This window comes from Polyodon spathula, chromosome 29 (assembly GCF_017654505.1).
Source record: "Polyodon spathula isolate WHYD16114869_AA chromosome 29, ASM1765450v1, whole genome shotgun sequence".
NCBI classification, from domain to species: domain Eukaryota; kingdom Metazoa; phylum Chordata; class Actinopteri; order Acipenseriformes; family Polyodontidae; genus Polyodon; species Polyodon spathula.
Window position 1 is genome coordinate 3,872,197 of NC_054562.1, and position 116,140 is coordinate 3,988,336.

General features: G+C 46.0%; 6 protein-coding genes and 2 pseudogenes across 10 annotated transcripts in view; 4 read left to right on the forward strand and 4 right to left on the reverse strand.

Annotated features, from left to right (window-relative positions):
• LOC121302202 (zinc finger protein 835-like) overlaps positions 1-1,339 on the reverse strand; it is a 17,086-nt gene extending 15,747 nt beyond the window's left edge. The window contains exon 1 of the mRNA XM_041232023.1: positions 1,202-1,339. The gene's annotated coding sequence lies outside the window, so the exon portion shown is untranslated. The remainder of the gene's footprint in view (positions 1-1,201) is intronic.
• LOC121302155 overlaps positions 1-17,695 on the forward strand; it is a 22,399-nt pseudogene extending 4,704 nt beyond the window's left edge.
• A 2,370-nt stretch (positions 17,696-20,065) lies between these two features.
• Positions 20,066-33,722, forward strand: LOC121302408 (long-chain-fatty-acid--CoA ligase 6-like). Of its 3 annotated transcripts, none has more exons than XM_041232364.1 (21): positions 20,066-20,149; positions 25,733-25,953; positions 26,195-26,309; positions 26,701-26,765; positions 26,947-27,048; positions 27,397-27,496; positions 27,928-28,106; positions 28,264-28,296; positions 28,648-28,699; positions 28,828-28,901; positions 28,985-29,062; positions 29,245-29,379; positions 29,502-29,636; positions 29,818-29,913; positions 30,081-30,153; positions 30,401-30,489; positions 31,089-31,205; positions 31,400-31,543; positions 31,877-31,978; positions 32,183-32,254; positions 32,376-33,722. In XM_041232364.1, exons 2-21 carry the CDS (start codon positions 25,741-25,743, stop codon positions 32,514-32,516), a joined length of 2,115 nt encoding a protein of 704 aa, XP_041088298.1. In that variant the 5' UTR covers positions 20,066-20,149; positions 25,733-25,740; the 3' UTR covers positions 32,517-33,722. The 3 variants fall into 3 exon arrangements, with proteins under 3 accessions (XP_041088298.1, XP_041088299.1, XP_041088297.1); XM_041232365.1 differs by lacking the exon at positions 20,066-20,149 and adding an exon at positions 21,349-21,395; XM_041232363.1 differs by lacking the exon at positions 20,066-20,149 and having other exon boundaries at positions 25,472-25,953.
• Positions 33,723-39,695: 5,973 nt separating this feature from the next.
• On the forward strand, positions 39,696-47,716 carry LOC121302390 (dickkopf-related protein 4-like). Its single transcript, XM_041232333.1, has 4 exons — positions 39,696-40,061; positions 41,851-42,001; positions 43,330-43,449; positions 46,240-47,716. Exons 1-4 carry the CDS (start codon positions 39,948-39,950, stop codon positions 46,554-46,556), a joined length of 702 nt encoding a protein of 233 aa, XP_041088267.1. The 5' UTR covers positions 39,696-39,947; the 3' UTR covers positions 46,557-47,716.
• Positions 47,717-47,732: 16 nt separating this feature from the next.
• On the reverse strand, positions 47,733-62,843 carry LOC121302391 (DNA polymerase beta). 2 transcript variants are annotated; one of them, XM_041232335.1, is made up of 14 exons: positions 62,628-62,843; positions 61,620-61,677; positions 61,133-61,199; positions 60,755-60,829; positions 60,536-60,594; positions 59,740-59,789; positions 59,213-59,264; positions 58,542-58,596; positions 58,141-58,213; positions 57,489-57,559; positions 56,980-57,066; positions 49,806-49,870; positions 49,548-49,687; positions 47,733-48,605 (listed from the first exon to the last, which is right to left on the reverse strand). In XM_041232335.1, exons 1-14 carry the CDS (start codon positions 62,686-62,688, stop codon positions 48,511-48,513), a joined length of 1,008 nt encoding a protein of 335 aa, XP_041088269.1. In that variant the 5' UTR covers positions 62,689-62,843; the 3' UTR covers positions 47,733-48,510. The 2 variants fall into 2 exon arrangements, with proteins under 2 accessions (XP_041088269.1, XP_041088270.1); XM_041232336.1 differs by lacking the exons at positions 49,548-49,687; positions 49,806-49,870.
• Positions 62,844-69,378: 6,535 nt separating this feature from the next.
• LOC121302157 lies at positions 69,379-79,441 on the reverse strand (annotated as a pseudogene).
• Positions 79,442-79,977: 536 nt separating this feature from the next.
• On the forward strand, positions 79,978-91,467 carry LOC121302158 (voltage-dependent anion-selective channel protein 2-like). Its single transcript, XM_041231977.1, has 9 exons — positions 79,978-80,084; positions 83,490-83,561; positions 84,530-84,579; positions 88,828-88,980; positions 89,397-89,449; positions 89,689-89,916; positions 90,218-90,225; positions 90,345-90,539; positions 90,856-91,467. Exons 2-9 carry the CDS (start codon positions 83,495-83,497, stop codon positions 90,945-90,947), a joined length of 846 nt encoding a protein of 281 aa, XP_041087911.1. The 5' UTR covers positions 79,978-80,084; positions 83,490-83,494; the 3' UTR covers positions 90,948-91,467.
• LOC121302294 (inhibitor of nuclear factor kappa-B kinase subunit beta-like) lies at positions 91,147-114,098 on the reverse strand. 2 transcript variants are annotated; one of them, XM_041232149.1, is made up of 22 exons: positions 113,847-114,098; positions 112,493-112,607; positions 111,983-112,077; positions 107,858-107,975; positions 107,416-107,485; positions 105,739-105,827; positions 104,631-104,720; positions 104,193-104,317; positions 102,710-102,817; positions 101,036-101,165; positions 100,573-100,767; positions 99,882-99,996; positions 98,423-98,546; positions 97,969-98,120; positions 97,475-97,536; positions 97,139-97,248; positions 96,507-96,556; positions 96,267-96,366; positions 94,954-95,101; positions 94,355-94,464; positions 92,847-92,946; positions 91,147-92,245 (listed from the first exon to the last, which is right to left on the reverse strand). In XM_041232149.1, exons 2-22 carry the CDS (start codon positions 112,595-112,597, stop codon positions 92,174-92,176), a joined length of 2,268 nt encoding a protein of 755 aa, XP_041088083.1. In that variant the 5' UTR covers positions 112,598-112,607; positions 113,847-114,098; the 3' UTR covers positions 91,147-92,173. The 2 variants fall into 2 exon arrangements, with proteins under 2 accessions (XP_041088083.1, XP_041088084.1); XM_041232150.1 differs by lacking the exon at positions 102,710-102,817.
• Positions 114,099-116,140: the final 2,042 nt, after the last annotated feature.

Consider the following 116,140-nt stretch of genomic DNA (forward strand, 5'->3'; position numbering starts at 1 on the left):
GCCAAGACGCATGAAAGCTGTGATTGAAAATCAGGGTTATTCCACCAAATATTGATTTCTGAACTCTTCCTAAGTTAAAACATTAGTATTGTGTTGTTTAAAAATGAATATGAACTTATTTTCTTTGCATTATTTTGACCAGTTGTCATTTTCTGCAAATAAATGCTCTAAATGACAATATTTTAATTTGAAATTTGGGAGAAATGTTGTCAGTAGTTTATAGAATAAAACAAAAATGTTAATTTTACCCAAACACATACCTATAAATAGTAAAAACCAGAGAAACTGATAATTTTGCAGTGGTCTCTTAATTTTTTCCAGAGCTGTGTGTGTGTGTGTATATATATATATATATATATATATATATATATATATATATATATATATATATATATATATATATATATACACACACACACACACACACACACACACTCATACTACAACTTGTGGTAAATGTTTATGTTCTATGTACAATGTTTATTTGGACCGTAATTAAACAATTTTAATGTATTTTACATTTACTGCAAAGGCTCTTATGTAATCACACGAAGATCAATCAAATGCCTTTTTGTACATTTAACATGTTTTGGTCAAATGGCAATAGAAAAGAAACAATGACTTGGATTGATCTGCAATAAATACAGCCGCTGATTAACTCAAATTATAATTGAGTTATAGTTATTTTAAGGGCTTCAGAGTTGTTACAGCTTCAGTGAGACAACAAGTCCCGTTTTTTCCTCATTGGAAATCCGGTAGCCCCGCTTGACTGGCACAGCACATTGCGATCGTATATGGAAGCAGCGGTCACTGTGTTGTTATTATTATGAACCACGCCGCTGCTCGCACAGTAAAGGACGCCTGACAGTTTATGCACAATGCAGTTCATGTACCGCGTTACAAACGGGACGCGCTGCACTGAGCGGTACAGACTGTGCAATTAAAATACAGCCGAGCCGCCGATACTCACCTCTGATTAACCCAACATGAATATAAACCCGATCCGAGCTCAGTGTGTTTCAAAGAGCGCTCAGAGTGCTGGAGAGTCTGCGGGCAGGTTTAATAATAATGAATGAGCCCCGTGTTTGCTCGAGTCCCGCATCAAACCCGCCCTCCTCTATATAATATAAACACGAAACACACCCCCGCACCACACACGGGGTTTCCAGCGGCTGCAGGGAATGCAATGCCATTAACTCACCGCTCTCTTTCTTTCTGTCTCTCTCTATCTTCTACTCCTCCTGTTTTCTCTTGTTTTCTTCTCCAAGCATCTCAGACAATGGGACTCCCTGTTCTGACAGCCGACAAGCGCCCTGGTGTCACACCACATCCTGTCTGCTCCGGGTGCGCAGATCTAAAGATTCCCGCTTGGGGTGCAATCATTGCCTACATGTTGTTCAGTACCGGTTTGTTACGGGACGTGTTTCGTGAAGGACTTCAACTAATTCCTCAAGCAGTGGTGGGAGCGATCGCCCTTCCCAAGCCTCAGAGACTTAAAAAAAAATCACGAAAATTACACAAGGTCTAGTTTAACGTTTGTTATAATTTGTAAGGAAACAAACAAAAAAGTAACATTTGTATATAAATGTGATTTATTTATTTTTTGGCGGCGTGGTCCTGCAGTACTACGGACGAGATCCAAAATGGAAAATTACCTATATGGTAACAGTGTCCTGGGAGACAGTCAACAAGGTTTTAGGAAAGGGAGATCATGTTGCAAAGCATATGACATGGTTTATTTAGATTTCCAGAAAGCTTTTGACAAAGTCCCACATAAAAGATTAATTCTCAAACTGAACGCAGTAGGGATGCAAGGAAACACATGTACATGGATTAGGGAGTGGTTAACATGTAGAAAACAGAAAGTACTGATTAGAGGAAAAACCTCAGAATGGAGTGTGGTAACCAGCGGTGTAACACAGGGATCAGTATTAGGTCCTCTGATATTCCTAATCTACATTAATGATTTAGATTCTGGTATAGTAAGCAAACTTGTTAAATTTGCAGACGACACAAAAGTAGGAGGAGTGGCAAACACTGTTGTAGCAGCAAAGGTCACTCAAAATGATCTAGACAAGATTCAGAACTGGGTAGACACATGGCAAATGACATTTAATAGAGAAAAGTGTAAGGTACTGCACGCAGGAAATAAAAATGTACATTACAAATATCATATGGGAGATACTGAAATTGGAGAAGGAATCTATGAAAAAGACCTAGGAGTTTTTGTTGACTCAGAAATGTCTTCATCTAGACAATGTGGGGAAGCTATAAAAAAGGCTAACAAGATGCTCAGATACATTGTGAAAAGTGTTGAATTTAAATCAAGGGAAGTAATGTTAAAACTGTACAATGCACTAGTAAGACCCCATCTTGAATATTGTGTACAGTTCTGGTCACCTCGCTATAAAAAAGATATTGCTGCTCTAGAAAGAGTGCAAAGAAGAGCAACCAGAATTATTCCGGGCTTAAAAGGCATGTCATATGCAGACAGGCTAAAAGAATTGAATCTGTTCAGTCTTGAAAGAAGAAGACTACGTGGCGACCTAATTCAAGCATTCAAAATTCTAAAAGGTATTGACAGTGCTGACCCAAGGGACTTTTTCAGCCTGACAAAAGAATCAAGGACCAGGGGTCACAAATGGAGATTAGACAAAGGGGCATTCAGAACAGAAAATAGGAGGCACTTTTTTACACAGAGAATTGTGAGGGTCTGGAATCAACTCCCCAGTAATGTTGTTGAAGCTGACACCCTGGGATCCTTCAAGAAGTTGCTTGATGAGATTCTGGGATCAATAAGCTACTAACAACCAAACAAGCAAGATGGGCCGAATGGCCTCCTCTCGTTTGAAAACTTTCTTATGAGTGACAGCTATGCAGTGATTGAGGAGATCAAACACATCCTCTTCCTGTAGGATTAGAGCGTTCAGAGAGCCTGGGCTGTGCTGACAGAACCCCCTTGCAGGATTAGAGCGTTCAGAGAGCCTGGGCTGTGCTGACAGAACCCCCTTGCAGGATTAGAGCGTTCAGAGAGCCTGGGCTGTGCTGACAGAACCCCCTTGCAGGATTAGAGCATTCAGGAATCTCTCGATACCTTTCATCTCAGCATCTTTGCTTCCAGAGACTGATAAATGAAATCAAAGTGCCAGAAGAGTGCAGAGTCCCCGATCACTGCAGCTACTCAAGGGGAGTGGGCTGTCAGGGTTAAAAATGATTCTCACTCAAACTCATGTTTTACTCCTCTGACACTAGCATATTATTTTTCAATGACATGTGGTGTGTTTATTATAAACCTGTGTGTTATTCGGGGGCATGAACGAGGGCTCCTCCCCCTACAGCCCCCCTCTATATATATTAACAAACGATGCTTGTTAAAGTCATGCCACGGGATACATCTTACCCATGCCATGAAGGAAGTACACTGTGAACCAAATGTTTAAGAATTGACCAGAATTCTTATGCAACCGATTTTAAACGCTGTGGCAGTGCGATTGCCCTGCACAGTGGTAAATTAGTGTTGGTGTGGTTTATATGTGGGAATGGGTTTATTTTGTGACGTTTTGGTACTTAATTAGTTTATTGTATGTTTTTGTGTTAATTGTTACAATTGATTTAATTGTTTAGCTGCTGCAAGGCCTGCCGTTTTCACGGCACCTTTTGAGTTATAGTTTGGGGTATTGTGTTTTATTTTGCACTTTTTGTACGGTTTTCTGTATTTGTCCTCTGTGCGTTACCATCGCTGGTAACGTCACATGACCGCCTTTATTTTACTTTCACTTTCTGTTTGTTGTTAATAAATCCTGCGCGCCTGTGCCGGCGTTTCAACACCAACCTCAATCTCTCTGTATGCTTGAACAGCGGCTACCCACGCGTGTGACCCGAGGAAGACCCTGTCACATGTGGTGTCAGCAGTGGGATTCACTGGCACTGCCCCAAGCAGTGCAGCTAGAGAAGGAGCAGACTAGCGATGGATGCGACTCAGTTTGCCGCAATGATGGACCTCCTGCGCCAGACGCTCACCGCGGCAGTACAGGGGGCGGCTAGACCCGCAGCTCCAGACCACTCCATCCAGAGACCCACCAAAATGATGGCCGAGGATCGACCGGACGCCTACTTGGAGGTGTTCGAGGCTATGGCGATCTCGGCTGGATGGCCCCAAGCCCAGTGGGCTAGCTATGTGTTGCCCCAACTCACCGGGGAGGCTCAAGCAGCTGCGAGGACGCTGTCCCCGGAGCACATGTTGGATTACCCTCGGCTGAAGGCAGCCATCCTAAACCGTGTGGGGGCCACACCGGAGGGCTACCGGAAGAAATTCCGGGAGGAGCAGTTTGCGGCAGGGGAACACCCACGAACCATCGCCCACCGGCTGAAGGATTACGCCCTGGGTTGGTTGAATCCTGACCTAAACACCAAAGCCAGGGTGGTGGAAATGATCGTGGTGGAGCGCTTCCTGGAGTGTCTAGCCTCGGGACCTCGGCTGTGGGTCCAGCGGCAGGCGCCGGACACGCTGGACCAAGCGGTCGAACTGGCCGAGCAGTACCAGGCAGCGGAGCCAACGCCTGCGAAACTGCCCGGGAGGAGTGTGGCTGCTGGATCGTCCCATCAACTGGCCCCGGAAAGGGCGAAGGGACTGGGGGGAAGGGGTAGTCCAGGATTTGGTCGGGGGGTGTCGGCGGGAGCTCCCGGCCCGGGTACTGGGGCAGGGTGGGGATACCCACGGGCTGCTGCAGTGTCGGACCGCGGTCTCGCGCGGACGCCTTATCGGCGGGCCCCTTTTATGGCTCCAGTGTTTTCCCCTCTTTCCAAAACTTCGGGGAGAGAAACCAGCCCACCGAGGTGTTGGACGTGCAGGGAGGTGGGCCACCTCTCCCGGGACTGCCCCGTGATGGAGTGTGACCTCAGCCGACCAGGTAGGCACGTTCAATTACCTCAGTCACTTCAGCACACGGGTTTTGTTATTCCTGTGACAGTGGATGGTACAAAAACCCAGGCTCTCCTGGATTCAGGGTGTGGTCAGTCTCTAGTACAGGAGAGCCTAATCTCACCGGGGCATAAACGTATATTGGGACGGGTGCATATTAAATGTATTCATGGGGATGTCCGCTCCTATCCCAAGATAAGTGTGTGTATGACTATTGGCCAGCAGGTGACGCAGGTGCAGGTAGGATTATGTCCTCGATTGCCGGTACCAGTAGTTCTGGGGCGGGACTGTGAGCAGTTTAAAGATTGGTTGGCTGCTCTGACAGCCCCGTCTTCTTTATTGGCTAAGAAAGAGGAAGTAATTGGAGAGATTTTTCCCTTTCGCGATCCAGAATGGTTTTGCCATAGATTTAAACCCCGTAAAACTAAACGGGAGCGTCGGATCGCTAAGAATGAGGGCTGGCAATGGAGGGAGTCGGAGAAGTTCCAGGTGGGGGCGGTTGGTGAAGAGTCCGGGGGGGAGGTCGCGGAGCCAGCGCAGGGGTCTGGCTCGGCTGCCTCTGCTCGGGACCGACCTGACCCCGAGTTGGAAGCCATGGGAGCTGATTTCTTAGCTCGCTCCCGTGACTTCCGACTCGAGCAAGGGCGTGACGACGTGCTGGGCAGGCTCTTTGACCAAGCAGCGGTGGTTAATGGTCGGGTGGTCGAGCCCAGACGCGCCGCCACGTACCCCCACTTTGAAATTGATCGAGACCTACTGTACCGTGTTGATAAATTACCCCAGACCGGTGAAGTGCGTCATCAGTTGCTCATTCCTCAGCCCTTTAAGGAGGATTTGTTGCAGCTGGCTCACGCTATTCCCCTGTCTGGTCATTTGGGAAGGGATAAAACTAAAGCAAGGCTTGTGTCACGGTTCTTCTGGCTGGGGCTGGATGGCGATGTTAAGCGGTTTTGTGAGCGTTGTGGGGAATGTCAGAAGGCCAGCCCTAGAGCCGTTCCACGAGCCCCTCTGGTGCCTTTGCCCCTAGTGGAAGCTCCGTTTGAGCGTATTGGGATGGACATAGTTGGGCCACTAGAAAGGAGTGCGGCAGGATACACCCACCTACTTGTCATTCTGGATTACGCTACGCGTTATCCAGAGGCAATTCCCCTCCGATCTATGTCCGCTAAGTCTGTTGCCAACGAGCTTGTGAAGGTTTTCTCCCGGGTGGGGATTCCCAAAGAGATACTAACCGATCAAGGCACCAATTTTATGTCCCGGCTAATCCGCGGAACATGTAAGCTTTTGGGAATTAAGACCATTAGGACCTCTGTGTTTCATCCTCAGACAGACGGTTTGGTGGAACGCTTTAATAAGACCCTTAAGAACATGTTGCGCAGGTTTATTCGTAGTGATGTGCGTTACTGGGACCAGCTGATTCCTCCCCTTCTCTTTGCGATCAGAGAGGTTCCCCAGGCTTCTACGGGGTTTTCACCATTCGAGCTGCTGTATGGGCGGAGACCCCGGGGCGTGCTCGATCTGGTCAGAGAGATGTGGGAGGAGCAGCAGGACAATTCGACCAATACAGTCCGGTATGTGTTGGACCTGCGCAAACGTCTTGAGTCTGTTGGGAAATGGGCGCATGACAATTTGCAGCAGGCGCAGCACAGACAGGAGACACAATATAACCGAGGAGCCCGGTTGCGCACATTTCAGCCGGGGGATAAGGTACTTCTTTTATTACCCAGTTCTGAGTCGAAACTCTTGGCTAAGTGGCAAGGACCCTTTGAGGTTACACGCCAGGTTGGGAAGGTGGACTATGAGATCTGCCAGCCGGAGCGACGGACAGAGAAACACATTTACCATATCAATCTTTTAAAGCCTTGGTTACAGCCAGAGGCGTTGTTAGTGGCGCATGCAGATGACGTCACGGACCTGGGACCTGATCTTTCTGTGTTGGCAAGAAAAGGATCGGTACAGATTGCTGAGAATCTGACACCAACGCAGAAATGTCAGGCTCACGGTCTGGTGGCGGAGTTTCCTGACGTGTTCTCTTCAGTCCCGGGGCAGACTCGAGTAGCCCATCATCACATTGATATTGAGCCGGGGGCGCTAGTTCGCCAGAGGCCGTACCGTATACCTGAGCGTAAAAGACAGGTAATAAAAGCGGAAATTGACGAAATGCTGAGACTGGGGGTAATAGAAGAGTCCCAAAGTGACTGGAACAGTCCGATCGTTTTAGTCGATAAGCCAGACGGGTCAACTCGATTTTGCATTGATTTCAGACGAATCAATGAGAAATCGAAATTTGACGCTTATCCGATGCCCCGAGTAGATGAGTTGCTGGAGCGTCTAGGCACGGCTCATTTTATGACGACACTGGATTTAACGAAGGGGTACTGGCAGATACCCCTGACTCCGGAATCTAGAGAGAGGACGGCGTTTTCGACTCCCTTCGGGTTGTACCAATTCAGGACCATGCCCTTTGGGTTGCACGGAGCCCCCGCCACTTTCCAGCGGATGATGGATCGCATCTTGCGGCCCCATCAGCAGTACGCCGCTGCTTACATAGATGACGTGGTTATCCACAGTGAGGATTGGCCGAGTCATCTGTGTAAGGTAGCGGCGGTGCTGCAATCCTTGCGGGAGGCGGGGCTCACTGCTAACCCAAAGAAGTGTGCCATTGGGAAGAGTGAGTCGGAGTATTTGGGGTATCGGGTAGGGGGCGGCCAGATCAGACCGCTAGTTGCTAAGGCGAAAGCCTTGGCGGACTGGCCGGTTCCTGAAACCAAAACCCAGGTGCGCTCTTTCTTGGGACTAGCGGGCTATTATAGAAAGTTCATCCCGAGTTTCGCTACGCTCGCTGCTCCCTTGACAGACCTCACCCGGAAGGCTGCCCCAAATACGGTTCAGTGGACGGAGTCGTGCCAGAGGGCCTTTCTCGCCTTGAAGCGGAGGCTGTGTAGTAAGCCAGTACTATGCAGCCCGGATTTTGGTAAGAGGTTCACCCTGCAGACGGATGCGTCAGAGACAGGTCTCGGGGCAGTGTTGTCTCAGGAGGTTCGGGGAAGCGAGCACCCGGTCCTGTATATCAGCAGGAAGCTCCTTCCCCGCGAGAAAAATTATAGCACCATCGAGAAGGAGTGTCTCGCGGTAAAATGGGCAGTCGAGTCACTCCGGTACTACCTCCTGGGGCGACACTTCACCCTGGTTACAGATCATGCCCCCTTAGCATGGCTTCACCGGATGAAAGATAGCAATGCCAGAATCACGCGGTGGTACTTGGCCTTGCAGCCCTATGCCTTCAGGGTAGTCCACCGAGCAGGAAAGCTGCATCAAAACGCAGACTTTTTCTCTCGGGAAGGCATGGGGGTGTAAGATTTTCGAATGAACCGGTGGTGTCATTCTGAGGGGAAGGATATGTAACAGGGAGAGATCTGTGCTGACTCTGCTGGCGTGTTCACGGGCTGCAGGAAGAGGGCGGCAGTCGCCCAACAACCGCCTGTGAGTCATGGCAGTGACACGGGGAGGTGGGAAAGTGTGAGTGTGGACTTTCCCCCTCTCTGAATGGCTGAGAGGCGGGTCTTGGGTGATTGTCGGTCCTATAAAATAACGCTCTGTTGTTTCCTCAGCTCTGCCCACTTAGACGCGCTAAGGGTGCGGACACTTTGATTCGGGACCGGGAATCAGCGATACAGAGAGAGAGAGCGGGGAACCCTTGGGCAGACCCCGGCGTATTGTGAAAGAGCAGGCGAGATAGCCGAGAGAGTAGGACGGTGATCCGGGTCGTGCGGGTAGCGGCGACCGGGATAACGCTGCCGAGTGCAGCACCTTTTATTTGTAGTTTTATTACTGTTTTATTTTCCCTTGTTCTTTTCGCCTTCTGTTTTCATTATTATTTCTTTGAGCACCTGCGAGTGCATTTGCGGTTCGTGTACCAGCTGTGGTATTTCCGTGGTGCTGTCTATCATCGTTGATAGGCAGCCCACGGTCAACAGTGCCCTCTGCCGGAGAGAAAAAAAAAAAAAAAAAAATAACTTGTCTAAAATAAAACTGGGCACCTGTGTGGTGTTTCCCGAACACACCTGTCTGTCTCCTGGTCAGTGAATTACCCACACCCCTTTCACAAACGCATTTTAGTATTTATACACTTTACACAGTGAAGTTTATTTATTTTTTTAATTTCAAGTCTAAATCAACAGAAATAAATACAAAGATGTGTTTTAAATCTGTTGCAAGATGTTAATGTTCAGCATTTGGGTTCACAGTGTGGTTAAACACACCTGTAACCTGCTGTCTCCCTCTCTCTCTCCCTGCATAGCCCTGACTCACATCAAGCTCTGGGCGATCGACCGGCAGTGCTTTCAGACCATCGTGATGAAGACTGGCCTCATTAAGCACGCAGAGCATATGGAGTTCCTGCGGAGGTGAGTCTCCGCTGCCCTTCCTTTCATTCAGCAGGACTGCATCGGTCCAGACATGGGCAACTCACTCTTTAAACAGGGGAGCCCTGCACACCCACTTTTTAAACAGGGGAGCCCTGCACACCCACTTTTTAAACAGGGGGCCCTGCACACCCACTTTTTAAACAGGGGGGCCCAGCACACCCACTTTTTAAACAGGGGGCCCTGCACACCCACTTTTTAAACAGGGGGGCCCAGCACACCCGCTTTTTAAACAGGGGGGCCCTGCACACCCGCTTTTAAAACAGGGGGCCCTGCACACCCGCTTTTTAAACAGGGGGGCCCTGCACACCCACTTTTTAAACAGGGGGCCCTGCACACCCTCTTTTTAAACAGGGGGGCCAGCACACTCGCTTTTTAAACAGGGGGGCCCTGCACACCCGCTTTTTAAACAGGGGGCCCTGCACACCCGCTTTTTAAACAGGGGGGCCCTGCACACCCACTTTTTAAACAGGGGAGCTCTGCACACCCACTTTTTAAACAGGGGGGCCCTGCACACCCACTTTTTAAACAGGGGGGCCCTGCACACCCTCTTTTTAAACAGGGGGGCCCTGCACACGCCCTTTTCCAGGACTTTGGTCTCAGCTTGGTGCACTCTTCAAGAGATTGGTTTACAGGGGAGTTAAATCAGGGAACACAGTTTGAATGTGTTTATTACCCAGGGATCCCTGATATCCTGGGAGAGTACTTCCCTTTTAAAGTGTTCTTGTTTGCTGTTGATTCGAGTCATTTTCAACCCCGCTCCTCCAGGTTTTTGTTTGAGCTCGTTCTCTTTTTTTTATTTTGTACTGCAGTTTGAAGATGAACACATACGAAATGCAATCACTGTAGCTGTATGTCTGGAAGTGCTGTCTTACTGTCGTCCGTGACCCTAGAAGTATCTACACAAACTGAGGTCTTGTGGCACTACCTGTTCTTCAGCTATTGCAATTTTCTCTCTTAGCAGGAGATCATTCAGAAATTTTTCCATTCTTCCATTAAAGGGATTGCTCATGTTTGTGCCAGCCACATTTTCATAATGTTTTCTATTCCAGGTGAGATTCCTGCTGAGAGCATTGCTTACTGTTAACCCTACTGAGGGTGCAATCCTCTGTTGCCTCTCTCTATCTCTGCCTATCTCACTCTGATCACACTAAGTGAATCCCTTTTTCTAGCAGTCCAGTCCCCAGTATATATGTGCTGTACCCAATGTGTCTTGTCTTGCCTCAGTGTCCCCTCACTACAGAAGCTGCAGAAGGACGTTCTGAGTAAACTGGCTGATGTCTTGGAAGAGGTAATCTATTTTCTGATCCTCCATACCATCCCTTCTGCCATCTAGCATTTATAAATAACGTTTCACACACAGCGTGTCCTCGGTAGGCTCTTTGTTTGTTTTATTTTTTTCTTTGTGATTTTCATGCTTGAAGACTCATTATGATGAGGGAGATTACATCATCAGGCAGGGAGCCAGTGGTGACACGTTCTTCATCATCAGCAAGGGGAAGGTGAGGAAGACGAGGGTTTTATCAGCCTCGCACCACACCTCATGAGTGCTGCTGAATCCCGGAGCTCAGTAGCAAACATGAATTTAACAAACTCCTTGAACGGATGTCTCTCTATATCTTCTTATCAAATCTGAGATGGGTTCAGCAGTCTCTCACTACATTAGTATTCTCTGATCACTGGCTCTCATTTCCTGTTTTATTTTACTGTGAGCACCAGACTAACTGCAAGCAAAGCATTGTTCTCCACAGAGTCACAGTAATGTGATAAAGTGATTCCTTCAGATTACAGTGCTTCTAATTCTGGTGATCAGTGTATTAGCTTGGAGACCAGAAATAATTCAGTCTCCAGCTGCACAGAACCAGGCTGTATCCCTTTACCTTTCGTGGTGTTACATCACAAGTTACATTGTGAATATAGATGAAGTGCTATTTAATTGTATGCATACTCTATCCATTGCTTTCCTTTTTGCTGGAGGAGAACATTGTTGCTCAAGTTCCTGTTTCTAATGTGCCTCCCTGCAGGTGAGCATCTCCCAGCAAAAAGTGGCCAATGAGGAGCCTGTGTTCCTCTGTACTCTGTCCCGGGGGGACTGGTTTGGGGAGCAGGCACTCAAGGGGTAAGGAGCCAGCGCCAACCCTACAGGGCTCGACTATGGGTGTGGAGTGTTTGAGCAATGTGATTGCAATTTAATTAACATTTGCTAATCACGTCTAAATATCTGCTACCTTCCACATCCCTAAGTAGCTTTGAAAACATGTAATTAACTTCCAGCTTTTTTTTTTTAAGAGAGAACATGAGAACGGTGAACGCTGTTGCTGCAGATGATGTGACGTGTCTGGTGATCGACAGAGAGTGAGTAGTGCGAGTGTGATCGAGGACAGATCAATGAGAAATTATACCTTGCAGCGGTCAGTGACAGGCAGGGGGGTCGGTGACAGGCAGGGGGGTCGGTGACAGGCAGCGGGGTCGGTGACATGCAGCGGGGTCGGTGTCAGGCAGCGGGGTCAGTGACAGGCAGGGGGGTCAGTGACAGGCAGCGGGGTCAGTGTCAGGCAGGGGGGTCAGTGACAGGCAGGGGGGTCAGTGTCAGGCAGGGGGGTCAGTGACAGGCAGCGGTGGTTTACCAGAATTAGAGCACTGTGCAGTTGTGTCGCAGTGAGAAATATCTCCTCCTGTTTTCCAGGTCATTCAAGCAGCTGACTGGTGCACTGGAAGACGTCAACAGCCGAGCTGATGAGAGCAGTGAGGCGGTCAAGTCAAGTGAGTGGGACCGATTGCATTTTCACTGCACAGCAACACAAAGTTCACGATGACTGGAAAGTTGCTTCTAAAAGAAAGTCTGTTGAGCAAGGTAGAGGGGATGGCTGGGTAGTACGAAAGGTAGCTGTTCTCTTGTCAGAAGTTTAGATGTGTTGTTTCTCAGTTAGGTAGCTTATGTCAACACATCTCAACCGCCATTCCTACTGCCCAGTGTATCAGTGTCTCAGCCCAGCTTACTATTAAACAATAATAACAATCATACGCTAATACCATTGTGGGCCTGTGTTTATTGTCATGGGAGGCCATGCAGTACCTCTACACACTGGGGCCTCTCCTCCACTCCCACTCCTCTGCACACTGGGGCCTCTCCTCCACTCCCACTCCTCTGCACACTGGGGCCTCTCCTCCACTCCCACTCCTCTACACACTGGGGCCTCTCCTCCACTCCCACTCCTCTGCACACTGGGGCCTCTCCTCCACTCCCACTCCTCTGCACACTGGGGCCTCTCCTCCACTCCCACTCCTCTGCACACTGGGGCCTCTCCTCCACTCCCACCCCTCTGCACACTGGGGCCTCTCCTCCACTCCCACCCCTCTGCACACTGGGGCCTCTCCTCCACTCCCACCCCTCTGCACACTGGGGCCTCTCCTCCACTCCCACCCCTCTGCACACTGGGGCCTCTCCTCCACTCCCACCCCTCTGCACACTGGGGCCTCTCCTCCACTCCCACTCCTCTGCACACTGGGGCCTCTCCTCCACTCCCACTCCTCTGCACACTGGGGCCTCTCCTCCACTCCCACTCCTCTGCACACTGGGGCCTCTCCACCTCTCATTTCTCATTCCAGGTTCGAGGCAGAAGCAGCTTTCTTCTCCAGTCTGGATTTCTCTGATTTCCAGATTGTCAACACGCACGGGGTCAGGGGCTTTGGCCGAGTTGAACTGGTAAGATTGCCACAAGGGGGCAGATATATCAACGTCTGCAGCTGCAGAGCGGTTTGCTGTGAAAGAAAAAGCATGCAGCTAATTGATAGACTTTGATAACGCTGCAAAGCCAGCTCCTAACAATGGCACACTGAATCATGTTCTTTATCTTTGTTGCTGCTATGCCAGTCTTGTCTGATGATGCTTCCCTGCAGTTTAATGCAGAAGAGGAGGATTCATTAGGAGCAGGAATACATGGTTCTCTTCAAAATATGTTTCACATGGTGTTGACACTAACAGCTTCAGCATGTGTTTGTGTAAGATTGGCAATGCAGACACCAGTGTCATATCACAACTGCAAATATGTTCAGGTTTATTTATACTCTGCTCGGGACCAGATTAACCCATCACTGGCGCTAGGCAAGCGTACACTTGCATGCCCCCTATCCCCGAACAAACAGCCACACACATATACATACAAACATACATGTACACACACACACACGTGCACACACACACACACCTCTATATACACTATAAGCCTTTATAACTAGTGCTCCACCCTTTTACAACAGATATAATACTCAGTTTTAAGTTATTATGAATGACTGAGTGAATCTGACAGAAAATTAAACTGCAGGGGGTGTGCTAAATACATTTCAGAGTAAAACCGGAAAAAAACTGAAGCCGAAATTAACTCCTGTAGCACATCTCGACAACAACTTTTCACCCCTTAAATACAATGTTACTTATTCAACAGTAATACATACTGTTTTGGCTTGTAAGCTCTCTGTCAATAACTATTACCTGTTGAAACAAATGCCAAAGAGAGGCAAGATTATCCAAAAAATATTCAGTTTCGTGTTTGCGAAAGACAGACAAGTCACTTTAAAACTAAGTGGATAAACTTCTAAAAGCAATAAGCATGAACATGAATTTGCTACATAATAATATAAGACATGGCACACGAAGAGGTAACAGTAAGGATTGTGTAAATATGGAATAAGCAGAGTGCTCTCATGGATTTCCACAGTTGAGGAGGGCTGGCTAACTCGCTGGGTTGTATACGACCGTCTCCATGAGTGAAATGACCACAGGAGTCGCTGGACTTTTTATATAATGAGTTGTATGGAAAAGAAGAATGTTTTCAAGGTAGATTCACCTGCTGAATTTGAAGATTGACTTTCCTTGCTTTCTGTCATTGCATTGGAAGGAGGTTTGAGGGTAGATGGAGCTCACATTCCTGTGCTGCTCTCAGTTGTAAAAGCAGTTTCAGATCGCTTTAGAAACCATTTGTCTGCAGCTGTCTCGCAATACTCCCCGTGCTTGAGTTTCTGAATCATCTAGGGCAGTGTTTTCACCCCTATCTGTTTCAGGGGATCGTTTGATGATGCTACCATGCGCTCCTACACAGCTACCTGCACTGTTGTAGTATCATCTACCAGGATCTGAAACCAGAGAATATCATCCTGGACCAAAGGGGCTGTGCCAAACTAGGAAAGAGGAACCTTTTCAATGTTTCATTATTTCAAATTTATACTAGCAGTATTTAAAGCTGGGCAGAAAAGGCTTTCCACAAATGACTTGACAGCCATCTTTGTGCTTCTGTAGGTTGACTTTGGCTTTGCAAAGAAGATTGGTTATGGAAAGAAAACGTGGACTTTCTGCGGCACCCCAGAGTACTTGGCCCCAGAAATCATCCCAAAACAAGGGCCACGACATCTCTGCGGATTACCGGTCCCTGGGGATCTTGATGTATGAGCTGCTAAGCAGCAGGTGAGAGGAGGCTGGGCGTGGGGATCTGTGTGGTTGTGATTGGGTTTAAGTTAACATGTAAGAGGTGTGACAAAACTGCAATGCATAGTAAAGAAATGACATCTACTATAAGTAAAACATTATAAAAACGGGTTTAAAGCAAAGTAAATTCATAGTGAAGGACAGGCAGATTTACCGTGGTAAACGTTTACAAAGCAGTGCCCCAGGGACCCTTCAAGGGCGTGTAGTGTGTTCACTATTGGCACTCCCTGTGTAACAGCATTGTGTCTGCAGTATGAGATTCCTGTGAAAGCAGAGACTGTCAGCCCACACGTCTCCTGCTCTGCAGAACATTAATGTGCACAACTTTAAAAAACATGCTCATCTTGTTCCCGTCAGTCCTCCTTTTTCAGAGTCAGACCCAGTGAAAACCTACAATATCATCCTCCACGGGATCGACATGGTGGAGTTTCAAAAGAAAATCACAAAGAATGCAGCAAATCTCCTCAAGAGACTGTGCAGGTGAGCAGACACTGGAACAGGACATAGACATTGCACTAGATGCTTTATCAAATCTCATAGAGACAGCAGACACTGGAACAGGACATAGACATCGCACTGGACGCTTTATCAAATCTCAGAGACAGCAGACACTGGAACAGGACACAGACATCGCTCTAGACGCTTTATCAAATCTCATAGAGACAGCAGACACTGGAACAGGACATAGACATTGCACTAGACGCTTTATCAAATCTCATAGGCAGGCTGGACATAGACAGTGGATAGAGGCCACAGAGACAGACATGCAGTTCAACGCTTTATAAAATTTTATTATAAAGCAACACAAACAGGACAAAGTGCACAAGGGCAAAATAACGCTTTATCAAACATAAACAGCAACACAAAAACAAAACTCGCAAAAATAAAATTTCCAGGCTGGGCAATGCCTTCACTGGACGCTTTAGAAAATTCAGAAAAACCACAAAACAAACATCGCCTAACCTGCTTCCTCAGCTCCCTCACTCTTTATCAAATGAGAAGCAGAGGCCTCCTTTTATATCAGGTGGCTGGACGCTGCACTAGACACTTTATCAAATCTCATAGAGACAGCAGACACTGGAACAGGACATAGACATCGCACTAGACGCTTTATCAAATCTCATAGAGACAGCAGACACTGGAACAGGACACAGACATCGCACTAGACACTTTATCAAATCTCATAGGACATAGACATTGCACTAGACGCACAAATCTCATAGAGACAGACACTGGAACACATAGACATTGCACTAGACGCTTTATCAAATCTCATAGAGACAGCAGACACTGGAACAGGACATAGACATTGCACTGCTTTATCAAATCTCATAGAGACAGCAGACACTGGAACAGGACATAGACATTGCACTAGACGCTTTATCAAATCTCATAGAGACAGCAGACACTGGAACAGGACATAGACATTGCACTAGATGCTTTATCAAATCTCATAGAGACAGCAGACACTGGAACAGGACATAGACATTGCACTAGATGCTTTATCAAATCTCACAGAGACAGCAGACACTGGAACAGGACATAGACATTGCACTAGACGCTTTATCAAATCTCATAGAGAGCAGCAGACACTGGAACAGGACATAGAGACATCAGCACTAGACGCTTTATCAAATCTCATAGAGAGCAGACACTGGAACAGGACACAGACATCGCACTAGATGCTTTATCAAATCTCATAGAGACAGCAGACACTGGAACAGGACATAGACATTGCACTAGACGCTTTATCAAATCTCATAGAGACAGCAGACACTGGAACAGGACATAGACATTGCACTAGACGCTTTATCAAATCTCATAGAGACAGCAGACACTGGAACAGGACATAGACATTGCACTAGACGCTTTATCAAATCTCATAGAGACAGCAGACACTGGAACAGGACATAGACATTGCACTAGACGCTTTATCAAATCTCATAGAGACAGCAGACACTGGAACAGGACACAGACATCGCACTAGACGCTTTATCAAATCTCATAGAGACAGCAGACACTGGAACAGGACATAGACATTGCACTAGACGCTTTATCAAATCTCATAGAGACAGCAGACACTGGAACAGGACACAGACATTGCACTAGATGCTTTATCAAATCTCATAGAGACAGCAGACACTGGAACAGGACACAGACATCGCACTAGACGCTTTAGTTGCACAGTGGACGCTGCAGAAATCTCACAGAGACAGCAGGCACTGGAACAGGACACAGACATTGCACTAGACGCTTTATCAAATCTCATAGAGACAGCAGACACTGGAACAGGACACAGACATCGCACTAGATGCTTTATCAAATCTCACAGAGACAGCAGGCACTGGAACAGGACACAGACATTGCACTCAACATTTTAATGCTAGTTCTTTGTCCTACTCCAGCAATGTAAAGCATGGTGTTTTTTATTTGTATCTGCTGTGGTAATCTCCTATGATTTTGCTTCCTTGCAAAGTCCCATTCAGTTTAGGAAAACTTTCACTGTTTCATATTTTTAAACTAGCAAGGCAACAGCCCCCGAGCTGTACATGACCATTAGCATTTACATTAGCAGAGTGGATCATGCTGCAGGGTTTGTGAGAACGAGTGTTGTCAGGGTAATGTGAGGTTAGAAAATGTTCTTTAAACTTTGGAATGATATAAACACGGCTGTTTTTTTCCTGCTAGTTAAAAGAAGCCCTCCTAATGCAGGTGAGCGTGTCACAGTGTCCGTGTTTGAGCTGCAGCCTGTTTCACAGGGATAACCCCTCTGAGAGGCTGGGGAACCAGAAGAACGGAGTCAAGGACATCCAGAAACACAAGTATGGACATGCTTCAGCAGCCACAGCGAGGACCTGCCCTGACTAGTTCACTGGAATAACGCAGGAGAGTCGTGAACACAAAGCATGAAGTTGAATTCTGATTGGCCAGCAAGCACCAAGGGTACCAATCTGTTCCTGACTACTTTCAGGAATCACGCAGGGATGTGGGTCACAGAAAGTATGGAGGATGCTGTTCGATTGGCTATCGGAAGAATGTGGGAAACAGTCGCTGATTTATAACAATTGTTCAGAAAAGAAAGCTCAGGTGGTAGATGCTTCTGCTCTATTGCACTGAAATGACGGAGTGACCTGCCCAGTACTGTAAGGGAAGCTCCCTCGGCTGATGTTTTTAAATCTGGATTAAAACCATATTTTTATTACAGCTATCCAGTTATCTAAAATGATATTCTCTTGTCTCTATGTGGCACTTTTTATTATTTTTACTATTTGGCATTATTTGACTGTTTATTTATTTTAAATACTTGTAAGGATTTTTTTGGGTCTTGTTCTTGTTATTATTACAGCTACTGTTACTACTTGATTGGCTTTTTATTTTGTTTTTTCTTCATGTAAAGTGCTTTGTGCCGGCCCTCGTTAAAGGCACTATATAAAATAAAGATTCATTGTTTGATTGATTAATTGATTGATATGATTGCTCCTGAAAAAACACGCTTGGAGGGGTTAGAGACTTTTGATTAGATTGTGAGAATCTCTGAGCTGGATGCTGCTGTATTAAAAACTGGCAAGACAGTTTTGTAAATATAGGATGAATTTACAGTAAGTGTAAAAAACACACATTGCACAAATTAAACAATTACAATTGGAATAGAGTATCTGGGCTTCAAAAAATGCATGCTGAATTCAACACACTAATCTTTTATTGTGCTGCCAGGAGCTGCAATGTGTTTACCTTGTGCTGTGAGGAGCTGAAACACCTTTATCTTGCACTGTAAGGAGCTGCAACATGTTTGCCTTGTGCTGTGAGGAGCTGCAACACGTTTACCTTGTGCTGTGAGGAGCTGAAACACCTTTATCTTGTACTGTAAGGAGCTGCAACATGTTTGCCTTGTGCTGTGAGGGGCTGAAGCATGTTTACCTTGTACTGTGAGGAGCTGAAACAAGTTTACCTTCTACTGTGAGGAGCTGAAACACATTTACCTTGTGCTGTTAGGAGCTTTAACACATAGGTCATATTTTTCAATGTTCTAATAAGAGAGAAAGACTTGAAGCCAGAACCTGTAAGGAGCAGAGGTCTTCAATTCAATGCACATTGCACCTTTGCTTTGAATAGGAAATGAAACTTCTAATGTTTCAATTTCAAAGGTGTGCCTCAGTGTTTGCTACTAGTTTTGTGACCATTATTTTTAAGCAAATTTACTTTTACTCGAAGACAATTAAAAATATGTAAAATGCTGTGAATTATAATTTGATTGTAAGCTGATTGAAATGTGTTGGGGGGTGGGGGTTTAAAGTAAATATATTTTAAAGGTACATGCATTGATGCTGATCTTTCAGACACTGTGTGATGCCAGCTCTTCAATTATTGATTGCTCTCTGTGCCATTTTAAACTGGTGTTAAACAGGATTGATGTTTTATTGTTTTAATGCAGTATGGAGACCATTGTGATTACTTTGTGTAACTGTGAGCAGGGTGAGATTGTATTGCAATTGCAGCGGTACTCTACCTGGCAATGGTAACACAGGGTGTATGATCTGATTAACGCCTAGGAACGACACCTTGAACACAATGAGATCGGTCGAAGCATTAAAGAACACAACTGCAGTTTTCCGCCACCAGGGAGAGCTGTGTGCCCAGTACAATTGTGAATTGAAGCGGGAGAGGTTCGTTTGCACACCCAGTCTTTCTATAGCTGTCTCTGGGAACTCTGTTAACACAAAATAAATACTGAAAAAAAGGTTATGCGAGCAAACAGATTACACGTGTTCAATACAGTTTCATCTTGAATGAATACGACGAGATTGCTATATTAGCAGAACTGTGTTTAATTCAGACGAGCCCACTTCTCTCTGTTGGTTCTGCAGGTTCTTTTAAACCAGGTTCAGTAGCTGTCTGTATTTGTATATCACACGTTGCTGGCACTATCACAGCTCTTACACCGAGGCACAGCACGCGTGGGGAGTGTTAGCTGTTTTTTTTTCATTGTATAAATGCGCACTGGTAGTTACTGCCTTCTTCCATGCTCTTAAGTAAAGTCTCACTGCGGAGCGCACACAGTATCCTAGCCTATAGCTGTGTGTGGGAGACGAGACGTTTTAGTGGAACTCCAAACTAAGTCTATCATCTGTTCTTGCTTAAACAAAACTGGGAATCAACAGCACTTCAGCATCTTGCTGGAGTTAGGACGCCGACGTCACAAGGGGCGGTCTTTTCTTAGGTGACGTCAGGCGTTCTCTGCTGCACGGGTTTTTTTCTGGTGAAGTTCTTTGCAAAGTTTGGGGTTGTGGCAGCTCGTGCGCGGTGTGTTATATTGGCAGTCAGGTGAGTTTTCTCTTTGCTTTCATGACAAAACAGTTAGAGACACGCAACAGAATTGTAATTGTGGATTACATACAATTAATCTCATTGTGTACTGTGTCTACATATAAAACCATGCATGTAATGATACCCCTAACTCAGACCTGCGGGGTTCGCGTTATTGTGGAGAACTCAAAGTGAATGTTGAGGGGGAGTAACTAAGTAACATAAGTAGCCTTTTTCATGGCAAACTAAAATGGGGTCAATGCAGAATAAACCTTGAATGGGAAATGAGCCCAACTGACAAGTAAACAGGCAGCTGCTTTGAATTGGGATTGCTGAAAATACTGAGAGAAAATACCGCCTTAATGCTCTGATAAAGTTTGTTTTTTAAGTTAAATATTTTTAGTTGTCAGTAAATGTGGAAAGCTCGCTGTTGGCGTTTATAGAAGGTGTCTGATTTTGACATTCATCACGCGTTGGCCGTATTGTTTAACATTCTGGAAGGAGCTTGATGCATAAACTTTAATCCATCCACAAAAACAGGCTTTTCAAAATGTTTGTTTAAATTTCTCCTAAAGCGAAGCGTTGCTCACGGTGTTAATGTTCAGATCCTACGCGGAGAGGTTTACAATTGAATGATGTGATACAAGCGGTGTTTTTTTATTTTGCTGCTGTTTACCGAACAGTAATCCGGTGTGTGCTCCTGTCTGTGTTGCTGAAGTGTTTGGCAGTTCTCTGTTTTCAGCCAGTCGATTATTCGCTTGACTGGATAGCTGTGTAACCTTGTAATCACGTTTATACGTTTTTGGGTGGACGACTTTAGCCACCAACTGAATTCACGTAAACAGTATAATTAATTTAAATTAACAGTGCAATACTTCTATTAATACCAAACGAACGACGTTATGAATACCAGCCCCTTAGACATTCACCGCATTAAGTGACAGAAATTCTCTCCCCGCCTTGGTTTAACAGAGAGCGGGAGCTTGTGTGTTTTGCTATTAGCTTGCCGTGTGTCTGTCTGCAGGTTTGCGTTTCTCTTCTAGCGCTCTGGGGTCACACTGACCTGAAGTATAATACAATTCCAGTTGGATCACGTGGTCTGGAACCTAACCAAGGAGAATGTGTCGTTGATGAGAATGTCCTGGGGACGGTAATCTGATTGCATTTGTATTTGCAGTGACTCTTGACACAGGGGTGGTACCGACAGACTGGAAAATTGCAAACGTAATACCGATCCACAAAAAGGGAAACAAAACTGAACCAGGTAACTACAGACCAGTAAGCCTGACTTCTATTATATGCAAACTTATGGAAACTATAATAAGATCCAAAATGGAAAATTACCTATATGGTAACAGGGTCCTGGGAGACAGTCAACATGGTTTTAGGAAAGGGAGATCGTATCTAACTAACTTGCTTGATTTTTTTGAGGATGCAACATCGATAATGGATAATTGCAAAGCATATGACATGGTTTATTTAGATTTCCAGAAAGCTTTTGACAAAGTCCCGCACAAAAGATTAATTCTCAAACTGAACGCAGTTGGGATTCAAGGAAACGCATGTACATGGATTAGGGAGTGGTTAACATGTAGAAAACAGAAAGTACTGATTAGAGGAAAAACCTCAGAATGGAGTGTGGTAACCAGCGGTGTACCACAGGGATCAGTATTAGGTCCTCTGCTATTCCTAATCTACATTAATGATTTAGATTCTGGTATAGTAAGCAAACTTGTTAAATTTGCAGACGACACAAAAGTAGGAGGAGTGGCAAACACTGTTGCAGCAGCAAAGGTCATTCAAAATGATCTAGACAAGATTCAGAACTGGGCAGACACATGGCAAATGACATTTAATAGAGAAAAGTGTAAGGTACTGCACGCAGGAAATAAAAATGTACATTATAAATATCATATGGGAGATACTGAAATTGGAGAAAGAATCTATGAAAAAGACCTAGGAGTTTTTGTTGACTCAGAAATGTCTTCATCTAGACAATGTGGGGAAGCTATAAAAAAGGCTAACAAGATGCTTGGATACATTGTGAAAAGTGTCAAATTTAAATCAAGGGAAGTAATGTTAAAACTGTACAATGCACTAGTAAGACCTCATCTTGAATATTGTGTTCAGTTCTGGTCACCTCGCTATAAAAAAGATATTGCTGCTCTAGAAAGAGTGCAAAGAAGAGCAACCAGAATTATCCTGGGCTTAAAAGGCATGTCATATGCAGACAGGCTTAAAGAATTGAATCTGTTCAGTCTTGAACAAAGAAGACTACGTGGCGACCTAATTCAAGCATTCAGAATTCTAAAAGGTATTGACAGTGTCGACCCAAGGGACTTTTTCAGCCTGACAAAAGAAACAAGGACCAGGGGTCACAAATGGAGTTTAGACAAAGGGGCATTCAGAACAGAAAATAGGAGGCACTTTTTTACACAGAGAATCGTGAGGGTCTGGAATCAACTCCCCAGTAATGTTGTTGAAGCTGACACCCTGCGATCCTTCAAGAAGCTGCTTGATGAGATTCTGGGATCAATAAGCTACTAACAACCAAACGAGCAAGATGGGCCAAATGGCCTCCTCTCGTTTGTAAACTTTCATATGTTCTTATGACTGGCTCTGGAGAGGGCTCAGTGCAGCAGCATTATAAGTGCAAGTGTTCGTTCAGCTTGTCAATCCATTGGCCAGCAAGTTTGAACAAACCTGCATAATTGGTGCATGTCCTGGGGAAGAACCCCTTGGAGTTTAGGGGATGATGATGATGATGATAATAATAATAAAATAATATAATAATAATAATAATAATGATGATGATGATGCAATGTGGGGCAATGTGTTTCTGAGGGGTTAGGCTCGCGGTTCTCTGTGAGGGTGAGTTTGTGAATGGTTGGGCTCGCGGTTCTCTGTGAGGGTGTGTTTGTGAATGGCTGGGCTCGCGGTTCTCTGTGAGGGTGTGTTTGTGAATGGCTGGGCTCGCGGTTCTCTGTGAGGGTGTGTTTGTGAATGGCTGGGCTCGCGGTTCTCTGTGAGGGTGTGTTTGTGAATGGCTGGGCTCGCGGTTCTCTGTGAGGGTGTGTTTGTGAATGGCTGGGCTCGCGGTTCTCTGTGAGGGTGTGTTTGTGAATGGCTGGGCTCGCGGTTCTCTGTGAGGGTGTGTTTGTGAATGGCTGGGCTCGCGGTTCTCTGTGAGGGTGTGTTTGTGAATGGCTGGGCTCGCGGTTCCCTGTATTTCTTCACAGAAGCCTGCGTCCTGAGGTTATGTGGGTTTGACTGCAGTGCAGCCCTGTTTTATAATTGCTGTGTGTGGAAAGAAAACCGGTCCTCCTAGTCACGTGTGTGCTGAGGGATTAAAGGGAAAGTGTGGCTCTGTATTGCAGTGCATTATTTGTAGAGAATGCTGGAGTGATTGTCACAAGCACAGAAACGCTGGCTCCTTGGAGTAACACTAGCTGCTCTGCTATTGCACACGTCTTCATGATTTTAGATGCATGTTCTATAAAAAGAAATACATTTAAACAGATGACATGCACTGATCTTATACTGTACCTTTAGCAACTCATATCTTATGTATTTGCTAGCACAAAAATTAACTGGCTTGTCTTGTTTTTAGAAAGCGTTTTCTGTAGCTGTTCTGCATTGTGTGTGTGCTGTGCAGCCTGCTTATGTATGAATTAGCAGAGAGGAATGTTCTCTTGGCTAATTCTCTGTCACCTCTCTGTGCAAACGAAGCTGTCGAGACAGAGCAGAGTGTCACATACACGCGCCTCCTCCTCTGCTCGGATCATTTCTACTGATGCTGAGATTAGCATGTACACATACTTGCATTTCTAGATTGCAACACTGTGCAGAGTCATTGCTAAGCTGTTAGTGAGAGGTGTTGGTTTGGTCTCAAACAGGGTAGCTCTGAAGTCACGTGACCAGTTTGCAACAGTAATACTTTAAAATCACTTTAACCACAATACCTTTGCACCTTGTGCTTTCTGTGTGAGCGAGGCTCCTTAGTCCTCAGGAGAGCAGTGGGATCCTTGCTGTGTGTTTAGGAGGTGCAGGGGCATTGGGATCCTTGCTGTGTGTTTAGGGGGTGCAGGGGCAGTGGGATCCTTGCTGTGTGTTTTGGTGGTGCAGGGATTCAGCTGTGTGCTTCCACAATAGACTGTCTTTTGCAGAGAGTGTAATCCACCAGCGAGGGATGGGCGGAATGCATTGGAACACTAATCTTCATAGACCTTTCTGAACAGTAGTTATGTGTAAGTGATATTGAGCAGGCCGTGTGTGCAAGCTGAAGATCAGATTATAAAGGCTTTTCTTCAAAGATTCCTGTGGTCTTGTCACCAGAGTAGAGTTCTAGGGTATTGCATCATCCTCTTTTCATCCCTCTCCCTCTTTTCTTTTGAGTTGGTGGCTCTGCGCCCCATTGTCCCAGCTGCCTGGCCCCCTTTGGGAAGTGGGTAAGAGGTCAGGCTGTGCCGCAGAGAGACTTGGGAGTAATTGCAGGGAATGAAAGGGCCTGGAACTCATTCAGAGCTGGGATTTCAGGAGCCTGGAATTGCACTGCCTTTTTACTACGGCCCATTTAAAGAGACAGAGCCCTATTCAGGTCTGCAAGATGATAAATGGGAAATGATAGATCATGCTGGAAAGGAAGGAAGGAAGGAAGCAAGCAAGCGCTGTGGCCTGAATCCCACTCTGTAACGTGCTTTCTGGGGTTATTGCAGGGCATAGTGTTACACAATAGAGCATGCAAATATTTGAATGGATTCTGATCCCTTCAGATCTTCTAGTAAAGTCATTAGTTGGATTAAAGACGGTGGTGAAATGTGACTGTGGTCAGTCACAAGGGGAAAGGATGTGTTGGTGAATTTTGCACAGTATGCGTTTTTGCAACAAGCGGCAATCCTGCTGAATGGTGATTCCGTGAGAACCTTCCTGAGTATCGGCTGTTCACTGAGCCTCCTGCAGAGTGACAAAGAAAGCCCTCGCTTGCCAGTCCAGGCTGAACACCAGTGGTTTTGTTGATGGGGATCTGCCCTCTCATTGACAGCTGCTTGTTTACCTTCTTCCTGAAGACAAAGAATTCTCAGATACGAGGATAAAGCCCTGCCTCTGCGGGTACCAGCGCTTAACAAATTTGCTTTTGCTTATTTGCCAGCTGATGACGGCAAGCGTTTGGTTGCTTGGACCAGAACACCAGTTTTTTCTCAGCCAGTAGCTTTCTCTCTCCCTCCAGCTGCCCGCCCCTTCCCATACAATAGTTGCAGTTCATCTGGAACGAGCTAGGTGTCAGTGTGGAGGCAGTGCAGTCCCTCCTAATTGAACTGGCTGAGTTCTCCCTGAACAGTGGCCACAGCTCTTGTTCTGTGATCATGCTGGTGGATGGACAGTGCTGAGGCTCAATGTAGTGCCAGTATATAATGACGCAAGTTGCTTAAATGGGATGCGTAGTCAGAGCTGAGATTTTGTATCAAAGCAGTATATGTAGCATGACTTGCTCCATGATTGGGATGTCGGACTCCTCAGACTCCAGCATGTCTGGACACTAGATGGTTGGAGTTCTTCTTGTTCAGTGCTGTAGATGTAATCTCCTGTTATTGTATTCCCCAGTCGGCAGCATGCAGATCCAGGAGTTGCTGAAGAGCCTGGGGGCCCAGGGCAGCCTGCGTTTCCCAGACGTCGACGAGATCCAAAAGTTCATACGCAGCCTGTCCACGCCGTCCCTGATCGGGCTGGGTGCTTTCGCCACTCTCACTGCTTACTGGCTGGCCACACGACCACGGCCCATCCGGCCACCATGCGACCTGGAGCACCAGTCTGTACCTGTGCAGGTGAGAGGGGGAGTGGGGAGGGAACAGCCTGTCTATGTAGGAGTGTGGGGAGGAAACAGCCTGGATTTATGCAGGTGAAGGTGGGAGGGAACAGCCTGACCTGTGCAGGAGGGGAGAGGTGGATGGGACATTCTGATCTGTTTGGGGCACCTTTGGGGGAGGTTGTGGGAATGGTTGAACTCCATGGTTACTCAGCGGTGCAGGGTCACTCAATCCTTTTGGTGTTTTGTCTGTGCTGCAGGGGGACCCCAGCTGCCGGAGGTCGGCTCTTCTAAAGGATGAGACTCTGTTGGACTTTTACTACAAGGACACGAAGACGGCCTACGAGATGTTCCAGAGGGGGCTCCGGATCTCAGGTTGGGCAGATTTCTACAGACCTGTGCTGGTGTTTGTAGAGCCAGGCTGGTTCCCTTCAGAGGAAGCAGTGCAGACAAGGCCCATTCACACTCCGTCACGTTATGATCACTTAAAAGCACCAGCATGTCATTGCCCTGAACGTGGCAAGAGTTTCCGTCACATTCCGTCACAGAAGTGCAGAATATGGAAATAATTAGGAATCCAGGATATTCCTGCTGGAAGGAAATGAACTGAATGTGGGAAAGTGTCAGGCCTTTAGTGTTTTTTGATGCTGACCTTGGCAGAAGAAACAGCTCCATCTCCAGACAATGTGGGAACAGGAAGTCTTTCAAGCCTGATAGTCGCAGAGTCTCCTGCCCTACAGTTTAATGTCTATCTTTGTGTATCCAGGTGAAGGACCCTGCCTCGGGTTCAGGAAACCCAAAGGTCCCTACGAGTGGATCTCCTACAAAGAGGTAAGAGCACCTCCCTGCCCCAGTGTGGTTGCCTGTCAAAACTGTGGAGAGATCAATAGACTTTGTCTACAAGGGGTTTTGTAGAGGGGATTCAGAATTGGCAGTCCTTGGTGTGGCGTGTGTTTCACCCCCTGTGATATTAATGCTGTTTGTTGAGTGATTGGTTGCTTTTTGTGTTCAGGTTTCGGACCAGGCTGAGTTCTTGGGCTCTGGCCTCCTGAACCGAGGCTGTCTGCCTTCTCCAGACCAGTTCATCGGGGTCTTCGCACAGAACCGACCCGAGGTACCTAACTGTAACCTTCCCCTGTCTCTGTGCAAGCTGCTGCTCGCATGACTAATGAGCAGTTTTCAAACCATGCATTATTATGAAACAGCTGGCACACTTTTTAGAGAGACCAAAGTCTGCCCACAGCATTTTGCAAACATGGTAAAATATTTGTCCTATGTCTCATCTCTCTTCTGTTCCCTCCTCTCATTGCCCTGTGTCTCCTCTCGTTGCCCCGTGTCTCGTCTCATCTCTCCCGTTCCCTCCTCTCGTTGCCCCGTGTCTCCTCTCGTTGCCCCGTGTCTCCTCTCGTTGCCCCGTGTCTCGTCTCGTCTCCTCTCGTTGCCCCGTGTCTCGTCTCGTCAGTGGGTGATTGCTGAGCTGGCCTGCTACACGTATTCCATGGCTGTGGTCCCTCTGTATGACACTCTGGGTGAAGAGGCGATGGTGCACATTCTCAATATCGGTGAGTGACTGGAAAGGAGCTCCAGGTTTGTGTGCAGTCCTTCACCTCCTCATTCATTTGGCATCTTCCATAGAAACCAATGAACTGAGCATGCATTGTACATGAAAAAAGTGAACAGAGACATGGATTTCAGCAATGTTGCAGCTGGAAAAACAAAAAAGCAAATATGGGAAATTCACAATATTCTTCTGGTACAATACAGGAATCGTCACACATTGTATAAAGTAGGTCAAAATTCATAAGGGACCTTGGCTCAATTGTAGCTTCAGTTTGGCTTGTAATAGTCTCTTAGGCATCTATTATTTGGAAGAGATTTTTTTTAAATGTATTTTATTTACTAGTATTTAAAGCTGACATCTAGACTGTGCTCTGATTCGGAAAGGCTGTCTGTCTGTCTCTGCCTGTCCTGGTTTCACATGTTCTGTTTCTAGCGGAGATCTCCATGGTGATCTGTGACAAGCCTGAGAAGGCGGGGACTCTGCTGGTCAATGTGGAGCAGTCTCTGACCCCGGACCTCAAAACCATCATCCTCATGAACTCGTGCAATGCCGCCCTGCTGGAGAGGGGGAGGAACTGCGGGGTGGAGATACTGCAGTTCCGAGACATCATGGTGGGTCTGGCTGGGACCCACGCACAGTGTCTGCTGGAGTGTGTACTGTATTTGTCTTTGTGTGTATCTCCTCTCTCTCACACACACATATACAGGGCCTCACTTTATAAAAATCTTTCAGAAGTCCTTATTTGTCTCTTTTCTTTCTTTTTCTTAGGAACAAGGTCGTCAGAACCGCAAAGCCCCTGTCGTAAGTGTTTCTGCGAGATCCTGTATAATTTCTGCATGGCTTGCATGTGCTGGTCCTCCTGTTATATTGTTTGAATTTACAGCTGTACTAAAACATAAACTGATTTAGACAATGACAACAGGCAGTGAAAATAATCTCAGTCCCTTTATTGGAGAGACAGCTATGTTTGGTTTGTTCTTTGTACAGGGAGGGTGAGGGTGAGGGTGAGGGTGAGGGTGAGGGTGGGGGGGGGGGGGGGGGGGGGGGGGGGGGGGGGGGGGGGGCACAGATTACTCAGAGATCCCTCCTCCCTTTGAATAGTTTTTATGGCGGCTTCTTTAAATGGATATTAAAGCCTGGTTTTGTTTCCAGCCCCCAGGTCCCGAGGATTTAGCTGTGGTGTGCTTTACAAGTGGAACCACAGGTATGTTACCTACATTCTGAGTGAATCTTCCAAAATGCAATGTGGACACGCTGCCCCCAAGGCAGTGAGAGACATGTGTGTGTGAGATCGAGAGCAAGGTAATGAGGTCTCTCTCTCCCTTCTGACAGGGAAACCCAAAGGGGCGATGATCACTCACGGGAACATAGCCTCCAACACCTCGTCTGTGATCAAGATCTTGGAGGTGGGTGTGCGTTGCTGGGAGTTTTTGAACCCGGACAGCCCCCTGAGTGACTCCAGCACTTTGTTTGTGTTTCTCTCTCTCAGGGTTCGTTTGTGATCCGCCAGGAAGACGTCACCATTTCATACCTGCCGCTCGCTCACATGTTTGAAAGGATGATCCAGGTAGGAGCTCTGCTTTCCTTCACTTGACACAGTGCTCAGAGTGCCTGTAGAGCAGTGCCAGGGCGCTTTGCTCCGTGCTTCAAGACTAACTCCTCTCCTCACTGATGGTCTTGGTGTCTGGGTGGGAATGTTCCCGACTGCTTCCTGGGTTCTGACCCGTGCCGCTCTACCCTTCTTGGCAGGTCTCCATGTTCTGTCACGGTGCCCGGGTCGGGTTCTATCAGGGCGATATCCAGCTTCTCACGGACGACATCAAGACCCTCAAGCCAACCTTCTTCCCCGTGGTGCCTCGGCTTCTCAACAGGATCTATGACAAGGTTTTCTTTTTTCATTCTTGTGTTTCTTCTGTCTCGGTCCCTGCTTTCTTTGTTTTGCTGCTATTGCAGCACAGTTAAGGAATGCAGAGTCACGGCTCACTGTCCTGTCGTCTCACTCTCAGATCCTGGGAAGCGTCGCCTCCCCTCTGAGGAGGGCTGTCCTGCAGTATGCTGTGCGGTGGAAGCAGGCAGAGCTGAGCAGCGGCATTGTGAGGAACAACAGCTTCTGGGACCTGTTGCTGTTCAACAGGATCCAGGTGAGGCTTCGGACTCTCAGACCTCGCTGTGCAGCACCTGTGCCAACCACAGAACTGTGAGGAGCGCCAGCGTCAGACTTTTCCACACGGAGCCCAGCGAGACGGCTTCATCTGGAGTAGAATATGGCAAGTGTTCACTGCAATGTCTAACTCCCTTTCCCGATGGTCTGCTCTTTTCCAGGCCAGTCTAGGTGGAAACCTGAGGTTTATATTAACCGCGTCGGCTCCCATCTCCCCCAGCGTGCTCACCTTCCTCCGGGCTGTGCTGGGCTGCTTGGTAAGACCACAGAGAATGTGGGTTGTTTAATTTGCATGCATGCTCTGTGGTGAGAAATGTAAGTTTTTTTAATATATATATTACATACACACACATTCTTACTTGCTAAAGAACTCCAGCTGTGCCTCACCCCAGTCCCTGTGTGGTTTGTCTCCTTCTCCCTGCAGATATTCGAAGGTTACGGGCAGACTGAGTGCACTGCCGGCTGCACCTTCTCCATGCCAGGAGACTGGACTGCAGGTAAGGACACACCCGGCACAGAAACGCAGTGCATGAGAGAGAAAGTCTCTCTGCATATTCGCTACATTTTACTCTGTCCAGTCTGTGCTATTTTAAGGACACTGAAAGCAGTACAGTATGAGAACGGGGACCCACTGTGTTGAGAGTGCATGCTGCGTGTTTGTCTCGGGTCTGTGTCTCGTATCTGTCTCTTTTTTTGCTTGTGTGCTTGTATACTCTCCATATTGATCTGTGCTCTGACTATTAGGTCATGTTGGAGCCCCGCTGCCCTGCGCCTTGGTGAAAGTGGTGGATATCAAGGACATGAACTACCTGGCATCAAACGGAGAGGGGGAGGTGAGAGGGGCAGATGCTCAGTGGGGCTCTAGCCTGGGCCACTCTTACCCAGCGCGGATATCAGGGATACAAATTATCCCTCCTCGGCAGCCCAGGTTATTGATCCATAAAGGTCCAAGATGGACGTTTAAAGTTTACATTGCTTTACTGTACACGTGAAAGATCGTTTTAAATAGTAGATAATCGTAGCTTCTAATACAGAACACCCCTCCCCCAGTCTCAGTCCTCTTCACACTTGGTTGGCTGCGAGTGTTTGCTGAATTTAAATGTTCTGATGTGTCCCTGCAGAATGAACGTGTCTGAATGATTCTATTGATCTTGTTATACAGGATGATAAATATCTGCAGTCAAGTTTTCATTTGATTGTTTTTTGTGTTTTATTCTCTAACCTAAGAGTGCCTGTGTTTTGTGTTGTGAATTCTAATAAGGGATGAATTTATTATAAATTGTCTCTTGTCTCTATGAACATGCTTCTGAGGGCGTTCCTTCTTCAGTAGATTAAAATGAGATTGATTTAATTAAACACAGCCAGACATTGTCACAGAGTGAAACCGATACACTTGCTTATCGCTCCCTCGTTCCTGCCTCTCTCTTTGCAGATCTGTGTTAAAGGGCCCAGCGTGTTTCAGGGCTATTTGAAGGATGCAGAGAAGACGTCCGAGGCGCTGGACTCGCAGGGCTGGCTGCACACGGGGGACGTGGGGAAGTGGTTACCGGTGAGACATGCTTTATATAGTCAAACTGCAGAGTCACGAGAATCATTATCAGGGCTGATCCGGTATGTAATTCAATATGTTATCCTAACATTATTCAGCAGAATTTTAGTTAATTCTATAGGGCGATGCAAAACTTTTGTCAGTAGCGGCATGTTGCTGACCCGCCTGTTTGTTTAATTGCCCGTCTCCTGCAGAACGGAGCCTTGAAGATCATTGACCGGAAGAAGCACATGTTCAAGCTGTCGCAGGGAGAGTACATCGCCCCCGAGAAGATCGAGAATGTGTACCTGCGCAGCGCGGCCCTGCTGCAGGTGTTTGTGCACGGAGACAGTCTGCAGGTAGCGTGGGCCAAAGCACCGCCCCTTTAATACTCTCCTGAGAATGAAACGAAATGTAAGGGTGGGTTGTGGAGGGAGGCTGATTTGTGCTTCGACCAGTATTGCACATTGAGATCTGATTTCAAATTTACTAAAACAAGAATAAACTTGGATGGATTCACTTTAATTGTTCCCTAATTTAATTGCCGTTCTGAGTGTTTTATTCTAACTTTGATACTACAGATACAATTTATTTCGTGTTGCCGAGAAGAATGTGTTGCAAACTGTGAGGTAAGCATTTCGATTCTCTGGATCATTCAGGGTAACCTGATCCCATTTCATCCCGTTTCTCAGTCTCATCTCATCGGAATAGTTGTTCCCGATCCAGAAGTGTTTCCTGGCTGGGCTCAGGAAAAGGGAATTGTGGGATCGTATGATGAGCTCTGCAGCAATCAGGTAACTAACCCTACAGCCACTCGGGCCTCTGGTTTCCGCGCCTGTGTTCAGATTGAACGCAGTGCTTCTCTGAACTGCGGTCTGTCTTTCTCTGCTTTCTCTGTTGGATCTCGCCTCACAATGCGATAAGGAGTGTGTGATACCACAGCAGCATACTGTGCCTGTGTTGCTGTGCTAATGAGTTTCCTCACTCGGCCACTGCAGGAGGTGAAGGAGGCAATCCTGGAGGACATGACAAGGCTTGGGAAGGAAGCCGGGCTCAAGTCCTTCGAACAGGTAGAGTGAACCCTCTGTCATCATTAGCACTTTTCATCTGAGAGTTGCATTGTGTAGCTCAGCTTGTAATCTGCAGTAAGTTGAGGCTGATTTGAAATGTCGTTGTTCCCCTCCCCTCCAGGTGAAAGATCTTTACATTCATCCAGAAATGTTCAGCATCTTCAATGGGCTTCTCACCCCGACCATGAAAGCCAGACGTGCCGACATCCGGAAGCGTTTCCAGGGTGAGATCAGCAGGCTGTACTCAAAGACTGCTCTTTAACCCAGCCTGGGATCAGACACTGGGTGGGGCGGGGCAGGACTGGGGACAGGAGGGGCAGCTGCAGCAGCCCCTTCCCTGCCTGGTGGATTCAGGAAAAGTGAAGCTGCATAGCCTGGACTGCACTAAAAACCAGCAACATGAGCAAAATAGGAAAGAGAGCCCGACCAAGTGAAAACCTGAACACACCTAGAACTGTGATCCACAGCGCCCCCTGCTGGGAAAACAGTGAGCTGCCTCTTATTTAACTTGAAGCCTCTTTGGAATTTAAAAAGCTCTGGGACACTCTGACTGGTCAGGGAAGTTGTGGAGGCTTCTCTGAGGGTAGCTCACCCTGGTATGTTGAGAAATTTGCAATCCTGTTTCCAACCAGCCAGGGTTTGTTTTGTTTTGTTTTTTGCAGATCAAATCTGAACTAATCAGTTTTTCTTTTTTTTCCTAATGTGTTTTTGTATGTTCACTAATGTGCTTGCATGACCCCCCTGTCACTGTTTGGAAATTGTGTAGCCTGTACTATTGGGACTCTGTTAGCGGTCGCTTTCTTGAGTTCAAGTTCAAAATCATTTTTGTGGACCAGTTTAGTCTCTAAGTTCTCCGACGGGGGGACGGTCTGCAGTGAGTATGGGCGTGCCTTTGAGCTGCAGCTGCCCCGGGTCTGAGGTGAAGCCCACTGTGACAACTCCTGACTGTCTTGGTCTTTCACTGCACTGCTGCTAGCGGCACCCTGTTCATAACCCACTGCGCTGCCACAGCACCTGTATTAGGACTGAGTTACACTGTGGGTGTCAGAGCCCTGGATCAGGCATAGGAAGTAGGATGCTCTTCCAAATTGTCCTGGAGCCCCTTAAGTTATTGTTACTATGAACAAGGAGATTAACTGTTTGCATGAGACATAGCCCCCTGACAATTTTCAATTATACATCTGTTTACCAGTTAATACCGTATAGATTAGTAAATACACATACACACAGGCCCCTACACACACGCACACGCACAGGGGCCTCTACACTCAGAGGCCCGCACACACAGAGAGGCCCGCACACACGCCCACACACACACACACGCACGCACATGTTCCTATACAGTGGCACCGGTAGATATTCACAAACCACATCGTCTCATAAATGCTGATCTATATGTTTGTTTGTTTGTTTAAATGGGAGGCAATGCTTTTTGATTGTAGTGTTTTGTTTTTTAATGATCTAAAGCACAGCTTCTCAAACCCCGGTCCTGGATCCCTGCGTTTTCATTCCAGCTGAGCTCTGAGTTACTTAACCAGACTCTTAATTGAACTGGTCATTTGCTTAATTAAACGTTTTCACTTGTTTTCCGCTCTTAAACAATTGCAGTTCAAGTTACTTATAAAATATTATAGCTAACTTGAAATCTGCAACTGTTTAAGAGCTGAAAACAAGTAAAAAGGTTTAAGCAAATGATCAGTTAAATTAAGAGTCTGGTTAAGTTACTGAGAGCTTGGAAAACCAGCAGACACAGGGGGGGCCTGGGACCGGGGTTGAGAAGCCCTGTTACAGATTGTGGGTGACAGCAATTCTGAGGAAACCTAGAAAATAAAACTTGCATTGCACAACTCTGACCACAAGGGGGCAATGTTGTTCCATTAACAGGCCAACTGTGAAATGTGCTGAATCGGCGTGGTCTCGCTGTGTGGCAGAACTCGCTGCTGAAAATCGCTGCAATTGGTCCACTGTTAATATAGTACACTGCTTTAACGGTAGGAAATGCTGTTGTGAATGGCATAGCCTTGACTAACCTCAGCGAGCGAGGCTCACCTGTCCGCCCCAGTGAAGTCTGGATTGACAAGACATGCCAGCTTGTATTAATTGATTGATGTATTTTATAATATTTATGAAACGACAGGAATACAGTATGTCTGTATGTAGGAATCCCGCTATGGGATTTTAGGAAAGGGTTTCTCTGGGCTGTGACTCAGTGGGGCTGGGATCAGGGGCGCTGCTAATGCAATAGGCTGCCACTGTCGAGGTATCGGGTGTGTGAAGGTTTTAATCAATCACAAATAATAATGTGTAATAAAAGAAGCGATTCTACATAATTAGAAGTGCTATACTATTGGGTTTCTCGCAGAGCCCCACGGCAGCGTCTCGGTTGTAGTTTCAGTCTAGGGTCTGGTGTGCTATATCACGGTCAATTGCTGTTTTGTTGAAAATCTGTTGTATCGCTTCCTTTCACTTTTGTTTCCTGTGAATTTCAAAAGTAAAACAATGCAGAACTGGAAAGGTTTTCTTCAGCATCTTGTTTTGTGCCTGTACTGTGTCAATGTTTTATAGTAAACTCAATCCAGTTGGTCCGATCAACGAAACATTTAGGAGTAGATGTACAAAAGTGTTGCGTCTGTCGCAATCGATGCAAACCAGTCGCAGTGTAGCGTGAAATGCACTAAACAAACGCATCACTGTCAGCATCATTTTAACGAATGCTTTGCAACCGCAGGTCTTATTTGTGCTTTAGTCTTAAATGAATTCTGCGTGTTCCTGCGGAAATTTGCAAAATCAGGGTGGAGAAATGAGGGATCAAACATATTGCAATGAGATGGACTAAAGCTGCGGGCAATTGCGACGCTTACAACTGCATCCATTTGTTCAGAACTTTTGAAAGCACGTTTTAAACAGTCACGATTGTTGCTGGCAGCTCCCAGCCCGCTTTTTCTCGTGTGTTGCCGGGTCTAATGCATTTTAGACGAACACCCAAGTACTTAATTTTCACTGGTCAGGGTGTACTTGCAAGCCTTAAACACATTTCTGTGTCATTTCTGCTTTTCCCAGCGTGTTGGGAGCAGCAGACAGCACACGTGTGGACCATAATCTATTGGGTGTTAATTGTCTAGGCTACTAAGTTAATAATAATAATAATAATTTTAAATTTAAAAAATCGTTTAGTTTAATTTAAAATAATCGTTTACCAATGTGTACAATGCACCGGCATGATTTATTGTGTTATCACTAGGCTGAAGCACAACAAAAGTGCGCTCGGTATTTATGTGATTTTACTGCTGTACACTGTATAGGCCTACTGTACAGATTTATATTTTTACATAATGTAATGTGTAGCCTACCAATACACATTAGTGTTGTATGGTAAAATGAAGACGGAACAGAAATGCATTGTGTAGATGACGTTTACATTTAACAAAAATAATGTTATTTTGATTCTTGCCCCCTTTGCATGTATAGACGTTATCCTTCGAGCAGCCTCTGCTGCAGAAAACCACAACAACTACCGCTATTTTATTTGAAAAAAATGGCGCACAATTCTCGCTAAGACGACGCAAGTAATATTTAAATTAGTATATTGCGGCTCTCTTCATTAACATATTTTTTTTTTTTTCTTGCTACATACGACAAAATGTGCACTTTGCGAACTGGCCTAACGAAAATGCAAACTGTATTATGTTTGCACTGCGACTGGCCCGTCTTAGTACATCTACCCCTTAGTGTGTCACTTCTTTGCAGGTGAACTCCACTACCTGCACTACCGCAGTCTGGCCACACGAGGGATCCCTCTTCAGAATTCATCTGGGCACACGCATGGTTAGACTAGGCTTCATGTAGCCAATGCTTGGAGAATTACCAGGGTGTGTATATTGCACTTTCCAAACCCGAATGTGAATTTAACGCTGTTTGTAAATCTCGCTCTCAGCCGCGGCCACGCCCCCTTCACCTGTGCCGCAGGTAATTCTGAAGAATGGTGGCGAGTCCCGTTTGGGCAGCTCTGCTTTACCAGGGCATTCTTTTTATTTTTCAAGTAAAGCGCTACCTATGTGACTTCAAACACCCACGCAATAATCCAGCACACATCAACCCAAAACGCGAACTACCAGCCCTCCTAAATGAATCGATTTGCGGTACAAACTTGTCTGGTTTTTAAGATCTGTTTGGTAACCAAAGAAACCTTTCAAATTCCAGTTCCCAGGATGAAGCTGGCCGCCGGCTCAGCCCTATTTACAGACATTGTAAGTTTTGTTTTTACAGGTGAAGAAAATTGGAGATCGAAATTGAGAATAATACGCTAGATTTATTACTAGAAAAAGCATGGAAGTTGTGCACAAAGGGAGCGCGCGTCTTGTTCAGTGAAAACGTTCCCGTGCTTGTGTTTGAAGATGTCGCTTTTCATCTATTTGCTGCTCTCCTCTGATCTCTCGCCAGAGCCCTGCTAATGAAGTCGAGCCATGTCTTCTCATGACAGGTGTTGTATAAACACAATTAAACCCCTGTTTAAATGACATTTCCCATTGAGTGGGTGAAGCGGAGGCTTCGTTTAATCCAGCGGTCTATGATTGAAGTTGTAAATCATTCGAATTTATTAAAAGACAGCTCAGAGCAATCGGATGTAACGCTTGTATCTGTAATTTAAAAGAGGAACCGCTTTCTGTAATGTTTCATGTTTAACAACAAAGACGGATAATTGGTTCTGTCTTTAAACGCGGTCGAATGTGCGCCACGACTCCCTGGACAGCTGCCAGAGACTCTTATATTGATGACACCGTATAACAATTTTTTTTTGTTTGTTTTTGTTCCTGGGTAGTAAGTGTTATTTCCTAATTGCTTATGCCTCAAAAGTATAGAAAATGGCTATTATTACCCCCAAACTTTGCTTTTGTGACCAGGACAGTGATATTTTGAAATTTACCTATTTCCAATGAGAAAACTGTCTTTTCGTTCACATAAAGTCAGAAAAAAACAACATATGAATCCAAGCCTTGCTCCTCAGAGTACGCTCCTTGAATGATGAGCATCAAGGATATGGACTTTGAGGGACATCCTACAGCCCATTGTGCTGTAGTTCTTCACCAGAGTCTCAACCAGCACCACATAATTTTCTGTCTTGTGATTGCCCAGGAAGCCCCGAACCACTGCGACAAAGCTGTTCCAAGCCGCTTTCTCCTTATTAGTGAGCTTCTTGGGGAATTCATTGCACACCAGGATCATCTTTATCTGTGGTCCGACAACGACACCGGCTTTGACCTTTGCCTCAGACAGCTTAGGGAAGAAGTCTTGAAGGTACTTGAAGGCTGCCGACTCCTTATCTAGAGCTCTGACAAATTGTTTCATAAGGCCCGATTTGATGTGCAGTGGTGGCATCAGCACCTTCCGGGGGTCCACCAGTGGCTCCCACTTGACGTTGTTCCTCCCCACAGAGAACTCGGTCCACTGTGGCCAGTCCTGCCTGTGGTAGTGCGCCTTGGTGTCCCTGCTGTCCCAAAGGCAAAGATAGCAGGGAAACTTGGTAAAACCGCCTTGGAGACCCATCAGGAATGACACCATTGCAGCCTCTTGATGCCATCTCAGAAAAATGCAGATATGTATCCACTTAGGCAGCTGGAACTAAACTGAACTGGTGGGCTTAAGGCCCCTGTATTTATACTACTATTTATATTACTGGAAAGTTCTAGAAGTTACTCCAAGTTTTCTCAGCACTGAATCTATCTGGATTGTTCTGGAAAATAGGTAAATTTCAAAATATCACTGTCCTGGTCACAAAAGCAAAGTTTGGGGGTAATAATAGCCATTTTCTATACTTTTGAGGCATAAGCAATTAGGAAATAACACTTACTACCCAGTAACAAAAATTGTGTTACATAGTGTGATCGCATTCTGCACCTTTATATAAGCGAGGTATAGGAGGCTTGTTTACAGATTACAAGAGGAAGATATAAATCCGTTCAGCAATACTGATTCTCTCAGAGCTCAGATCAGCAAGCCCGAGTCGGGTCTGACTGAATGCATCCCCCCTGCCACGTTAACGTGGGGATTCGTCTGCCTCATTAACAGGTGTGATGATGACTCCTTTCCTGGCTGCGTTTGCGCTAGGATGAAGTCAAAAGGAATTTTCCTTTGCAATTTGTTGTAACTGCCTGTGTTTAAAAGGGATAAACAAAGATAAGCCTTGAATATTTCACTAGCCAGGAGGAACAGTGGATTTATGTTCTTACTAATTCAACACTTTGAGTTTATTGTGTGACTTAAAACATTTCTTCCTAATTGATACTTGTTCGATAATGAGATCCAATTGAGTGTTAATTTAATTAGATTAACTGTTACATTATATTAATGTATAATTGTATTACTTTTTGCAAACAAACCGAAACATTTTCTCCAAGTGTTGCGTTTGAAATGTGCAAATACTAAAATGAACTAATGGTTGATATGAATTCCGCTTTCTGTCGAATTGTTCTGACTGGTTTTGACAAATCGACAGTTTTCTGTGGATTCGTTGATCAGTAATATATCTGCCCTGCACTCCCCTTCTCTCCAGTCGCTTGATCAGTACCTGTACAGATACAATTGTGTCTTTAAAACCTTTGTGACGTCACTCTTTGTTTTGATCGATTATGTGACTGATTATGTGACTAATCGATCAAAACAAAGAGTGACGTTACAAAGGTTTTAAAGACACAATTGTATCTGTACAGGTGCCATCAGTGTTGTATTCATTTAGGTCTTTCTAATTAGTGTCTACATGTCAAAATAAAGAGAGTGTTCCTTACAATGTATTGTTTATTATTTCTATGACTTAAATGGGGTTTACAGTTTAAGTCATTAATTGGTGCTCTGTCGTTAGATAAAAGCTTGTGGTCGTTAGAAGGTTTGCACATACCTGAAGCAGGTACAGGAGGTAAAGAGTGGAAAGTAGAAAGAGCCGAGTGTAGGGTGGGGCTTCCCTGCAGGATGTTTACATGGATCTATTTTAGTATTGAATACATCTCTACAGCATCCCTGCCTGTGCTGTGCGCCCCCGGGGGTCCCGATTGTATTGCGCTGTTATTAATCTGCTTTGGGAGGTTCGGTGAAGAAATAGCAAACCCGTGCCTGTGAAGGCCGCGCTGCAGGACGGATTCCAGCCGGGTTGAAGGAGTGCTGGTGCGCATCGGTACCGCGGGCTGCGGTTCGGGGGGAAGCGGGCGATTAGGACAGTCGGCTCCCAGCCTCGCACATCCTCGAGAGATTTTCACCAGATTGTAAACTCTGCCTGCATCCCTCTTAAAAGACGATGATGGGTTGATCAGCCCGAGGAGATTCACCGGCCCAGGCTGTGGTACTTTCTCAATGGTTCAGGAGGAAAGTATACATGGTAAATAATCACACTCTGTGTGAAGTGGGGGGGGGGGAGGGGGGGTCTCGGCGTCACAAGAAGGAGGGACTCGAGTCGTAAGTTTGGTATATAAATACGGGTCATGGAGAACAGCCTCGAACAAACTAGGCTGTCTTCCCAGCTGGACGACCGCTCTTCACTTTGTAGGAAAAAAAAAAGAAGTATCAGAGACGGGGGGAATAAATATATTTCAGAAGATAAAGTATTATCATTTATCTAAAATCGTTTAATCGTATCAGCGGGTTCTGTTTGTTTATATAGAGCAGCTTGCACTTCTGTCTTTGTTCAGTTTTTGTGTTTTTAAGGATGGGGTTGGGAGAGGTGGTGTTGCTGTCCGTCCTGTGCTGCCGTGTCCACGCTCTCGTCTTGGATTACAACACCATCCGGGGGTCTGCGGAGGTGGGGGTGAGGAGCGACACGGTAAGACCCGGGATACAACGCTGGGGGCCAGGTCTGGAATCACCCGGGTTACCTGCCGAGATCCACGGCAGCCGTGGATCTGCCGCTGAGATTTCTAACAGATCAGATCTGTGGCGACGTTTGCTATCGGTAGAGGTTTAAAGTCGTGAGTTTTAGTTTTTATTTCACAGGAGATGAGGCGTTAAGAGTCGCATTCTTGATGATCTCTACTGTCCAGCTTGCGGTATACCTGTATTTTAACACATTTTCATTTTCAAACGTCCTTTAAAATTGCCATAGTAATTATGAATAGTATTCTTTGAAATAAAGTACACCTGTCCCTGAGTAGTTGCTCAAAGGTTAAAATAATTGGCTGCTGTGTTTGTGTTTTATAAAGCGGTTCACAAACGTGCCTTGCTAAGTCCGAGCTCACGTAATGCTATAACTTTTACGCATAACGACCGCGGACGGGGGACCATCAACACTGGGGGTTTCTGGCCGCTCTGCTCTTGAGTCGAGTGAAAATAATCACGTATCTGATAGCATACTGTATCTATCTATCTATCTATCTATCTATCTAATGCTCGCAAAAAGATGATTAAACGGTATTGCTAATCGTAACCATTTCTATATATATTTAGTTCCTATTATATGGTGTTTATCGCAAGCTACCCGATTCAAATCGCTTAAAAACTTTAAAAAAAAAAAAAAAAAAAAAAAAAAATTTGTCTCTTCGAGTATGATAAATACAATTAAATAAAATGCACGCACTTGTCGCAAGTTTAAAAAGCCGGAATAATCACTCTTTGTAAATTATCTCAACACGGGGGCAGTATTTGGCAGCCGAAGGGATGTAATCTACATCGGTTCAAACGCAGTGGGACTCGTGAAGCCGGGTCAGCACTTCTCCGAATGAACAGATATTAAACACACACTACCCGCGCAGCAAATACCCCGGGTCGAGCTGCTGAGCAAGGCGGGGGCTAGTGAAGTGTTCAGTGGAGTTCAGGCGCAGTGTGACGGGCGGTACGCAACAGAACGGGGCTCTGAGGCTTACATATCATTCTAAAATGAAAGGTAACACAAAGTACATTAGACACACACTCAATCTATTAATACACCTAGTGGCGTCCCAGAAGACAATCTTCTATTCTTCATTTGCGTTCCTGCCATTGTAACTGTCAGGACGGGTATCACATTTAACGCTGACACCAGAAAAGCACAAAACTCCCACTCAGACACTCTGCCTCGCAGTAACCTGATAGCAGGGTGGAGCTGCACCTGAGACTCTTTGCTTATTAAAATTCAAACCTTTTTTTTTTCCTGTTTTTGCAGAGCGGTTGCTTTTTATGTTCTGATTATCAATATATTTAGAAAGCGAGGGTTCTGAGTGGAGTGAATGGGGGGCAGCAAATATCCCAACCCCTGTAGTTCATCACCGCGGAAAAAAACAAAACAAAACACCGGGTGGCGCTTCTGGCAAGTTTGCGAGACTCCGTCTCTTTGGAATCTCTTCCAAACACAAACCGGTCTCGCTGCCGCTAGCAGTGAAGAGGTGATGCAGACAGACCAGGCAGCGCTCTTGCTTGGGTGAGCTGGGGCGGGCTGGATAGCCAGCCTGATTTGAACGTCACGCCCCGTGCTTCCCTGATGGGAGTCTAAGCGTGATCTATCTTTCAGGTGTAATGGTTTTATTTTCCGTACCAGCCGCACTGTCGTTTAAAACTTGCAGTACCGGTTAATTGTTTTTCATGTTCTGTTTTTAAGGGCTTATGGTTCTGATTCTAAAGCATGTCTTATTCTACCGCAGCTGGACCGCTGCCTGACGGACAGCGACTGCGAATCCATGAAGTTCTGCCAGAACACACGCGGCGGAGAGTCTGTCTGTGCCGCCTGCCAGCCGCTCCGCCGGCGCTGCCAGCGCAATGCTACGTGCTGCCCGGGGACGCTCTGCATCAACGGTGGGTGGCGGGGATAATGCCCATTGCTGTGCTGTATAGGAGACGATGCTTAGCCGCTCATCTATATTATTACTCACAAGCCCGAATCTGCCATATGCAGTATTGTGTGGCCGGAGTGGGGCTTCCTGCAGGGTGTAATCGATTATATTATCCTGCACTCTGTACACTTTCTCACAGCTTTGTATCTGCGTTTGTTATTAATATGTTAACATTTCAAACAAGCCATATCTTGCATAGCGTTTTATATACTGTATCAACATGTAACTTGTGTCAGATACTTTAGTTACTGTAAGCACAAATATGATATATCCAGAATCCACTCAATAACTGCCAGCCAGCATCAGCCAAACTTTATAACCGCATAGTAGTCTATCTTTACATTTTATATAGGTATATAAAATGTAAGGACGTGATAGACTACTATGTCTGCGGTTATAAAGTTTGGCTGATGCTGGCTGGCAGGAATTGAGTGGATTCTGGCGTTGCAAAATGTGACCCATCGAGCAATTGAAAGCCGCAGTTCTCCCTGAAATCCGTCTCTTGATCACAGACAGCCACAGACTTGTCCGTCTGTAATGCGCTGCTCCCACGTGTCACGGTTTCCTAGCGTGGGTCCTGTTTCATGCTTGCTGGGTTGTTGGTGCCGAGTAGAGTGGGGAGGGCTTTGCAAGGCTGGCACCTGTCTTCGATTCCAGAGGTGTGAAACCGGGTCTGCCAAGAAGTAAAAGGAAAATACAGATGCAATAAAAACGCACGACTCTTCCTATAGCAGCACAAGGACTGCAGAGAGAAAGACAACCTTCATAGGTCCGGACAGACAGACAGACGGACAGATGCGTGCTTGCAGAAAGCATTTCATGTTCCCATTGCATTTCTCACTGTCACCAAATTAATGTAACCATTAGAGCACCAAAAAGCGAATGAAGAATCTACGGCTCTGACGTTTAGCATCGCCAAGTATTTTAGGATTGAGATATGATTAAAAATAAATATATATGAACATCATTTTGATCTTTTATTTAACACCATGTAATCAAATGAAACTACAAACTGATATTGCAAAAGTCTACCGGAACCCTTAATAGTGGTACAGTATTTAATTTTAGATTTATAAATGGCACAGTCTTAATTGGTCAATTTTAGGTTAAATATATGGAAAACTATAAAGCGGAATGCAATTCAATATGTTAACGTGACATTATTCTGCGGGTTTCATTCGACTTTATGAAGCACAATGAGTTCATTCTAAAGGGGATGCAAAACCTTTGGCCACAGCTGTAGCTCAGCATTGTGAGCATTAATGTTTTGTTTTCTGTCGTTTGTCATAGACGTGTGCGCTCAGCCTGAAGAGGGTGGTGTGACAACCGGGCCGGTCTCGCCCGCGACGCGCCGGAGGAGCGGACACCACACCCTGGAAAGCAAACCCAAAAAGCAGGCCAATGGCAAAGGTAAGGGCAGACCCGCCAAGATCCTTACAAACAGCCTTGAATACTTTGCTTGATTGGGTTGCGGCCCCAGGGGGTACATGCTGTCCTCATGCAACCCATACCCCCCCCCCCCCCCCCTTTCCCATGTGTGGCGATTATGTGAATCCAGGACAAACCAATCCTCGCCTGTGGACACAAACCGCCAGCCACCAAACCGAGCCGACATGCGAGAAATGTGCTGAGCAGCCAGGAAGGTATATTGTTAGCAGGGAGAGGGAGTCGTAATTGGCTGGTATTACAGGCTGCAGTTTGTGGTTCTGGAGCTCGGGTTGTTAGAGGGGTTTTTTTGTTTATATTTTTTTTTTTTTTTTTTTTTGCAGCATAAGGTCCTTATTTTGGTCAGTGCTGAACTGAGGAATGTCAAAACAGTTTTTGATTTGATACTGTGTGCAGGAGCTGTTCACATACCTTTCAGTTAATTACTCGTGGCATGTTTTTCTTTATCCTGTGATTCTTATAGAGCAAGTATGAACTTGGTTGTACGCTTAGTGTTTTAGAAATTCAACACAAAATGAAATCTTTTTTCAATTGTTTTAGTAAATGGGATACACGGGTAAGTACAGCTCCGCCGTTGTTGCCCTGGATTCTGTACCGCTGTTTAGAGTGTGATAATCTCCTCCAATCCAGACCGCAGCCAGCAGAGGGCGCAGAAGTGTCCCTCTCGACGAGGCGGTCCATTGATGCACTTTTGCCCTTTGAGAAACAGGTCTTATGTGACATGCACTTATTGCAGCAGCGCAGATACCTCAATGTGCTGATTCAAATTTATAGGACAGTTCTTAAAAGCACATCAAATGGAGGACACAAGTAGCCTGAGGACATTGATCTCCGGTGTAACATCAAATTTTGCTACCTTAGTCAAAATCTGCTACCAGGTGAAAATCTGATACCTGTATCAACATTGCACGTGTAGAGCGCACTGTACCACGCTGACCAGCATGCATCGCTCCGGGATGAACCATCTGACCAGAGCCTGCAAACCCGCTTCATACCCTTTCAGAGACTCCTTTGATCCGGCAATGAAACCTCCACCCCGCTCCACAGCGGACAGATCGGTGCCGAGGCGGGCTGCGTGATTTATAGGTGGACTGAGAGCTAGCGATGCACTTTTCAAACTGAGTGTTTAATTTCTAACCCATTTGAACCAACGCCAGAGCCGCATCGATCAGGCGTTATGACTAATTTTCTATTGTTTGCACTTGATTTAAAGCACGTTTAAAGTGAAGGGTTTGGTTATCAGCATGGTTGTCATCGAGAAGGCACTAAATGCTGATATTTCCCGCTGCAGGTATTCTCTTGATTCGCATCAGTAATTCACATGTTTTCTGAAGGCAGTGTTTATTCTCTGTGCCGCTGTTCCACAGCATTCTTCTGTGTTCTCACCTCACGACCCCCCGGACAAGCCTATGGCAGCATCCAGCATGAACCGCTAAAAGACTGAAGGCTCAGATTCTTGTGGCTGCTCTCAGATAAAACCGCAGAAATGTCTGTGGTCCCTGAGGCAGACCATAATGATTTATAAAGCAACTCTTTTCTGAGCCAATCTTTCCCCAGACCTATAATTTTCTCGCTTGAAATAACACGTTTGGGGAGGAACCAACCACCTCAAAACATGCAGCCCCAGGGAACAGTAACAGTGCTGCACAGAGACCCCTTTCAACTATATGCCTGTCGCCGTCTCCTTGTAAATTAAACACCAGCACAAAACATGCGGTGTCATTTTAACAAGAGTACGTATTAAATGGGGTTTCCTTCCTGTAACTGCCTTCATTAAAGGGACCAATGTAAGCAGCTGAAGCTCACTGGTAACAGTACAGGACTGCAGCCTAGAAGGGACTGGACTCGAGTTCAACCAGTAGCTTAGCTGTGAAAACTGGATTGCACTCCTGTACTGAAAGAAGCACATTTAAGAAACTCCTGTAGCCTATACATTCCAATGGAAAACGGTTTAATGAGATGCAAGTTTCAAACATTGACAGTGGTCTCATTCTGCTGTTACACACAGGCAGCCCAGCCCCAGCCAGGACAGTGTTTAACCTCACTGTGGACGCCTGACCTGTCTCCGTTGAACCCTGTCCTCTCTGTTTCAGGACAGTGTTTAACCTTGCTGTGAACCCTGTTCTCTCTGTTTCAGGACAGTGTTTAACCTCACTGTGGACGACTGACCTGTCTCTGTTGAACCCTGTCCTCTCTGTTTCAGGACACTGTTTAACTTCACTGTGTTTAATCCTCCCCTCTCTGTGTTTCAGGACAGTTGTATTTTTTTGTTTGTTTATAAATTTGGAATCGCCAATTATTTTTCTTATATTCTCCCCAATTTGGTAAACCAATTATTGTCTTTCAACCCTGCTCACCGCTGCCACCCCCGCGTTGACTCGGGAGGGACGAAGACGGGCACACGCGTCCTCCGTCAGCCGCCTGCTTCTTTTCACTCTGCAGGCCCTCATGTAGCCAGCCACTTCCAGAGCTACAGCAGCGGAAGACCACGCAGCTCTGGGTAACTTACAGGCAGGCCTGCAGGTGCCCGGCCAGTCTACAGGGGTCACTGGTGTGCAGTGAACTGAGGACACCCTGGCCAACCTAAGCCCCCCCCACCCCCCACCCCCCATTGTGTGCCATCCATGTGCGTCAGTGGAATAGCCTGGACTCGACCCGGCGACATCGAGGCTATAGGGCCTATGCTGCACGCCAGGAGCCCCCTCAGGACCATGTTTAACCTCGCTGTGTTTAATCCTCCCATCTGTGTTGCAGGGCTGGAGGGAGCGTCTTGCCTGCGCACCGCGGACTGTGCAGTTGGCTTGTGCTGCGCTCGTCACTTCTGGGAGAAGATCTGCAAGCCCATGCCGAAGGAGGGGGAGGTGTGCTCAAAACGGGGGCGTAAGGAGGCCCCCCAGGGTCGCGAGCTCTTCCAACGCTGCGACTGCACAGTTGGGCTCGCCTGTCGCCCCCAAAACAAGGGCGAGGAGAGCCGCAAGTCCCGCCTGCGTGTCTGCCAGCGCCCCCTACAGGGACCCGCAGGACAGGGCAACAGCGGCGCCAAGACGCCCAACCGGAAGAGACGGCATTGAGCAGCGGGGTTCATAGCAAGGACAAACCACCTGCATGAACTGGAGGGACTGGATTCCTGACCTTAACCGTTTCTGTTTTTAAAATCAGGAACACTTATTTGAAAGTGGAATCTTATTTTTTTTATGTTTTATTATTTTGATTCACAATTGTCACTTTTTTCTCCCACTCCAATCAAAATAGTGTTTATTTTTTTGTTAAATCCATGCAAGTTGTGAGTCGCACTAGAGATTTCACTGTGATGTGTTTTATTTCAGTACCTTGTATATTTTTCAATAGTAGATAGGCGATTGTACCAAATGGCTTTTAAATGGCTGACCTACAAGCTGCATTTCCAAAGGCTGGTGCTGCTCAGCTATTCATTTTTCTGTCTAGAAGACAGTATGCTGCACCGCGGCTGCCGTTGACACACTTTATTTTTTGTGAGTCTTGGACTCCGCTCTGAACTCATGTATGTTTCCCCCACTCGGTGCTGCCCTGCGTATCTGATTCAAACATTCCCAGCAGCAGCACGTGATACTCCTCTTACCGCAGGAGGGGCCCGGTCTGTTCAGCACCACAGGCAGGGAACGTGGTTTCACCAGTCTCTCGTCTATTGTGTAAAAGCTGTCTTGTTTACAGGGGGTTTCAAACAAGAGAGAATCATTGCAGTCCTTGCATGCGCCATTCATTCCAGCCAGGCCCCGTTCACTGCAGCCCTGTTTCCTTGGTTTCTCAGCTGACCCCAAGTTGAAATGGCTCCTGGCCACCCAGTTGAATAGCGCTGTGATGGAGAAACAGGCTGGAATGGTACATAGAGCAGAAGGGAGCCTCGTATTCTGTTATTAAAACCTTACTGTTCCTGGCTTCATAATATCAAGTAACACTACATAAAATACAGAAGCCATCATTGTAACACTGTTAACCACTTTACACATTTTAAAATGTGCCTTTTTCATATTGAACTACACAAAAAACAGCAATAAGGGAGCAAAAACATTGCTGACTCAAGCAAAAGGGTCACAAACAGGCTTGAATAGCTTCTGAGGATGTAACTGCAGTCCGCGTCATTTTAGCGTGAAGTTTGCAAATTGCCCAGTTCTTCGTACCCGGGCCCTTCCCTTTTCAGTTCAAGATTGTTTTTAATATGTACATTTGTATTTAAATCCTTATTTTTCAATAAAACAATGACACAAACGCTGTGTGCTGATAGCCTTTTATTGGGGTTCCCCTTCACTAACACAGTGTTCCTGCCTGTATCTTACTCAGAATGGAGCAGGAGAGACAGGACTGAGAGGAAAGAGGGCAGCTCTGAGTGTATCTTACTCAGAGTGGAAAGAAAGACAGGACTGAGAGGAAAGAGGGCAGCTCTGAGTGTATCTTACTCAGAGTGGAAAGAAAGACAGGACTGAGAGGAAAGAGGGCAGCTCTGAGTGTATCTTACTCAGAGTGGAGAGAAAGACAGGACTGAGAGGAAAGCTCAGCTCTGAGCACAGGAAGGGTTCCTAAATCCTGACTGCCTTTCTTCATGGTAACTTGTTAAATAAATAAGCTCAGCAATTCTAATTCAATGGTTAGGCTGGGAGTCTGCCCTTGTAATTCATTTTAACATCATTTGATCTCAGCCGGGTGATAATGAAAACGCAATATAACGCTTCTACAACAGCAGTGTAATTCCAGTAATCAGCCAGCAGGGGGCCTGTTTGTATATACTGCACAGTACCTGGCACTCCCACGCTGCTCTCAGACTCGTAACCAGAAGGCAGCCCCACAGACTGCTTATTAAAATAACATTTAAAAATGATAAAATATAAAGGACTTCCTAACGTGTAAGATGGATTATTGTTCAAGAGAAATTTGAGTTGTGCAGAAATCAACACTCTTGATGCTAAGCCTAAACCCCCACCCACTCAGCAATGCAATCCTCCCACACCCCACTTTGTTTCTTGGTCAGTGGGGGCTGGACGCTGCTGGACGTCACTCGCTGCGGTCCTTAGGCTCACGGTATCTCCACTCGATGTACTCAAAGATGTCCTGCTCACTGTCCACTGGGAGAGGCTCGCCAGCCACGCCTGCCAATCACAAAGGAGAGCAGATTAACCCTGCGCTGCCTGACCGCTCTGAACATCGTTAAGTATGTGGAAAACTACACAGCGCTGTGTAATTCAGTCTGTTAATTAGTCACATTATTCAGCAGGTTTCATTTGACTTTATGAAGCAGAATCAGTTCATTCTACAGGGTGCTGTAGGTTTGGCAAAATGAGAATTGCTATCTAGAAATAAAAAAAGAAATAATTTCTGGTAACACTCCCTTGCACAGCAGTGCCACTCCAGTCTTTATGTCTAGTACTGGGCAAGAGAAGAGTTATTTTCACTGGTCCCTCGAAACGACAGCTTTAAAATACCATTGGAAACTTTTCAAATCATTATTTCCCATGATTTCCTACCTGTCATTATCCCGGGGATGAAGAATGCTGTAATGACTGTGAAAGCCAGCTGTCTTCTCTTTCTCTTTCCATTTCCTAGATTCGCTATAACCACAGCCTGACAGCCATTAGAGCCCCAGATAAAAGCCTCCTGTGACACCATAAAACATGCACAGGAGCCACCAACATGCTCTTTTAAAAATCTCCCTTTTTTATTACAGGAAAGTTCATTTTCCCCAGGTAAAACCGATCTAATTGCCCTTATAGTGAGTTCATAGAGCTGGCACCATGGAGCCCCTTAATTCTACTCCCTGCCAGTTACTGATAATTAATACCGGGCTGCAAGCTGCTCTGCTCTGCTGGGCTGGGCTGGGCCAGCGCTGCCTGCCACCCTAATCACTACCATGAGCTGGCAGCTTTCAGACTGGTTTGCAATGTAGGGTGCAGGCATGCTCAACTGGATTCAAGATATTGATCCTGATGAAACAGGCATGTATGACTAGAAGAGGTCATGACACACGAGCAGCTGTTCCTGTTTCTATGTCAGATGCAAGTGAAGCGCCCTGGGACCCCCCTCCCTGCACTGACCCGTGACCCCCAGCGGGCGGATGGTGTACTCGTTCAGCGTGAAGCCCTTCTCTAAGGCGTGGGTCCGCATGTTCTTGTTGAAGATGTCGCTGCCAGTGAAGTAAAGAACGCCGCAGTAATACTGATCCTTGGGGATCAATCTGCAAGAGCACAAACACATTAGAATTACAAAAATCATTTGTACCATTTTCAATACCTCTGTGACGTAAAATAGTGGATTAAACACTGTAGAAAAATGAATACGCCAAGGCACTGTACCTAATATCAATTCTGCGGTGGAGGTAGTCAGAGCCCTCATCATCATCTGACAGCTTGCACACCCCCTGGAGAAAGCGAGAGATGATCAGCTGGATCGAAAATTTCTATACTTTAGATTTTTAGATGTAGTACTGCTTTGGTCAGATTTTCTAGGAACTCTTTAGTGGGAATCATTATTACACTGAAAAGCGATTTTATGCTCGGTTGCATGTGCCGTGTTAATTCCTACCAGCCCGCTGTTTTCAATGGCAGATAAGAAGACAAGCCCACAGCCTCAGCATGCAGGACTCTACATTAGAGATGAAGGTTTGGGGGGTGGCGGCACACACTGGACTCGTTGTCCTAGCCTCAGTAGGGCTGGAGAGCAGGAAGACGCAGGCAGGCTGGGCTGGAGAGCAGGGGCGAGGCAGGCTGGAACAGACAGCAGGCTGCCGGAACCGTTTTTCTGTGCGCTTCATGGGTTTTATTTTCTGGTGGTAATAACTGGCGATATTATAATTCCTGTGGTTTGAGGTTTCAATACTTTCAGTAATTGGGACGTTTCAGGAAATTATTTGGTTCAACCTCAGCAGTTTACAGCAATGTACCATTAATTCACGAAGAGAAGGCAAAATGAACAAGCCTCCATTTGTTTCATGTTGAGAACCTGGGTAAAAATGGGCTCAACACAAATCCCGACAGTAAGTTAGCAATCAAAGTGTTGTCTGTTGAGTCTAACAGTGAGAGCAGGCATAGTTAATATTATTTCCTGAAGGTCGCTATATCACTGCTGTTGTACGGAATCAGCTTGTGAACACAAGGCACATTGTGTGATGGCACTGTGTCTTCAGGAGTAAAGCACTGTAATGTCACTGTGTCTTCATGAGTAAAGCATTGTGATGTCTCTGTGTCTTCATGAGTAAAGCATTGTGATGTCACTGTGTCTTCATGAGTAATGCACTGTGATGTCACTGTGTCTTCATGAGTAAAGCATTGTGATGTCACTGTGTCTTCAGGAGTAAAGCATTGTAATATCACTGTGTTTTCAGGAGTAAAGCATTGTAATGTCACTGTGTCTTCATGAGTAAAGCATTGTGATGTCTCTGTGTCTTCATGAGTAAAGCATTGTGATGTCACTGTGTCTTCATGAGTAATGCACTGTGATGTCATCGTGTCTTCATGAGTAAAGCATTGTGATGTCACTGTGTCTTCATGAGTAAAGCACTGTGATGGAAGAATCCTGTGTTAACCAGCAAAAACTCACAGCATGGAATGTGGTGCTCACTGTTAAGACTAGGTAACCCCTACTCTAAGTACAGTCCACTAGGTAGCCCCAATTCTTAGTACAGTTCAATGGGTAACCCCCCCATTCTTGGTACAGTCCAATGCATAACCCCCATTCTTAGTGCTGTCCAGCTCTGATCTGTCTGTCCTGCTTATCTGACAGGTTCTCAGGTCCGCAGCCTGGTGTTTTTTCTGTTGGTTTCATTAGCTTGCTGGACGATCGGGTTGTTTTCTGTGTTTGGTTTTCTCTGCAGGATCATGATTCAAATCAGCTGCTCCTGCTGGAGTCTTTTCAAGCCTTTCTCAACAGGGACTTTCAAAGCAGGGCAAGTATAAATCACGGCATTAAAAAGAAATACCTATTAAAGGCTGAGGAAATTACTGGTTTGCTGTGATCTAAATTGGCACACCAATAATTGGCAGGTGCGCGGTATGTATTTCTAGTGATTTATCCCCCAGAGCTCTCTAGCAGCCGGCAAGTCAAACTGGTAACAGAAACAGGTGAATCCAAAGGTGCCCTATTAGACTCCACTGTACAGCTCTGGCCAAAAGTTATGCATCACCTAGAATTTTAGGATTGAGACATAATTTAAAATTGATATATGAACATAACTTTGATATTTTATTTAACATCATGTAATCAAAGAAACTACACAAAGACATCGCAAAAGTCTACCGGAAGCGATAACTGTAGTACAGTATTGAAATATTAGATTTATCAGTTTTTAGTTAAGTATATGGAAAACAATGTGCAATTCAATATGTTAGCGTAACATTATTCAGCAGGTTTCCGTCGACTTTATGAAGTGGAATTAGTTCATTCTATAGAGTGATGCAAAAGACTTGGCCAGAGCTGTAAGTGTACTGCAGGGGTTCCATCTGGAGAATTCAAAAGGAGGGGTAAGAAACCGTCTGTTCGTTTCTGACACACATTCACATTTGAACATGTTTCACCACCCAGTGCCAGCGACGATGATCCCAAGAGAGCAGTATTTAAAGAGTGTTAAGGGAATCAAATAGGCCAGAAACACTCAGCTTACAAGAATGTCCCACTGAGCCGAAAGCAACAAAACAATAATTAAAAAATAATCTTCCCAGCATGAAGTAAACAAAGTAATAACACAGCCAATATGCAAGCAGGCAAGCAGGAAAGTCAGTCTGCTTTAAAAATCTAATAGATCTGTAAAGATGCCCTGCTGTACAAAGCTTTCAATGCAACAGCTCATCCTTCACAGCCAGAGCCAAAATATTCTCTTCGGAAACACGTCCGGTTTCTTGAACCTCGTTGCAGGTTCAAGGGTTTCCCCTCAGAGCAGCTTTCCAGGGCAGAGCGTTGGAAACGTACGGCTCCAGCCCTGGGTACGATCAGACAAGGAGAGTAGGAAACAACTGTCTGTATTTTCAGTCAATAAGTCTTACTTTAAGAACAACTGAACAACATTCAAGTCATGCCTTATTATTTTTTCCTTTCTTCATCTTAAACTAAGGACCCTCAACAGCCTGGCACTGCTATCTAAGACATGGATCAGTATTGTCCCATAGCTGAAAAGCATCACCCCCGAGACCAGTACATCACGCAATCAGAGACCTCACTGTGATTGTTTGTCAAACTTGTTTGGAATTAAATAATAAAATTTTAAAAAAAGAGCAAAACAAAAGAAAAAAAAAGAAATTCCATCAAGCATCTGTAACTAAATTAGAACATATAAAAACACACTTTTAAAAGATCACTTACAGACGGCAGACTGGTACTCCAGTGTTCCTTCTGCCTGATGGGACACAGGCGGGCAGTCAAGATAAAACCCATCTGCAACACCAATCTGGCAAACCATACATACTCACTGCTTACTACTGCTGGTCACTCCCTCCCTGAGGCTCTACTGCTCCCCTATTAGAGACAGAGAGCCATGGATCCAGGCTGATTGCATGAATAATGGACCTGCAGGTCCCAGAACACTTTCCTGGAACGCACTGCATGGGGAATAATCGGCCGAGTTTGGTGGAATCTATTAGTCTTGTGATCTATTATAATGACATAATTAGGGGTGATTTCAGAAGAAGACAGGCTGAATATACTGTATTATATATATATATATGAAATAGGAGCGAACTTTGAGACATGCAGAGGACCGTATACCCTGTGTTCTTTTAAAAGGGTGGGGGGTGGGGGGGGGGGGGGGGGGGGGGGTGTGCTGCTAATCACCATATCACATGAACAAAAGGCACAGGGCGGGCTGGGGCCTTTCATCCTGGAATCAATCTGACACAGCACAGCTAATGACTGTTTTCGGTTTGCAGGCTGCTTCCCAGCTGGTGAACTGCTGCAGGCTCCCACACACAACAGAGGGGCGGCTTCAATCCCAAACTGGAGCGCAGCGCTCGCCTCCTAATCCCAAACACGCTGCGGAGATTCCCGACAGCTCCCAAACGAAACGAACACCCGACTGTCGGAGTCGCTTTTCTTTCTTAACCCCTCCCTTTGAAAGTGTTTCCCCACTTTGATCCCAGATAGAACTCGATGATCCTCGACAGTCTGATGCAATGACGATAACGGCTCTGTAGAGCTCTGGTCAAAACTTTAGCATCACCTAGAATTATAGAGTTGAGACAATTAAAAAAAAAAAAAAAAAAAACAGCTGAACCATAATTTAGATATTTTATTTAACATTGTGTAATCAAAGAAACTACACAATGATATCGCAAAAAAGTCTAACGGAACGTAATAGCAGCACAGTTGTATTTCATGACAGATTTCGAAAATTCACATTTTTCAATTTGTCAGTTTTTCTGTTAAGTTTATGGAAAACTACAAAGCTGTGTGTAATTCAATATGTTCCCGTAACATTATTCAGCAGGTTTCATTCGACTTTACGAAGCACAATTAGTTCATTCATCAGGGGGATGCAACACTTATAGCCACAGCTGCAAGTTTGGAGAAAACTCTGATTGCAGCATGCTGTCTCTTTCCAAAACAGACTGTCCTGCCTGTGTTTCTGACAGCAGTTTGCCTCCCATTGTAACAGCGGGAATGAGCTTGCTGTGCACTTTTAGCAAGTGTGGAGGGATCAGGAACATCTGCAAGACAGAAGATTCAGCTGCACTGTCCCTTCCCATTCGATTCACACACGACTGAGTCCAGTCTGTGCAGAACTGCAGCCACAACACTCCAGGCATTCTCACAGCGCAGAGACAGTCAAAGACCCATCCGCAAGATAAACTGCTATAGAATATTAAAACTATCCAGCAATGCAGAGCACACCACACACAGAGAGGGAGCTGATCACAGAGGTGCATGTTTCAAAGTGTTTGAAAGCCTTGGGGTGGGGAGACTGGCAGCCAACAGCACTATTAATAGAGAAATATATACAGCTGTGGCCAGAAGCATTGCATCACTCTGTAGAATTAACTCACTTTGCTTCATTAAGTCGAACGAAACCTGCTGAATAATGTTACGTTAACATATTGAATTACACACAGCTTTGTAGTTTGCCATATACTTAACAGAAGAACTGTATAATTATAAAATGCTTTTGTGATATCATTTTATAGTTTCTACATGGTTAAAAGATCTAAATTATTTAATCGTTTAAAAAAAAAAAGTCTCAATCCTAGAATTTTAGGTGATGCAAAACTTTACAATACTGTGTGTGTGTGTGTGTGTGTGTGTGTGTGTGTATATATATATATATATATTATATTATATATATATATATATATATATATATATATATATATATATAATATATATGTCTAGAACAGTACTAAACGTTTATGGTATTTGTGCCAAAAACATAACAAAATAAAATAGGTAGGAGACACAGGTACAGCATTATTAAATGAATACAGAAGCTATCAAACACAAGAAATAAAGTAAATGAACCAATAGTTGAACTGTGGGAACGCAGTGACTGAAGGGTGTGACTGCAAGCTGATCCCTAAAGTTACTGCGGCTGGTTTTCTAATTCCGATTGCTAGCACAGGACGACACTGTATCAATCATCATTAAGAAGCTATACTTAAAGCACCTGCAATAACCTTCACCCATAACCTAGCCATCTCACTGAGCCTCGCTGTAAAACGAAGCCTGGCCAGGACTGTGGACGAAGCTGCTGCTGTCAGCAGTGCTGGTCGAGAAAGACAGTACGAGAGCTGAACACGCAGGCTGCGTTTAATAACCCTGCAATTATGAAGCATTACAGTTTCAACATGTGTCCGACCAATACTGGAGCCAGCTGCTTCTAAACATGACCCTTTAACACCCTCCCACCACAAAAATGAATCTGCATCCAGCGTTTACCGACAGCAAGCCGTGCCTGCAGTTCTGTTCAAAGATGTCAGAGTTTCATTTTCCTAAAGCAACGTCTTCACCCTTAACTGAAATGCAATGGCGGGGTGAGCTGCGGTTGCTTCTTGTGGACTCCCTGCTTCTCCAGGGTACAGTACACAGCTTCTGGGCCATGTGTGGCTTGCTGGGCAGCGGTTAATATTGAAGGATGTGGTGGAAGGGAAGGACTCCGTTGTGTGGATTCAGCACAGCAGCTGTTCCTCACCTTGCCCCTCTCTTGCCTTCAGGTCTCATGTCTATTAGTTTAATCTGAAGTATCTCATCTCTGTAAATGGGGGTCCTGAAAATAAAGCTGCATTATTGGGACTTGTGTAGGCAGAATCCAGCGTAGACGTGAAACACGATAACATTCAATTGACATGAATTCCCTTTTAAAATAGAAGTTAGGAAGGGCCTCCAGTCTCTCTGATTATAGATAATAAGCCGCAGAATCAGACAAAAGCTGAGTGTCTTCCCAAAGCCACACCAAAGAAACTGCCTGGTTTGTTTTTTTTGTTTTTTTAATTCTGGCAAAACTTGACTTTACAGAGAAACTCAAAACCCTGGAAATATACCTGCGGGCCTTTGCGTGTGGTTCACCCAGATATCTCTTTACCTGAATCACACAAGCAAAGCCTGGGGTTCTAAACACACAGCTCACTATTTCATCGCTTCCTTTAAAACAAACAAGTGTTGGGTTTTATTGGGTAAAAAAGACAATAAAAAAAGAATGTTTAATGAAAGTTTTTAAAGAGCCCGGACTAGTCCTGCAGCCCTGCTTTCACCTCACATGGCTCTAGAAAACGAGTCAATGTGCTGCAGTAGAACCCACACCAAACCAGCCCCTTCTCAAAAGCAAGTGAGCAACACCCCCCTGTGCTCTCGCTTCTTCAAACAACACACCTACAGCTGTGGCCACAAGTTGTGCTTCCCTACAGAATGAACTAACTTTGCTTTGCGAAGTTGAATGAAACCTGTTCAATAATGTAACGCTAACATATTGCATTACACACTGCTTTGTAGGTTTCCATGGACTTCCCGGAAAAACTGACAAAATGTGACATTTCCAAACACTACTGTACTGCTAGTATGGCTTCTGTTAAGACTTTGTTTGCAATCTCACTGCTTTGATTTACATGACGTTAAATCAAATATCTAAATTTTATCTAAATATCTAATGTTCATACAGTTATAGCCTGGCCTGTGTATTGTAATGTTGCCGAGCAGGGCTCATTCATTCCTATAGCCTGTGTATTGTAATGTTGCAGAGCAGGGCTCATTCATTCCTATAGCCTGTGTATTGTAATGTTGCAGAGCAGGGCTCATTCATTCCTATAGCCTGTGTATTGTAATGTTGCAGAGCAGGGCTCATTCATTCCTATAGCCTGTGTATTGTAATGTTGCAGAGCAGGGCTCATTCATTCCTATAGCCTGTGTATTGTAGCAAATGTTGCAGAGCAGGGCTCATTCATTCCTATAGCCTGTGTATTGTAATGTTGCAGAGCAGGGCTCATTCATTCCTATAGCCTGTGTATTGTAATGTTGCAGAGCAGAGATCATTCATTATTATTTGACTCCGCTACTCACCATGAACTTGGTCTCCCCCTTGGACAGAGTGTCGGTGATGAAGCCGGTCCCTTGCAGGTGATCCACGACCGCATGCAGCAGCTTCGGCTGGAAAACAACAAGCAGCCCCGGGAGGTTAGGGCTGGTTCACCACCATCGAGCGAGTGACCCCGAGGTCTCCAGTCATGTGACCAGTGTGAGCCACCCCGAGGTCTCCAGTCGTGTGACTAGTGTGAGCCAACCCGAGGTCTCCAGTTTTCTTGTTTAAGAAAATCTATATTTTAGTGCTGTTCTGGTACCTTCAGATTTAGGACCTGTTTATAAACTGCAGTACGCTGGAACACACAGACCCGTTTATAAACTGCAGTACGCTGGAACACACAGACCCGTTTATAAACTGCAGTACGCTGGAACACACAGACCTGTTTATAAACTGCAGTACGCTGGAACACACAGACCCGTTTATAAACTGCAGTACGCTGGAATACACAGACCCGTTTATAAACTGCAGTACGCTGGAACACACAGACCTGTTTAGACGACTCTGAGGTGAAGTCTGGATGGGTGAGAAGAATATCAATATCACCACTGGACTCTGCACCTGCATTCAATCAACACAATATGGGTTCAATTGACACAGTTCACAGCGCACACACACACACACACAATACAGACACACTGAGACACAGACAGACACACACTTCATCATAATATTGTATTTACTAACTCTATGAGTGGAGGACAGGTCCTGCTGAACCCCGCACACGCTGTGAATGATTTATTTTATTTCAGTAGAAGCTGTGTTTCCGTTTGCCAGAGCCTCTCTGATCTCGTGATTCATTATGAAGTGCTTGGGGAAGCCTAGCCCTGGAAGCACTGTATAAAACGCACTGCTGTGTTTGTGCAGAGCCTCTGTGATCTCGTGATTCATTATGAGGTGCTTGGGGAAGCCTAGCCCTGGAAGCACTGTATAAAACGCACTGCTGTGTTTGCCAGAGCCTCTGTGATCTCATGATTCATTATGAGGTGCTTGGGGAAGCCTAGCCCTGGAAGCACTGTATAAAACGCACTGCTGTGTTTGCCAGAGCCTCTGTGATCTCATGATTCATTATGAAGTGCTTGGGGAAGCCTAGCCCTGGAAGCACTGTATAAAACGCACTGCTGTGTTTGTGCAGAGCTGACCTCTCCTGAAGCTGCCGCAGACGGTGCTGATGTACTCTGGATCCAGCTTCTCCAGCTCACTCAGAATGAGGTCCTGCAAACACACAGAGAGCAGCATGAGCCCCACTGCAGGACAGGCTCAGCTCATGCAATGGGAAGCTGTACTCACTCTACAGCTCCAGCCAAAGGTTCTGCAGCACTCTCTGCAATGAACTCATGTTGCTTTCGTAAAGTCAAGATAGAACTATAATTGACAATCTAAACGGCCAATGTTTCATGTGTATTTATAATGAGATGTTGAAATATCCCCACCTAGTGGCCAAATGAAACAAGTACAGTGAGGAGGGGCGAGGCGAGGTAGATGCACTGATAAAAAATGAAAGAGAATTTCTGGGGGGGGGGGGGGGGGGGGGGACACTCACCTGCATCTTCAGCATCTCAGCTCTGGGGATCCTCTTCTCAAAATCCTCAAAGTACCTGAAAGTTTAAAAAGTTATACGCATATAAACATAATCTAGATCTTTTACTTCACATCATGGCGTGTTTCAAGCAGAGTTCACTCTACAGGGGGGTGCAATGCTTTTGGCCAGAGCTGTACATACATCTATGAATCCTCTTTGTGTTTATTTCAAGTTAAACATTCACAAGCTGTGTTTTAGGACTTGTTTAAATGTTTTTTCTAATCATCAAATCTCTGGTTACTGAAATAATGACGACACACTGTGGAAAATATCATTAAATTGAGAAGATTTTATAAATACTGTATTTTATACATTAAAATATATAACCCTGCAAGACCAAAATTTAATGGAGCAGACGTTCAACATTTTAAAAGTGTCACTCTTCTCTTCACACGCTCTCACAGTGTACAGAAGCTTAAACTCCCTGGAATAGAGACTGAATAAGAATATATTGGGATATGGCTCCACCTGGTGGCCAGAGGCAGTAATGCATTGGAAGTTATTTTGGACAAGACTGGGGCTTTAGGGAACATTTAAGAAAAACAATTCCAAAATCCGCTTCAAATTCAGGGACCGAGGGCAGGATTAGATCTGCGAGACAAACATTTAAGAAATAAAACAAAACAACGTACTTGAGACCAATCTGCTGATGATGGTTGAGCTTGTGTTCAATCTTCTTCAGATCTAAAATTTCAAAAATGAGAAAAAAAACCCTCACACCCACGAGCACAGCCCTGCACTGACAGCATGCAGACACACACACATACAGAAAGAGACACACACAGACAGACAGACAGAGAGACATGCCCACCAGCACAGCGCTGCACTGACAGCATGCAGACACATACAGACAGACAAACAGAGACACGCCCACGAGCACAGCCCTGCACTGACAGCATGCAGACAAACACACAGAGACACACACACAGACAGACAGAAAGAGACACACACACACAGACAGACAGACAGAGACACACCCGCAAGCACAGCGCTGCACTGACAGCATGCAGACACACACACAGACAGACACAGATATATACACACACACACACACCCACAGACCGATACAAACACACAGAGAGACAGACACACAGAGACACACACAAAGACAGACAGGCACACACACACACACACACACACAGTGAGGCTGTAACCCTACCGTCCAGGGTCTTCACTCCATCCTCCACGAACTTGCGGGCTGCAGCGGGCCTGGGGGCAGAGAGGAGCAACGTGGCGTTTCAAACACTGCAGGCCATCGCTTTGAAACACTTCCCTGGGACTACAGGTCAGGACTGGGGGTGCCATCTGTCCCTGTCCCTGGTTAGACGTGTCGCTGTTCTCAAAACTGAAATATAGTAGAACCCCCGAGTTCCGAACACCGAACTGACCGCTCTGCAGGTCAGCCGATTTTCAAGCAATGCAAGGGCTCAGCCAGGCGCGCAGTGCAATCAGACCTGCGCGCCCACAAGAGGCGTGCCGGTCACAAAGGAGGCAAAACCACTGTGCCAACACAGGCATCCAGAAAGGTGGGGCACTTCAAAGCAAGTACAGGCAATTCTACGAGGAGCACTTTAGTTTTGAACAAAGCACAGGGTTCCTCCCCAAACCACAGGAGACTGCATGATTGAGTGTTTGTGCTACACTTACGATTTCAATGCTAACTTCAATGCAGCCTTTCTCCAGTTCTAGTACTGTTTTAAAGGTTTCAGACCGGTAACCACGCGAGTATTGCATGACCCTGCTGTATCCTTGTATTATTGAGATTGAGGGTGTGGACACAGAGTTCTCAGAGCTGCAGACACATTTCAGACTCGCGGGCAGACTCCGTTCCCAAGGATTTCATAGCTCAGAGGTTCTACTGCAGCAGTGACTGTGTGACCTCTGAACCTGCAGGCACAAAGACTGGACCTCGTCTCCCTAAGGAAGCGCTTCGCCCAGGCCGGCCAGATCCTCACCCAATGCCTGTCACTCTGGTGAGGAAGTTGATTGAAGAGCTGGTGTCATCGTTGCGGATCTAGGGAGAAGCAAACCACACAGACGCTCACACCTTGTGCATTCCTCTGGGCATCAAGGAACAGAATTACCACATCACACCTCTGCTGGGACCTCAGCAGTAAACCTTGAAGCTACAATCCACAGCAGTGTAACGACTGCACTTCACCAGCCACACTGACCTTCTCGATTTTCCGGAGCTTCCCAGTGGACAGAAACTCATCGATCTTCTCTGCTATCTTCGCACCAACACCATCCTGGGGGGAAACATCCAGTCGTTATAGGATTATTAATGTTTGATAATATCCACTCATTACAGGAGTTATTAATGTTGGCAGCTGATCAATAAAGCCATCACAGCAAACTGCACCCTGGAGACAAACTGAACCCTGGAGACAAACACCCACATCCGGCTTCTTGTTTATTTCCTGGCAGTGGTTAAACGCTCAGGCTAAACTCTAATTGAACACTATGAGCTACCCCTAGTTTGCAGCCAGGATTTTGGTTTGATACCCAAATTCAGAAGAGGAATCCCCTCCCAGCCCTCCCTCAACACTCACCAGCTTCTTGGCTTCGTTTCCATTCTTTATCTTGTCCGGATACTTGGAGATAACGGAGGCAGCTTTCCTGGGAGGAGAAACGTGACAAAGGAGTCTTTAAACACGAAGCCTAAAGTGTGAGCTAACCCATCCTTATCCAGAGTCTGCGCTAACCCGTCCTTATCCAGAGTCTGCGCTAACCCATCCTTATCCAGAGTCTGCGCTAACCCGTCCTTATCCAGAGTCTGCGCTAACCCGTCCTTATCCAGAGTCTGCGCTAACCCGTCCTTATCCAGAGTCTGCGCTAACCCGTCCTTATCCAGAGTCTGCGCTAACCCGTCCTTATCCAGAGTCTGCGCTAACCCGTCCTTATCCAGAGTCTGCGCTAACCCGTCCTTATCCAGAGTCTGCGCTAACCCGTCCTTATCCAGAGTCTGCGCTAACCCTCCTTACCACAGAAGTGTTTGTTTGGTTCTTCAGCCCAGGGCTCAGGAATGCGCGTGCCTACCTGTATGCGTTGTACTTGTGGATCGCTCTGTTCACATTCCTCTCGTAATTGGCCAGCTCTGGAGAAAGAAGAAGGAATTCCAGAGTTTTGTTACATCAGTTTGATCACCGGGTATCAACGTCACAGATAAAGGGCCATAGTTCAGAATGCAATTACTACTGGAATATATTGGAAATGCACTTGAACCATACATGAATAACAATAATAATAATAATAATAATAATAATAATAATAATAATAATAATAATGCACTAATCCTGTAGTTGGTGTATACTATCAGACTTGGTATATTGTGATGTCTTTTATAATAACTTGCATTTCATTTGCTTGCAAAATAATAAAGTTAACGCGCACCAATATCGTTCCTGATAGGTTAACTACCTTCCACCAATCAGAGCAGCAGCACTAGCTATTTAAAATCAGGAAGCAATGGTGACGTACACGATCTGCTGTGTGCGAATCCCAAACAGACCATTGAAAGCAAATCGACCGCATTTCATTCTTAACAGCGTAAATCACAGGGCCATCTTACTACTGACTGTCGTCGTGTCTTTAAAATATGACCGTCGTTAAAACTGATTCACACTGGACAAAGTTAATACAAAAAAAAAGAAAGAAAGAAACACGCACGCATAACGAAATCGAACAAACATTGTGTAGTTTGCTTTTTACACAGGATTATAGTGTCGGGAAACGATCTCGCACAAGCGAGACATGCAATCACACAAAGCTATAGCAACCACTGTCCCTGCTGCTACTAGCTCAGAAATCGGCCGGGAAATAATCAACCATCTGCAGCTGTAGATATTTGCATTTCAACGCATCGCGCGATGGAGCGTGTTTTGCAGCGTCATGTCAAACATAACAAACTGGCAATGAAATTGCCCCTCCTTGTGTATTTATTTTTTTGCACAACCACAAATATTTGATATGCATAAAGATCTAGCAAGCAGCACTAGCGTAGTACTACAACTGGACCACCAGACCAGCGGGGCACCGAGTACTTACCTGTCAGAAAATCAGTAATGCCCTCGTTAGGACTCTCCTGCGGGGCTTTTCGCTTGCTCATCTTACCGTGTGTCGTGTAATAGGCGAGGCGATTTTATAAAAATATTAAAAAAAATGATATTTCCAGTACTGAATCAAAATAGAAATGACCCCCACAAACAATGCAAAAACAGTCGCTATCCTGCACGGGTATGGAGCACAACAGGACGCACTGCGTGATTGCATCATCGCGCACATTCCCACGCACGGCTAGCGTGTATATAGAGGGGGTTCATATAGAGCAGACATTTTGGAGCGATGACCTAGTGCAGCAGTATTCCGAGACTGACAGTTACTGAGTAAAACAAACCACTTAATCCACTGTTCAGTCTGTATAAAACTTTACTGAATTGAGTTACAGAGGCATGGACTTTAATCAAAACCTAATCTTTTATTATTACTGTACATTTTAAATGATACATTCACAGCACAGTAAAAAAAATACAATTTACATCTCTACTTATACAATGTATACTGTACCAGATAAAACTGCATAACATTAAATACATCTATGATCTCATATTTACAGCAACACCAAAAAGTCTAAACAACGTTTTGTAAAACCACAGTTTTTACCAACAAAACCAGTAACTGAATAAGTAATATACATATGAATCGGAATCACTAGCTGACAGTTCCATGCTGGGATTAATAAAGTGCTGGTTTAATAACTCAGACATTATGCGTCCCAGCTGTGAGGATACTGCAGAAAAAGAGCTGAGAGGATACTGCAGGTAAAGAGCTGTGAGGGTACTGCAGATAGAGCTGAGAGGGTACTGCAGATAGAGCTGTGAGGATACAGCAGATAGAGCTGAGAGGATACTGCAGATAAAGAGCTGAGAGGATACTGCAGATAAAGAGCTGAGAGGATACTGCAGATAAAGAGCTGAGAGGGTACTGCAGATAGAGCTGAGAGGATACTGCAGATAAAGAGCTGAGAGGGTACTGCAGATAGAGCTGTGAGGATACTGCAGATAGAGCTGTGAGGATACTGCAGATAGAGCTGTGAGGATACTGCAGATAAAGAGCTGTGAGGATACTGCAGATAGAGCTGTGAGGATACTGCAGATAGAGCTGTGAGGATACTGCAGATAAAGAGCTGTGAGGATACTGCAGATAGAGCTGAGAGGATACTGCAGATAAAGAGCTGAGAGGATACTGCAGATAGAGCTGAGAGGATACTGCAGATAGAGCTGTGAGGATACTGCAGATAAAGAGCTGTGAGGATACTGCAGATAAAGAGCTGTGAGGATACTGCAGATAAAGAGCTGTGAGGATACTGCAGATAAAGAGCTGAGAGGATACTGCAGATAGAGCTGTGAGGATACTGCAGGTATAGAGCTGTGAGGATACTGCAGATAGAGCTGTGAGGATACTGCAGATAGAGCTGTGAGGATACTGCAGATAGAGCTGAGAGGGTACTGCAGATAGAGCTGAGAGGGTACTGCAGATAGAGGGATACTGCAGATAAAGAGCTGAGAGGATACTGCAGATAGAGCTGAGAGGGTACTGCAGATAAAGAGCTGTGAGGATACTGCAGATAAAGAGCTGAGAGGATACTGCAGATAAAGAGCTGTGAGGATACTGCAGATAGAGCTGTGAGGATACTGCAGATAGAGCTGTGAGGATACTGCAGATAGAGCTGTGAGGGTACTGCAGATAGAGCTGTGAGGGTACTGCAGATAGAGCTGTGAGGGTACTGCAGATAGAGCTGTGAGGATACTGCAGATAGAGCTGTGAGTACTGCAGATAGAGCTGTGAGGGTACTGCAGATAGAGCTGTGAGTACTGCAGATAGAGCTGTGAGGATACTGCAGATAGAGCTGTGAGGGTACTGCAGATAGAGAGGATACTGTAGAGAGGATACTGCAGATAAAGAGCTGTGAGGGTACTGCAGATAGAGCTGTGAGGATACTGCAGATAGAGCTGTGAGGATACTGCAGATAGAGCTGTGAGGATACTGCTAAAGAGCAGGGTACTGCAGATAGAGCTGTGAGGGTACTGCAGATAGAGCTGTGAGGATACTGCAGATAAAGAGCTGTGAGGATACTGCAGATAAAGAGCAGATACTGCAGATAAAGAGCTGAGAGGATACTGCAGATAAAGAGCTGAGAGGATACTGCAGATAAAGAGCTGAGAGGATACTGCAGATAGAGCTGTGAGGATACTGCAGATAAAGAGCTGAGAGGATACTGCAGATAGAGCTGAGAGGGTACTGCAGATAAAGAGCTGAGAGGATACTGCAGATAAAGAGCTGAGAGGATACTGCAGATAAAGAGCTGAGAGGATACTGCAGATAAAGAGCTGAGAGGATACTGCAGATAAAGAGCTGAGAGGATACTGCAGATAAAGAGCTGAGAGGATACTGCAGATAAAGAGCTGTGAGGATACTGCAGATAGAGCTGTGAGGATACTGCAGATAGAGCTGTGAGGATACTGCAGATAGAGCTGTGAGGATACTGCAGATAGAGCTGTGAGGATACTGCAGATAGAGCTGTGAGGATACTGCAGATAAAGAGCTGTGAGGATACTGCAGATAGAAGAGGATACTGCAGATAAAGAGCTGTGAGGATACTGCAGATAGAGCTGTGAGGATACTGCAGATAGAGCTGTGAGGGTACTGCAGATAGAGCTGTGAGGGTACTGCAGATAGAGCTGTGAGGATACTGCAGATAGAGCTGTGAGGATACTGCAGATAGAGCTGAGAGGATACTGCAGATAAAGAGCTGTGAGGGTACTGCAGATAAAGAGCTGTGAGGGATACTGCAGATAGAAGAGGATACTGCAGAGAGGAGGATACTGCAGATAAAGAGCTAGAGCTGAGGGTACTGCAGATAAAGAGCTGAGAGGGTACTGCAGATAAAGAGCTGAGAGGATACTGCAGATAAAGAGCTGTGAGGGTACTGCAGATAAAGAGCTGAGAGGATACTGCAGATAAAGAGCTGTGAGGGTACTGCAGATAAAGAGCTGTGAGGGTACTGCAGATAGAGCTGTGAGGGTACTGCAGATACTGCAGATAAAGAGCTGTGAGGGTACTGCAGATAAAGAGCTGTGAGGGTACTGCAGATAAAGAGCTGAGAGGGTACTGCAGATAAAGAGCTGTGAGGATACTGCAGATAAAGAGCTGAGAGGATACTGCAGATAAAGAGCTGAGAGGATACTGCAGATAAAGAGCTGTGAGGATACTGCAGATAAAGAGCTGAGAGGATACTGCAGATAAAGAGCTGCAGAGAGGGTACTGCAGATAAAGAGCTGAGAGGATACTGCAGATAAAGAGCTGAGAGGATACTGCAGATAAAGAGCTGAGAGGATACTGCAGATAAAGAGCTGAGAGGATACTGCAGATAAAGAGCTGTGAGGATACTGCAGATAAAGAGCCGAGAGGATACTGCAGTGAGAGGATACTGCAGATAAAGAGCTGAGAGGATACTGCAGATAAAGAGCTGAGAGGATACTGCAGATAAAGAGCTGAGAGGATACTGCAGATAAAGAGCTGTGAGGATACTGCAGATAAAGAGCTGTGAGGGTACTGCAGATAAAGAGCTGAGAGTACTGTAGATAAAGAGCTGTGAGGATACTGCAGATAAAGAGCCGTGAGGATACTGCAGATAAAGAGCTGTGAGGATACTGCAGATAAAGAGCTGAGAGGATACTGCAGATAAAGAGCTGTGAGGATACTGCAGATAAAGAGCTGAGAGGGTACTGCAGATAAAGAGCTGAGAGGGTACTGCAGATAAAGAGCTGCAGAGGATACTGCAGATAAAGAGCTGAGAGGATACTGCAGATAAAGAGCTGAGAGGATACTGCAGATAAAGAGAGGATACTGCAGAGAGGTACTGCAGATAGCTGTGAGAGCTGTGAGGGTACTGCAGATAAAGAGCTGTGAGGATACTGCAGATAGAGCTGAGAGGGTACTGCAGATAGAGCTGTGAGGATACTGCAGATAAAGAGCTGTGAGGATACTGCAGATAAAGAGCTGAGAGGATACTGCAGATAAAGAGCTGAGAGTACTGCAGATAAAGAGCTGAGAGGATACTGCAGATAAAGAGCTGAGAGGATACTGCAGATAAAGAGCTGAGAGGATACTGCAGATAAAGAGCTGTGAGGATACTGCAGATAAAGAGCCGAGAGGGTACTGCAGATAAAGAGCTGAGAGGATACTGCAGATAAAGAGCTGAGAGGGTACTGCAGATAAAGAGCTGAGAGGATACTGCAGATAGAAGAGGATACTGCAGATAAAGAGAGAGGATACTGCAGATAAAGAGCTGAGAGGGTACTGCAGATAAAGAGCTGAGAGGATACTGCAGATAAAGAGCCGTGAGGATACTGCAGATAAAGAGCTGAGAGGATACTGCAGATAAAGAGCTGAGAGGATACTGCAGATAAAGAGCTGAGAGGATACTGCAGATAAAGAGCTGAGAGGGTACTGCAGATAAAGAGCTGAGAGGGTACTGCAGATAAAGAGAGCGAGAGGATACTGCAGATAAAGAGCCGAGAGGATACTGCAGATAAAGAGCTGAGAGGGTACTGCAGATAAAGAGCCGAGAGGATACTGCAGATAAAGAGCTGAGAGGATACTGCAGATAAAGAGCTGAGAGGATACTGCAGATAAAGAGCCGAGAGGATACTGCAGATAAAGAGCCGAGAGGATACTGCAGATAAAGAGCCGAGAGATAAAGAGCCGAGAGGATACTGCAGATAAAGAGCCGAGAGGATACTGCAGATAAAGAGCTGAGAGGGTACTGCAGATAAAGAGCTGTGAGGATACTGCAGATAAAGAGCTGAGAGGATACTGCAGATAAAGAGCTGAGAGGGTACTGCAGATAAAGAGCTGAGAGGATACTGCAGATAAAGAGCTGAGAGGATACTGCAGATAAAGAGCTGAGAGGATACTGCAGATAAAGAGCTGTGAGGATACTGCAGATAAAGAGCTGTGAGGATACTGCAGATAAAGAGAGAGGATACTGCAGATAAAGAGCCGAGAGGATACTGCAGATAAAGAGCTGTGAGGATACTGCAGATAAAGAGCTGAGAGGGTACTGCAGATAAAGAGCTGTGAGGATACTGCAGATAAAGAGCTGAGAGGGTACTGCAGATAAAGAGCTGAGAGACTGCAGATAAAGAGCTGTGAGGATACTGCAGATAAAGAGCTGAGAGGGTACTGCAGATAAAGAGCTGTGAGGGTACTGCAGATAAAGAAAGAGCTGTGAGGGTACTGCAGATGCAGAAGAGCTGTGAGGGTACTGCAGATAAAGAGCTGAGAGGGTACTGCAGATAAAGAGCTGAGAGGATACTGCAGATAAAGAGCTGAGAGGGTACTGCAGATAAAGAGCCGAGAGGATACTGCAGATAAAGAGCCGTGAGGATACTGCAGATAAAGAGCTGAGAGGGTACTGCAGATAAAGAGCTGAGAGGGTACTGCAGATAAAGAGCTGAGAGGATACTGCAGATAAAGAGCCGTGAGGATACTGCAGATAAAGAGCTGAGAGGATACTGCAGATAAAGAGCTGAGAGGGTACTGCAGATAAAGAGCTGAGAGGATACTGCAGATAAAGAGCTGAGAGGATACTGCAGATAAAGAGCCGAGAGGATACTGCAGATAAAGAGCTGAGAGGATACTGCAGATAAAGAGCTGAGAGGATACTGCAGATAAAGAGCTGAGAGGATACTGCAGATAAAGAGCTGAGAGGATACTGCAGATAAAGAGCTGAGAGGGTACTGCAGGTAAAGAGCTGAGAGGGTACTGCAGATAAAGAGCCGTGAGGATACTGCAGATAAAGAGCCGAGAGGGTACTGCAGATAAAGAGCTGTGAGGATACTGCAGATAAAGAGCTGTGAGGATACTGCAGATAAAGGATGAGCATCCTGGCTCAAGACAGCTATACAATTATTGAGCAGTTCAGTGTTTCTTGGAAAGAATTTATAAAATAACACACGGGATTCTCCCCAAATTCATGTTTTTTGGGTTTTTGTCAAAAACGTTCTTAGAAACATTAATCTTTGATACTACGGCTCTGGCCAAAAATGTTGCATCTCCCTATAGAAGTGTGGCAGGCTGGCGAGTGGATAGAGGCCCAGAGACAGACTGCAGTTCAAACAAATACACTTTTATTATAAATAAACACAAAATAAACGTGCACAAGGGCAAAATAAAGGGATTTAAACACAAATAAAGCAATACAAAAACAAAACTTGCAAAATTAAGGTTTCCAGGCTGGGCAATGCCTTCACTGGATTCACAAATACAAAAAAAACCCCACAAACACCAACCTGCTTCCTCAGCTCCCTCTTTCCAAATGAGCAGCAGAGGCCTCCTTTTATGTCAGGTGGCTGGGCGCTGATTGATCGTTAATCAACCTAATCAACTAATCAACCCCAGCCACCTGAACATAATAAACCCAGGCAGGTAGGGGAAATTAACCCCATCCCTGCCAATTTAAAGGGCAGAGCTTTGCTCTGCCACAAGAAGCAACACATTTTTACTTTGTTAAAAGTCGAACGAAAGCTGAATAACATCACGCTAACGTATTGAAGTACACACCGCTTTGTAGTTTTCCAGATACTCAACGAAAACCTGACAAATTAAAAAACGTGACATTTGAAAATTTAACATGAAATACAGTTCTATTACAGCTTCCAGTAGACTTTTACAGTCTCATTTTGTAGTTTCTTTGATTACATGATGTTAAATAATAAAAGATCTAAATTATGTTCATATAGTGTTTTGGTTTTTAAACAATGTCACAATCCTAAAATTCTCGGTGATGCAAAACATTTGTCCCCAGCTGGCCAGTGCGGCCCAGTGCCCTGCAGAGGCTGCAGTAGTTAATAGAGTTGATCTGGTTGCTGAGGACAGACTCGGACTCAGACACGCTGCTGCACAGCTGCCCGCGGTCCCCTGTTAGGTTCAGGAGTCGACTTTCACGAACACTTTGGGTCGAGAGAATATCTTGATGGCTTCCTCCACCTTGGAGAGCTTGCTGTCCAGCTCAGCGCGGCGTGTTTGCACACTCAGGGTGTCCGCTCTTACAGGCAGCCGGAGCAGCTGCTGGACCAGCTCCTGCTGGGCTGTGGAGAGAGAGGATGAGGGGGGCAGGGTTCAGCCAGGGGGGCACATTCTAGTGCCAAGGCACCTCATACAGCGCCAGCAACATTACATTCTGGTGCCAGTCCACATGTTTAATTCATTTTGTATGTATTCATTAGCAACCATAGATAATGCTAGTTTCTCACTGGGTCTGGGCAAGTTGTGAGGGGGGCTTGATTAAGGTGGGGGTTTGATAATTCAGCACTAGCAGGGTCTCTAGCAGGGCAGGCTGGGGAGCTGTGAAGCAGGGCAGGCTGGGGAGCTGTGAAGCAAGGCAGGCTGGGATGCTGTGAAGCAGGGCGGCTGGGATGCTGTGAAGCGGGGCAGGCTGGGGAGCTGTGAAGGCAGGCTGGGATGCTGTGAAGCAGGACAGGCTGGGGAGCCGTGAAGCAGGGCAGGCTGGGGAGCTGTGAAGCAGGGCAGGCTGGGAAGCTGTGAAGCAGGGCAGGCTGGGGACCTACTTGTTTTGAGGGAGTTGAGAGTCCCGTGCCGCTCGCTCTCGGGCCTCCTGGTGTGTCCAGGAAGCATAGTCGGGTCGGGCTGGTTCCTCCGGCGCTCCTCTTCCTGCTGCTTCCACTCAGCCCTCCGCTCCTGCAGGCTGGGGTGGGGGGGACAGGTGGCACCGTGAGCTTCATCATTTGAAAAGTCAATGGCTTTAACAATCTGATTCCCACACCCTCAAGACCCACCTGCTGAGACTGCACTTGTAAAGCTCTCGATCTGCCCCTCTACTGCACACTGCACTACTGTTACATCAATGTAGATACAAACTGTCTTTATCCTAACTTGTTACTTGTTATCTCGTATTGTATTCTAGTAGTATTTGCACTCACTGTAAACTACACTGTATTTAAATGCTGTCTTTGCACTGTAAGCTTGTCCTGCCCTGAAACACCTGTAATCACCTTGGATAAAGGCGTCTGCCAAATAAATACTAATAAATAATAATAATAATAATAATAATAATAATAATCCTTACTACCACTAGAGAGAAATCAGGGTTGAAAGGAACACGTGGGCTACTGAACACAAGGCAAAGGAAGGAAACCTTGCATGCAGGCCAGACGTCACTAAAGAGATTTTTCTTTTTTTTTTGACTGTCCCTTATTGTCAGTCAAAACTGGCTTTAATGCCTCTCAATCACAAACAGGCTCTCTGCTCGGAGCATCGCGACTCTAAATGAAGTGGGGTGCTTGTCGGGGGCCGGGTGCCTTGGTCTCAGTGTGAGACTCAGATCCCCAGAGTCCTGACAGAGACAGACAGTGGTCTTGCTGCTCACTACTGTGGGACGCGTCCCTTCTGGTTGGAGTCGTATTCCCGCTGCTCCCTCCTCTTGTTCTCCAGCACCTCGGACAGAGACTGCAGGGACTTGAGCGCCGTAGCGCTGCCTGCCTGGCGTTCTGCGGCATTGTGGCTCACGAAGTCGATGTTTGTTCCTTTCACCTGGATCTGTAACGCCAGAGCGGGGCGATTGTGAACGTTTCATTTAAAATGAAGACAATGATCATTAATCGATATAGGTACAGCTACAGCCAGAAGTTTTGCATCGTCCTTTAGAATGAACACACTGTGCTTCATGTAGTCGAATGAAAGCTGCTGAATAATGTTAACATATTGAATTGCACACCGCATTGTAGTTTTCCCATGTACTTTAAAATTTTAAAATGTGACATTTTAGGAATACTATTGTACTACTATTATGACTTCCGGTAGACTTTTGCTATATCATTCTGTAATTTCTTTGATACATGAACAGAAGATCTAAATTCTATTCCTATAGGTTTTTTTTTAATGATGTCTCAATCCTAAAATTCTAAGTGATGCTAAACTTTTGGCCAGAGCTGCACATAAAGAAGACTTTCACAGCTTTATTTCAAGTGTTTTCGGTAGGGGTAATGGTAGTTCCCCCTCGTTTCTATCTCCAGTCCTGTTGCCCTTCCTGCTCTCACCTCTGCCATGGGGCTGCCGTCGCCCCTGGATTTGGGGGGGCTCGGGGACGGAGAGCGTTTGGGCTGCAACCCTGATCCGCAGAGGGAGTGCGCCTTCAGGTAATTCTGACACTCCGGTTTCCTGGGGGAGACATCTCCTAAATAAAGCAAACAGAGCGGCCCGAGGGATGATTGCTTCGGTTCAACACAAACTCTCCCGGGTCTCCATCCCTCCAAGAGCATGCAGGAACACATAAGAACATAAGAACATAAGAAAGTTTACAAACGAGAGGAGGCCATTCGGCCCATCTTGCTCGTTTGGTTGTTAGTAGCTTATTGATCCCAAAATCTCATCAAGCAGCTTCTTGAAGGATCCCAGGGTGTCAGCTTCAACAACATTACTGGGGAGTTGATTCCAGACCCTCACAATTCTCTGTGTAAAAAAGTGTCTCCTATTTTCTGTTCTGAATGCCCCTTTTTCTAAACTCCATTTGTGACCCTTGGTCCTTGTTTCTTTTTTCAGGCTGAAAAAGTCCCTTGGGTCGACACTGTCAATACCTTTTAGAATTTTGAATGCTTGAATTAGGTCGCCACGTAGTCTTCTTTGTTCAAGACTGAACAGATTCAATTCTTTTAGCCTGTCTGCATATGACATGCCTTTTAAGCCCGGAATAATTCTGGTCGCTCTTCTTTGCACTCTTTCTAGAGCAGCAATATCTTTTTTATAGCGAGGTGACCAGAACTGCACACAATATTCAAGATGAGGTCTTACAAGTGCATTGTACAGTTTTAACATTACTTCCCTTGATTTAAATTCAACACTTTTCACAATGTATCCGAGCATCTTGTTAGCCTTTTTTATAGCTTCCCCACATTGTCTAGATGAAGACATTTCTGAGTCAACAAAAACTCCTAGGTCTTTTTCATAGATTCCTTCTCCAATTTCAATATCTCCCATATGATATTTATAATGTACATTTTTATTTCCTGCGTGCAGTACCTTACACTTTTCTCTATTAAATGTCATTTGCCATGTGTCTGCCCAGTTCTGAATCTTGTCTAGATCATTTTGAATGACCTTTGCTGCTGCAACAGTGTTTGCCACTCCTCCTACTTTTGTGTCGTCTGCAAATTTAACAAGTTTGCTTACTATACCAGAATCTAAATCATTAATGTAGATTAGGAATAGCAGAGGACCTAATACTGATCCCTGTGGTACACCGCTGGTTACCACACTCCATTCTGAGGTTTTTCCTCTAATCAGTACTTTCTGTTTTCTACATGTTAACCACTCCCTAATCCATGTACATGCGTTTCCTTGAATCCCAACTGCGTTCAGTTTGAGAATTAATCTTTTGTGCGGGACTTTGTCAAAAGCTTTCTGGAAATCTAAATAAACCATGTCATATGCTTTGCAATTATCCATTATCGATGTTGCATCCTCAAAAAAATCAAGCAAGTTAGTTAGGCACGATCTCCCTTTCCTAAAACCATGTTGACTGTCTCCCAGTACCCTGTTACCATATAGGTAATTTTCCATTTTGGATCTTATTATAGTTTCCATAAGTTTGCATATAATAGAAGTCAGGCTTACTGGTCTGTAGTTACCTGGTTCAGTTTTGTTTCCCTTTTTGTGGATCGGTATTACGTTTGCAATTTTCCAGTCTGTCGGTACCACCCCTGTGTCAAGAGACTGCTGCATGATCTTGGTTAGCGGTTTGTAAATTACTTCTTTCATTTCTTTGAGTACTACTGGGAGGATCTCATCCGGCCCAGGGGATTTGTTTATTTTAAGAGCTCCTAGTCCCTTTAACACTTCTGCCTCAGTTATGCTAAAGTTATTTAAAACTGGATAGGAACTGGATGACATGTGGGGCATGTTGTCAGTATCTTCCTTTGTAAAAACTTGTGAAAAGTAATCATTTAACATATTTGCTATTTTTTTTTCTTCCTCTACGATTTTGCCATTTGTATCTCTTAAACATTTAATCTCCTCTTTGAATGTTCTCTTGCTGTTGTAATATTGGAAAAACATTTTGGAATTGGTTTTAGCTCCCTTAGCAATGTTCATTTCTATTTCTCTCTTGGCCTTTCTAACTTCCTTTTTGACTTGCGTTTGCAGTTCTGTGTACTCTTTCTGCATACTTTCTTTTTGGTCCTTTTTTAATGCTCTGTAAAGTGCCTTTTTTCGCTGAATATTTTTTTTAATTGATCTATTAAACCATTTTGGCAATTTAGTTTTACATTTAGATTTGTCTACTTTAGGGATGTAATTGTTTTGCGCCTCTAGTACTACATTTTTGAAGAACAACCATCCTTCTTCTGTGGGTGTTTTCTCTATTTTACTCCAATCTACTTCTGTTAGTCTCTGTTTCATACCTTCATAGTTTGCTTTTCTAAAATTGTAAACCTTAGCTTTAGTCTTTACTTTTGGGGATTTAAAAAACACTTCAAATGAGACCATGTTGTGGTCTGAGTTTGCCAGTGGTTCTCTGACCTCTGTTTTAGTTATTCTATCTTCGTTATTTGAAAAGACTAAATCAAGGCATGCCTCCCCTCTAGTGGGTGCCTTCACAAATTGTGTTAGGAAGCAGTCATTTGTCATTTCCACCATTTCTATTTCATCCTTCGCGCTACCCACCGGGTTTTCCCATTTTATTTGGGGGAAGTTGAAATCCCCCATTAGTATGGCTTCTCCTTTGCTACACACATTTCTAATGTCATTGTATAACAGATTATTGCGGTCTATAGCATGCTCCTATTATTATGCCCTTTGAATTTTTGTCTGTTATTCTGACCCATATTGATTCGGTTTTATTTTCTTTGTCCAGGTTTAACACCTGGGCTTCAAGACTGTTTCTTATGTATAGCGCTACCCCTCCTCCTCTTCTGTCCTGCCTGTCTTTCCTATACAGTGTATACCCACAAATATTATATTCGTCCCCATCACTCTCAGATAACCAAGTTTCTGTAACACCTATCACATCATAGTTACCTGTTAGTGCAGTAGCTTCAAGTTCTAGAATTTTGTTTCTGATACTTCTAGCATTTAGATAAATACATTTAATGGTTGTCTTACCTGAGTTGTTGTTCTTGTTTTGATGCGGTCTCCCTTCTGTTTTTTTGTTGATTTCTCCCCCCTTCCTTTCTAGTTTTAAATGCTTCCGAACCTGCTCGAGGATCTTTTCTCCGAGTAGACTAGTTCCCTTGTTATTTAAATGCAGTCCATCCCGTCTATACAGATAGTCCTCGTTGTAGAATGTGGTCCAATGATCAAGATAGGTGAAGCCTTCCCGTGTGCACCACGTCTTCAGCCATGCGTTTTGATTAATTATTTCCAGCTGTCCATATGGTCCTTTGCAAGGTGCCGGTAGTATACCAGAAAATACCACAGTTTTGGTTTTCTCTTTTAATTTCCTTCCTAGCTCTCTGAATTTGTTTTGCAGGGATTTTGGTCTGTCTCTTCCAATGTTGTTTGTACCGATGTGGACGACTACTACCGGGTCGTCTCCTGTTCGTTCTAGGAGCCTGTCCACGTTTTCAGTGATGTGCTTGACCGAGGCTCCCGGAAGGCAGCACACTGTTGTAGTAAGGGGGTCCAAACTGCGAACTGAACTTGCTGTGTTTCTCAATATGGAGTCCCCAACAATCATGACCTCCCTTCTTTTTGCTGTCTGGTCACCACTGTCAATAGGGTCCTGGATGTTGTTCCTTTCATTCTCTTGTTGTTGGTTCTGCTCATCAAAATTCTGAAGTGACTCAAATCTGTTGGTTGTTTTGATTTCTGGTGGTGTTTGACGAAGTTTCTTTTTTTCCCTGCTTCTGCCTACCTGAACCCAGCTGTTCTGACCTTCTATCTCCCTGGTGGCTTTCAGTCTGTTAGGGGTGATGCAGACTTCCATGAATTGTGGGTGTGCCAGTTCCTCAAGATCCTGTTGCTGTCTCACTTCTTCCAGCTCCATTTCTAGCATACTTACTAGTTTATGCAAATCCTGGATTGTGCGGCACTTTACGCACACTTGGTTTAGCTCCGCTGGGTTTTCTCGGATTTCCCACATCAAGCAGGTGTCACAGATTACAGGCTTGAAGACCATGTTGAGGGTTTTTTTTTTTTAAGTTTAGTTTCTTCTGCAGCCGTCAGCCTGCTTTCAAACTGCTTCGAAACTGCTCTGTACTTTTCCACGCCTGTACTTCTCCCACTCGCTGTCGCTTCCACTCGCTGTCGCTGGGAAGACTGCCTCGTTTAACTGCGTTGTTCTGCTGTGCTGTTGGCTCCTCCCCTCGCCCGTGTCTCAAAACGGCGCTGAATTTGAATCAGCTGCTCCGAGTTTCAGCTTGTTTGTTATCAGAAAAACACACGCGGCTGTTTGACTTTGACACACCCGGGTCTCCATCCCTCCAAGAGCATGCAGGAACACACCCGGGTCTCCATCCCTCCAAGAGCATGCAGGAACACACCCGGGTCTCCATCCCTCCAAGAGCATGCAGGAACACACCCGGGTCTCCATCCCTCCAAGAGCATGCAGGAACACACCCGGGTCTCCATCCCCCCCAAGAGCATGCAGGAACACACCCAGGTCTCCATCCCTCCAAGAGCATGCAGAAACTCTCCCAGGTCTCCATCCCTCCAAGAGCATGCAGGAACACTCCCGGGTGTTCAGCCCAAAGCAGAATCGGGCTTCGTCGGTCGGGCTGCTGAACGTTATACGGAATCCAAGCACTGCAGCACAGCTGCTTCGGATTCACAGTGTACTCCATGTACACGCACACACAGCCAGGCACATACAGCTGCGGCCAAAACCATTGCATCCCCCTAGAGAATGAACTCATTGTGTTTCATAAAATTGAATGAAACCTGCTGAATAATGTTACGTTAACATACTAAATTACACACCAGTGCTTTGTAGTTTTCCATATACAGTACTTAACAAAAAACTGACAACAATTTAAAAAAATGTGACGTTTCAAAACCTAACATGAAATACTACTGTACTGCTATTATGGCTTACGGCACACTTTTTTTTTGCGATATCAATATGTAGTTTCTTTGATTACATAATGTTAAATAAAAGATATGTCATAAAAATTATGTCATATAGTTTAAAAAAATGAATAAACGATCTCTCAATCCTAAAATTGTAAGAGATGCAAACCCTTTGGCCAGAGAAGTGCACTCACATGCATGACACCGACGCACACATGCAACCACACAAGAACTCACGCACACACATTGTAACCCTTGCATGCTTGTGCACACGCCTACATCCCACCACATGGAAATGCTTTCCAGATTGAGCTGCGCTCTCTGTCTAGTGAATTTTATGTTTAATAAATCACAGCTACTGACCTCATCAAAGGGGGGTGGGGGTGGGGGGGTATCTGCCTGAAACTGCTGAAATAAAGCAAAGGAAAGCAATCACTGTCCACACCCCAATACACTGAGGGTGATGGGCACTGTCCACACCCCAATACACTGAGGGTGATGGGCACTGTCCACACCCCAATACACTGAGGGTGATGGGCACTGTCCACACCCCAATACACTGAGAGTGAACATAGTGACACAGCCCTTTACAACACAGGATCAACAAAATCAAATGCTATTTATTGTACCTGGGGCCCCCAGATAACAAAAATGATTTATAAAAAAACTAATTGTTTCAATTAGTCCCCCATTCACTCATGATTTACAACAGCCTTGAGAATAACCCGAACTGAGCTACAAAGAAATACCCTGGCTAAAGCATTCACTGAATACAGACCTTTGTGCATTTGCCCATAATGCAGAAAATAATGTGGAGATTGTTTTGTTCCCTGTTGTAATGACTAAATGAACTCGTAGAGGGAGTGGCAAGCGTGAGTCTGGCTGATTTTAAACCTTACCCTGGTGTCAGCTGCAAATACAAAATCCTTCCAGGGTCTGTGTTGAATTACTGCCCTATTTATATCAAGAAAATAGATTTCCTGAGAATATCGAGACCCAGCTCTTTTACACGCAATGCATCATCTGCAACGGCAAAATCGTGACTATAGCATGAGGGCTTTGTGCGAGTCCTACCTGCAGCTGGGCCATGACTTTGGACTGCACTCCCTCGTACTTCTGAGACTTCCAGAGCGCCTTCACGGGTTTGGGTCGGGCGCCCTCGCGCTCCTGCTCCTTCTCGTGGCACCGGTGCTGGATCTCACGCAGGTGCCGCACATTCTCCTTCTCGTGTTTCCGTGGCTCCTTCTCTGTTCAAGCCACAGACAGGACAGCACCGGGGTTACAACCACACAGCACAGCACAGCACTGGGAGATGATAGAGAGAGTGTGTGTTTACTTGGTGGAGATGATAGAGAGTGTGTGTTTACTTGGTGGACAAGATACAGAGTGTGTGTGTTTTCTTGGTGGAGATGATAGAGAGAGTGGATGTTTTCTTGGTGGAGATGATGGATAGAGTGGGTGTTTACTTGGTGGAGATGATACAGTGTGTGTTTTTTCTTGGTGGAGATGATAGAGAGTGGGTGTTTACTTCGTGGAGATGATTGAGAGAGTGGGTGTTTACTTGGTGGCGGGGGATCAAGTCGCAGGGAGACCCCCTGGAGCTGCAGCAGTCTCCCCACGGTGCCCCTCTGACCTCTCTCCAGGATCTCCGTGGTGTTGGGGTGCACGCGGGGAGGAGGCGCCAGCCGGGCGCTGTAGCAGGTGGGGTACAGAGTGGGGTCCAGGGCCAGGGGCCTGGAGAAGAAATCAGCTTCAGGGAATGTCCCTCCAGCCTGCTTCGAGCTGCAGGGAGAGAAGGCAGAGTCACCAGCGCAGTGATAGTCTCTATCTATCGCTGGTAGAAATGCTGTGCTGTTACCGCTAGCACTGGTGTGGTTCCAGCGAGCCTTACCAGACATGGGGCGTTTGTAACACTCCGGGAACAGCGATGGGTCTGGTGGGATGGGTCCACATATCTTAGAAGCCCCTTCCGACATTTTATTGGCCTCTTCTGCTGCCGCTGTGAGATTGAAATTGTATTTAATTTAGTGAATAATATAATAATAATAATAATAATAATAATAATAATAATAATAATAATAATAAACAGCGGTACAATAGATATTAAGGCAAAACAAAAAGGCAAGAATGAGAACATGATTCACTTTGTCTCTTCCTTGCAAGACTATTATTATTATTATTATTATTATTACAATATCGATCCAGTTGCAGACTCGAGCTGCTTTTCTAAGCTGAACTCGTGGCTCCCGATCACCAGACTGCTGCCGTGTTCTCATAGTTTTGGAGGGTGTGTCGATGCCAGAGTCATGCAGGCATTCGCTACCCTCTCGGGCCAGTACGATCTCAATCATTAATCATTTATAATGCAGGCGCGTCGCTTTCAAACTGTCGCTTGCACCGTATCCCTCGCTTCCTGTGCTATAATGAACGCACTTCATTAAAACTCCATTTTTAAATGTCAAATAGCTGTGGGGATAATACTACTCAACCAAACACACACTGGGAACACGTTAAAAAAAGAATAAATAAATACAAATAAACAAATAAATAAATAAATAAACGCGAGCCCATGCTATCGTGCCTCGTCCCAGTGCGGTCCAAGTCTTCATTTACAGCACTTTATAGAGAAACACAGGATTTTTAAAAGCAATTTAAAAAGTTGTAAATAATAATAAATAATTAAAAAGTTTACCTTAACTGCAGTTAACCACACACACGAAAATGAATGACGTTGACTACGCAGTTTCCTTACGCACGCCACTAACCACCATGGCAACCCGCCGCTTCTGGTGACATAGAACACTACTTTACTGTCAACGCGTCACTGAGCAGCCTCTGTGACTGGCTTTCAAAAGGGCTTTAAAAATGTGTAAATTTTTTTTTTTTTTTTTTTTTTATGCTGAAATGATCGTATTTGTTAAATCAAATCTGTGTAAACGAGTGCTATACTGCTTTATTCGCATCATACAAACGTGAGATCACTATTGCAACTGCGCTGCCCGTGACATTATGCTAGAGAAATGATTGTACAGTATTCAGAATTTCAGTTCAGTATGTTTTAAATTAAATTAATTAAAACGCATAATAAAATAAATACAAGATTATTTAATTATCTTCAGTCCATTAAAAAATGCATAAAACGTGTTTTTTGTGCTTCTCTTTATATATATATATATATATATATATATATATATATATATATATATATATATATATATAAACACATACATTATATGGATTGCTAGTGTACATTTTTGTATCTTTTCAGGGGGGTGTAGTCAGTTACGGGCGTGTCCAATGATAGTGAAGCAGGGGTTGCGCATGCGTTGGGTGACTTTCTCCTTCAATCTGCCCTCCCTGAGACTCACAGCCGAGACCGGGGCCGGACACCGAGCGACAGAAACGCGCAGCCAAACACCGGTAAGGACGCGTAGAGGGGGGGATTAGCAAGGGACTGGGCTGAATACACCGGCGCGGTGTTTATTTCTGAAATACAGCAGGTAAAGTAAAGGTATGCGCCAGTAAAGGGGATTTAAGCTGTCAGGCACGATGGAGCTAGGCGAAAAGGCCTGGAAAAATACGCGAGGTTGGTTGTGCTGCCTGGGTGATGCCGAGTGAAGGAAGGTGCAGTCTTGCGTCGCAATGGTGTTTTTTGGGTGTAGCGTCTCTGTGCAGAAATGACAGCTGAGGTCACTGGTGGCCTGTGATATTTGGCGTGGGTTGGACCCTGCGCGCCGTTCTGTCCGATTCAGTTTAATGAAAACCCCTTTTCAAATTGAATGAGACCGGAAGGTGTGCGAGGCTGCAGTGCTGTAATCGGTCTCCCCGGAGCTGTGTACGCGACGCTGTACTGCGTGTCCCTGTGTAACGAGTAGCAGCGCCAGATTCTCCGGGCTCCCCTGCCTCTTACATTGTAGCGAGCGCGGCTTGTGCAGTCACACTGTGGCGCTGTGACAGTAGCCGGTGTGCGCAGAGAAAGTGAAAGCGACAGTGACGAAGGGACGAGAAGTCGCCATTCTCAATACTCCTCGCAGCGTCGCGTCTGAAATCCCGGAGAATGACATTCAGGGGGATAACAGGAACAGTGGTGGTTAGTGACAGGATTGTATAATACAAATAATAATAATAATAATAATAATAATAATAATGAATTATTATTATCTGAATAATTTTCCAATTAGACAGCAGCTGAGCTTCCGCGTCTGATCCAGGCACCAGTGTGCAGTGCGGGGGAGAGTCATTTACTGTGCGTTTAAAAAAATAGGCTATCTTTCAAGGCATTGCATGGCGACCGTATAGAGAGACGTATAGAAAGCGGTCGCTGGCGAGTGTCTCCCAGTGATGTGAGATTACCTGATATGAGACTCGGGCCCAGCAGTATAGACGGGAATGGTCAACTGATAACCAGCCCTGTAAAGGAGGGTCACATGGACCCAGTTTCGAGTTCTGTGCGCACTAAATATAGCACAGCGCCGCAGCTTTGGTTTCATGAGACACGGCTGTGTGTGCTGCTCATGTCAGTCAGCTGCAGCGCGTAGTCCTGGGTGCTGCTGGGTACTGGCGACGGCAGGTTTTCATTAGTCGATTAAGCGCTGCTGTAAAGCGCGCATCTGAACTTGTCCTTCAAGAGATCACACTTGAATTCAAAGTACGCCTGCCTGCCTGCCTGCCTGCCTGCCTGCCGGCCCGCCCGGTGAGACAAGCGAGGGCGGAGTCGTGGTGATTCACCTTCTCCAAGCCTGGTGCGATCCTCCCTAGCTGGGAAGGCGAGGAGTGGCAGCTCGGGAAAGGTCGTGCGGGTGTGGCCTTTTTTTTTAAATCCATTTAGTGCGGGCCTGCTGCGAGAGGAATACTACAGTTAAGAGGAACTTCCGGGGCATTCGTTTAAAACAAATAAATACATGATTGTGTAACTAGCTGAGGGAGTGCAAGGTGCGGTTCTGCTACACTGATGCTAATGCACGGGGTTTGAAGCTAATCTAAAGCAAGCTGTGTTTGGGTGCTGCTGTTCACCGCGCTGCTGGGCTGATCCAGTGTAGTTCACACGCAGGGGTGTGTTTATACTGCATTGTACAGTATGCTCAGGGAAGTTGTTTCTCCATTCTGCAGTCAGGATGCTGGGTTTCTCAAAACCAGATGTGTATAAAAAACTGCCTCAGGGGAAACAAGCCAAATAAAACGGCGTGCTTGTGTATTATTTCCAGCGAAGCCATGTCTGTCTAAAGAATGCAGACCGGTAAACGTGTCTGGAAGCAGTTGTATTTAATTTCTCCTATGCGCATGGTTTCAGTTTGCAGCCTCACTGAAGCAACGCTTTGCTGTGGATTAGGTGCTTGATAAGAAAAGTGAGGGATCAGTCAGTGGAAGCAGTGATTAATCTTCTCTCTACAGACTGCAAACCACACTCACTCACTCTGACAGGCTGCAGTGCTGCAAACCACACTCACTCACTCTCACAGGCTGCAGTGCTGCAAACCACACTCACTCACTCTCACAGGCTGCAGTGCTGCAAACCACACTCACTCACTCACTCTCACAGGCTGCAGTGCTGCAAACCACACTCACTCACTCTCACAGGCTGCAGTGCTGCAAACCACACTCACTCACTCTCACAGGCTGCAGTGCTGCAAACCACACTCGCTCACTCACTCTGACAGGCTGCAGTGCTGCAAACCACACTCACTCACTCTCACAGGCTGCAGTGCTGCAAACCACACTCACTCACTCACTCTGACAGCCTGCAGTGCTGCAAACCACACTCACTCACTCTGACAGGCTGCAGTGCTGCAAACCACACTCACTCACTTACTCTGACAGGCTGCAGTGCTGCAAACCACACTCACTCACTCTCACAGGCTGCAGTGCTGCAAACCACACTCACTCACACACTCTCACAGGCTGCAGTGCTGCAAACCACACTCACTCACTCTCACAGGCTGCAGTGCTGCAAACCACACTCGCTCACTCACTCTCACAGGCTGCAGTGCTGCAAACCACACTCGCTCACTCTGACAGGCTGCAGTGCTGCAAACCACACTCACTCACTCTCACAGGCTGCAGTGCTGCAAACCACACTCACTCACTCACTCTCACAGGCTGCAGTGCTGCAAACCACACTCACTCACTCTCACAGGCTGCAGTGCTGCAAACCACACTCGCTCACTCACTCTCACAGGCTGCAGTGCTGCAAACCACACTCGCTCACTCTCACAGATCCAGCACCTTTTCAAGTCCCTTCATTACCGAGCCGTCTGTGTGACCTTCTGAAAGCCAGCAAGAGAAAACCTTCAGCCTCACGGGGTCTCCGGAGTGCCCGTTGCGCTGGAACCTCCTTTGCATCGGCTGCCTGGGTTTGCAGTGCAAGCCTGATGTGATGAAGCTGGGTTGTGATTGACTGGCACTGTTGGTGGGGCTGTGCAATTGGCTGGCAGTGGCACGCTGGTGAAAGTGATGGATGCTGGCTGTGGCTGAATGAACGAGACTGTAGTAGCAGTAAAGACTAACGGAGCCCATGTGGTCAAGACCGCTGAACTGCAGCGAGAGATTAGATTTCTAAATGATGTGTGTGGGAGACGCAAGCCTTGTGAGCTTCTGCACACAGATTAATTCCTCCTGTTACCACGGTGACATTTATTACATGCCTCTGCTGAATTGATCGGCTCTTACGAGTGCAGCGTGGCACACCCAGTAGAGTTTGGATACGGATTCTGTGTTGAAATTAGAGTCCCAGTACAAGCTGTATTTGCTTACACAGCCCTGCAGACTGAAAGTGCAGATCTGAGATGCATTCCCATAATCCTCTGCACTTCTCTGCTCTCTTCACAGACACAATGGCAGTTCCACCATCGTACTGCGACTTGGGCAAGTCAGCCAAGGATATCTTCAGCAAGGGCTATGGTGAGTGGGAGTGGGCGTGGGAGTGGGAGTGGGAGTGGGAGTGGGAGGGACGGACGGACGGACTCCATTTCAGTGAAAGGGGGTTCTGCTGTCCCACTGTATTGCAGGGATCTTGTGCTGTGTTTGGATGTGTTGGTCCTTTTTAAGGACCAGCCTTGTGAGACGAATCCTGCTTTTTGTTTTTTTATAATATATAGCCTTATCACAGGATGAACCTCTCGGGTGTGAGACACGCCTGCCACTGGTTCAGTGAACCGGAATGTGCTGCTTCGTTCAAACACGCTGCCTGTCTGTCAATGTCACGGCTGACCTTGTGCTGTCAGGAAACTCGCTCATTAGAATCTCAAAGCTGCTGTCCCTTGAGACTGGACTGCTTAGCCCAGAGCAGTCAGTCCCTCTAGATCAGTATTGAGACTCGACTCTGCTTAGCCAGCCCAGAGCAGGGTCCATCCCTCTAGATCAGTATTGAGACTCAACTCTTAGCCCAGAGCAGGGTCAGCCCCTCTAGATCAGTATTGAGACTCGATAATACTGATCTGGCCTGAAACCCAGACCCACCTTGCTGTCAGCAGGGGCCTTTCCGTTCTGCATTGCTTTCACACTTCCCTTCACACACAGAGGCCGGGCAGTCCCTTAGCCTCAGCAGCTAGCTCAGACAGCTGGATATAATCTGTCAGAGACAGCTGGAGCATCAGGGCAGAATACTCCCCGAAATGTTATTCTCCCAGTGTCAGGAATCAAGCAGAGCAGAGCCTGGTCTGCATGGAGCCTTCCCAAAGCGCTCAGAATGGGAATAGAAAGCACACAATATTAAATGCTCCCCCCCTACCCCTTCCCCCCCCCGGTGTGCTCTGTGTATCTTTAGAGGGGTAATTAGCTCCTACCTGAATAACCTGCCCCTGACTTCACCGTGAAGGCTGTCTGTCTGCAGGGATGCATCCACATCACTCCTCTGTGTGTTTTTCCAGGCTTTGGGGTCGTGAAGTTGGACTTGAAGACCAAGTCTCAGAGCGGAGTGGTGAGTATCGCTGTTGGAGAGTGAAGCTTGGTGCCTCCAGAGAGCATGGAGCTGGGGACTTCTGACCCTCTCCAGAGGGTGACCTGCAGGACTGGGGGACCACTGTGAGCATCGCTGCAGAGTACCCCTGGCTCCCACCCTCACAGTCGCTTGCATGAAGGCTGCGTGTCATTTCCAATGTACAGCTCTGGCCAAAAGTTTTGCATCCCCTGTAGAATGAACTGATCCATACAATGGAATGGAAGCTGCTGAATATTGTTAACATATTGAATTGCACACCGCTTTGTAGTTTTCACAGATACTTTAAAAATTGAAAAAAATGTGACGTTTCAAAATCTAACATGAAACACTACTGTACTGCTATTAAGGCTTCCGGTAGACTCTTTTTGCGATATCATTGTGTAGTGTCTTTGATTACACAATGTTGAATAAAATATCTCATTTGAAGTGTTTTTTAAATCCCCAAAAGAAATGACTAAAGCTAAGGTTTACAATTTTCGAAAAGCAAACTATGAAGGTATGAAACAGAGACTAACAGAAGTAGATTGGAGTAAAATAGAGAAAACATCCACAGAAAAAGGATGGTTGTTCTTCAAAAATGTAGTACTAGAGGCACAAAACAATTATATCCCTAAAGTAGACAAATCTAAATGTAAAACTAAATTGCCAAAATGGTTTAATAGATCAATTAAAAAAAATATTCAGCGAAAAAAGGCACTTTACAGAGCATTAAAAAAGGACCAAAAAGAAAGTACGCAGAAAGAGTACACAGAACTGCAAACGCAAGTCAAAAAGGAAGTTAGAAAGGCCAAGAGAGAAATAGAAATGAACATTGCTAAGGGAGCTAAAACCAATTCCAAAATGTTTTTCCAATATTACAACAGCAAGAGAACATTCAAAGAGGAGATTAAATGTTTAAGAGATACAAATGGCAAAATTGTAGATGAAGAAAAAAAAATAGCAAATATGTTAAATGATTACTTTTCACAAGTTTTTACAAAGGAAGATACTGACAACATGCCCCACATGTCATCCAGTTCCTGTCCAGTTTTAAATAACTTTAGCATAACTGAGGCAGAAGTGTTAAAGGGACTAGGAGCTCTTAAAATAAACAAATCCCCTGGGCCGGATGAGATCCTCCCAGTAGTACTCAAAGAAATGAAAGAAGTAATTTACAAACCGCTAACCAAGATCATGCAGCAGTCTCTTGACACAGGGGTGGTACCGACAGACTGGAAAATTGCAAACGTAATACCGATCCACAAAAAGGGAAACAAAACTGAACCAGGTAACTACAGACCAGTAAGCCTGACTTCTATTATATGCAAACTTATGGAAACTATAATAAGATCCAAAATGGAAAATTACCTATATGGTAACAGGGTACTGGGAGACAGTCAACATGGTTTTAGGAAAGGGAGATCGTGTCTAACTAACTTGCTTGATTTTTTTGAGGATGCAACATCGATAATGGATAATTGCAAAGCATATGACATGGTTTATTTAGATTTCCAGAAAGCTTTTGACAAAGTCCCGCACAAAAGATTAATTCTCAAACTGAACGCAGTTGGGATTCAAGGAAACACATGTACATGGATTAGGGAGTGGTTAACATGTAGAAAACAGAAAGTACTGATTAGAGGAAAAACCTCAGAATGGAGTGTGGTAACCAGCGGTGTACCACAGGGATCAGTATTAGGTCCTCTGCTATTCCTAATCTACATTAATGATTTAGATTCTGGTATAGTAAGCAAACTTGTTAAATTTGCAGACGACACAAAAGTAGGAGGAGTGGCAAACACTGTTGCAGCAGCAAAGGTCATTCAAAATGATCTAGACAAGATTCAGAACTGGGCAGACACATGGCAAATGACATTTAATAGAGAAAAGTGTAAGGTACTGCACGCAGGAAATAAAAATGTGCATTATAAATATCATATGGGAGATATTGAAATTGGAGAAGGAATCTATGAAAAAGACCTAGGAGTTTTTGTTGACTCAGAAATGTCTTCATCTAGACAATGTGGGGAAGCTATAAAAAAGGCTAACAAGATGCTCGGATACATTGTGAAAAGTGTTGAATTTAAATCAAGGGAAGTAATGTTAAAACTGTACAATGCACTAGTAAGACCTCATCTTGAATATTGTGTTCAGTTCTGGTCATCTCGCTATAAAAAAGATATTGCTGCTCTAGAAAGAGTGCAAAGAAGAGCGACCAGAATTATTCCGGGCTTAAAAGGCATGTCATATGCAGACAGGCTAAAAGAATTGAATCTGTTCAGTCTTGAACAAAGAAGACTACGTGGTGACCTAATTCAAGCATTCAAAATTCTAAAAGGTATTGACAGTGTCGACCCAAGGGACTTTTTCAGCCTGAAAAAAGAAACAAGGACCAGGGGTCACAAATGGAGTTTAGAAAAAGGGGCATTCAGAACAGAAAATAGGAGACACTTTTTTACACAGAGAATTGTGAGGGTATGGAATCAACTCCCCAGTAATGTTGTTGAAGCTGACACCCTGGGATCCTTCAAGAAGCTGCTTGATGAGATTTTGGGATCAATAAGCTACTAACAACCAAACGAGCAAGATGGGCCGAATGGCCTCCTCTCGTTTGTAAACTTTCTTATGTTCTTATCTAAATTATGTTCCTAGTTTTTTTTTTCTTTAATTGAATCTCAATCCTAAAATGCTAGGTGATGCAGAACGTTTGGTCACAGCGGTAGCCTCTCTGCACCACATTAAATTTAAGGCGATGATGAATTTGTCCCTGCTCTGAGAACGAGCCCCTCTTTTGAAGGGGGCTTGAACACTGCACTCCTAACCCTTGGTTTCTTCTCTCTTTCCTTCTGCCTCTTTTGGACTGGGATGGTTCAGATGGTAAGATTGCGTTTGTAACGGCTGCTGTACTTTCTGGACCAGAAGCATTGCAGAACCCTCGCTGTGGAATAAACAAAGACTTGTAAAATATACACCGCGTGTTTCTAAATTAGTGGTTTAAAAAAAAATAAATCTAAATATCTTTCTTCGCAGATCAGAATAATATTTAATATCTGCCCAGCACAATTTATTTTAATGTCTCCAGCAAAGCGTGTATTGGTGGAACCCCAGCGCTGGTGTGCTCTAGAATGCTGGTGTGTTCTGGAATGCTCTGTCGGTTTGTCTCTTAGCTTCTTCCTTGACTGTCTTCAGCCCTGCTTCCTCACGCAGTAAGAGATCGATTTAAAAGTCATAGCAGCGCTAATCCAAGATTAGATCTAAACAGTAGAATCCACTCTTACAAACTGATAGATAGGAAACAGTGCGACAGGGATAGTGATGCAGATTGGGGGAAGAGAGGACCCTGTGTGTGTGTGTGTGTGTGTATGTGTGTGTGCGTGCTACCGAGTAGGCTCATACACACACACACGCGTGTGTACCGCGTGGGAGACACTCACCACACTGTGCGTACCGTGCGGATGGCTTACCCCCATGTGGGTGTTGGGTGTGTGTGTGTGTGTGTGTGTGTGTGTGTACCGACCGAGTGCTCAGACACACTGTGTGTTTGTGCGTGCGCACGTGTGTACTGATGGAATGGGAGACCACCACACACACACACGCACCACACACATGCTTACCTATACCCCTGTGTGTGTGTGTGTGTGTGTGTACGTGTACGGATGGCTCACCCTCTGTGTGTGTGTGTGCGCGTGCGTGTGTACTGATGGCTTACCCTCTGTGTGTGTGTGTATGGATGGCTCACCCTCTGTGTGTGTGCATCTGTACAAATGGCTCACCCTCTGTGTGTGTCTGTGTGTGCGTGTGTACAGATGGCTTACCCTCTGTGTGTGTGTGCGGATGGCTTACCCTCTGTGTGTGTGTGTGTGTGTGTGTGTGTGTGTGTGTGTGTGTGTGTGTGTACGGATGGCTTACCCTCTGTGTGTGTGTGTGTGTATGTGTGTGTATGGATGGCTCACCCTCTGTGTGTGTGTGTGTGCGTGCGTGTGTACTGATGGCTTACCCTCTGTGTTTGTGTGTGTGTGCGTGCGTGTGTACTGATGGCTTACCCTCTGTGTGTGTGTGTGTACGGATGGCTCACCCTCTGTGTGTGTGTGTGTGCGCGTGCGTGTGTACTGATGGCTTACCCTCTGTGTGCGTGTGTATGGATGGCTCACCCTCTGTGTGTGTGTGTGTGTGCGTGCGTGTGTACTGATGGCTTACCCTCTGTGTGTGTGTGTATGGATGGCTCACCCTCTGTGTGTGCGCCTGCAGGAGTTCTCCACCTCCGGCTCTTCAAACACAGACTCCGGGAAGGCAACGGGGAGTCTGGAGACCAAGTACAAGATGAAGGAGCTGGGCCTGACCTTCAACCAGAAGTGGAACACGGACAACACCCTGAGCACCGGGGTCACCCTGGAGGACCAGGTAGGCTTCCCGCGGCTCGAATAGAAAGAGGGGGTGGTGACGGGAGTGCTCTCATTGGAACTTAATAATAATAATAATGCCATCTTCGTTAATCAAGCATTTCAATTTAAAGTTTTCAAACCCTGTTTCGCAATACTGTTTTATTTCTATTAATGACTGTAAAATTTCCAAAGAAGGTTTGTAAATGAAATTCCCATGACTGATGCAGATGCTTCGTTTATTAACTGAGCAGCTGAAATTCGAACAGAAATGATTTAAAGGGAACTCAAAGCCTTGAATGAATAGATCTTACTTTATATAAATAGATAATATATACTTATATTATCTTATATATAATATCTATATATATATATATATATATATGTATATTATATATTGTGTGTGTATTATATATAATAATGTTTCTTTCTCTACAGTTGGCGAATGGACTCAAGCTTACCTTTGACACTACATTCGTACCAAACACAGGGTAAATACAACATCACTGTGAATGTGTGGACTGTCTCTTTAATATGTGTGTTTCAGTAGACTTCTGTACATCCTTTTTAAAATCAGCGCTAAGTAATAAAACCTTTTTTTTCTTCTTATGATTATTCAGTGCACTTTAAATAACAGAAACTTTCTTTATCCAGGGCTAAAAAAACCCTGATTTTCTTCGTTCGCTCTCGTTCTTAAGAGATGGTCTTGTTGTGTGTGTCTGTCTCTCAGTAAGAAGAGTGGTAAGCTGAAGACTGGGTACAAGCGTGACTACATCAACCTGGGCTGCGACGTGGACTTCGACTTCGCCGGCCCTGTGATCCACGGGGCCGCTGTCGTCGGCTATGAGGGCTGGCTCGCTGGCTACCAGGTGGCCTTCGACACGGCCAAGTCCAAGCTGGCCCAGAACAACTTCGCCCTGGGCTACAAGGCAGGGGACTTCCAGCTGCACACCAGCGTGTGAGTACAGTGCGCCGACCCTGCTGGCACTCGGGAGAGAGCCGCCCGACCCAAGCAGCATCGCATTACTACCGTGTCATATTGCATACAAGTAGTCTTAATCCTAAATTGTTACTTCTTCTCTCCTGTTGTGTTCTAGTAGTATTTGCACTCGCTGTAAACTACACTGTGTTTAAGAATAGTTTTTGTTTTGCCCATTCGACTTGGATAAACGCATCTGCCAGTAATAATAATAAATAAAACGCTTTTTCTTTTTTTCTTCTCCTCCTCTCTGCTTTCATCGTTGCTACCTGCCTCACAGCCGCCGAGGTACGATGTGTTCGGCACTTTGCTGGTTCGACCTTCTGACGACAACTTGAGACTGCGGTGACCTGGCTGTCCGTCGTTGTTTGGGGGGCACCCGCCGTATCGTCGGTTCATGGTACCAGCTGATACGGTAGAGGCACTCAGGAGTCCCCCTCCCCCCTCCCCCCTCCCCCCTCCGGGGTCTCGCTCGCTGTACGAGGAAGCGCTCCTCGGTAATCTTCTCGTTTTGAATGTCTTTTTGTATCTCCGTTCCCTGCAGGCCAAAGTGAACAATGCCAGCCTGATCGGAGTAGGATACACCCAGACCCTCCGGCCAGGTACCTTTCCAACTCTGCCTCCCGCTGCAGGCTGCCAGCTGGCATGTGCAGCACTGGCCTGTGGAATGAACTCCTTGTGCTTCATGAAGGCCAATGAAACCTGCTGAATAATGTTATTCACATGTTGAATCGCACCCCGCTCTGTAGATTTGCGTCACTGTGTGTGTGTGTGTCTCCAGACAGCCAGCACAGCTACAGCACTACCCTGCGTTTTAGCTTTGCTGTAACTGCAGTCTGTGTGCGTCGGGCACAGCAGGCAGTTTAATAACGGATCGTGTAGTAAATCATTTCTTTTTTCCCCTCTCGCCCGTGACAGGAGTGAAGCTGACTCTGTCTGGTCTAGTGGACGGAAAGAACTTCAACGCCGGAGGTCACAAGATCGGTCTCGGGTTTGAACTCGAAGCATAAAGAGGGGCGTGGGCCAGTCTACTCCTGCTGAAAGCGCTGGGACTGACCCGACTCCCCCTCCCCTCCCCCACTGATCTTCAATCTGCAGCATCCTGGCACACCCCCTCGCACACTCACAGGCTCCTGGGTTTCATTCTCAACCTTTTTTTTTTCTCCAGCAAAATCCTACAAGTGGAAACGTTTCCTTTTTTTTTTTTTAATATTTCTTTCTTTTTAAACTCCTTGGTGTTCAGCCGTTGTGGAGGGAAGCCTGGGTTTGTGATGTGCCACAATTGCAGCCCTATTGCTATTAAATTATTACCATTTTCTAGAGAACAGTATATAGCGTTGCATTCTAATTGTGAAGCACTCGCTCCAAATTATTATTATTTACTGACATTTCTGTACCTGCATGTTGGAACACCTTCGTCTGTCATCTTTTATTTTATTTTATTTTTTTTTATTTTTTTTGTACAATTCTTAAACACCTGTTGTGCTGGGAGCTCCGAACTTGAATTCAAATAAAGAAATGAATACAAAATGAGTTTGCATTGAGAGATTTATTTTGGTCTCCCTTGCCCAGCCCCCTGCCCTAAGCCAGTAAGCTCCTCTCCTGTCGGAATTCACAATGCATTCGATTTTCATGACCTTTTAAGTACAGAAGCAGTAATCCTGGGTTTATGTGGGAGTCAAAGGTTGGAGTGGGTTGAACAGAGAATCGGGTTCCAGGAGATCCTGTAAATAATAATTTCTAGACAGCATTTAATCCTGCTTCACAATCTTCATCACCAAACTAATTTATAGGGCAAAAAACCTTTATATACACAATGACTGCAGTACCTGTTAATAGAAACAGACTCCCCCCACCATCACTTCAAACATACAGTGACACAAGCTATAAGCAGCAATATTGTAGGCACATTGCATTGCATTGCGTCTGTCAGGAATCTCCACTTCTCAGGGTGAGCCAGTAGGACCAATGGGATGATCACATTGCCGGGTTTCTACTCCTGGGTTTGGTGCCGTGTTCAGCCAGCACTGGTAACCCGACAGAAACGGCAACATAATAAATAACCAGCCCTCTTAACTAGAAGCACGGAAGCTGCAGTACCGGATTCTCTCCACAAGAGGGTGGTGCTGCTGCACGCCTCGGGAAACGTTCAGCGTTCTCGCAACCTCTGGTCTGTGTGCTTTTGTCAGTCAAGGCAAAGGGGACCACGTACAGCACACTGTGCTGCTCCGGTTCTTTACAGACTCTCCTGTGCCTCGAGCCTGGAGAGCTCCTCCTCTTCGTAGAGCCAGTCCCACTGCTGCAGGACCTGTGACACGCAGACACCCGACTCGGTTACACAGCAGCAAGGAGTACTGGATGCCACTGGGCTCTGCTTGTTGAGGTGCTGCGTTAAGCTGAGGGAACACAAAGGCACTTTTCTTGTTCCAGGGACAGCGGCTTGAAACCTGGTTCTGGGAGATGTCGTCTGAGGCAACCCCTCAGGTCTCCCCTGGTGAAACCAAGGTCCAAGCAGCAAAGCCACTTCATGTTCCCTCAGCTTTAGAAGCTCATGGAAACCCAACAGCCTTGATTCAGGGAATGCATCCGGATTAATTAGATGCACTTGCACAGGGCCCCCAGCTCAAAAGGGGGCTCCTGAACAATTCAAAAACAATAATAAAAATGACCTCACGATGATGAAAACTAGGTGCATTACAATCAGAACTCGACCCAAATTAACAGTGCACATAAACGTCATATTAACTTATATATATATAATTCAAAACCCACAATTCTGTTAAAGTGCTGCTGTCACCCAAGCGTTCAAGCGCCTCTCAGGCCTCTCAAGCGCTTTCACATGGATGGAAGCAGCGCGGTGGTGCGCAGGGCACTGCCCTTTGAATCCCCCTCCGGACAGCCGAATCTACCTTGCTGTCCCGCTCCTGCTCCTCCAGCGTCTCCTGAACCAGGCTCTGCAACCGGCTCTCGAAGGCCTTGCTCTCCTCGATCACCAGGAGAGAGTCGTCACTGCAGAGACCACAGCAGGGAAACAAACACGCTGGTTAATATCCTCAGTTCTACTCCTCCCTCCCTCCACCTTTCCCTCTCCTTCTCTCCCTTCCCTCTCTCCCTCTCATCCCCACTGCACAAGGAATCGAGAGGCTGTTCAAACAGGTTTCTTCTTAAAAAATACATTTGAGAGCGCCTCAAAGGAAAATGACAATTTGCATACAAACCTGTCAGTAAATTTTAAAACGCTGATGTTTCATGCAAAAAACTAATTGCAATAAAACAACAAAAGTCAGCATCGTTTTTTACTTGTGGGACACACACACACACACACACACACACACACACACACGCGCACTCACACACACACACACACACACACACACACACACACACACACACACACACACACACACACACACACACACACACACACACACACACACACACACACACACACACACACACACACACACACACACACACACACACACACACACACACACACACACACACTGACACACACACACACACACACACACACACACACACTGACACACACACACACACACACACACACACACACACACACACACACACACACACACACACACACACACACACACACACACACACACACACACACACACACACACACACACACACACACACACACACACACTGACACACACACACACACACACACACACACACACACACACACACACACACACACACACACACACACACACACACACACACACACACACACACACACACACACACACACACACACACACACACACACACACACACACACACACACACACACACACACACACACACACACACACACACACACATACACACACACACACACACTGACACACACACACACACACACACACACACACTGACACACACACACACACACACACACACACACATACACACACACGCTCAATCACACACACACACACACACACACACACACACTGACACACACACACACACACACACACACACACACACACACACACACACACACACACACACACACACACACACACACACACACACACACACACACTGACACACACACACACACACACACACACACACACACACACACACACACACACACACACACACACACACACACACACACACACACACACACATACACACACACGCAATCACACACTGACACACACACACACACACACACACACACACTGACACACACACACACACACACACACACACACACACACACACACACACACACACACTGACACACATACACACACGCTCAATCACACACTGACACACACACACACACACACACACACACACACACATGTCCCTTGTACTTTAAAGGGTTCTGTTGGGTTGTCCCGAAGCCTGGTTCCCATGTTCTGCTCACCTGCAGCGGGTCTCATCCGGCAGTGTCCTGTTCAGGGATCGCCCGGGAGAGACGAGCTGGGACGGGGCTCCCCCCTCTGGGCTGCCACTCAACGGGCTGCGCACCTTACTCTGAAAGAGAGGCAGAACTGTTATTACTATCATCATCGTCATCGTCATCGTCACTGTGCAGGGAGAGTGACATTGTCATCAGCAACAAGAGAAACAGGAAACCACGACCACCCTGGATCAGGATCACGGCTTCCAGCTACAATCAGTGCAAAGAAAAAAACGACATGAACAGAATTTAGATATTTTATTTAACAAACTACACAATGATATCGCAAAAGTCTACTGGAAGCCACAATAATAGCACAGAGGTATTACATGTTAGATTTCTGACATTTTTCAATTCGTCAGTTTTTCTGTTAAGTAGATGGAAAGCTACAAAACGGCGTGTAATTCAATATGGTAAGTTAACATCATTCAGCAGGTTTCACTGGACTTTATGAAGAAAAATTAGATGATTGTATAGGGGGATGCAATGTTTTTGTCCAGAGCTGGACATAGGCTCTTCACTCACACAGACCTCCCCCCCCCACCGCCCCCCCCGGGACTTACACAGGCCACCTTGAGCAGGTTCCAGAGCTCCTTCTGCCTCCTCTCCTGCAGGCTCCGGACCATCCCTTCACTCACGCTCATCTGCTGAAGCAGCCCCTCCACCTGGGGCTGCAGCTCCATCACCTTCTGCCGGCACACCACCGTCTTACTGCAGGGGAGCGGGAGGGGAGTGAGCCAGGGAGAGAGCAGGGAGACAGCAGAGAGAAGTGCTCAGGGACTGCACCCCCCGTCATCACAAACAATCTGCTCAAACACAGGCGTGGGGATTACAGTGTACATCAGGGGAGCGGAAGGGGAGTGAGCCAGGGAGACAGCAGGGAGACAGTAGGGAGACAGCAGAGAGCAGCGCTCAGGGACTGCACCCCCCGTCATCACAAACACTCAGCTCAAACACAGACGTGGGCATTACAGTGTACACCAGGGGAGCGAAAGGGGAGTGAGCCAGGGAGACAGCAGGCAGACAGCAGGGAGACAGTAGGGAGCAGCGCTCAGGGACTGCACCCCCCGTCGTCACAAACACTCAGCTCAAACACAGGCGTGGGCATTACAGTGTACACCACGGGAGCGGGAGGGGAGCGGGAGGGGAGTGAGCCCGGGAGACAGCAGGGAGACAGCAGGGAGCAGCGCTCAAGGACTGCACCCCCCGTCATCACAAACACAGACGTAGGCATTACAGTGTACATCAGGGGAGCGGCCACATGGGCCGCATTCCAGTCCTGGTCTTTTTTCCAACCCTGTTCTGAATTGTTTAAATGAACCAATTAAATATAAACCTCCATCCAGACCCTGAAAGCATTCATTCTCATTGTATCTGTTAAACAAAGAAAGCTGGAGTGGAATGGCCCTCCAGGACTGTGATTGGACAGCCCTGGTCTACGCTGTAGTGCAGTGTACAGCGCTGGCCATTTACTGTTCATATGCAAGATTTCTTCACTGTTTTTTTCTATAGGCAGTTAACTGCTGTACAAATAGAGCTCTGGCCAAAACTTTTGCATCGCCTAGAATTTTAGGATTGAGACTATTAATAAAATAAAATAAACAAAACAAAAAAAAACTGTATGGACATAATTCAGCTCTTTTACGTAACACTGTGTAATCAAATTAACTACAAAATCGCAAAAGTCTACCTGAAAGAAGTCACAATAGCAGTACAGTAGTATTTCGTGTTAGGTTTCGAAATGCCACATTTTTCCACTGTTGTCATTTTTTCCCTGTGAAGTATCTGGAAAACTACAAAGCGGTAATTGAAAGCCGAATGGAGCTCCCCTGCAGTGCATGCTGGTCCCACCCCAGCCCGGCACAGCGCACATTACCTGAGGTGTGTGTAGAAATCCTTCAGCTTCTTCTCGTAGATCTGCACGGCCTGAACCACGAGACGCACAATGTCCTGGCAGTCACCGGAGCTGCGCTGGTCTGAGGAGGGAGAGGCGCTGTAATCATTGCAAACAGCACAGCAATAACTAGCACTCAACAAAGAGGCTGTTCACAGGGTTAATGATTCAGGGGCTCCTCCGACACGTTGTTCACAGGGTTAATGATTCAGGGGCTCTTACCTCGAGGCTTCTCCCTCAGTCTGCGGTACAGCTCCATGGATTTCGCCTCTCTGCGGGGGAACAGGTTAGAGTGTCAGGTTTCTGAACCAACAAGCCAGACCCAGCTGGCTGCAGCCCCCCATCCCCCCCCCAACCCAGCTTGACCCCTGCTTGCATCACTATTTTCTGTATCTTTTAACTGACTGTCACGCTGCCCTTAGTCTGTCTTCCACCTGCACCCTGAATTACTGAGCTGAACCCATACAGGCTTGGTGGTCCTGTGGTTAAAGAAAGGGGTTTGATACCAGGAGGTTCAAATCCCAGCTCAGCCACTGACTCGCTGTGTGTGACCCTGAGCAAGCCACTGAACCTCCTTGTGCTCCGTCCTTCGCATGAGACGCAAAACAAACGAGGTCCTATTGGAAGAGACTCTGCAGCAGCCGCAGTTGTATCCCCCTAGTTCAACAGTTCAGTTCACCCCCCTGGTCTCTGTAAGCATAACGACAAATTAATAATAATTAATATAACTGCTTTCCTGGTCAGTGAATCATTTAATTCTGTCTAGAAAACCTGGATGAATTCTGCAGCCATGCTGTCAGCGTATTTGTCCTTCGTTTCGTGCAGCCCCCCTCCCCTCCCCTCCCGGGACTCACAGCCCATCGAGTGCGTCTCCGTATTTCCACCCTGGCGGGGTCCTCTGCAGATCCACGATGTCGGTCTGCAGCGCCATCATCTGGATATCCAGTTGAGTCACCTCCTCCATCTGCAAAGACAAAGCAGCCGTGACTTCCTTCAAACCTCCCCTGATATATTCAGAGCTGCTGTGCAAGAAAGCTGAGTGGTTCAGTGGTTAAAGAAAGGGGCTTGTTACCAGGAGGTTCACTAGCGCAGAAATGTAACTATTGTATTAAAGAATTCAAATATGCCATCTGAGTAGTGGCTGCACGTGCCCCATTTGGGATCCTGAGTGCGCTGTTCTGAGCCCCTACCTGCCCACAGCTCAGCGCTGCCTGCTGCATCTCCCGCCAGGCTGAAATCATCTTCTCTGAGGCTGCAGGGAGAGAAAGAAGACTCTTCTATATCCTTACATTGGAAGCAATGCCTGACCAACACTCAATATATAACTGAAGCACGATCATCTCAACTGCCATTCACAGCAGGCCGTGCGAATCGGGTACAAGACTCCCGCTTCATAGCAGTCACAGCCACTCCAGCTTTTACTATGAACTTAATAAGGTACAAGTGACTGTAAAAACGAACACAGCAGCTCAGCTCAGCTCGCAGTCAAACCTGGTTGATTCTGAAATGCCCTTCCTGGCTGTGGCAGGTTGTCCCATCAGTATGGGACAGTGCTGTTTTGTTTCCGTCTCCCTTCTGCAAGCTCAATGACTACCCCCGTCTCCCTCTCTCCCATCTCTCCCTTTCCCTCTATCCCTTCCCCTCTTCCTTCCTGCCCCCCTCCTTTCCCCTCTCCCTCCCTCACCGATGCCGCTGCCCTTCTGCTCCAGGTACTTCTCCATGTCCAGCTGGATGCTGCTCTTGAAGAAGTCCAGCTTGGCCTTGAGCCGCTGCTGCATGGAGATCATCTCGTTCTTCTGCTTGGACAGAGTGCCATTGTGCCGCAAGAGGCTCATACTGATGAGAGGAGAGGAGAGAATAATGAGAGTCAGGCTCTGCAGGTTAGTGTATATATAATGTATATAAATGTATATATCTGTATATAATAAAGGGATGGATAAAAGACTCCCATTGCATAGCAGTTTCACCCTCTCCAGCTCTTACTACAAGCTTGATTAGCCCCAGTGTGTCGAGGCACACTTATTATTAAATATTAAACTCCTAGTGAAACCAGCAATGGATCAAACGGCTCTGCAATGGGGGTCTCTTTCCCAGCCCTGTATATATAAAGTACAGTGTGCCTCAGTGAGGACTCTTACAGCGCTGCTTTCTGCCCCTGCTGGACGCGCTGCCAGTCCTCCTTCAGGGTGCGGGTGGTGTGCCATGCCTGGCTCCACGTGCGTCTCAGCGGACTGTACGGCAGCACCTTCTCCGGGTCTGTCTCTGTGCCACGCAGAACGAGACAAGCACAACCCAGGGGTGATATTCAATCAAGCTGTTAGGAAGCTGGACTCGCCCAGAACCACCAGGACAGATCCAGCACTAACCCCGACCCTAACCCTGTGTGAGACCCTGAGCCCTGAGCTTAAAGTCTGTGTGTGTGTTAGACCCTGAGCAAGTCACTGAACACTCCTTGTGTGTGTGTGACCCTGAGCAAGTCACTGAACCTCTGTGTGTGTGAGACCCTGAGCAAGTCACTGAACCTCCTTGTGTGTGTGAGACCCTGAGCAAGTCACTGAACCTCCTTGTGTGTGTGTTTTGTGACACACTAGAACCCTGAGCAAGTCACTGAGACCTCCTTGTTTGTGGAGAGCCCTTGAGCAAGTCCCTGAAACCTCCTTGTGTGTTGAACCCTGAGCAAGTCACTGAACCTCCTTGTGTGCAGCAAGTCCCTGAACCTCCTTGTGTGTGTGTGACCCTGAGCAAGTCACTGAACCTCCTTGTGCTGGTGGACGTTGGGATACCCTGCTGAAACTAGCAAATCACTGAAGGACTGGTGACTCCTTGTGTTGTGTGTGTGAGACCCTGAGCAAGTCACTGAACCTCCTTGTGTGTGTGAGACCCTGAGCAAGTCACTGAACCTCCTTGTGTGTGTGTGACCCTGAGCAAGTCACTGAACCTCCTTGTGCTCCGTCCTTCAGATGAGACGTAAAACAAACGAGGTCCTATTGGAAGTGACTCTGCAGCAGCAGCAGTTGTTGATGCTAGAACAGTACATAGTTCGTTTTGATATAAAAAATCCACTAAATTGGGTGATTTAATATGACATGGACATAATAACGTGAAAATAATATAATAATATACTAATATAATACTAATATGCATAGGAGAGCCCCTCCATTGCTTTCTATACATTATAAATGACAGCTATGTGTGTGTAAGATTGTACAGCTCTGTATGTAATATATCGAGTGTATGTATATATATATATATATATATATATATATAGATATATAGATATATACACACACATCGCTCACACACACACACACACACACACACACACACACACACACACACACATACATACATACACAGCTATAGCTAAAAGCATCACCCTACAGAATTTGTTAATTGACACATTTAAAAAAAAAAAAGGTTTATGAACGTAACTTGGATAAAAAAGTTACAAACAAAATTATTAAAAAATAAATAAATAAATAAATAAATAAATAAATAAAAATCTGCAAAAAAGTCTACTGGAAGCCATGCTATCGATACAGTAGTATTTCGTGTCAGATTTCGAAACGTTTCATCAGTTCTTTTGTCTTTACTCACGCACGAACTTGATGTTGTCTGGCATGGGCCTCTGGCTGAACTGGGGCTCGTAGCTGCTCTTGCTCCTGTCGAACAGGAAGACTAGCGGCATGTCAGTCCGGCGGCCATCAATTAGCTGTGAAGATAAACACAGAGGCCACTGAGACACAGGGGGGGCACACAGGGGCCACTGAGACACAGGGGGGCACACAGGGGTCACTGAGACACAGGGGTGGGGCACACAGGGGCCACTGAGACACAGGGGGGCACACAGGGGCCACTGAGACACAGGGGGGGCACACAGGAGCCACTGAGACACAGGGGGGCACACAGGGGCCACTGAGACACAGGGGGGCACACAGGGGTCACTGAGACACAGGGGGTGGGGCACACAGGGGCCACTGAGACACAAAGGGGCCACTGAGACACAGGGGGGGCACACAGGAGCCACTGAGACACAGGGGGTCCATAGACACACAGGGGCCACTGAGACCAAGGAATAACAAGTTGTTGATGCTGAATCACTGGGATCCTTTCAGACCCGTCTTCACAAACTTCAGAGATCAATCAGCTGCGAGTAACCGGACAGCTCCGATGGGCTGAACACGTCTCTAACGAAGCTCACAGTGTCTCAGACTGCTCTGCAAAGGGACCCCTGATCCCAGCCCCAGATGACTGGCTAACAGATGGCTCAGCAGGGGGATTCTTTCACCTTGTAGTCGACCGCGCACTCCGCAGCCTCTTTCTGGGGGTCGAGGGGCAGCCCCGCCTCCAGCAGCAGCTCCTGATTGGCCGGTTCGATGTGCGTCTCGATGGCGATTCGCTCCTGCAGCTCCGGCACGCTGGTCCGGTCCGTGACGGGGAAGGTGTGGATCTCAGCGCTCACCATGTTGAGCACGTGAACCAGCTAGTGGGAGAGAAGTGAAGTTTAAAAACCCTGAGCTTGTTACCTACACACATGGGGCTAACCTACACATATTCAAACCTGGGATGGGTGAAAGTGCTCTGCAATAGGCGTCTTACTCCCATCCCACCTCATACCAGCTTGATCAGCCCCGTGTGTACAGGTAACAAGCTCAACTGAGTGTCTTATTAAACTCACAGTGAAACCAGGAACAGATCAAACCGCTACGCAGCGGGAGTCTTTATTCCCATCCCCGGATCAGTGAGCTCACCTTCAGTCCCAGGATGTCGTCCAGCGCTTTGAAGCAGCCGTTGGGTCCGTACGTGGGGTCTGTGCCCCTCTTCTGGGGGTTCCACTTCAGCATGGTCTGCAGCCAGCACTCCATCTTCTCCAAGAGGAACCTTGGGGAGGGGCGGGGCTCGTTTACAAGGGGGTCCCGACACAGCACAGCAACCATCATAATAATCATCATCATCATCATACTAATAGCCCTGGACTTGAAACTAATTCAACATAACAAAATAAAATGATTGGAAGGCCACTTTACAGAAAGCCATTTAAAATGATATATATATATTATATATATATAAGAACATAAGAACATAAGAAAGTTTACAAACGAGAGGAGGCCATTCGGCCCATCTTGCTCGTTTGGTTGTTAGTAGCTTATTGATCCCAAAATCTCATCAAGCAGCTTCTTGAAGGATCCCAGGGTGTCAGCTTCAACAACATTACTGGGGAGTTGATTCCAGACCCTCACAATTCTCTGTGTAAAAAAGTGTCTCCTATTTTCTGTTCTGAATGCCCCTTTTTCTAAACTCCATTTGTGACCCCTGGTCCTTGTTTCTTTTTTCAGGCTGAAAAAGTCCCTTGGGTCGACACTGTCAATACCTTTTTAGAATTTTGAATGCTTGAATTAAGTCGCCACGTAGTCTTCTTTGTTCAAGACTGAACAGATTCAATTATTTTAGCCTGTCTGCATATGACATGCCTTTTAAGCCCGGAATAATTCTGGTCGCTCTTCTTTGCACTCTTTCTAGAGCAGCAATATCTTTTTTATAGCGAGGTGACCAGAACTGCACACAATATTCAAGATGAGGTCTTACTAGTGCATTGCAGTTTTAACATTACTTCCCTTGATTTAAATTCAACACTTTTCACAATGTATCCGAGAATCTTGTTGGCCTTTTTTATAGCTTCCCCACATTGCCTAGAAGAAGACATTTCTGGGTCAACAAAAACTCCTAGGTCTTTTTCATAGATTCCTTCTCCAATTTCAATATCTCCCATATGATATTTATAATGTACATTTTTATTTCCTGCGTGCAGTACCTTACACTTTTCTCTATTAAATGTCATTTGCCATGTGTCCCAGTTCTGAATCTTGTCTAGATCATTTTGAATGACCTTTGCTGCTGCAACAGTGTTTGCCACTCCTCCTACTTTTGTGTCGTCTGCAAATTTAACAAGTTTGCTTACTATACCAGAATCTAAATCATTAATGTAGATTAGGAATAGCAGAGGACCTAATACTGATCCCTGTGGTACACCGCTGGTTACCACACTCCATTCTGAGGTTTTTCCTCTAATCAGTACTTTCTGTTTTCTACATGTTAACCACTCCCTAATCCATGTACATGTGTTTCCTTGAATCCCAACTGCGTTCAGTTTGAGAATTAATCTTTTGTGCGGGACTTTGTCAAAAGCTTTCTGGAAATCTAAATAAACCATATCATATGCTTTATATATATATATAATGAGCCTTTAGTAGACTACAACCAACAGTCAGTAGCAGCCAGCATGGCAGCTGACTGGACACTGGGAAAACCCTCCAGGACCTGTGAGAAGGAATGCCTTTGCCAGGTTGCATCCCGGCTGGAAGAGTGGTTCCTGAGACACAGCCGGTGCTGTGCGGAAGGCAGGGTGCTGGGGTGAGGGGACCCACCTGTTGAGGTTGTTGGGGTAGGGCAGGTGTTTGGAGAACTTCACCTCTCCACTCAGGTCTTCATAAACCACGATGTCATCTTCCTGTTTCAGCTTCAGCTTGGTGTGCCTGCCCAAGAGAGCAGCCCGGTTATGAATGACTAGGTGCCCCCTGGAACTAGAGCCATTCACACCTCTGCAAGGGTACAGCCTACTGGGAGCAAGACCAGCACACGCACACGCACACGCAAACATACACACGCACGCATGCACGTGCACACACACTCACGCACGCACGCACACACTCCTTCTAATGGGACGATGAAAAGAGCCACGAGGCATTCAAATGCCAGAGTATTGTATTGAGCGTGTTTTCAATGGTTTGCAAGCAACAGGACAAAGCTGTTTATGGATATATAATCTTTAGAGATAGCTAGCAAATGGCTTTTTTTTTCTTTTCTAACAGCTTTTGAAAACAATACAGAAAGAGGTGTTCCAGCGTTATGAAATTGAGCGGAATAAAACAAAGGCGAGTGTAATGGAATCAAATCTCGACACAGCCAGGACTGGAACGCTGTGCTTTCCTCCTGGGGTCCTTTCACAAGCACGCTTTAACAGAAAACCACACCAGACACGTCCAAGTTCTCAGAAATCCAGCAGAACAGCCTGAAAAACAACTGCCCACGAGGGCCCGAGAGCAGAGAGGTCAAAGCCCGGCCGCGCCCCGGAACAGGCTCTGAGAATTTAACTCTCGCCTCACTGTCACTGTTTAAAAAGAAGGTGGAGTGAACGGGCTGTTTCCTTTATTGTATTCCGTGATGGAAATGAAGACTCCCGTTGCATAGCAGTTTGATCCATTCCTGGTTTTGCAGGGACTTTAATAAGATACTCTCTGGCTTGTTACCTATACACTGTGACGGTCTCCACCCTCACCCCGCAGTGGTGGAACAACCTTCCTACAGGGGTCGGACTGCCCAGTCCCTGACCACCTTCCAGAGCCTCCTCAAGACACAGCTCTTCAGACAACACCTGCAAAACTCTTCCCTTCTGCACTATCCAGCACTCTGCCTTTAATGCACTTTAACTTGAACTGATCTGCTCCCTATTTTACTGTATTTAATCCTGCAATGAACCCAGTCTGTATTATCTTGTATTTCATCTGCACTCATATCTAACTCTGATGTAACTATAAACACTGTTCTCTGCTCCTGAACTGCCCCGATATCAAATCAAGCTGTGTTTTGTATTTGCTCTTATTAGGACTGAAGTCATTGTATTTTGTATCTTGCTCTTAACTGTACTGTAATTCTTGATATGTATTTTTATATACAACTGTAAGTTGCCCTGGATATGAATAATAATAATAATAATAATAATAATAATAATAATAATAATAATAATAATAATAGGACTGGTAGTAAAACCTGGAAAGGGTGAATAGGAGTCTTATGAGAGGGGATCTGTGACGGGCGAGGGGCAAGGGGCGAGGGGCAAGAGGCTCATACCAGGGCACGGGCTGCCAGGTGGGTAGGAAGGGTCTGAAGCCGGTGATGCACTCAAACACCAGGGTGCCGAAGCTCCAGTAATCCACCGTCACCGTGTACTTGCGCTGCTCCAGCAGCTCCGGAGCCTGGGGGGCAAACACAGCCGCGGGGAACAGGGAGAACACTCGCATTAACCAAAGACATTAGTGTTAGAGTTATTATTGCAGTCTCTGTGCCATCACTGCTACCATTAAACTTTGGGGCTACATTCTTATAAAAGACATTCACTTTGTATATTTATGCATGCATTTTTTTTTTTTTAAGAAAGGAAAAATTACCCCCTGTCCGATAAAAGAACCCAAAGTGATTCCAGTAGCCTTTCTTAACAAGGGGGTCAATGGCTCTGTGCAGTGAAGGGTTAGGGTTAGGGTAAGGGTAAGGGTGGCGCTAGAGCCTCACCAGGTACTGCAGGGTTCCCACAAAGGAGGTGCACAGGCTGCTCTGGTCCAGCTCCTTGGCATAGCCCAGATCAATGATCTTGTGGATCAGCTGAAAAGACAGGGAGACACAGTCAGTGACGCACTTTACAGCAAAGTCTGCATTATTATTATTATTATTATTATTACTATTATTATTCTGATTATTTATTTGGCAGACTCCTTTATCCAAGGAGACTTGCAGTACTGGCAGCACAGGGTTATGATCCAAAATCAATATTCAAGATGTGAAAATGCATCACAGCGTGTCGGTACTGTCTACACTGTTACGCATTCCTGCAATGAGTGAGTTTGGGAGGGTGGGTCACAGAGCCGGAAACAGTGGGGTAACACAGAGTGGCGCGGCGCAGACGCCGAGTCCCAGCAGCGGGGGGAGGGGGGGGGGGGGGGATGGAAACATGAAGCTGACTGACGTACCAGACCAGAGAGGCTCGGGGGCGACCGATCAAACAATTCTAAAATTATGTGAGAGCGCTCAGTGACCTTTGGTTTCCAGGAAGCAGTTTTATTGTTCCATGTGGGCTGTGTGGGACTCTTGATAACAGTTGGCACAGGATGGGAGGGAAGTTGAAATGGCATTGGGGAAGGGCATGGTCCCAGGGGAGCTCGAAACAGCGCTGCCCGGGCCAAACCATACAGCCTTAAAGAGAGAGGAGGCAGCAGAGCTGAACGGCAGCTTCATGAGACATGTTTAAAACCACCTCACACTTTCCATCATCCTTGTGCAGTTCAAGTTTTGTCACGCAGCTTTACAAATCTCAATGTTTTTTTTTTTTTGTTGCAGAATTGTTGCCTCTGCCCTGTAATGATAAGGCATGACTTCTTTTATTTAGCAAGCTCAAAACAACACTTTCTGTAGCAGAAATACCCCTTTCATTCTCAAATAACCGTGATGTTCACATCGCATGTGTAAACTGGGGCACCCAGGGGGCGTTTTCAAAACAGCAGGGGCTTTTAAATCTCAAATTCCCGGGTTGAGCAGCTGTGAGGAGCGCATTGAAGCGGCCTGGCTGCTTCCCGCGCTGTGTGCAGCTCTGCCTCTCTCAGGAGCTCGAACCCGGCTCACTCACCCGCTGCTCCCCCTGCTGCAGCACGATGTTCTCCGGCTTCAGGTCACGGTGGATGATCCTGTTCTCGTGGAGATAGCGCAGCGCCGAGGCTGAGAGAGAGAGAGAGAGAGAGAGAGAGAGAGAGAGAGAGAGAGAGAAGGGAGGGAGAGGGAGGGAGGAGGAGAGAGAGAGAGGGGGACAGTTACATCCCTTCTTTCCTTATCTTAAGATTTTCAAGCAGAGTTGATATTTAGAATCTTGTTGCCCGTGATAAATCCTGGGTAGGCTGGGGAAGAGACCAGTGTGGGAGTCTACAGCTATGGGCAAAAGTTTACCCTATAGAAATGTGACACTTTGAAATCTAACAGGAAATACTACTGTACTACTATTAGGGCTTCCGGTAGACTTTTTTGTGATATAATTTTTGTATTTAATGTCTCTTTTGGTGGTAGCTGAAGCTATGGGACACTATGCAGGTTAAACAGAGTCTCTAATTACTTGGAGTTTTGCTGCATCCACCCCAGTGCGTGTGCGATGGCGAGCGTGTGTTTGAGTGCGTATGTAGAATGCACGACCCTGGCACTGTATGCGTGTGTTTGAATGCCTGTCTCCCTGTGACCTTGAACCCATGACTCACACAGCTGGCAGGTGGGCACGCTCACTGTGACCTCATCCCACCCCCAGGGGGGACAGAAATGGCTGCAAGATTTCCTGAGGAAACCAACCCGAGATTTCCTGACTCCACAACCGCGCCCCCTGGGGTCCAGGAATTCTGCATTAATTATTATTATTATTATTATTATTATTATTATTATTATAGCAGCTCGTTATTTGCAGGAGTTACTGACCCTGTCTCTTCCAAACACAGGATCACAGGACGCGGGGCTGCTGGTTATTCCTTGGGTCAACAAAAGCACCACGGGAGGAGGGAGGGCTTTTTCTAGCAGAGCTCTGAAATTATGGGATGCTCCGCCTTCGTTTGTCAGGCAAGCTGGGACCGTTACAGTTTTCAAGTCAAGACTAAAAACACACTTTTATGAAACGGCTTTCTTATCTGCATGGGTTTTAATGTAACTTTTAAATTGCTGCTTTTGTGTTACTGTGTGTAATCTGATATTGAAATGGTCTGACTGTGACAGTATCTCCCGTTAGATTTTGAAATGTCTCATTTGTCAAAATTTTTTCATTAAGGATTTGGAAAACTACACAGCGGTGTGTAAGTCAACATGGTAGAGAAATGTTATCCAGCAGGTTTCCTTCCACTTTATGAAGGAAAATCACTTCATTTTATAAGGTGATGATGCAAAACATTTGGCCACTGCTGGAGAACAAAGCAGCGCAGTCACCTCGCTGCTGATGAAGTCACGGTGATGTCACAGTGACTCACGACCGCCACGCGGTTCCTGCCAGGTTATTTCTGACGGACAGGTGGGAGGAAGTGGAAGTGACAGGGACTCCTTTCCCCCTCATGGTTAATCTGCCAGTCCTCCACCCTTTCTCCTGCTCTGATTTTACTCAGCGTTGTTGTATTCTGTGAGGAAGTGGATGGGTGTGCCTGTGAAAACGCTTCTGCTGATTTCCGGATGACTGCTTTGCTAGGAGGCTGTGGGACGGGTGTTTCTGTTTTTACTGTTTAAAAAGCTTGTGGTGAGAACGGCAGAACCCGGGTCTCCAGCCCTCTCCTCAAAACTGACTCACCGATATCTGAGAGCAGGATCAGAATCGAGCCCTCCCGCATCCCGCAGCAATTATCCAGAGTGTTCAGGTACTGAGAGAGAGAGAGAGAGAGAGAGAGAGAGAGAGAGAGAGAGAGCGAGAGAGCGAGCGAGAGAGAGAGAGAGCGAGAGAGAGGGATGTTCCATCGCTCATTAGTATACCAAAGACTAGAAAATCATTTATTTCTCATTTTTCAACAGTATCTAGGCAGTTTGCAATATAAATGACAATAATAATCAAATTCCGATATACGACATTGTTTTATAAAACCACAACAACAACAAAAAACCAAGGACACTGCCAAGGACTCACCTTGCGCAGCCAACCCCCCCTAGCAGTGCCCCTCTCACCGTGCGCAGGTCCCCTCCCTGGCAGTGCCCCCCTCATCTTGTGCAGGTCCCCTCCCTGGCAGTGCCCCCCTCACCTTGCGCAGGTCCCCTCCCTGGCAGTACTCCATGGCGAGAAGTGGCAGGTCGTTGGTGTTGAGTTTCTGCAGCCCCTCGGGAACCTCCCGCGCTGCCACCACGTTGACGTGATTCAACCTGGAGAGGGGCGAGGGGCAGGGAGGTTAGGGGAGGGGGGCTCAGCAGGGTTGTAGGCTTTATGTGCCCGCACACAAACACACACACACACACACAAACAAAACACATACAATACAAAACCCATTCACAAACACACAACACAAACACACACAACATACAAACTGCACAACAGAACACACACACAAACAAAACACACACAATACAAAACCCATTCACAAACACACAGCATAACTCAACACACTGGTACACACAAACACACACACTACACAACACACCACACATTCGCACAGGTGTGAGGTGTAATGCATCCTCAATCATGTGTGTCTTCCCCCCCCCCCCCCCCTCCCCCCCCCCCCCCACCCCCCCCCCCCCCCCCCCCCCCCCCCCCCCCCCCCCCCCCCAGAGAACCGGAGGGGCGGCTACACCTCCCCAAATTAACCATCGAACAAACATCTTCAAAACACTCTGAACAATAACAAGGAGTGCACTTAAAACTAAAAACAATGACGCTGATCCTTGCGCAACTTCTGCAGTTTTTTAAAGCCCAAATTAGAAAAAAAAAAAAAAAAATGTTTTTAATCACCACAGACTTAATACCAAGAATGCACACAATGTTACAGGTCCCTATAAAGCTGTTTTTGTGGGACGCCGTGTCGCTGCGGTGACGGGTGCGCCCCCCCCACCCCCCGGGCTCCCCACCCATCCTGCTGCTGCAGAGAACACAATCAAAGCCTCCACACAGACCTCGGCAAAGGAAGATCCTGATTTCTCACAAACCTGCAGGAAACAAGGACCTGCATCTGCTCTGACAACGTCTATCACCTGCAGCTGCGGTTAAGAGCTTTGCATCAACGAGAATTTCAGGATTGAGAAAAAAGAAGAGAGCGACATGAACATAATTGGGATCTTTTATTTAACACTGTGTAATGAAAAGAAACTACACAATGACATTGAAAAGAGGTCTACCGGAAGGAAGCCATAATAGTATCACAGTAGTATTTCATGTTAAGATTTTGAAATGACAATTTTAAGTATACAGAACACTACAAAGCGGTGTGCAATTATATGTTAACGTGACATTATTCAGCAGGTTTCATTCCAATATGTTAACGTGACATTATTCAGCAGCTTTCATTCAACTTCATGGAGCAGAATTTAGAGCTTCACTTGATGCATGCATCCATGCAGAGTACTGATGTAAAGACGCTCGCAGTGCAACACAGCTGGAGCCAGTCCAGGGTTAACTGTGAGCTGTAACTGTAAGGAAAGTCCCATTGCATAGCAGATTTAGCATTTCAGGTTTTACTGTGATCGCAGTGTACCTGTATGATTTAACTTGGTGGTCCAGTGGTTAAAGAAAGGTGTTTGATACCAGGAGGTTCAAATCCCAGCTCAGCCACTGACTCACTGTGTGTGACCCCGAGTCACTGAACCTCCTTGTGCTCCGTCCTTCGGATGAGACGCAAACAAACGAGGTCCTATTGGAAGAGACTCTGCAGCAGCAGCAGTTGTTGATGAAGCAGAGTTCACCCCCCTAGTCTCTGTAAGTCGCTTTGGATAAAAGTCTCTGCTAAATTACTAATTATTATTATATAATAATAATAATAATAATAATAATAACTATTACTATTCCTCTTCCTCTGCCCCCACTATTAATGTGCAGCCAGCATTATAATAAGAAGGCCGTCCTGGAAAATGGAAGAAGCAGCACCCTAGAAATATATTTGTTTTCTGTTTTTGATCTGCGGGCGAAACTCTGCTGACTCTCACACCACATTCCTAGTCTCTCCTCATCTCTCCCGCCCCACACAGACTGTGGTTTGGTCTCTGGTCTCAGGAAGCCTCCCACACAGATTATATGACACTGTTTACCAGGAGCTGGGGACCACCGCGCACAGGGAGCAGGCACAATGCAAAACACGCTGTCTAATTGCATTTATTTTTATGTTGCACGGCTGTACTGTTTATTATGATCTAATAAAAGAACAAAGCCTCCTTGAGTAATTCCCTTATTTGGATCGTGGAACTGTGTCTAAATGCCTGAGCTGGCGTTTTAACCCTCTACCATCCAACCGCTTGCAGCACAGTTTGTCTGCCCAAGGACCGAGCACTAAGAACGATGCGTCTCCCCTCTGCAAAGCGCCCTGCACCTCCACTCTGCACCCAGCAGGCTTGCACAAGGGTGGCATAAAACTGAAGACTATTCCCTGTACAGAACAGCTAATCAATACTGGCAACAAAAACACATGACCATCTCCATAGTAACCCCACCAGAGCAGCAGCTATTTCACTGGAATGCAGAGTCCAGCGAAGGACAAAAGTTTAGCATCACCTATAATTTTAAGATTGAGATTTAAAAAAAAAAAAAATAGGAACATAATTTTTGGCCAGAGCTGTACAAACGTTACAGATTTATAGACGTCACTTGAAAGATTTTAGGTTGAAGCCCCAGGCGCTCTGAATGTAGTTTCTGAATCTTTTCAATTTAGTTATGTTCTTTTGTCTGATGCATTGTTTTGAACAGACTGTAACACAGTGTGCATTGACACAGACTTCCCAAAACAACTGTGCACAACAAGAACGAAACAAACAGAACCTTGAAGCGCCGTGCTGAGCAAGAAGACTGGTATTCCCTGCGTGCGGCCTTGCCCCATTCTCAGATAAAGGGGAGGTGCAGCGCTAAGGCGACAAACATCTGTAAACAGCAGGGCGAAAATTAAACAAGACAACACTCATCAAGGTTAAGAAGCAGACTTCGGTCCTCTCAAACCTCTGATTGTCTGAACACGCTTGGCACAGTTCAGTTCTTCACTGCATCTCAGTTCAGCTGCATTCCAGTGTTCACAGGGTTAACCCTTCAAGGTGCAAGGGAGATGCGAGTCCCGCTAAATAAAACAATGCTAACTTTCTTCATTTTTGTTTTGCAACGGGCTTTTGCACGAAACAACGTGGTTTAAAATGCACGGACAGGATGGGTCTGGTCGGTCGTCCGAATGGTCAGTTTCCTCCTCGCGATCCCCGAGTCGCTCTCAAATGGATTTTTCAAGAAGAAACCATTTGATGAACAAGCGCTCGATTCCTTGTGCACCTTCAGGGCTCAAGAACAGATTTACAAGCAGTCTATTAAAACACGACAAGCTAGTGAAATTCTAGTACAAAAATGCACACAAGACCAGCAGCTCTGAGCAGCTGACCTGGGTGCTTGGCATTAAAGGGCTGTGGATTATTGGACTGTGTTTTGATGTGATTGTAAATCATATTTTAAAAGAAAGGCAACCCTTGAAAATAAAATGCTAAAAAAAAAACAAAAACAAAGGAAAAGTCTTCCCTGGCTGGGGAACACCCCTCCCAGCGTCGGATCTCCGGGTAGAAAGATCAAAGCTCTACAATTTGAGTTTTTGTTTTTTACTCTGATTCAATTCTCTTTTCAGACGCTGTCTGAACCACAGGGAAGCCCAGCCCCAGCGGGACCCCAGAAAGCACGTTTCCAAAACCCTAAACCCCCAAACCATAACCCTGCGCCCACATGCTGCCGCCCACACGCCTCCCAGTTGTGGAAATCACTGCTAGACGAGCCAAACTCAAAACCAGAGAGCTCTTATAAAGCCATACCACAAAGAACAGTATTAATAATAAACGAAAAAACTGTGCTTTTACTATGGGACACTTCTATAACAGTTAGTTTACCATGTTTTACCTCTCTGCGCTTTACAATGCTTCCCTATGCTTTACCAGACCTCTCTCTGCTTTACAATGCTTCCCTATGCTTTACCAGACCTCCTGTGCTTTACAATGCTTGCCTATGCTTTACCAGACCTCTCTGTGCTTTACAATGCTTCCCTATGCTTTACCACACCTCTCTGTGCTTTACAATGCTTCCCTATGCTTTACCACACCTCTCTGTGCTTACAATGCTTGCCTATGCTTTCCCATCCCTCTCTGTCCTTCACAGTACTTTCCCATGCTCTCCCTGTGCTATGCTTTCACTTTAATAAGAGCTCACTCACTTCTTCATGATCTGAATCTCCAGGCACCACCTCTCGCGGTTACGAAGGCTCAGCTCCTGCCGACACTGCTTGATGGCGATCTGCTCCTCTGTGTCCTGGGAACGATGGAACAGCGTCTGTTAGTTTATCGGCCACGCTGGGGGTGTGATGAGGTATCAGGCAGCTGATATACAAGCTCCCTCTGTACAGTGCTTTATTTCACTATCTGACTCAAAGGTAGTTATACAGAATATTGTACCTGAACAATTTACAAACAGAACTACAAAGCGCTGGTGTGTAATTCAATACGATAACATAACATTATTCATCAGCTTTCATTCGACTTCATGAAGCACAATCAATTCATTCTATCTAGAAGGTGATGCAAAACTTTGGACTTATAAAAATGTAAATAAATAAATAAGAATCTAAGTGAAGCAGACGCGTTGAAAAGTGCCTTCACACCAGCAGAAACTAGCTGACTCAGGGGCTTATAGTTCTACAGTGGGATTCTTGCCTGGCCCGTCGTACCTTGTTCTGCCATCGCATGACGTTTCCAAAGCCCCCCGTCCCCAGACGCTCCTTCATCTCCCAGGGGCCACTGGTCTGAATCTGCTGGGGGGGAGGGCGACTCATCCTGGCAGAGCTGAAACCACAGGGGTCAGGGAGAGGAGTCAGGGAGGACACAGAGACAGCGCGCGCAGTCTGCAGTACCTGCTGTTCACTACGCAAGGCAGGGATGGAAATAAGGCTCCCGTCGCACAGCAGTTCAGTCCATTCCTGGTTTTACCAGGAGTTTAATAAGACACACCTGAGCTTGATACCTATACACTGGGGCTTACTTTAAAACCTGGAATTGGGTGGAACTGCTATGCAGTAGGAGTCTTATTTCCATCGCTGCAAGATGACACGCACAGCGGCTCTGGTCTCTTAAGTCTGTAACCTGCCTGCATTCTTTGTATGATGTAACTGGAGCTGGATAAGGATTTATTTAGAAGAGCATTGAACAGAATACAGGTAACAGGTAACTGGAGCTGCCATTGGAGTCTGAATGACTTTACCATGGATGCATTTCATATGGATACATGGTGTCACTCAGGATTCCCTGGTAAGTCTCTTATTAAAGCTGGCCACTGGAATTCTGCGGTTACTATGCTCTTACCACGTGATAGGCACTCACCAGAATTTGATTTATTTGTTTGTACTGGCTTTGTCATGCCCCTCTGAGCTTTTTTGTGCATACCTATGCTTTATTACGCTCTACTCTGTGTGTGTGTGTGTGTGTGTGTGTGTGTGTGTTTTTTGTTTTTTTTACTGTGGTCAACTTTTGCAAGTGCAGCTGTACACGTTTGGACTGAATCCAACATTCAAAATGATAACGTGTGTATTAATGTATTACACTGTACCGCAGTGTAAACAGAATCTGTCACTCGGCGGACCAGATCAAGCCCACTTCCCATGCCCTCACGCTGTGAAAAAGCCCAGTGCCCTCTCAGGCACAGTTTGTGGGCAGGGGCGCGTTTGAACTGTACTGACCCTGAAATCAGTGTTGGGCTGAGCGAAAAAGAAACAAATATTGTTTAGGATCGGCCCCTCTATAAATACCCACGCAGAAATCAGCAGCCCCAGCGTGATTTAACCCCTTAAATACAAAAACCAATCATTCCGTCTGGAGAAGATCAAAGTCTGAACAGGCCAATAAGAAGCCGAGTACCTCACTAACTTAAAACAGCACCAGACTTTAGAAGGAATTCTACTTCCGTCATTTATTTCAAACGGCAGAAAAAAAACAAAAAACAAACAGACTTCAGAACTAGTTTCATTTTCTGTTGTTTTGATCCCCCATTTAATTATAATTAACAAATAAACGCGCGTCGCTACTTACCGTTTTACTTCCTGGTTGCTAATTTACAGACCTGTGTCTATTAGAGACTTAAAAGCTGGTCATGGTGTTTTGTTTACCAAACGTGTAACATGCCGAATTATTTCCCGTGTGTGAGAGGGCTATATAAATGCAATTTCTATTCCGAGAACGCTTCAATCTATGATTATTATGTACTCTTGTCAGATTGTAAAGCTCTATATTCGCCAGTTTCTCTGCTCTAAGGTAACTTCCTGAAACTTTTTTTCTGGTTTCCTGGTCCTCTGTCTTCTTAAAGAAATAGTGCGCATTAACCCTCCTGTATTAGGAGAAGGAGACACATGCCAAGCAAACCTGTACAGGGACAGGTATGCACCCCGGGACCACATGCGGGTCGGGCATCGGCTGAGATCCGACTCATTCGAGGTTAATGCGTCCCCCCCGTTTCAGCTTTCTGTCTTTTTTATTTGATATTTTACAACCAGCTACAGTGTGTGTGTGTGTGTGTGTGTGTGTGTGTGTGTGTGTGTGTGTATATATATATATATATATATATATATATATATATATATATATATATATATATATAGTTATACAGGGTTTTTTTTAAATAGACGCGTGGGAATAATTGTTTCGTTATAGGTATGGATACGTTTTCCATATTTGTATTATCAAATCCCTCACACAGCCCTCCAGAAACCACTATGAGGTCATCTCCCCACGTCACTGCGATGCCGCGGAACACCGAGGTCTTGTACTGCCGTCACATTTACAACACTGCCCGCAATGCATGAGGGACGTGGAAACAGGCGGACAGAGCACCAGCAGTACTGTGCATGCCGGTCTCGTTTTGAGTCTGGTCTCAGTGCACATTCATGTCTCATCTGAATATGTTTTTTTTTGTCTGTCTTGCCAACTAACTGTCTGCTGTGAAAATGTACTGTGCAGATAAAAACAGAGTTACCATATACAGCACACTAGGACAGTTTGGGACAGTTCAGGCTTTCCAACTGTCATTGCAAAGCATTCTGGTACGTTTTACCTGTCTCAGGTACCCTTTCACAGCAGGACTACACTTACCAGAATGCATTGGGGGGGGGGGGAATAAGTTGAAAAGCCTCAACTGTCCCAAACTGTCCTAGTGGATATGGAGTCATATGGTAATTATGTGCAACAACTCCACTCAATTTTCCTATCATATTTGTATTGTATACTTTTCTACTAAACTGTCCACAATGTTTTCCTTGGTGTGCCGCTGTTAGGAGTCACACATGATCCACTGCAGTAGTGTCGCTCTTTCGTTTCGCTTGCACTACACCACTCGAGTAGGAATTGCACCGATCTGCTGTGGGACCAATGGGAGGGAAGGATGTCCAGCACAGTCCAGTGCTGGGTTCCAGTTCATGCTCCAGAAATGTGAGGGTGTTCACAGTCAGGCTTGCAGGTTGTGTTTTTGCCTGGTTGTATTTGTGTGATTCAGGTGCTGCACTAAAAGATGAGCCACGAGACTCTGGGAACAGCGCCGCCAGGGGTCACAGAGTGTGCTTCAGCCAGTCTCTGAGCTTAGCTGAAATAGCCATGAGCTTCTGGGAGCATGCATCGGTTTCACACACACTGCATTTCTGTGAATCCCCGGGGCACTGGAGAGCATGCAGGAGTAACACAGGAGCCTGATGGCAGGGAGCAGCAGCTGGAGGTCACACACAGCCCTCCATGCCTTCTCTGATGAGTGCCTGTGTGAGTATCAGTTCAGCCCTCCATGCTGTCTCTGATGAGTGCCTGTGTGAGTATCAGTTCAGCCCTCCACGCTGTCTCTGACGATTGCCTGTGTATCAGTTCAGCCCTCCATGCTGTCTCTGATGAGTGCCTGTGTGAGTATCAGTTCAGCCCTCCATGCTGTCTCTGATGAGTGCCTGTGTGAGTATCAGTTCAGCCCTCCACGCTGTCTCTGACGAGTGCTTGGCTGAGTATCAGTTCAGCCCTCCATGCTGTCTCTGATGAGTGCCTGTGTGAGTATCAGTTTAGCCCTCCATGCTGTCTCTGATGAGTGTCTGTGTGAGTATCAGTTCAGCCCTCCATGCTGTCTCTGATGAGTGCCTGTGTGAGTATCAGTTCAGCCCTCCATGCTGTCTCTGATGAGTGCCTGTGTGAGTATCAGTTCAGCCCTCCATGCTGTCTCTGACGAGTGCTTGATGACGCTCTCGTACAATAACAGGAGAGGATGAGGTCACCGATTTCAAGGACTCTGAGGATGTGGCAAGCAGCTGCAGACGCTTCTCCCAGTTATTTTAAAACATGAGCCAGCAGCGGCACAGTGA

Bases quoted from the DNA above. Each gene is read 5' to 3' on its own strand.
- LOC121302408 (XM_041232363.1), top strand. From the start codon at position 25,672: ATGGTTGGAGTTCTTCTTGTTCAGTGCTGTAGATGTAATCTCCTGTTA. The intron at 28,107-28,263 runs GTGGGTCTGGCT...TCTTTTTCTTAG, and splicing joins TGCAGTTCCGAGACATCATG to GAACAAGGTCGTCAGAACCG. The intron at 28,902-28,984 runs GTGGGTGTGCGT...TCTCTCTCTCAG, and splicing joins CTGTGATCAAGATCTTGGAG to GGTTCGTTTGTGATCCGCCA.
- LOC121302390 (XM_041232333.1), top strand. From the start codon at position 39,948: ATGGGGTTGGGAGAGGTGGTGTTGCTGTCCGTCCTGTGCTGCCGTGTC. The intron at 42,002-43,329 runs GTGGGTGGCGGG...CGTTTGTCATAG, and splicing joins GGGGACGCTCTGCATCAACG to ACGTGTGCGCTCAGCCTGAA. The intron at 43,450-46,239 runs GTAAGGGCAGAC...TCTGTGTTGCAG, and splicing joins AAAGCAGGCCAATGGCAAAG to GGCTGGAGGGAGCGTCTTGC.
- LOC121302391 (XM_041232335.1), bottom strand. From the start codon at position 62,688: ATGAGCAAGCGAAAAGCCCCGCAGGAGAGTCCTAACGAGGGCATTACT. The intron at 60,830-61,132 runs GTGAGTGTTGAG...GTTTCCCCCCAG, and splicing joins GAAACGAAGCCAAGAAGCTG to GATGGTGTTGGTGCGAAGAT. The intron at 57,560-58,140 runs GTCAGCTCTGCA...GATTGAATGCAG, and splicing joins CTGCGGCAGCTTCAGGAGAG to GTGCAGAGTCCAGTGGTGAT.
- LOC121302158 (XM_041231977.1), top strand. From the start codon at position 83,495: ATGGCAGTTCCACCATCGTACTGCGACTTGGGCAAGTCAGCCAAGGAT. The intron at 83,562-84,529 runs GTGAGTGGGAGT...GTGTTTTTCCAG, and splicing joins TATCTTCAGCAAGGGCTATG to GCTTTGGGGTCGTGAAGTTG. The intron at 89,450-89,688 runs GTAAATACAACA...TCTGTCTCTCAG, and splicing joins ACATTCGTACCAAACACAGG to TAAGAAGAGTGGTAAGCTGA.
- LOC121302294 (XM_041232149.1), bottom strand. From the start codon at position 112,597: ATGAGTCGCCCTCCCCCCCAGCAGATTCAGACCAGTGGCCCCTGGGAG. The intron at 102,818-104,192 runs GTATGAGCCTCT...TCTCTTGGGCAG, and splicing joins ACCTGGCAGCCCGTGCCCTG to GCACACCAAGCTGAAGCTGA. The intron at 94,465-94,953 runs GTAAGTCCCGGG...CCTCTCTTTCAG, and splicing joins ACCTGCTCAAGGTGGCCTGT to AGTAAGGTGCGCAGCCCGTT.